The sequence below is a fragment of the Ruditapes philippinarum genome, unplaced genomic scaffold (genome assembly GCF_026571515.1).
Source record: "Ruditapes philippinarum isolate M1 unplaced genomic scaffold, ASM2657151v2 ctg690_1_1_1_1, whole genome shotgun sequence".
NCBI classification, from domain to species: domain Eukaryota; kingdom Metazoa; phylum Mollusca; class Bivalvia; order Venerida; family Veneridae; genus Ruditapes; species Ruditapes philippinarum.
The window spans coordinates 1-103,223 of NW_026864007.1; the positions used below are offsets into that span (position 1 = coordinate 1).

The window sequence follows — 103,223 nt, forward strand, 5'->3', positions numbered from 1 at the left end:
AACATATTTCCACTTATGGACCAATTCCCTTTAAAGGGATTTTCAGTATAGCTCTAACAATGCTTTAAATTATTCTCCTATAAAACATACATGTATATGACAGCCAATTCCCTTTAAAGGGATTTCAGTATAGCTTTAACAATGCTTCAAATTATTCTCCTATAAAACATACATGTATATGACAGCCAATTCCCTTTAAAGGGATTTCAGTATAGCTCTAACAATGCTTCAAATTATTCTCCTATAAAACATACATGTAAATATGCAATTCCCTTTAGAGGGATTTCAGTATAGCTCTAACAATGCTTCAAATTATTCTCCTATAAAACATACATGTATATGACAGCCAATTCCCTTTAAAGGGATTTCAGTATAGCTCTAACAATGCTTCAAATTATTCTCCTATAAAACATACATGTATATGACAGCCAATTCCCTTTAAAGGGATTTCAGTATAGCTCTAACAATGCTTCAAATTATTCTCCTATAAAACATACATGTATATGACAGCCAATTCCCTTTAAAGGGATTTCAGTATAGCTTTAACAATGCTTCAAATTATTCTCCTATAAAACATACATGTATATGACAGCCAATTCCCTTTAAAGGGATTTCAGTATAGCTCTAACAATGCTTCAAATTATTCTCCTATAAAACATACATGTATATGACAGTACAGTGTATTATTATACAAAATATGAAGGAATATTCTCATGTCATATGATGTCATATACGATGTTAATTAACCAAATGATCGATATAAGAAAAAATTCCAGTTTCCTTCTATGCACCATGCTACAATATAGGGAACAAACTAGTTAATCACCCCTCAATACAACATCTGAATTGGTTATCTTCATGTTTTTGCATCATAGTATTATAATGCACAATTTATGGTGTAAATGCATTTATTAAAGCCTTTGATATTATATTACTGTACATTTGAACTTTAATCATGCATTATTTATCTTTGAATTTTGAATTTTAGCAGCTCTTGTTTTAATAAATTAATGACAACAAAACATTGATATCAGATGAGATATTACCTGTTAGTTTTGTATAAGCATTAAAATGTTTTCTTTTGTTTTGTTTATAGAGCTCGTATCCTGATGTGAAATTACATGAGAAGAAATATCTTTGCTCAGGAGGTTTGTTCTTTATCTTATCATTTTTAATTCTTTTTAATTTATTTGATTTAATTTCTTTTCATTTTTAGCTCGACTTTTCTATGAAAAGGGGAGCTATCCTACTCGCCCCGGCGTCGGCGTCGGCGTTGGCGTCACACCTTGGTTAAGTTTTTCGTACCACCCCACTTTATTTCAGAAGTATTACAAGTATGGCTTTGAAACTTACCATACTTGTTCACCATCATAACCTCCATCTACAGACAAGAGTACATAACTCTGTCAAGGTTTTTGACAGAATTATGGCCCTTTTTTGACTTAGAAAGTGTATTGAGCTTGGTTAAGTTTTTTGTACCACCTCACTTTATTTCAAAACCATTGGAGGTATTGCTTTGAAACTGACCATAACTTGTTTACCATCACGACCTTCATCAACAGACAAGAGGACATAACTCTGTCAAGGTTTTTGACAGAATTATGCCCCTTTTTGACTTAGAAAATACATTGAATATGGGTAAAATCCACTTATTGCCTTAACCCTTTGAGATATTGCTTTGAAACTTTTAATGCTATTTCACATCATTACCCCATCTGTACGCAAGAGAAGGTAACTCTGTCAAGGATTTGTTTTAAAAATTAAGGCCTTTTATCGACTTAGAATCTTGGTTAAGTTTTTAGTACCAGTCCACTTTTTGACTGAACTGTTTGAGATATTAATTTGAAAGTTGGAATACTTGTTTACAATCATGATTCCCAAACATGTCCAGGAGAAGGTAATTCTGTCAAAGATTTTATTTGAATTATGGCCCTTAACTGTCAATGTTTTTGTATTATAGGCAAGCACTAAAAAAACTTAAAAAATCTAAAAAAATTCATTCCTATCCACTTGTTCACTTTACCATAAATTATGTCATATAAACATTGCTGTAATATTCAAGGGTATCAAACAACTAGTTAATTTTTCTCTTTTTGTACTTGAAATTAAAATCAGTAGTATATGCATATTTCACATTTTATCTTCCTTGGCATAGATTTCTTGAAAAATTATGTTATTATGTCATTTACCAAGGTGTTCTGAGTGACGTAAAAATACCTTATTCTCTCAAAGTGGGTTTAATACTATTAAATTTATTTAAGGCTCAACTCAGTTTTTTTTTCTTTCTTACCAGCCCTCTTTTGACTTAAACATTTCAAACTTTGCTGCAGTGTTCAAGGGTATCACACAATTCAGTAAAATAATTCTTCACTAAATATCTTAATGCTCATGGCCATTGTTCACTTTAAAAATACAGAGATTCTTGTATTGCCTTTTACTGCAAAAACTTTTTTTATTGGCAAGCAATAAAAAAGTCGAGCGCGCTGTCTTACGGACAGCTCTTGTTTATATAAATTTATGCACTCCTGACTATTGTGTTTATGTATAAATATAATTATAGTCTTTAGCATAATTAACAAATCAGGTAGGTAATACCATTTACAATATGCATGTAGGCTCACATAACATATCAATTTATTATGCTCCCCAAAGGGAGAGCATATAGTAGCCACCTTGTCCGTCTGTCCTTCTGTTTGTCCGTCCGTTCGTTGTCTTGTCTGGAGCATAACTTGAAAACCCTTGGAGATAATTTGTTTAAACTTCATACAGTGGTAGAGGGCATTGAAGTGGAGTGCAGCGTCAAAGAACCATAACTCTATTTTTTACCGGTTTTTGAATTATCTCCCCTTTTAGAAAAACATAACTCTAAAACTATAAGAGATATCAACATGAAACTTTGTAGGTAAATAGATCTCAACGGGAACATGTGAAGTGCACAAGAATCATAACTCTATTCTGTTCAGTTTTTGAATTATCTCCCCTTTTAGAAACATCTTGTCCGGGACATAACTCTAAAACTATAAGAGATATCAACATGAAACTTTGTAGGTAGATATATCTCAATGGGTAGATGTGCAGTGCAGAAGAATCATAACTCTGCCTTGCCTAATTTTGGAGTTATTGCTCTTTGTTTATTTTTACTTTTTGAACTTTGTCTGGGACATTACTCTAAAATTATAAGAGATATCAACATGAAACTTTGTTGGTAGATAGATCTCATTGAGTAAAAGTGCAGTACAAAAAAAAACAAGTCTGTTTTGCCTAATTTGTGAATTATCTCCCCTTTTAAAAAAATCTTGTCCGGGAAATAACTTTAAAACTACAAGAGATATCAACATGAAACTTTGTAGGTAGATAGATTTCAATTGGTAGATGTGCATTGCACAAGAACTTAAACTACGCCTTGCCAAATTTTGTAGTTATTGCCCTTTGTTTATATTTAGCTCGACTTTTGAAAAAAAAAAACGTAGAGGTATTGTTATAGTCCTGGCGCCGTTGCCGTTGCTGTTGCCATTATACCTGGATCACCCCTTTTTAGTTCTTGGTGTATAAATGTCTTCATACTTGGCCACAAGAACCCTTGAGACAAGACCGTTCAGTAGACCCCACTAACCTTGACCTTCATCCATGAATGACCTTGACCTTCAAGTTTAAAACTCCAAATTTTGCTTGTTCTTGCTATTATTGGCTGTAACTTTGTTGTTTTTGAATGGATTATCTTGAAACTTGAACATAATAATCTTCAAGGATAACCCTAAAAAATAACCAGACCGCCTTGACCTTCACTTATAAATGACCTTGAATTTGCACAGGCCCTCTGAGTGAACAAAGTTCTACTGTAGTTCAGTTATATACAGTTGACTCTCGGTAACTCGAAATCCAAGGGACTGGGCATTTTACTTCGAGAGAAACGGAATTCGAGTAACGTGGATCTGTCGCCATTACATTGACATTCTTACATGTATATACATGTGCCTGATTGAATGTGCAACGAAGTATGTTTGTTATTGTTGATAGCGACAATGCCGCAATATTTAACCGTTGAAATGACGGTACATCACTTACAATTACAAATTATAAATGAAAAAAATACATGTATATTATGCACAATAACACATTTATTTCAACAACAATTTATCTAATATTTGAAGTCTATTGATCATCGGACGAAAACGAAAGTAGCAACCGGAAATAAATATTAATGTATGCAATATGACGGAACATGAATTATACAAATGTGATTTACGTTGATAACACACATCAATACATAGGCTGTTATTGACTAACACCTGTCAGACTGGCACGAGTTCAACTTTCTTAAAAAAATGTATTTAAATCTTAATTTTTATATCTAACTGTTAAAACCAATTAAGTCCTGAAACCGATTAAAGCCACGTTTACGACGTGTTAATAATACATGATGACCGGCAATTAGAATTACTTTGAAACGTGTGAATCGCGAATGACAACATCTCACCTTGATGTAACCGACCTTTGATCAGTCGGCTGTTTTCACACTTCGACTAATTGAGATGAAAATATGTTGGACTTTAATTGACGGGACCAAATTTTCTTTTCGACTAAACAGGAGTCTCAGTAAGTCAAAATTTGACCTATTAGCGGAGTTAAAATACAAAGATAAAGAAGGAAATTTGACGGGACTTTAGAAATTCTTTGACTTACGCGGAATTTTGAGTAAAGCGATTTTGACTTATTGAGAGTCAACTGTATCTTAAATTATGTGCACATTGTTTACAGCATAAGTATAATAATAAAAATGTTTTTTTATTTCAGGATTTATTGGGTATGCTAAGGACGTGTATGAAATTATTTCCCACAATGCAGTAGCAGATAACGATGATGACCAGTTATATTACACTAAAATATTTCTAGACAAATCTCTCCAGGTATGATTCATATCTATGTACAAAACATTACCACTGTATAATAAATAACAGTAAAATCTATGTTTTGATTAAAACTTCCATTGTTTTGTAGATTCTGTAGGGTAGAGGTATTACATGAAAGTCAGGTGCCCATTCGTGCCTGAAATAATGCACGGAGGGGCGTCTGAGGTCTTCCTCCACCAGTAAAGCTGGAACGTCCCGATAGGACCTATACTTTGTCGATGTGACATAAAACCCAAAACAAAAAATACATGAAAGATAGTTTTTTTTGGTATCTTGTCATATATTGGTAACTGTAAGTCAGTTCTTTGCAAGTTACCTGTGTTTATCAACTCTATTGGAGAGAGTTTACAAATAAAAAGAATAGTGATATTCAGTGGAAAATAAACACCAATTATCTTCTTTGTGTTTGTGTGCATAGTGACAAAATAGTCCATGGCCAAGTTGTTAAGGTCGTTCACCTCTAAGAACTTGCATGTCACTGCTGTGATTTTGGATCACTCCGGGAATTTTTTATTTATCATTTGAGGAAGCTATCAGCTAGCTTACAGAACGTCAGTGGTTCTACTTAGGCTAGGTGCCAACTCTTGTCTGATATAATGCACAGAGGGGCAACTAATGTTTTCCTCCACCAGTAAAGATGGAAAATCAACATATGACGTATTATATGTATTGTTGCATTAAGTTTTCATTGTTGTCAGTACGTAGAAAATGTGCATTTGTCTAAATCAATGTATTTTTTTCTCTTCTACAAACATTGATTGGTATAAGAACTTAAAAAGGTACTTATTTATACATACAATTTCAGGAGAAGTGGAATATAAAATTGGATAAAAGATCAGAAATATTTATGAACCTACATGGAGCTCTTGGTAATATATACATGTATTATATTTGTAACACCTAGTCTTTAAAACTACATTTAATAAATTTCCGTGAAGCTAAAACGGTTAAAGTGTGTTTGCAAAAGAAAATATCTTAGTGTTTGAAATTATTTTTGTCCAATATAGATTGCAATTTTTCAAATAAATCGTAACACATTTACTTTGATAAATCCAGTCTAGAAAATCGACTGTTTATAAAAACAATTAAAAACACTAAGCAGGTTAAAATTATTTTAGTATGTATTTACAAAAATAAATTGGCCCGCGCGGCTGTGTCGTGCCTGACCAAATTATTTTTGTAAATACATACATATAAACTTTAACCTATACATAATTGCTGTGTTCTGGATAGCGACTATAAAACTGTGACATAGCGCATACACGATCTAAATAAAAGCCTTCATTTGCATGTTAAAATTTGTATACGGACTTTAGTGTTACCGTGGGGTTTTCTGTTTAAATTCCTAATTTATGAACAATATTTGATGAGATTTTCAACAATGCTGTTAAAAAGGTTAATGAAACTGTAGAATGCTTGGTTTTTAGGCCGACGGCAAAATATATTTACATATTTATTTAATGTAGCTTTAACTGAATTTTTTATAGAAAATTTTTCACTAGATGATTTACCTGTAACACATAAAATGTTACTGGCATTTTAACTTGCCTATGTCACAGTATAGAACCTGGTCATTATTTTATATTTCATGACTTTCGATTTAAAATTGTAAGTTAAAAACATGGATTTTTATTTGAAATTCAGTACAATTCATATACAAATAATATGTAATTTAAATTACATTACTGTGTATTGAAGTGCTATCCAGAACTCACAGTGCTGTGATGTACAGAGATATGCTGTACTGAGTTGTACTGCCCAATCCAATTACAGTATCTTGTTAGCAATGTAAACATTGTCATTATTGTTCAAAATTTTGCTATAAATTAATTTTTGATGTTATTTTTATAGATGATGTCATGTTAAAGTATAAAGGGCAGCACAGTTTTCTCTACAATGTTAAAACAGGCACAGTTCCCATTGTTATTCATGGAAATGGACCAATTAAGGTTTGTATTGATACTGACAAGTAAATTAGCAAATCATTACTGAGATTTGAAAGAATAATTAAATTACTGGCTCTCTATCTAGGCAGAAGTCTGTCGGGATATAGCCGGGAGATCAGAGACCTGATTGGTGAACTCTGTATGCTTTATAAATTGTAATGTTGGGAAGGTATTGGTATATTTGGAGTTTGGAATTAAAAGAGTATAAAAAATGGATAACTTGAAACTAAAGAATGTTTACATGCCAGTGAAGTTATTGACGTTTCTAGTTTAACTAATTGGAAAATGGAAGGGTTTTTCTTAACTCAGACTGAAGTACAAGTTACTCAAAGATTATGTATTAGGTTTTCTTCCATCAGTAAAGCTGGAAAGTTGCCATATGATTTTACAGTATTGGTGCGACATAAAACCCAACCCGATAAAAAAATAATGATAAGATGTTTCTTTAATCTTTACTGGGTAGGTCATTGACCCTATTAACTTGCTTTTTAAGCTTGACTATTTGCAGAAAAATTGAGCCAATGCTTTCCTATTTGTCGGCGTCGGCATCCCAGTGGTTAAGTTTTTACGTGTAAGATTCTATCTACATAACTACTGAATGAAATGGCTTGAAATTTCAAACACTTCTTCTTTGTGTTTATCTTTCATGATTGGCAAAAGTCCCATAACTCTGATTTGCTTTTTTGCATATTTATGCCTTCATTTTATCTAGAAATTCTTGTTTATGTTTTTGCGTGTAAGGTGGTATTTGCGTAACTAATGAAGGGTTTGTGCCTTTTTGTGACAATTTTATGCATTCTTAATAATCAAGCAGTGATTTACTTAATGAAACACTCTAATAACAACCCTTTGTATGCTTTTGGGATAATTTTATGTATTCATATAGGTAAACATTTTACTCAATGAAACACCCTTGTGATATTTCAAGCATTGCTGTCCACTGACAGCTCTTGTTATAAATGTATGACATAGTTGTACATCAAGATATCATCAACATTTTTAAGGTTTTATATTTTATGAGAATTTAGGTGGCAAACATTATTAATTCAATGTTTTTTTCTTCATATAGCCAGAGTTTAACAGACTTGCTAATTATTTAGCGGACAGTTGGACATCAAGTTCAGGATGTATTGCTTGTCAGGAAGATACCATTAATCTTGAGGGATTGCTGGTAAGTTTATAAGTTAACATACTATTATAATAGTAGGGGTGGCAGGATAGGTGTGATGTCAGAATTATAGTATTCCTTAACCAAGAGGTGACAAGATGATTTTTTAACTCCACATTTAGCTTCAGAAATGAAGAAATTCTTTCATTCTGTAGTGGTAATATATGTTGTATATAATGGTTATGTGAAATTATTTGTTGTATAGGTAGCAAAATGAATGTTAGCAGTGCCTGTATAATGAATAAATAATGACAGCTAATTATAATTACTTTTGCAAATTCAAAGTTCTGATTGCAAAAAAGTTATGCAGGGCTCTCTATAGGGTTAGTCCAACAAACTGTTGTACTGTAACTTTAACTAGAATGATAACAGAAAAATGGAATTAAAGTGATATATAGAAAATGTAACCAGAATGATCAAAAGAAGAATGTAATTAAAGTGATATACGGTATAGAAAAAATGTAACCAGAGTGATCAAAAGAAAAAATGTAATTAAAGTGATATATAGAAAAAATGCAAACCAGTGATAAAAAGAAAAATGTCATTAAAGTGATATATAGATAAAATGCAACCAGAGTGATCAATAGGGGAAAAAATGTTATTAGAGTGATATATACAAAAATGTAACTTATATGTAATTGATATATATATAAAATGTAACTTGTAAATATAATATTTTGTGACTATTTTTTTAAAGGAAGAGGATTATCCATCTATTGTACTGGGAATGTTTGTGGAGCATCCAACACCATTTCTTAGAGAAGCCTTACAGAAGATTGCAGCATTAGATTATCCTAAACAGAAAATTGATTTCTTTATTCATTCATCAGTGAGTGAACATCTCTTATACTAGATAAACTTGTATTTCTTATTAATTCTATTTTTAGCTCAACTTTTTTTTTCAAAGGAAAAAAAAATAGAGGTAATGTGCATGGCATTCTTGTCTGCAAACTTCAACATTGATCATTACGTTTTAAGTTATTTGTGCATTTACCATCTAATATAAAAAAGATTTTAAGTTGCTTTTTATATCTTTATATGGTAGCCCTGGTTTATTTGTATATATAATGTAAGCCTAATTAATTAAGCATGAACGTTTTGACTTATTTAGCTAACTTTTTTTCCTACTGCCAAACTGTTGAACAATGTGAAAAAGACATCCCGCAGTCAAAATATATGATGTCTCTTTTACAAGTCTAATTACACTGACTAATTTTATGTCAGTTAGTTAGTACATGTATATACGCTATAACAAGGTGTGTTATCTACAGGATATTGTTAATATATTGATTAACTTATTTTTAATTTATTTATCTACTGTATGAACTAGTTTCATTACTGTTTCTCGTTTTGTATTTTTATTTTCAGTTAAGAAATCACCAGAATGAGATAGATTTATTCTTGAACAAGGTTGGAATATTGTACAAGTCTGTCAATACTATAGGTTCATATGACAGTATTGGTGAAGCAGCAGCCAGGAACTGGGCCATGTAATACATATATATAATTATTATATACTTATAAATGAAATATTGAGAAATATCTCAAGGGTCAATGTGAATAAAAGTCCAACTGAATAAAATAAATAAAAGTTCTGTTACTTTAGGAAGCAATTATCAAGCATACTAATCAGTGAATAAAGTACCTGCTGGTGTTTGAGTTATTTAATGTTTTGAGTGAACACAAATGACTGTCCTTCCAATTGATAGCTGGAAAATTACCCGATGACCATTACAGGAAATCTTTGACTTGAAATACTACCAAATTAAATTCTCAGCATTAAAATGGGCAAAATGTCACTTCACTTGAAATAGTACCAAATTAAATTCTCAGCATTAAAATGGGCAAAATGTCACTTCACTTGCCATGGGTTTTATATTGATTTGTTTGTTTCTAGAGAAGAATGTATAAAGAAAGATTGTCAGTATTTCTTCAACGTGGATGGTGATGTTCATCTTGAAAATGATCAAACATTAAAACTATTGATACATCAGAACAGGTGAGACAAGTTTACATTTAGAAAATAGACGTCAAGTTTGAATGCATTGTTGAAGAGTAATGCATGGTTGGTGCTCAAATTAGCAATAAAACATCAATTACTATTTTTAGTAGATCAAGGTGATAAATGACTAAGCATGTGAAAGATGAACCATGTATTACTCTGCTACAACACAAGAAATATTCATATCTATTTCCAATTTAATATGCTAATAGAAAGAGAACTGATAAAAATATGTTGAATTTCATTGCACGAAGAACTTATTTTCAAAACATCATTTGGTTCATTGAAATAAAACTAACAATTTACAATAGTCACACATACATGTATATAAATGATAAAAATGCCTCATAGATATTGATATCAGACATAACAAAAATTGATGTTGAACAAAAGTCAGTGTCGAACAACAAAAAAAAAGGGATTTTGACAGTGTTATATATTTAATATATATTTCTGAAATATTGTATTAATTGGGGAATGTAGAAGTACTACTACATTTTGATCATTTCTTTACAGACAATTAATAGCCAGACATTATATATTTGTATATTTCAGATCAGTTTTAGCTCCACTTGTTACTAGACGTGGTAAGGCGTGGTCTAATTTCTGGGGAGCTCTCAGTGCCACAGGTTTCTACGCTCGCTCGGAAGACTACATGGATATTGTACATGGTGATAAAATGTAAGATATAAAAACTTGTTCATTTATTTCTTTAAACTCACAAATCTGAGTGAAGCTCACGACAAACATATGTCATCAGGTTAACTCATTACTTCATGAGCATAATTATTAGGGATGTCATTCGGAGTCCGGATATCCGAACGTTCGGATAACGATTCGGTGTCCGGAGCCGATTTTCTGATCCGGATGTTCGTATAAAATATTTTAAAATATTGAGAAAATGTGATAAATACATGCGTTGAGATAATCGTAGACAATGGTCTTGACACCATATTGTATATTGTACCTTAATTTGACAATACACATCATAATCTCTGCAGACCACAAAAAATCAATAATTACTATAATAATTACGAGTCAATTATGACGAATGTTGTTAATCAAATTTAAGTTTTGTAAGATTCAACATGGATATTCTAATTATAAGTCCCGTGCGACTGTCATCGGCAACGATGTTACATTTTTTATATTTAATTAGGTTATTATTTTTATATATATTTCGGCTTACCGACCCGTCGACTCCTTATTTTGAGACAATAAAAAATCTGCAGAAATAAAATAAGCAAATAAAGAAATGCACTTACGAATTATATGTTAATTATCACAGCTTTTATTAAAATTGATACGAAAATTATCCGACAAAATAACTTTCTCCTTTAGTATTAATCAACCATGTGCATTTTTTTTTAAACATTTTTTTTTTCACATTTCTTTTTTCACTGATGAACACTTAAAATGTGTGTAATTCATGTAAGTTTAGGCACTTTCTTTGAAGATTCGAATCAAACAGCCAGGGCTACATGATGGTAAACATCAAAGATTGGCAGATTCTTTTGAAAAGCCGGCTACACGTGTGTTAAAGGTCATCGTGTGTAAATTGTATGCGTGTTATTGAACAATGGAAACATTATATTTAATTTTTACGGGTATTATTTTGTTTTCACAAATGTGAGCGAATTTTATTGCGTATTATAGCGCTAATTGAGGAATTCAGACAATCGGCGGCGAATTTCGTTTTCATTTCATTTGAAATTGTAAGTACCACATGCACGAAATTTATTGATAACAACTAGTCGTATTCTATATAGAAGAAATAAAATCAATAACGGAAAATTTTTGATATGTATCATTCAATTAAAAAGGAAGAAAAACGAAATACTACACTTTGAAAAAGGTCGCGAAAAAATGGTTACGTCATATCAGACATCTAAGAATATAACAACGATCCGAACATCCGGATGTATCCGGATGTTTGATTCGGATATCCGGATGGCCGTTTCGGCTCCAGATGACATCCCTAATAATTATTGTGAAAAATGGCCGTTTTCACTGAAAAGCATCCTCTTACAAGTTCAAACTGCTATGAAACTATGAAAAATGCTTCAATACTGAAGAAACTTGGCACAAATGTTGACTTGACCATAGCCTCTGTAACAGCATGCTCAATCTTAAATTTCCTGTTACCATGGCAACGAGGGGACATCTCAAAATTGCCAAAAATCACTATTTTGCATTGTTTTTTTCCTTCTAAACTGATTTCAAAGTGCTGCAACTTCTCAGTGGATTGAGATAGAGTAAAAGCCTTTTCAGCGTTGGTTACACGTTACCTTACGATTGACCTGAAGCCATTTTTAGCCTGTCACATGTCAAAAATTTTCTTGGCAAACCCCCGAAACAGAAGGGGGCACATCCCCCATCTGGCAACCCCTTGATGAACCTTTTGAATAGGGGTGGCACCGAAAAAGTGATAACTTTTTTATCAACATTACTCAAACAAAAAACAGTGTTTGGGCCTAAATAGGACATTTTTTTTCACTGTTTTAGGCCTTAACAGGGGGGGGGGGTGTTTGGTTGAAAAGCTGTCAAAACACTTCTATATGAGGTTAAGGGTTAAACCAGACAGGGCTTTTTAACCTATAATAATAAATGCAGCATAACAATTTTAAGGTAAAATATTTGTTGCACATTATTTCAGTGAAAGATATGTGTTCTTTAAATTCTCATTGTTTAAGTTTTTCTTCTGTAATTTTAAGTCAGAAGTATTTATTTCATTAATAAGTATAAAATGAATGTAAAAACATAATATAAGGAATATAAAAAGCTGTTTTAAGTTTATTTTAATCTTAAACTTTTAACTGGTGCCTGTTTGTGCCTGTAATAAGGCACAGAGCCGCACCTGAGGTCAGTAAGCTGGAAAGTTGCAATATGACCTCTACTTTTTTGGTGCAACATAAAACCCTACATCAACAAAAGTGAACTTTAATGGAAATAATATAGATATTTGACATTAAAGATTGAAAAATTATAATTCATTTACATTCTTTATGTTGATTTTTCCCCTATCTTTTTTACAGTGGATTATGGAACGTTCCATATATGACAGGGGTGTATCTTGTGCAAGCACATGTTTTACCTGCATTGAGAAATGGGTATGACTCTGACAGTCTGGATGCTGATATGGCATTATGTAAAACTCTGAGAGAAAAGGTATACACACAGCTTAAACCTTAGCCTGCTTGGTAGTGATAATTATAAAACTTTCCCACCAGTTTGTAAACAGACCTGCTGGTACTGATAATTATAAAGCTTTCCCACCAGTTTGTAACCAGACCTGCTGGTACTGATAATTATAAAGCTTTCCCACCAGTTTGTAACCAGACCTGCTGGTACTGATAATTATAAAGCTTTCCCACCAGTTTGTAACCAGACCTGCTGGTACTGATAATTATAAAGCTTTCCCACCAGTTTGTAACCAGACCTGCTGGTACTGATAATTATAAAGCTTTCCCACCAGTTTGTAACCAGACCTGCTGGTACTGATAATTATAAAGCTTTCCCACCAGTTTGTAACCAGAACTGCTGGTACTGATAATTATTAAGGTTTCCCTCCAGTCTGGAATCAGAACTGCTGGTACTGATAATTATAAAACTTTCCCACCAGTTTGTAACCAGACCTGCTGGTACTGATAATTATTGAGCTTTCCCTCCAGTCTGGAATCAGAACTGCTGGTACTGATAATTATAAAGCTTTCCCTCCAGTCTGGAATCAGAACTGCTGGTACTGATAATTATAAAGCTTTCCCTCCAGTCTGGAATCAGAACTGCTGGTACTGATAATTATAAAGCTTTCCCTCCAGTCTGGAATCAGAACTGCTGGTACTGATAATTATTAAGGTTTCCCTCCAGTCTGGAATCAGAACTGCTGGTACTGATAATTATTATGGTTTCCCTCCAGTCTGGAATCAGAACTGCTGGTACTGATAATTATAAAGGTTTCCCTCCAGTCTGGAATCAGAACTGTTTATTTTGACATTTCAGGGTTATTTTATGTTTATTTTGACATTTCAGGGTTATTTTATGTTTATTTTGACATTTCAGGGTTATTTTATGTTTATTTTGACATTTCAGGGTTATTTTATGTTTATTTTGACATTTCAGGGTTATTTTATGTTTATTTTGACATTTCAGGGTTATTTTATGTTTATTTTGACATTTCAGGGTTATTTTATGTTTATTTTGACATTTCAGGGTTATTTTATGTTTGTTACAAACAGGAAAGAGTTTGGTTACCTGATCAACTCAGATGGAGCACAGACTGGTAGACTTCATATTGAATTATGGGAAATATTTAATAACCCGTACGATTGGGAGAAACGATACATACACCTAAATTATTCACACAGTTTAGCAGAAAATGCTGTCATAGAACAGGTAATGGCAATCATTAATCATTTTGAAATTTGAATTTGAATACATACCTTGTCCAGTAAGAACATATTTTACAATGGTAAGGTTTACAATAGTATGTCTACTTTTGTGTTCCTCTGTCATATAACTTACACGGAGAAGTTGGCAAGTAATTATAGAAAAAATAATTAACTTCTAGTATTAAGTCTATCTGCATTTTTCCAGGCCTTTTTGACCGTGGAGTTAAAGTAGTGGACTGTGTACAGACCTGGGGTAATCACTAATCGTAATCATCGATTTTTTAATTGATTACATGATTACACTGTAATCATCATGTAATTGATTACCTTGCTCCAAATTGATTACATTAATTGTAATTAATCAATTACAGCTTAAATTCAGTCTGTAATTATGATTACAATTTGATTGATATTGATTACTTTCAGATTTTACATGAAACTATTGAAATTCAAATGATTTATTTCACATGATATAGTTTAACTAAGGTAGTAAAATATCAAGTGAGACATTTTAAGACATCACTCACAATGAAGAAATAAGTTTTAATCCATACAGTTAACCAAATTCTAACTGAAAGATAGACATCATTGTTTGGCTGGTATTCTAACCAAAATGTCAAATCATTGGATTTATAATGTCTTTGAATTTCCTAAAGAAACATCTGGAAATGTGACAGCACAGTGCAAATTGTGCCCTAAGAAGATAAATGGAAACACTAAGTCACATTCAAATTTCATTACCCACATAAAGGTATGTTAAATTTTGTTTCACATATTTTGGTTAAACCATGTTTTAAAAAGTTTCAAACAATGTAGATAACTTCTTTACTTTGTATATTCTAGAGTTCATGTCAGATGCATATTACCATATTTTAATTATATGCAACAGTTATTTTGTAAGGTGATAGACAATGTGTCTATAGTATATTATAATGGATACTGTTGTACCATTGAAGTGTTTGTAAAAAAAACCTGATAATTTCTTTGTAAAGTCTTTTGTCTCTTTGAATTCCCATACAACAATTTATTGTTTTCACACCTGTATACAGTATACTGTACAATTGACACTTTTAAAAATTTCTGTTGCAGAGAGTTCATTATGAAACCTACACCAAGAAGACTGAGGACCATCCCTGCGTTATTGGCCCCTGTAGAGCGTTTGTTTAGTGTTGCGGGTAAATTTTTCGGTCCTGATAGATGCAGTCTGACTGACAGACGGTTTCATGAACTTATGATGCTAAAGTGCAATGCTAAAATATGATAAAGTGATGTGACAGGAACTAAAAGTGTGTTAAAATGATGACTGTTGATGAGCTGGAAATCCTTTGTGTATATAATGTATATAATGTATATATATATTAAATAGCATTAAGAAACTTTTGTTTATAGTTATACATGGAATGTAATCAATTATCAATCAATTACTTTCTCAAAGTAATTGTAATTTAATTGATTACAGAGGCAAGTCTGAGTAATCAATTGTAATCAATTACAATAGAATCTGAAAGTAATTGTAATTAATTCAATTACTGATCAATGTAATCATCCCCAGGTCTGACTGTGTACCACTTGCCCCTATGAACCACTTGCCCCTAGTGGTTTGAATCTTTCCAAGAACTTAAAGAGTTTTTTTTAAGTGAAGAAGTTGTAAAGAAGATTGTTTTACTCAGGTACCAGCATGTGCCTGAAGAAACATTTTGTTGTGTGAATATATGTCAATAAATAATAATGACTGGAATACTATTAACCCTTTCACTGCCATAGGGATGGCTTATGCCATCCATGTTATTTTTTGGCGTATTTGCCATATGGACGGCTTTTGCCGTTTCTATAATAATCATAATAATAATAATAAATTAATAAAAGTAATAAATATAATAATAAATATAAAGAAAATTATAACATCGACAATAATTATTATTATACTAGCATATTTTGAAACATATATAATTATTATAATACTAATATCATATAATAATAATAATTGTATTAATTAATAATATAGTAATTTCTTAGAAAACCCTCCAGTAATCATCAGGGTACGGTAGCACCGTTTCCGGCTAAATGTAAACAAAGCCGAGAGAAATAAAATTAGCCAAAATATCAATAAAAAGGCACGAACAAAAACAATAGACACTAAAACTATAACTGGCGGCAGGTACAACAACCACACAATACCATCCCACACCAACAACGACACCACTGCGTCCCACTGCGTCTCATACCACGTTAGAAGAAGGCTCCATAGTGACGGCCATCCCCCACCCACTACAACCCACTACAACCATCATCGTCGGGACATCACCTTCAACCTTTCCTCCACTAAATTATTACAAAATTATTTGAATGCTTTGTTTCCTTTAGGAATTGTTTATATATTTTATATTTTAAAACCATTTTATATCAAAGCATTCGGTCGTATTGGACCAATATAGTGTGTGTTTGGTTTGTTTACCTGTTTTGTGCATCAATCAATATATCTGTGTTATATATATACAACAATAGAAGAGCTGGTATCTCATACCATTTTTAATACAGAACCTTTAAAACATTAGTATATTTACTAGTTTTACATGAATTGGCGGCTGGTCCGCAGTATATAAATTTTAATTTAAATGAGGTACAGGGTGGCCCGACAGGGGCCATCCCGTCACCATAGGGACCTGTCGGGTGTCCTTGGCAATGCCTTGGACAAACGAGAGGGCCACTATATAAATAAGGCAGTAGCCAGGAACGTCGGGGTCCTGAAAGGGCTAAATGGAAGGATAACTAATTTAAAAATTAGGACCCTGTCAAGTGAAATACACCTGAAGGTAAAAAATGTGCTTAAGGCAACACCTCTCGCGTCGGGTAATATTTTTCTTGAGTTCGCGTCAATGGAAGCACTTAACAAGGCACTGTATCTCCCCAAGTTTAAGCTTGGAGGGATAGAGTGCATTATTAAAGGACTACCTCAGGAACGCCTCTATGAGGTAGTCATCCACGGCATTCCGCTGGAGGAAGATCTGGCAGAATTCCAACATAAGTTGGAATATGACAGATCTGATGGGGCTTCACTCGTGAGGGTCGACCGTCTCCAGAATAAGCATAGGCAAGATTCTGGGGCGGTTAAGTTGACCTTCGCGGGGGGGTGCCCCATCATTGTGAGCATCGCGGGCGAGGGCACGGAAATTGTATATAGGACGGAGACCTATGTACACCCTCCAAAACGCTGTTTTTTGTGTCAGGGATACGGGCATATTTCGAAATCTTGTAAACACAAAGTAGCTTGTGGCCGGTGCGCTGGAGGTCACAATACTAGGTCTTGTACCTCGGATAATATCAGATGCTCCAACTGTGGGGAAAAACACGTTGCAGCCTATACGGGCTGTAACGAATATGTCAAGGCCACCGCCATTATGGTCTTGGTCAGGACCAGGCGGGTGAACTGGGGAAAGGCCACTGCCCTGTTCTATAAAGAGCTTGAACAGCTAAAAGCAGAGGAGGATAGGGGCCTTCTCCCGGTCCGCCCCCTGGAAATGACTAACACCCAGCCCCCATTTTCTCCCCACAGGGGGGAGGGTGGGGAGAGCATGGGTGAATTGAGAGATGGAGTGGGGGTGGATAACTCCACTTCTATGCCATCTCCCCCCATTTCCCCAATATGGGGAAATGGGATAAATACACATACCCCGGGCTCCCCATGTGGGGAGCGGGGGGGACTGGGCGTTAATGTAAATATTTTGGGAGTGAGCGTGGAGGGGGAATCTCCCCCCTCTGGGCTCACTCCCCCCATTTCCCCATATGGGGGAAATGGGGTACCAAATAAGTCCCCAATTAAATCCTATGGGGATGTTGTTAAAACAAAGACTCCCCAAGGGTCTCTCCCCAAAATCTCCTTAGTTGGGGGGGTGGGGACTCCCTCCCCAACATACCACTGTAAGGGAGATCCAATTATGACCCCAAGCAGGGGTTCGAACCATAAGACCGATATCAAAACCCCCACAGTTGGAGGCAAATGTACATCTACCCCTAATAGTAGAGAGACTGTGGGGCCCTCTGCGGGGACAGAGAACACTTCATCTCTCATGGATGATCCAACCATGAGTGATAATGGAGTGTTCAATGTCACCGAGGAGGACTCCATAGTCTCAGTCCATACATCCTGTATGAACAGCTCATTGGGGGAAGTCACCCCAATGGGCTATAATAATTTAACTCTTTCGGGCCTCTGTGAAATAGAGGTCACACCCCTTAAGAGTCAGTTGCGGGTGCCGCCAAATGTCAATAAATCATGTCAAACGTCTTTAACCCCCCCACCCAAGGTTAAACAAGAAAAAATTCAGGTCAAATATGATGATAGGGTCAAAAATATAGATATTAACAGTTTGACCCTATTAATTAGGGACATTATAAATAATAAAAGTAAACCGGCCAAGAACAGGCTAGAAATCTTTATCAAAAATATTCTTCTAGTACAATTAGGCCTAAAACCTGATATAGACATGTGCGGCATCCCCAACTTAAAAAAGAAGGTACACAGAAAGCTGACCTCCAGTGGCGCCGCCATGATAGGTGGGGGCTATAGAAACCCCGGCACCCCACACAAACTGAAATCAAGCCGTAAATCCATCAACCAAATGTGTGTATCCCCTTTTGTTAGGAACAAATTAAATTTAGCAAAATCAAAACAGCTCAACCATGTCTAGACAATTCAATATCATATCATTTAACATCCAAGGATTTAGTAGTCATAAACATGTAGAAATCAAACATTTATTAGACAATAACCCCCAAATTGATATTCTGTGCTTACAAGAAACAAAATTTATAGAAAATTATGTTAGGACCATCCCTGGATTTAGGTCAGAATTTAAATTTTTTTCAGGTCCTAACACACCAAAAAATAATATAGCAGGGGGTTTAGCAATTTATATCAAAAACAGTATTAACTATGAGGTAATCACTGTAGATAATCCAACAAATGATCAAGGGGAAGTGATCTTTGAAGTACAAGCCATTAAGATACATACAAATGGCCCCCCTTTCACCCTGGTTAACCTGTACTCTAGGGGGGCAGACCAGTTATCACTGAGTAAAATTATTGCACCACTTACTCAAGATAACAATCTACAGGAATGTGTGATAACTGGGGACTTTAATGCTCATCACCAGCTCTGGGGGTCATCATATACTAATAAGAGGGGTAGGGATATTTGGAAATGGTTAGAAAATAATGGGCTAGTACTAATGAATGATGGCACCCCAACAAGGTTAGATAAATGGAGAGGAATATATAGCTGTATAGACCTCACATTGGCCACCCCTAAACTTTCGGCATCTTTGGCATGGGGTATTTTAGATGATAACATGGGTTCTGATCACTTCCCACAATTTATCACTATAAATTCAAAAATACCTGAAAAAGAAAGTTCAAATGAACAAATTAAATTTAATTATGAAAAGGCAGATTGGTCTACCTTTCATAACTTAACTAAACAAATTAAATATGAGGATGTCTACAGTGATAATATTGATTCTTTTTTAAATAAACTTAATAAAGAAATTCTAGACAGGGCTGAGCTGTCTATACAGGCTTCATCTTCCAGGCCAAGAAGGCACAAACTTGTCCCATGGTGGAATAATGAATGTAAGAAAGTGGTACAGGATAGAAAAATAGCTCTAAATAAATTAAAAAGAAACATAAGCCCTGAAAATATCAATAATCTTAAATTAACTGAACAAAAATGTAAAGAAACAATATTGGAACTAAAAAACAAAACTGGATAGAATTCTGTGAGACTGTTTCAGTAACAAAATGTAGTGCAAGAATATTTTGGCAAAAAATTAATAGAATTAAAGGGATAGCTTCCAATCCTGTACCACTATTAAAATTAAATAATGATATAGCAAAAACACCCCTTGAAAAGGCTCAATTCCTTGTTAAACACTACAAACAGGTCTCCAGTGACTCAAACATGTTACCGGAAACTCTTCAATATCAGGCAGAGTTTGAGTCACAAAACAAGGATTCGGTCTATGAGCCGGGGGAAGATAACTCGCCTCTTAATTTACAATTCAGCCTTTCGGAACTTAAATCTTGCTTAAATGCGAGGCGAGATTCTGCCGCGGGCAAGGATGTGCTTTCTTACCAGATGTTCAAGCACCTACCAGACAGTGTGCTTGAAATATGGTTAAGGCTATACAATAGGGTGTGGTCTGAGGGAATATACCCCAATGCTTGGAGGGAGGCCACTGTCATTCCTATATACAAAAATGGCAAAAATAAAAATGAACCAAAATCTTACAGACCAATAAGCCTTACATCTCACTCAGGGAAATTGCTTGAGGGAATGGTCAAGGCACGTTTAGAACATTTACTAGAATCAAAAAATATAATTAACCCCTTTCAATCTGGCTTCCGAAAGGGCAGGAGCACTTTGGATCAGCTGGCTCGACTGCAGCATGACGTGACCTATGCAAAAAACAGATCACGTCAGTGCTAGCAATTTTTCTGGATCTTACTGCAGCTTTTGACCTAACATGGCATTTCGGAGTATTATTTAAATTAAAAGAATATGGAGTGACAGGGTCTTGCTTCCAGTATATCAGGTCCTTCCTTGAGGGCAGAAAGATATCGGTCCGGGTAGAAGGGTTTATGTCTGACCTTGAGCCTGTGGAGCGGGGCACTCCGCAAGGCTCGATCCTCTCACCGTTGCTTTTTTCTATAATAATCAATGGTCTACCAGAGGCTCTCTCTGGCTCTGGTATGGTTATTAGCCAATTTGCTGATGATTCAAGCTGTTGGAAGACAGGGTCCAATTTGGTAAAACTAGCCCAATGTGCACAGGCTGGCATGGACTCTCTATGGGGATGGGCAAAAAAATGGGGATTTCAAATTTCTGAGACAAAAACAGTAGCAATTTTATTTGGAAATCAAAAAGAGCACACTTTGAACGTATCTTTAGGCAGTACACCAATTCAATTTGTTAAAGTTGCCCGATTTTTAGGCATACTTTTGGACAAAAAATTAACTTTCGGGCAACATATTCAAGATCTGGTCAACAGGTGTCAAAAGGATTTAAATGTCATGAGAATGTTAAAAGGCACAGATTTCGGCACTGATAAAAATAGCCTTTTACTACTATATAAATCCTTAATACGTTCAAAAATAGATTATGGAGCACAAATCTATTCTAGTGCATGCCCCAGCTTCCTTAATAAATTGGACCGTATCCAAAATGCTGCTCTCAGGTTGGCCCTGGGGGCCCTAGGATCACCCCAGCCCGAGACCTGGAACTTGAGGCCGGTATACCACCACTACATTTAAGAAGACAGGAACAAACCCTAAAATACTATGCACGGATTAAAAGTAATAAGACTAATAATCCCGTGCATGGTGTTTTAGGGGAAGGTTATTTTTGTAAATCCAAGTTTAAGGACCCTGCCCTTCCCTTTGGGGTCAGTACTGACCTTCTGGCGGAGGGGTGCGGCCTTAAAGGTATTGACATTGCTGAACGGCGGCCTGCTGCGGTTCCGCCATGGACCCTTTCGCCACCCATAGTTGATACACATCTAACATCTATAGTGAACAAAACTGATCTTCCGCACCTCGCAAGATCAGAAGTACAAATATACTATGAAAAATATTCAGGTCAAACACATATATACACAGATGGATCTAAAGACCCGGACTCTGGCAAAGTAGCTTCAGCCGTAGTAATCCCTTCCCAGCAATATGAAAAAATTGACAGGTTAACAAATAAAACATCCATCTATACGGCTGAGCTACTTGCAATTAGGAATGCTTTGTGCTGGATAAATGACAACAATCACAATAAAGTTGTCATTTTCTCTGATTCTCTATCATCATTGGTCTCACTGAAATCAAATAATAGTCAGTCAAGACCAGAACTTTTACAAGAAATCTATATATTATACAATAAATGCCTAAATGTAGGTAAAATGGTAACCATTGTTTGGTGTCCAGCACATATAGGTATCTATGGTAACGAACAGGCGGACATGGCGGCCAAAGCAGGCCTAAAATTCAGCAGTGTAACAGAACCTATACCACTCTCCCCCACTGAAATATATTCCATAATACGCCAACATATTTTATCTAAGTGGCAAAAAGAAATAAATGATAATCTTCCCAAAATTAAACATGTAAATACTACAGTCAGCCTTAAACGACCAATAAAATATTCAAACAATACCAAAATTGATAAAATCATTAGCCGGCTAAGACTGGGCTCAAGCCTATTACCTGGTAGTGTGGGTCAATACATTAAGAAAATTGACCCGACCTGCCCACAATGTGGAGTGAGATATGGTTCTGACCACCTACTGATCGAATGTCCCCAATTTGCAGCCCAGCGGCAAGAATTGGTGGGTCGCATTGGATCAGTGGGGCTTGGATTTACTGCAAAAAATATTTTAAATCCCCCAAAACAACATCATAATCATGTATATGGGGCTCTAGAGATATTTATCCTAGAGTGTAAATTAACAGATAAAATTTAATAAATCAACTTGAAATGTGCCCGTGTCCCCCTCAGGTAACACAATTATTCAATCAAAATATATATAACCATAATTAAATAACTTAGATATATTACCATATTATTTATAACCATAATTATATGGTAATATAACTTCACAATAACAGGTTAATAGGGACCCAGTTTGCATACTCTAGTCCCTTGACACCGGTTCAGTAACAAATTTAAATATACCCAAAATAAAATATGATAGAGTAGATAACTCATCCCAAATCATCTTTAATCATTAATAGATACATCCACATAACTAACAGAAAAATTCCCAAACAAATTGACTAATAAATGAAAATATAACAGCATTCTACCTGTAATAGGTTATTAGTACAAATTTAACACCACAGTACTAAAATAAAGAAAATTTTACATGAATCTTAACCTTCTATGATCTGAAATCTAAGTTATTAATCAAAACTAAACCATAGTATTTATTAAGAGACATATTTTATTGAATAAAATAAGAAAACCCCATAAGAATTTATTAAAAACTAAAAAAGATATAGTAATTTTCCTATGATGGGTAACTTTTCCAAAATCAAACCCAATTATTCCAAAATTTGATAATTTTACACAAATATAACTCCCCAAGAATTAAGAAATAGTAAGATAACTATCATAAACTCTATTTTTTAATTAAGAGATACATATAATGGACTAAAAGAAGAAAACCCCAACAAAATCCATTGAGAAATAAAATATTTATAGCCATTTTCCTATGATATATAATTCCATAATAATCTACAATAATTCCTATATATTGGCTAATAACAGTCCAAGGGAGAGAACTTTAATTGATTATTTGATACTATATTTTTTACTTTATTGACAGTTCAATAGACAAAATTAACCTAAACACGTTAAAATGTTCAAATTTTTATTAATATATTAACTTCTAAGGGTGTTTCGGAATAAAGTCATCAAAAAATTAGTTAATATACGCTGTTTAAATAAATCTTCAGCCAATTTTGTAAAAATTAACTAAATAACAGGAGTTATCTACTCTCCCCATGGTAATAAACAACAAACAGACTTTTAACCTTTACCTTATCCTGATTAATAATAGAAATGACTATTTATGGTAAGACAGGGGTTCAGAGACAGCCTATGCTGCCCTTCAGGCCCATTCCATCAGGGGGAGGATGGCAGAAGACTGTCTCGGGCACCCCGGCGGCGCCCTGTTACATCAGGGAGGGGGGATACTAGTGTCCTACGTTGCCGGGGAGGAGCTCTGGTTGACTCCAGGTTCCCCTGTCAACCAAATATTAAATATATCTATTTACTGAACAATAAGTCCCAACTCTTTTTAATAGGTTTTTGATAATTAACAGTTTTGTTGCGGGTTGACCTGAGCGTGTGGACTGGCCGTACCTCGGGAAAATACCCAATACAAGCTGTTTTCAAAGCAATGTCCAACAGAAATTAATTTTTTTTTATTTAAATCTAAATCATACACTTAAAATTCTCAACCCAAACCAAATCAAACAATATTATATACAAAATGACTTTAATTGTGTTACCAATATATCTATAAGGATAAGTGGCAATCATTTTTAATGTATTTTACTATTTATATCTTAAAAAATCAAATTTTAAATGTTAACAAAGTCAAAATGCTCTACTCAGAGTACAGCACAAATTGTAAACAATACTTTGTTTATGCCACATTCCTGAGGGGGTCATAGGTCAAAGTCTTGAGCTTGAAGTCAGAATCGGATAGTAAATGGACCAATGGCCGCATAGGAGACAAGTGCTCTCAACCAATGAGAGAGCACGTATCAAATCCCATGTTCGGCATGAAATAACGATAAAGTAGATTTTTGACTAAATGGTTAATATTTAATTTAAAAACTGACGTTATTTCAGTTTATAGTGATACAAGATCTATAACTATAGACTATTTTGCCTTTAAATGTATAATTTACTACATATACAGCATTTTGTATCACTTTTTCAAATTTAGATTTTCTATCTTTCCGACACCCAAAGAAGAAAATGACATATCAGATCTGATTGTATAGATCAGATATAATGTTTTGGAATATTTTATCATTTAATAAATATAACGTACATTGTAGAAAACAATTTTCAAGCTATTTCAATATCAGAATAAAAATTTATCGAATGTACAAATTGACGTATCCAATAGGTTAATTCACCTCATTTTCTATCCAACACGAAAAGAAGAAAATGGGGTATCAGATCTAATAATATGAATAAGATCTGACAAAACCAAACACTTTTTCGTTAAATAATAATGCTGGACATTGTAGAAAAATGGTTTCTTTAATAAATATGTCCCCATCAATAAAATTATGGGCTCATAAAATAAGGTATTCGCGAAGGAAATTTTTCATATTTTCTTCTATGGTATTTTCCAACAACCAATGAAATTGAAGTATTCTCAAATTAACAGAAATTAACAGAAATACAACAATATGATTGGTCACAACTATCGTGTACAGTAAAAGGTTTATTCTCTTCTATTTTCGTAAATTTAAAATACTTTTCGTCTCGTTTAACATCATTATATGTGGTGGTTGGTCCATCTATCCGATTCTGATAAAGGTTTGAGTGATTTATTAGTGCGTGGTCCGCGAGCTCACATTTTCTCCAGCAAAAAGATGAATGTATTAAGATATAATCAATGCCGTAAAATGAAACTTTACAAGATAAATACAAGGTAGTCTAACTAGACAAAACTTTTGATGTATTAGGTTAAGACGCGAACATATTAACATTACGCGAGAGGTAGTTGCCTAAGTTATATACTACAGTATAGGATACTGTATGTAAGTTTCGACCATATATTTTTACGTTTTAAATTTTTGAGTCAGTGCACAGCCATTGTATAAAGTGTACATAACCTATTTTAAGTGTTTATTTTTAAAAGTGGCCCTAATAAGTGGCCGTGAAACGGTGCTACTACGAAGTTTATTTATTTATTTATTTTGTAATTTTATTGCTATGTAATTTTAATTGAACAATTTCTTAAATAGGCTGTGCACTAGACTATTTTTACCATACAGTCTCATGGTTATTATCAAAATTGGGAGGTGTTGGCTACAGTTTACCCATAATGTCAAAAAAGACTCCATATTGTATATATCCCTTTGCCCCCCGCCCCGTGTTATTTATTATCTATCTTTTTTATTCCTGTATATATAAACTAGTATCCTTAATACTAGTAAACGTGAACCCGTGCCCCCATATGGAGCAATACGTTTATCACGGGTTCACTCAAGCATGAGATTTTCTTAAATATGTTACATAAAGACTATCTCATCACATTATGGGTAACCAAGTTATTATTATTAGCCATATTTGGGACTTAGATTTTTTCTTATTCTTCTATGAATTGTTTAAGTAATAGAAGATTAATTATTATGTGTGATATCTAGATGCATAATAATTTATAGACCATGAGACAGTGATAAATAGATAAGGCCGTTTCCACCACATTTTAACTATCATATTTGTTTTAATTTTGAAATAAAGTTGGTAAAAACACGTATACATTGGATGCAACGGGCACCTGCTAAATCTCTATCACGTTCGCGCGACAAACTTGTCGATATAGGTCAATCCGAAAATTAAGAAAATTTGCAAATTATCACAAAACCGGATTGACCTCCTTATTTTGTAAACAGAGAATTTTCGGCCAATGAGAACAAAGGAGGCAATCCTCTCTAAACCAATTAAAATTAACTTTATAAAGCGGGTGTTCGGTAGAACTTACAAAAATTACAAAATTTAAAACAAACTCTGCTAATTACAAACATGTAATTAATTATATGCATCCCAATGTATACGGTTTATAACATTTAAATAGAAACCAACAGTCAGCCCACAATGAATTGGTCAGAAAACGTTCCTGACATGCCTTCTTCGCAAGTCTGCGAACTCTACAATATAGGTAATATTTTAAAATTTTTTAGTTATACTAAATATTAGATAGACCTGCTATAAAAGACGGTAACTGCTATAAACGTCTTGGCCAATTTTAAAATAAGTGCTTTTTAATAAATTAAATTTTTAGAATTCTTAATCTTAGTATGGGATTGCCCCATCTTCCTCCCATGGCAGAGGTTGTACGTAGAGACTACCCTGTCATGGGGGATATGGTATGCACATAAACACATGTACGGATATAACAATAAGTAATTAAACATCAGCTCCCCCTTTTTAAAAGGTTATAAATGAAGTATATGCTCGCCCATATGGTCTCCGGAGGCGAGGGTAAACAAACCCAAACACACACACACACACACAAGAAAACCCTCTGGCAAATAGGTGATCAATAAAACAATAACCCTCTGGCAGCGAAAGGGTTAAACAAGTTTGGTACCAAACAAAATTAACTGTCCTTTTAACAAGTGTGAACATGAATATTGTTCATATATTTACAGCCATGTCCTGATGTGTTTTGGTTCCCGGTTATGACAGAAGTGTTTTGTGATGAGATAGTAGCAGAGTTAGAAAATGTCAACATTTGGTCGGGTGGCAAGAGCGAGGTATGTTTTGAGCCGCGTCACAACAAAACCAACATAATGGGTTTGCGACCAGCATGGATCCAGACCAGCCTGCACATCCGCGCAGTCTGATCAGGATCCATGCTGTTTGCTTACAGACCCTTTAACAAGTAGAGAAACTGATAGCGAATAGCATGGATCCTGATCAGATTGCGCATAAAACGCAGGCTGGTCTGGATCCATGCTGGTTGCAAACCCATTACGTTGGTTTTGTCGTGACACGGCTCATTTGTATTCAGTTTTATCTTTTATTTTAAAGATCATTAATTTCACCATTATTTATTTGCTATGGTAATCAGTAAAGGTGATCTCATAACTTATGAAAATATAAAACTGTTTAATAATAAACTGTAATACATGTAAAATAAATGACTGGATTTTGTTAATAGACATTTGATTAATGAGCTAGTGATTTTAAAACTTCAAATTTGGCTGTATGTTTTAATTGACATTTGTAATAAATAACAAACATTAAGTTAACTGATAGCTGTAAAAAGCTTGAGTTTATTTTTTGCTTTATCAAATTAAAGATTATCCTGCTGTAACCAAAATTGTTGAGACCAGGCTCTATACTGTTCATAGCTTAATTTTCATATTTTAATATTAAAATCCTTTAAATTTCATTGACTTTGAAACCTGGCAAAATCATTCCACAAGTTTGGCAGATTATTGATTGATTTCGTGATAATTGGTCAATAATTGGTTAAAAATTGGTTGATACATTTGTAATTGGTTAATAATTGGTTGTTAATTGGTTAATAATTGGTTAATAATTGGTTAATTGGTTAATAATTGGTTGATAATTGGTTAATAATTGGTTAATAATTGGTTGATAATTGGTTGATAATTGTTTTATTTGTAAAATAAAGTATTGATTAAGTAGAGTATTATTTTAGGACACTAGGTTAGCCGGTGGTTACGAGAATGTACCTACTGACGATGTTCATATGACACAGATTAACCTACAGAATCAATGGCTGGAATTCTTACGTGTTTATGTAGCTCCCCTAGCAACCAAAGTTTATCCTGGATACTATAGTAATGTAGGAATACTGAAAGTTGTTAATGCATGTTAGAATTGATGCTTGACTATGCTAGCTCTTGCATCCCCTCCCCATACTTACCCTCATTAACAAAACTATCTTCTTCGTCTCTAGGATGTATTCCAGCATGTCAGATTAGGAGCCTGAATTTCTACTTGCCTTTTTATTGCTGTCTTAAAAATGTCATAAATTGAGTTGCCAACTTGTAGAAACTTATATAAAACAAGTCTACCAAAAAGTTCATTTATTATCAGAATTTTATGACATGACATAAAAAAAAGGAAAAGGGGAAATCTTTTGAAAGCAGTGTAATTAAAATTGGAGAGGTAACTAGCACAAACTTTGTTTTTTTTTCTATATTTGAGGGATACTTAATCTCTCATGCTCTCCAGTGTGAGCTTATGTGGCATTAAATTGTACAATCTGATTTAAGTAATGGAACCAATGATCTTGACTGGAAAATGTGTCACAGCATCAGAAAGTTTTAAACACATGGCAAAATTGCCATTTGAATTACATGCTCTATTGAATACAAACTATGTCATGTGGTAAATATATTGTTTGTTTCAAAATGAATGAAAAGATTGTCATTTATTATGTAGGTTCACATGTATGATGACAATGTTTTCTCAACCTTCATGTATAATTGCATGATTCTACTATTTTTTCTGTAACTGTAACATATGTGGTGTTACAACCAGTCATTGTAACAGATGCAGTGTTACAGCCAGTAACTGTAACAGATGTGGTGTTACAGCAAGTAACTGTAACATATGTGGTGTAACAGTCAGTAAGTGTAACAGATGTGGTGTTACAGCAAGTAACTGTAACAGATGTGGTGTTACAGCAAGTAACTGAAACAGATGTGGTGTTACAGTCAGTAACTGTAACAGGTGAGGTGTTACAGCCAGTAACTGTAACAGTTGTGGTGTTACAGCCAGTTACTGTAACAGATTTGGTGTTACAGCCATTCACTGTGACAGATGTTGTGTTTCAGCCAGTCACTGTAACAGATGTGGTGTTACAGCCAGTTACAGTAACAGATGTGGTGTTACAGCCAGTCACTGTAACAGATGACATGGTGTTACAGCCAGTTACTGTAACAGATGTGGTGTTACAGCCAGTAACTGTAACAGATGTGGTGTTACAGCAAGTAACTGTAACAGATGTGGTGTTACAGTCAGTAACTGTAACAGATATGGTGTTACAGTCATTATCAGAATAACAAGACAAATAATTTATTGTGATGACCACCCTGAACCTTCAGCTACAATTTTCTTGCATGTTTTATGTCAATCATTCTGTCGCCTTATAGTTGTTATGTATGTCTGTTAACTTAAAACTCTTATTACTGACTGTACATTAATATGTGAATACTGAAACGAGCAATAATTGACCGGATTACAAGATTACCTTTAATGTTTAAGAGGTCAAAGATTATCACTGTTAACATATTGAAGTTCAAGGTTACATTATCTCACCTTGTGCATTTAAACTCGGGTTCTTGAGGTCACATTGATGTTATACCATTACATTGGCTATACACAAGGTGAATATTTCCTATATTTTTTAGCAAAAATTATGTCAATACACAAGTTTACAGCTGGTAAAGGTCAAGGTCATGTCCTATATAAACCTCTTGGTTTCTACATATTCTGCTGAAGTCAGATGGTTTTAGAGACTTTAAATCATTCAAAGATTCCTTTATAAAATCTACTGTAAACTTGTTTCAGTTTCACTCAATGAAATAACTTTTCAAGTGTCTTGTACTGTTTCAGTTGTATCGAAGACAAGGAACCTGAAAAGGCTTTTGGTTGGCTATTATATTAATATATATCAATGGCATATATTCTAGGATTATGATACAGATAGTAACAGCATGTACAAGCATGTTTGATTATTTCTAGGACGCAAGATTAAGCAGTGGGTACGAGAATGTTCCCACCGATGACATACATATGACACAGATTGATCTGCAAGATGATTGGCTTGAATTCTTGAGAAAATATGTATCTCCTCTACAGCTAAAAGTTTACCCAGGCTTTTATTCAGATGTGAGTGATCACGTCATGTGACATAGAGTTTATATTTTGTATATCTTTGACTGATAATGATGAGGGTCATTTTATAGGGTTAACGCACGTTTTTCCGTGTTATAACGTCTGCAGAGTCCCGAGGAACGGTTGGTTGCCCGAGCCTGGTAGGTCGAGGGCTCCAACAGTTCTGAGAGACTCTGCAGACTTTATAACACAAAATAAACATTCGTTGACGCTATTATAGCATAAAATTTTAAAACAAATTCGTGATGTATAGTTAATACAAAACACAATTACATTAATTTCTTGTGCTTGGACGGTATTTATCCAATTCTACATGTTTTATGTATGCGTTTTATTATTCCGGGGCCAACAACTTGGAAAATTCTCAGAACCGAACAAAATTTCGAATTTTAATTGATTTAACAAATTGATTTTTTTTTCAAAGCAAACAAGTTTATAAAAAAAAAATAGGCACTAAGCATTATTCTCTCAAAGAAATATAAAGAGCATTTATCAACATTAACATTAATAAAACAACATTTTCTCATATTCATTTTGTGTAATCTAGTTTTGTAAGTTAATCGGAGTGTTAAACTGAATGACAGGTACTGTATTTGTTTACATTGACAACTGTCCGTTTCTTAGAAAGGGCAACAACCAAGATTAGCAGCGATGTCTATATGCGGTATTTCTGGCATAGTTACTTGAATGCTGCACGTCGTTATGCGATTGGGGCCCTCGAATCAATAATTTCAATATAACAAGAGCGCATGACTCTTTGGCAAACAGGCCAAATCGTCAAATTTTTGTTTGTTTACTGGGCCCTGTATGTATTGCGCATAGGTGAAACTGGGCTATAACAAGAGCACGTGATTATGTTAACGCATGGTTTTGGTCCCGTTATAACATGGGCAAAATAGGGGAAAATAGCCGATTTTATGCTATAATAATGAATTTATCGCAAAATAACGAGAATACTGTTGCCATATCATCTGTACAAATGGCATTGGTATTTTTTTGTTAACATTCATGTTTAAATTATCATCTTTTACAAAACTATTTTGTTCAGAACTGTTCTCCATTTTTGATATTTACATGTTGCTCCCTTTTCTTAAAAAAAGAAATTTTTGATTTTTGCTAAGTGATTTTCTTTGTCCAAAATTATCAAGAAAAATTAATTAATTTTTTAAACCAAAAAGAGAAAAACAAATAAAATAAAAAAATATAAGTTAAACTCCAAACTGAATAAATGAAAATATTTTTAATTATAAAAATAAAGAAGATAATTGAAGATAAGGTTTTCTAATTCAGTGATACAAATTTGATATCCTGCCTTCTACACGAGCATGTAGTGAAGCTTTTGTTTGTTCTACTGAATGCTGGAATGCCTCTTCTATGACTAACAGTCTTTTGCTTTGATAATATTTTGTTTCTTTAACTAAAATAGAGTGTTTGAGCAAGTAAATATGAGACGCGCCATGACAAAACCAATGTAATGTGTTTGCGACAAGCATGCATCCAGACCAGCCTGCACATCCGTGCAGTCTGATCAGGATCCATGCTGTTCCCTTACTAAACCTATTACAAGTAGAGAAACTGATAGCGAACAGCATCAGACTTTGCGGATGCGCAGGCTGGTCTGGATCCTTGCTGGTCGCAAACGCACCATGTTGGTTTTGTCGTGACGCTTATCATATAAGTATAAAAATTTGATTATATAAATGTTTGTGTGATAAAGCAGATGAATTTGAATTCAATATTTGGATCGCAGTAAGTTGTTATAAATTTCTTACCTTAACAGAAAGCTTTATTCACATTCACTATTGCATATATAAGTTACAATTACTATCAGTTTCAAATTACATCTTAATGTAAGGAAATATGCTAAAGTACATGTAAGTATGTAAGTAACGTCTTTATTTAATGAGGCTTACACATTCAGTTTTCTGATCATTCATGTGGGCCTCAGTATAAACATGATGTATAATAATTATATATTATATACATAATTTTGTCAACATGATATTTGAAATAAATAAATAGAATTGTAAAGCTATTACAGTATATGTACATAAGAGTTTCTTATAAAATAGCTCTTACATGAAATTATATATATATATATCTCTTACTATACATGTATTATTTATCTTTTAACAGCCTCCTCGAGCTATATTAAACTTTGTAGTGAAGTATAACCCAGAGCGTCAGAAAGAGCTGCGGCCCCATCATGATTCATCTACGTTCACCATCAATATTGCCCTCAATACTCCAAAACTAGACTACGAGGTAATTATAGTATTCATCTACATTCACCATCAATATTGCCCTCAATACTTCAAAACTAGACTACGAGGTAATTATAGTATTCATCTACATTCAGCATCAATATTGCCCTCAATACTTCAAAACTAGACTACGAGGTATTTATTGTATTCATCTACATTCACCATCAATATTACCGTCAATACTTCAAAACTAGACTACGAGGTATTTATAGTATTCATCTACGTTCTCCATCAATATTGCCCTCAATACACCAAAACTAGACTACGAGGTAATTATAGTATTCATCTACATTCACCATCAATATTGCCCTCAATACTTCAAAACTAGACTACGAGGTAATTATAGTATTCATCTACATTCACCATCAATATTGCCCTCAATACTTCAAAACTAGACTACGAGGTATTTATAGTATTCATCTACATTCACCATCAATATTGCCGTCAATACTTTAAAACTAGACTACGAGGTAATTATAGTATTCATCTACGTTCTCCATCAATATTGCCCTCAATACTCCAAAACTAGACTACGATGTAATTATAGTATTCATCTACATTCACCATCAATATTGCCCTCAATACTCCAAAACTAGACTACGAGGTATTTATAGTGACTACGAGGTGATTATAGTATTCATCTACATTCACCATCAATATTGCCCTCAATACTCCAAAACTAGACTACAAGGTAATTATAGTATTCATCTACATTCACCATCAATATTGCCCTCAATACTTCAAAACTAGACTACGAGGTATTTATAGTATTCATCTACATTCACCATCAATATTGCCGTCAATACTTTAAAACTAGGACTACGAGGTAATTATAGTATTCATCTACGTTTCTCCATCAATATTGCCCTCAATACACCAAAACTAGACTACGAGGTAATTATAGTATTCATCTACATTCACCATCAATATTGCCCTCAATACTCCAAAACTAGACTACGAGGTAATTATAGTATTCATCTACATTCACCATCAATATTGCCCTCAATACTTCAAAACTAGACTACGAGGTATTTATAGTATTCATCTACATTCACCATCAATATTGCCGTCAATACTTTAAAACTAGACTACGAGGTAATTATAGTATTCATCTACGTTCTCCATCAATATTGCCCTCAATACTCCAAAACTAGACTACGAGGTAATTATAGTATTCATCTACATTCACCATCAATATTGCCCTCAATACTCCAAAACTAGACTACGAGGTAATTATAGTATTCATCTACATTCACCATCAATATTGCCGTCAATACTCCAAACTAAACTACGGGGTAATTATAGTATTCATCTACATTCACCATCAATATTGCCGTCAATACTTTAAAACTAGACTACGAGGTAATTATAGTATTCATCTACGTTCTCCATCAATATTGCCCTCAATACACCAAAACTAGACTACGAGGTAATTATAGTATTCATCTACATTCACAATCAATATTGCCCTCAATACTCCAAAACTAGACTACGATGTAATTATAGTATTCATCTACATTCACCATCAATATTGCCCTCAATACTCCAAAACTAGACTACGAGGTATTTATAGTGACTACGAGGTGATTATAGTATTCATCTACATTCACCATCAATATTGCCCTCAATACTCCAAAACTAGACTACGAGGTAATTATAGTATTCATCTACGTTCACAATCAATATTGCCCTCAATACTCCAAAACTAGACTACGAGGTAATTATAGTATTCATCTACATTCACCATCAATATTGCCCTCAATACTTCAAAACTAGACTACGATGAATTATAGTATTCATCTACATTCACCATCAATATTGCCCTCAATACTCCAAAACTAGACTACGAGGTAATTATAGTATTCATCTACATTCACCATCAATATTGCCGTCAATACTCCAAAACTTAACTACGGGGTAATTATAGTATTCATCTACCTTCACCATCAATATTGCCCTCAATACTCCAAAACTAGACTACGAGGTAATTATAGTATTCATCTACATTCACCATCAATATTGCTGTCAATACTTCAAAACTAGACTACCAGGTAATTATAGTATTCATCTACGTTCTCCATCAATATTGCCCTCAATACACCAAAACTAGACTACGAGGTAATTATAGTATTCATCTACATTCACCATCAATATTGCCCTCAATACTCCAAAACTAGACTACGATGTAATTATAGTATTCATCTACATTCACCATCAATATTGCCCTCAATACTCCAAAACTAGACTACGAGGTATTTATAGTGACTACGAGGTGATTATAGTATTCATCTACATTCACCATCAATATTGCCCTCAATACTCCAAAACTAGACTACGAGGTAATTATAGTATTCATCTACGTTCACAATCAATATTGCCCTCAATACTCCAAAACTAGACTACGAGGTAATTATAGTATTCATCTACATTCACCATCAATATTGCCCTCAATACTTCAAAACTAGACTACGATGTAATTATAGTATTCATCTACATTCACCATCAATATTGCCCTCAATACTCCAAAACTAGACTACGAGGTAATTATAGTATTCATCTACATTCACCATCAATATTGCTGTCAATACTCCAAAACTAGACTACCAGGTAATTATAGTATTCATCTACATTCACCATCAATATTGCCCTCAATACTCCAAAACTAGACTACGAGGTAATTATAGTATTCATCTACATTCACCATCAATATTGCCCTCAATACTCCAAAACTAGACTACGAGGTATTTATAGTGACTACGAGGTAATTATAGTATTCATCTACATTCACCATCAATATTGCCCTCAATACTCCAAAACTAGACTACGAGGTATTTATAGTGACTACGAGGTAATTATAGTATTCATCTACATTCACCATCAATATTGCCCTCAATACACCAAAACTAGACTACGAGGTAATAATAGTATTCATCTACATTCACCATCAATATTGCCCTCAATACTCCAAAACAAGACTACGAGGTAATTATAGTATTCATCTACATTCACCATCAATATTGCCCTCAATACTCCAAAACTAGACTACGAGGTATTTATAGTGACTATGAGGTAATTATAGTAGTCCTCTTACTAAGTCATTTGTTATTTTATATTCAATTGTTTTGTAACATTGAGTTACATTGTCTGTTTTAAAAAAAAGTCCAGCTATAATGGTCACTGCTGCATTAATGTTGTTATTGTTATTGTTGTTGTCATGCAAAAACTTGAATGTAGGGGGGTTTGAAGGGTGCGGAGTCCCCCTCATCGCCAAGAAAATTCAGGACTTGTGAGAGGCTATAAATGACCCCAGATTGATCATAAGGTAACGCGTAAGCAACGCTGAGAAGCATTTGACTCTTTCTCAATCCATTGAGAAGTTGCAGCACTTTGAAATCAATTTTGATGGAAAAAATCAACCCAAAATAGTGATATTTGGCAATTTTGAGATATCCCCTTGTTGCCATGGTAACAGAAAATTTAAGCCTGAGCATGTTGTTGCAAGGGCAATGGTCCAGTCAACATTTGTGCCAAGTTTGATTAGTGTTGAAGCAGTTTTTATAGTATTATAGCAATTTGAACTTGTAACTGGAAACTTTTCAATGAAAACAGCCATTTTTCACAAAATGCTCATGAAGTAATGGGTTAAGGTATTACCATCCTAATGCATTACCTCCGCTTTGTAGAGTATTCAAATAGGCTAGAATTACTGTTAACTTCATTGAAAATGAGGTCCGTGGGATCAATACCCAGAAGGGTCAACTTTTTTTTTTTCTTTTTTTCTTTTAACATTATTTATGTATCTCTCATATCCCATTTGGAAAGAAAAAAGTGTTTGATTTTGATTTTTAGTTTATATAGTTATTGGCTACATTATGCTAAATCTAGTAATAAATATGGTACCTGATATGTTCAAAGTGTAATAAAATCAAAACTAGACGATAAAAGTATTTCATATTTTACTAGATCAACCAATATACTTGTATATATAAAATTTAGGGAAACTTTGAAAACAGGCACTCATTTGGGTAAATTTTAAAGATTTTTTAAATTAGGCTCCCTAAGTAGGAAAATGGTCAGACACATGGTAAAATGGGTGGGTTAGGTTAACATTTTTATACAGATTTCATAAATTTTAAGAAGAAACCATAATTTTGCTTATGTGGATTGTTAGCTGAATTTGTTTCTTGCCAAAAATTAATGGGAAAACATTTTTCATTAGAATGTTATTGCAGATTATTTAAAGTTTCCTCATTTCTAAAAAAAGGGCCCGCATAACATCCTAGCTTGAGTTCAGAAAAGTGGCCATAACTTGATTTCCGTACGGTTAACTTTGTTTAAATTTTGCATACAGGTGTACTTTAAGGTATATATATGACCTATGATGTCAATTTTTTAGTTCCTTATAGTGCCCATTAGGGTCGTAATATCTTAAGATATAAATTGTTATCCAGCTGGCTTACAAAATGTCTGTGGTTCATCAAATTGATAACTGATTGTATATTTATTCTCCACTCTATTATTCTTAAGGTACTAAATTCTGGGAAAAAGTTATATTGCGCTTATATAGATTACTAACAATACTTTGATAAAATAGATATTTTTATATGAAAAACTTGTTGCTGCAAATCTCAGCTCTAAATTCCTTCGAGCTATCAGATCAATGTATATTATAGTAAAATCATGTGTATGGTTTAAAAATACATATTCTGATTTCGTCAATTGTGATATTGGTCTCAAGCAGGTTGACCCAAGCTCGCCTCTGCTGTTCATGCTCTTTGTTAGTGATATAATACAAAGCATAAACACTGACATACATGATATATTTTGTCTAAATGAACTAAAATTATTTCTCATTCTATATGCAGATGATCAGGTGTTGTTTGTAATGTCCCCTGAAAGTTTACAGTCTTTATTTATTGTTATACTTGGGGTTTGAAAGTAAAGACGTCAAAAACCAAGGTCATGATCTTTGAGAAGGGAAGGACCACTAATTTTTCTTTTTATATTAATGACACGCAACTTGAAATATTAGACTCTTTTTAGTACTTAGGAATGACCCTTTTCAAAAATGCTGATTGGTCAAGAACACAAAAAATATATTGCTCAGCACACATCTTTTGCATTACTTTATGTGTTCGGTTTGTTTAATAATGCAGAATTTACTTTCCCAAAGAAATTACTTATTTGATGCATTGGTTGGTTCAGTCCTGATCTTTGAATTTGAGGTTTGGGGACACCATAAGGCAAGGGATATGGAAGATGTACTCACAAAATTTTTACGATGAATACTATGCATTAAACGATTTTAAAACCAACATATCCGCACTACATGGTGAAACTGGGCATTTTCCCCTTGAAATTACGAAAGATCACTATGTTAAAATACTGAATGAAAGTATTATTGCAAAACTCTCTGATTTTACAGACATTTCTATTGCTTAAACACGACACTGATTTAAATAGACATTACGCACGAAATAACTGGGTGTTCCAAATCAAGACTATACTAGATAGCCATGGTTTTAGCTATATTTGGGACCACCAATTTGAAATCAACATTCCTTTTGATGAAATTAAGAAAAGAATTTATGATTCATACATGCAAACATGGCATGGGAAAATTAATAATTCAAATTGACTTCATTCGTACACAATATTTAAACATTAATTTAATCTTGAGAAATACTAATATTGTCTGTGAAAATAAATACCGATTACCAGAAAATATAACAATATTCAAAGAGAAGATAGATTGTGTAGGTTATATAATATGAATCAAATGAAATAGCATTTTCTTCCAGTTTGTCCTTTTTATCGTGATTTAACCCTTTCCCCCATGAGCATATTGTGAAAAATGGCCGTTTTCACTGAAAAGCCTCCTGTTACAAGTTCAAACTGCTATGGAACTATGAAAAATGCTTCAATACTAATCAAACTTGGCATAAATGTTAACTGGACCATTGCCTTTGTAAAGACATGCTCAGTCTTAAATTTCCTGTTACCATGGCAACGAGGGGACATCTCAAAATTGCCAAAAATCACTATTTTCCTCGATTTTTTCCATCAAAATTTATTTCAAAGTGCTGCAACGGCTCAAGGGATTGAGATAGAGTCAAAGGCTTTTCAGCGTTGGTTAAACGTTACATTATGATCGACCTGGGGTCATTTTTAGCCTCTCACAAGTCCAAAATATTCTTGGCGATGAGGGGGACTCCGCCCCCCTTCAAACCCCCCTAACCTTCTGGCAACCCCCTGATGTATCTTTTGGATGGGGGGCGGCGCCAAAAAAGTGTTCAATTTTTTTAGCAACATTTCTCAAACGAAAACTTATGTTTGGGGCCAAAATAGGACATTTTTTCACTATTTGAGGCCTAAAAAAAGGGGGGGGGGTCGAAAGTGCGTTGTTTCGCGTATGTGGTAAAGGGTTAAGGAAAAATTATTTTCAGCCTTACTTCTGTAACTGGCCATATATCAAGAAATTTAAGGTTGTATTTTGATCACTTTCGGATACAACTATTTATAATGTAGCTAAATTTATATACTCTGCGAGTTTAAGTCGCAACAAATAAACAGTTCATACAGAGTGTTCAATCTTTAATTAGCTTAACTCCCAATTATTTCTGTTTTTTGTTTTCTTTTATAAGTATTAATACTGTTAAGGGGGTGTCCGTGGCTGAGTGGTTAAGGTTGTTGACATCAAACCACTTGCCCCTCACTGCTGTGGGTTGGAATCCAGACAGGGACTTTGGATTCTTTCATGTGAGAAAGCTATCCAGCTAGCTCACGGAGCACCGGTTGTTCTACTCAGATGCCTATTTGTGCCTGAAATAATGCACAGATGGGCACCTGATGTGTTCCTCCACCAGTAAAGCTGGAACGACGCCAATTGACCTATACTGTGTTGGTGTGACGTAAAATCCAAACAAGCAAATTAATACTGTTTAACATACATGCACACGAGAATCACATTTTATGCACGGGAGGTATAAATAGAAACCTTGTGTATATTATTCAATTCATACTTAAATGATCAAACTTTCTTCTTGTATTAAAAGTTAATTATAACCAATTAAGTATTTATCATTATTGACAATCATGTACTCTTTTGTAAACTATGCAGGGATTTGTTTTGGCTTATTTTATAGCCGTTATAGGGTCATATTCCCAATTGAAAATAGTATATTATTTGGAAAAAATTCCCAATTGAAAGTTACAAAATAAAAATATTGAATTAAAAATTCTATAACCATTGTAAATTAGGGCGTCTTCACTGTGATAGTGCTTAATTGTTTGAAGTTAACATCAAAGACACTAATTGTTAGCATCCATTTAATCACTGTAAAATTTCAGTCATGCATTTTTTCCCCCAATTTTTAACAAAACACTGCTGAATTTCCCAATGCCATGGGTATGGGTCATGTTACCAAAATCCCTTTTGTGTTCTCTTTGTATATGTATACAATCATTGTAAATATAAACTACTTTTGTGTTGTATATCTCATTTGTGTAAACTTTATTATTTTTATATTATACAGGGTGGTGGCTGTAGATTTCTGCGGTATAACTGCAGCGTAACAGAGTCACGTAAAGGATGGATGATAATGCACCCTGGGAGACTGACTCACTATCATGAAGGACTGCCTACAACCAAAGGAACAAGATATATATTTGTGTCATTTGTTGACCCATAAGTGCTCACTGCTACTCGTTTTTCTCACAATTTTTTTTTTTTCAAATTTTGTGTATTTTTATATTGTGACATGTTAAACATGACATGAAAGTTTAAGGTATGAAACAGCTGATAAAGTTTATGTGATTCATTTTTTGTATATATTTTTTCTAAATCTGTACTTTTTTTGATAAAAGTTGATTTTACATTCAAGCCAATTTCAGTTGTATTTTTTTTTATTGATGAAGACATTGTAGTGTTCAAGGTACATTGTAATTTTTTTTTTTGGTATGTAATCATACAATAAATTTCTTCTTTTTCACAGACTCTGCAAGTGTTACCATTTTGAAGGAAAATTGTGTTGAATGAAACATTTTATATTTGTGCAGGACTGGGTTTGATATATTTGTGTTTTCTGTTTTCAAAATTGGTCAAGACAAAATCAAGCAGGTCTAGTTTTAGGATTTTGCTACTATTGGGTTGGGTTTCTTTGTACATGAATTGTATTAATTCACAAGATTAGTTAAACTTGTTCCTGTTTGTACTAACTATAACTGTTCCAGTTTTACCCATACCTTGGTGCCGGCAACTGATTTTACTCGTACCTTGGTGCCAGCACTTTTTACCCACACCTTAGTGCCGGTAAGCTTTACCCATACCTTAGTGCCGGCAAGTTTTACTCATACCTAGGTGCAGGCAAGTTTTACTCATACCTAGGTGCCAGAAAGTTTTACCCATACCTAGGTGCAGGCAAGTTTTACCCATACCTAGGTGCCAGAAAGTTTTACCCATACCTAGGTGCAGGCAAGTTTTACCCATACCTTGGTGCCGGCAAGTTTTACTCATACCAGGTGCAGGCAAGTTTTACCCATACCTAGGTGCAGGCAAGTTTTACCCATACCTTGGTGCTGGCAAGCTTTACCCATACCTTGGTGCCAGAAGCAGAGTGAAAAAAAAACGACAAGTGTATTTAACATTAGAATATAATATTAGGGTTAAATTTGTTTACAGTTAAACATTGTATCAAAGCCATTCCCTAGAGAGCTGCATAAATATAAGTCTTTGTTTATAGGTTTCAAAGGGCTTTGCAAGTTGTTTTTTTAATCAGAAATAAGTAATAAATCTTCATTGATAGTACTTATTGTTGTTAACTTTACTGTTGAGCCTGTATATACATGTACAGCTCCCTATCAACGTGATAGAGTCATAGTGTATATACAGCTCCCTATCAACCTGATAGAGTCATAGTGTATATACAGCTCCCTATCAACCTGATAGAGTCATAGTGTATATACAGCTCCCTATCAACCTGATAGAGTCATAGTGTATATACAGCTCCCTATCAACGTGATAGAGTCATAGTGTATATACAGCTCCCTATCAACGTGATATAGTCATAGTGTATATACAGCTCCCTATCAACCTGATAGAGTCATAGTGTATATACAGCTCCCTATCAACGTGATAGAGTCATAGTGTATATACAGCTCCCTATCAACCTGATAGAGTCATAGTGTATATACAGCTCCCTATCAACGTGATAGAGTCATAGTGTATATACAGCTCCCTATCAACGTGATAGAGTCATAGTGTATATACAGCTCCCTATCAACGTGATAGAGTCATAGTGTATATACAGCTCCCTATCAACCTGATAGAGTCATAGTGTATATACAGCTCCCTATCAACGTGATAGAGTCATAGTGTATATACAGCTCCCTATCAACGTGATAGAGTCATAGTGTATATACAGCTCCCTATCAACGTGATAGAGTCATAGTGTATATACAGCTCCCTATCAATGTGATAGAGTCATAGTGTATATACAGCTCCCTATCAACGTGATAGAGTCATAGTGTATATACAGCTCCCTATCAACGTGATAGAGTCATAGTGTATATACAGCTCCCTATCAACGTGATAGAGTCATAGTGTATATACAGCTCCCTATCAACCTGATAGAGTCATAGTGCCATTTTAACCCCATGTAACAATGGGTATGTATATTATGCTATATTTTCTAGTCAAGTTTTATATTTTACAATTTAAGCTTACAGTTTATCATCCGGTATTTGTGCTGCATCACGACAAAACCAAAGTAATGCGTTTGCGACCAGCATGTATCCAGACCACCTTGCTGTTCGCTTACAAACTCTATTACAAGTGGAGCAACTGACAGCGAGCAGCATGGATCCTGATCAGACTGCACAGATGTGCAGGCTGGTCTAGATCCATGCTGGTCGCAAACGCACTATGTTGGTTTTGTCGTGATGCAGCTCAAGTGATGTTTTATTATGAAGCTGGAATCTCTTATGTTTTTATATTTGAATGCAAGTTTCAAAGTTCCTGGAATGTTTAAAACAAACAACTTTCTAATTGAATAGACCAGAAACAATCTTATAAGTTCATCTGGGTAAGAGCCATAAAAAGAACTTGGCAAAAATGTAATTTTGTGCCACATATAGAAAAACTTTCCAAAGAAATATTTCATGTAGAAATATATGCCCACAGTATTAGTCTATGTATTTTCTTGTTAGGCTTTTTTTATCAGAACAATGACAAAGGTCTGTTTGAGTATTCAACATATTCTCGAACCAAAAGAAGTTTTAATTATATAATAGCTCCAAGATACACTGTTAGCAAGTGGCTGAGCACTAAGATGTAAAATATGCCAATGGCTGAGCTCTAAGTTTTAAAGTTAAACAAAGTTCTAAGATGTATAGTTAATGCTGGCAGAGCACTAAGAGTTAAAGTTAGCCAATGGCTGAACTCTAAAATGTACAGTTACCACTGGCTGAGCTCTAAGATTTAAAGTTAGCCAATGGCTGAGCTCTATTGTTATACTGATGTTCAATGCATTTAACATAAACTTTAACCATATCAGGAATATTGTCTATCAATTTCTTTGAATTTTTCTGATATAATATATATTTGTGTCATTTTTTATTTAATCAACATCAGCTTTGTTATTGCTTTTTTGTATTTTATTTTCTATATAGTATTCAATTTTAAATTTGTATGCCATGTCTTATTATGTTAATCAAATAAACTGGCTTTTTTATATAAAAATGTACTTGTAGTATGTTATGTTTAAGTGAAGCATGATTTTACCTTTTTTGTAACATTCTTGCAATAAACTAGCAGCGCATACATTCATGACTTTTATAGAGCTCTGTACTTTTATGATATAATTATTAATTTAGCTTACTGATATGTGAATGTTAGGGGGTCCATGGCCGAGCAGTTAAGGTTGAAGATATGTGAATGTTAGGGGGTCCATGGCCGAGCAGTTAAGGTTGTTGATATGTGAATGTTAGGGGATCAATGGCTGAGCAGTTAAGGTTGAAGATATGTGAATGTTAGGGGATCCATGGCTGAGCAGTTAAGGTTGAAGATATGTGAATGTTAGGGGGTCCATGGCGAGCAGTTAAGGTTGTTGATATGTGAATGTTAGGGGGTCATGGCGAGCAGTTAAGGTTGTAGATATGTGAATGTTAGGGGGTCCATGGCCGAGCAGTTAAGGTTGTTGATATGTGAATGTTAGGGGGTCCATGGCTTGAGCAGTTAAGGTTGTAGATATGTGAATGTTAGGGGGTCCATGGCGAGCAGTTAAGGTTGTTGATATGTGAATGTTAGGGGGTCCATGCCGAGCAGTTAAGGTTGTAGATATGTGAATGTTAGGGGGTCCATGGCCGAGCAGTTAAGGTTGTTGATATGTGCAATGTTAGGGGTCCATGGCCGAGCAGTTAAAGGTTGTAGATATGTGAATGTTAGGGGGTCCATGGCCGAGCAGTTAAGGTTGTTGATATGTGAATGTTAGGGGTCCATGGCCAAGCAGTTAAGGTTGTAGATATGTGAATGTTAGGGGGTCCATGGCCAAGCAGTTAAGGTTGTAGATATGTGAATGTTAGGGGGTCCATGGCCGAGCAGTTAAGGTTGTAGATATGTGAATGTTAGGGGGTCCATGGCTGAGCAGTTAAGGTTGTAGATATGTGAATGTTAGGGGGTCCATGGCCGAGCAGTTAAGGTTGTTGATATGTGAATGTTAGGGGGTCCATGGCCGAGCAGTTAAGGTTGTTGATATGTGAATGTTAGGGGGTCCATGGCAGAGCACTTAAAGTTGTTCAAACCACGTCCCCTTCACTGGTGTGGGTTCAATTCCTGAGAGGGACGTTGGATTCTTTCATGTATGGAAACTATCCAGCTAGCTTGTGGAACATTGATGGTTCTACCCAGGTGCCCATTCTTGCCTACGCTAATAAAGCTGGAAAGTCACCATATGACCTTTACTGTATTGGTGCAATGTAAAATCCAACAAACAAATAATGTAGATGTGACTGGCTGTTTTGTGATGGTAGATGTCATATATATTTTAATGTTCAGTTTAAATACTTACAGTTATAATAAATGGTGCTATTTTGTATGTTTTTATATTGTAAACATGTAGGATATTTTCATAAATTTTCATAATTATCAATTTTGACAACACAACATTATTTTTGTGCCAAATTAAATGACAACCCAAAGTTTTTGTAGATTAGAGGACAATAAGAGTTGTTTGTGACAAATATTGGACTATATATTGAATTAGGGGGCCTATTTTGCAAATACAGACTAAATGTTGAATTTTTCTGCCTATTTGGTAAATATAAGACTATATGTTGAATATTTGAGCCTACTTGGTAGATATAGACCATTGTATATAGCGGACTATATGTTGAATTTAATTGGCTTTAGTGGCAATTATAGGGGGGGGGGGTCATAATATGTTGTTTTTTGGGGATCTCCATGGCAGATATACAGGACCATTTGGGAAATCTTTCATTGCTTATTAGTTAAGCATCTCATTGAATTGCCAATAAAAATCCATGACTGACAACTTCAAAAGTAGGACAGACATAGATTTGTAAGGAAAACATAATATGTAAGCCATACATGTTAATATTGGTTAGTTTTTGGAATAGTATTATAGTGTTACACATTAGTTACCTATTACCCCAGTATTGGTTCAAATCCTGTCAGGGACTTTGGATTATTTTATGTGAGGAAACTATCCAGCTAGCTAACTGAATGTTGATGGTTCTACTTGTGCACTACTTTTCGATGGGGAAATGCACAGAGGCACATGTACCGATGCACTTCCTCTAACAGTAAAGATAGAACTTTATTTCATGCTTTCCAGTGTTTTATTGTAATATATCAGATGATTATATTCTGATAAACCACTAGTGAAATTTATAAAATAAAATTTTCACTGTAGCCGGACTATATCTTAATGTGGATGAAAAGAAAATCATAACTAAATGGAATAACAGGCAGAAATAAATGCCGTTATACGTAAATGTTGCTTCTTTAGGAAAAGAAAGTCGATGTCACCATATATCATGTTAAAAATGTAACAAAATAACAGAAATTTAACAGAACTATATTTCAAAATTGATGATGTGACGTCATGATGTGATGACGTCACAAAGGAGAATGCGCGACGTTACGCGGCAAAATCAGTAAAAAAATACTTAAAATCACTTAAAAAGCATGAAATAAAAAGAAAATTAATTTGTTTTACATATAAGATTGAAATATATTTCATTCGTGAACACCAGCTATTATATTTTCATTCGTGGCTACGCCACTCGTGAAAATATTGCATCTGGTGTTCACTCAGTGAAATTATATTTCAATCTTACATGCAAAACAAACAAATATCCTCTATGTCACAATTATTATGTTTATAAACTGCACCTACATGTAGTTTATCTCAAAGTATATACCGTTTTCATTGATGGATGTATATCTGATACTGAATAAACTAAAGCATGTTTTTTGTCAAGCAACTATTGTAACATATAAGAAAATATGTCCGTCCATTTTGTTGTTGTTGTATTTAATGTTTTGTTGAATCTCTGTCCATGTGTAGACAATGTATTTGGTTATATAATGTATAAAGTTTGCCAAACTGTGTAGATCTAGGAGATATTAGACATGTTAGTACAATATTTTATTTCATTTATAGTTATCAAATTTCATAAAATAGTTTAAAATAGAAACTATACAATCATATACAGTATTTCTTCAGCATATCAGATAGAAAGTGTGTAGAAAACATACCGTCTGTTTGTTATCTTGTCTACAGGTCACTGGCTTTGTCTCCTGGACTTCATTTTAACAACCTTCATCGATACTGAAGCTTAAATTACAAAATTGTACTGTAGCTTATTGAGCATATTATTTGTGTTATTCCATCCAGACATTAAGTTTTACACCTACAGCTTCTTTACTGTTTAGTTGAAGGTCTTTTTTTTTAAAGTGTATGTAATGTTTGAAACATGTTATGTTTTTAAGATAACTGTGTAATATTTTTAATAGTGTTTTGTTAGGTATGCTGGTGTGATGTTCTCTATCATTTTGTCAAATGTTTAAGTTATATAACTTTCTGAGTTTAAATATTTGTACATGCAATAGTAAGACTACACCAACATAATATGACTAACCTGTAACAGAGTGATGGCCTAGTGGTTAAGGTGTTTGCCTCGGTGTTTGTCTCTCAACCAATGGATCATGAGTGCGAACCTAATTGGGTTACAACCATGTTTCTTCATATGACACCAGTACTGCTTGGTTCAAGAAAGCAAACTCGAAAGTGATTTATATAAGTTGCAAGATTTTGTTTCTCAATAGAGCTTAAATAAATATGTTTCAACCTAAACTAACACTTACTATGTTTAAACCAAAAAATGCTCAGCCTTTACAGTATAGAGCTAGCCTAGTCTTTATTACGGATATAGAGCTAGCCTAGCCTTTACTACAAGTATAGAGCTAGCCTAGCCTTTACTACCAGTATAGAGCTAGTCTAGCCTTTATTACCAGTATAGAGCTAGCCTAGCCTTTACCACCAGTATAGAGCTAGCCTAGCCTTTACTACCAGTATAGAAGCTAGTCTAGCCTTTATTACCAGTATAGAGCTAAGCCTAGCCTTTACCATCAGTATAGAGCTAGCCTAGCCTTTACTACCAGTATAGAGCTAGCCTAGCCTTTACTACCAGTATAGAGCTAGCCTAGCCTTTACCATCAGTATAGAGCTAGCCTAGCCTTTATTACCAGTATAGAGCTAGCCAAGCCTTTACTACCTGTATAGAGCTAGCTTAGCCTTTACTACCAGTATAGAACTAGCCTAGCCTTTATTACCAGTATAGAACTAGCCTAGCCTTTATTACCAGTATAGAACTAGCCTAGCCTTTATTACCAGTATAGAACTAGCCTAGCCTTTATTACCAGTATAGAGCTAGCCTAGCCTTTACTACCAGTATAGAGCTAGCCTAGCCTTTACTACCAGTATAGAGCTAGCCTAGCCTTTTCTACCAGTATAGAGCTAGCCTAGCCTTTACTACCAGTATAGAGCTAGCCTAGCCTTTACTACCAGTATAGAATTAGCCTAGCCTTTACCACCAGTATAGAAGCTAGCCTAGCCTCTACTACCAGTATACAGCTAGCCTAGCCTTTATTACCAGTATACAGCTAGCCTAGCCTCTACTACCAGTATACAGCTAGCCTAGCCTTTATTACCAGTATACAGCTAGCCTAGCCTCTTCTACCAGTATACAGCTAGCCTAGCCTTTACTACCAGTATACAGCTAGCCTAGCCTTTATTACCAGTATACAGCTAGCCTAGCCTTTATTACCGGTATAGAGCTAGCTTAGCCTTCATATCTATGCAGTCTGCAGTTTGGTGATGTTTGCTATCCTTTATATACAGCTATCAATGATAAAAATCTAGCTTTAAATATATATTATTTTAAATTACACTATTTCTAAGTGGGAATTAAATGTGAAAAAAAGTAATAAATATATACATTTGTATATGTTATGTATTTGATTTTAGAAATATTGCAATCATATGATTACAGAATATTTAGAAATTAAGGTACATGTACTTAAAAGTATTAGAAATCCATTCAGCAAAGAAATCCATGTATAGTTTTATGTCATTTACAACAAAGACAATTAGATTTGAGCCGTGTCACGACAAAACCAACATAATGCGCAGTCTGATCAGGATCCATGCTGTTCACTTACCAACCCTATTACAAGTAGAGAAACTGATAGCAAACAGCATGGCTCCTGATCAGACTGCACGGATGTGCAGACTGGTCTGGATCCATGCTGGTCGCAAATGCACTATGTTGGTTTTGTCATGATGCGGCTCATTTGTCTTTTTATTCAGTTTATATCATTTTACAGCAGGTCATAATTATCTGGTGAATATTGTAAATAATTACCTGTAGTATAATTCAGCAGTATATGTTTGTTATGCATGCTTGTGTTGCCATCTTGGAATGATATAATTAGAATAAATAAAATCAATCATGTACTTGTTGTTACTATGTTCCTGTGTCAACAATGTTCCTGTGTCAACATTGTTCCTGTGTCAACAATGTTCTTGTATTCTAATGTGTCGTATAACGGAGAAAGAACTCACGGATGTTACATACTTTTAATATACAAATACAAATACACAAGTGTACGAGTGGAATACCAAAGCCGAACTCCTAACTGGACATTTGAGAATAGTATATATAATGACAATTTTGTCATAAGGACATTTTATAATGTATATAAATACACGCGTTTTAGAGTTACATATATTAATCATTTTGGCATAAGCTCAGTCCGCATGCATCCTGTACCATAATATTCATAAATCAAAGTCATGTTCCATAGTGCACATTATGAAATAAAAACCTTAATATATGTACATGTATATACATGTTGACTTGTCATTCTTTTTGAATATAGCATGTATGACTAATTAGCCTGTGCAACCAGCTATACGACAAATATCCTCCTTTTCTTACATAAAAAAATATTTAAAAAAAAGTATTAAACAAAGTATTAAATATCAAATATTTCAAACTATTTCTAACAAATTAAAAAACAATCTAAAATCAACTTGACATCTGTTTTACCCCTAAGGTAAGGATGTTATACATCAACCTTTTTACTTTATTTTAAAAGAAAAATTACCTAAGGTAATATCCGGTCAAAGATGTTATCTAATGACTTTTTGTTACTTTATTTTAAAAGAAAAACGCCTTAGGAAACAATATTCGGAAATATTCGCTCAATATATTTTCTTGTCACTTTTTAAAAAGTTTTCGGATACTGCAGTCGGGTAAGTTATAATTTACTTCAACAATTTTGTAATGTTTTTAATAAGTAAAAAAAATAATTATTGTTAAATGTAAAGATAATCTTTTCGAAATTTTTTTTATCAGTTAATATAACTGTTATTCTACAAATAATATTAAAGTAACATAAGGTAAATATTATAGCTTTATAAGTTTTTCAATAAATATTAAATTTCCTTTATTTCATCATAAAAAAAGAAAAAAAAAGTTAATTTTTAGAGATCAAGAAAACATAAAAAACAAACAAATAAGTGAATAATTTCAAAGAACAAATTATTTTAAGAATATTAATTAGAAAAACTTTAAGGTATAAAATTTAACAGAATTATATGTAGGTCTGGGAATGCTAAAAGTGGAATACGTGTTAACATTTTCTTTAATTGTTCAAAACTTTCTTGACATTCTTTTGTCCATTTAAACAAAACACGTTTTCTTGTAAGATTGATTAGAGGTTCAACAATTTTAGAATATTTAGGGCAAAATCTTCTATAAAAACCAGCAGCACCAAGTAAAGATCTGACATCTTTAACACATTTTGGTACCGGAAGTGACCTAATAGCTTTTACTTTTTCTGGGTCTTGTTTTATACCTTCATGATCAATTATAAAACCAAGGTACTTTGTTTGTTGCTGAATAAAACTGCACTTTTTCAGTTTAAGTTTTAATTTATGCTCTTTAAGCTTTGAAAATACTGTCTGTATATGTGATAAATGTTCATTTAATGACTTCGAAAATATTAGAATGTCGTCAAGATAACTGACAGCAAATGCCTCTAAACCTTGTAAGACATGTGACATGAGTTCTTGGAAAACTCCAGGGGCAGAAACTAGGCCAAAAGGGGTTCGGTTGAACTCGAACAAGCCTCGGAATGTCGTAAAAGCCGTTTTTTCCTTGTCTGATTCATGCACGGGTATCTGCCAAAACCCTGATCGCATGTCTAGTGTTGTAAAATATTTTGAAGACCCTAGTAGTGTTAAAATATCATCAATTAATGGGAGAGGATATGATGTTGGCTTTGTAATTTTATTCAATTGTCTAAAATCAACACAAAACCGTTTGGAACCGTCTCGTTTTCCGACCACAACAACAGGAAAAGAATAAGGGCTATGACTTCTTCTTATAATATTAGCATCTAACATCTCATCGATTGCGTCACTAACAAATTTTCTATTGTTTAAAGGTGTGCGATATGGGCGTAATTTGATTGGAGGATGATTACCTGTTGGTATTTTCATGGTTACAGTATCTGTTTGTGATAATTCAGAATCTTTATTGGCGAAAATATTTCTATTTTTCCTTAATAAATCTCTAACAATATTAAAATGCTCTGAAGGTGTATGAATATCACGTTCGAAATCGTTGTTAAGAGGGGAAGTTGTTTGAAGAGCCTCTGTGACCGAGTTAATGCTCTCAACTTCTGAAACTTTAGCAACTACTGAATCTCGTTTCAATCTTATAGTTTTATGTGTATTATTGACAATCATAATAGGAAATCTTCTATCAGCCGAAAGTTTCATAACAGAATTTGTTATCATAAGACCTGGTTCAGAAGCAATCATTCCAGTTTCTATACTTTTTAATTCATATAATTTATCATTTTCCAAGCCTGGATTTTGTTTTAACTTAGCAGTGCACACATTAACTGTTTGAGGTTTCAGAATAACATCCTGTTTTAATCTAACAATTGATGCAATATGAATATCTTCTTCGAGGGGTACATATGTATTATTAACTCTTAAGCAGCCTAAATCAAAATATAATCTAACGCCATTTTGTGTTAACCAATCACGGCCTAAAATAATATTTCTATTCATTTTAGAAACAACATAGAATTTTTGAGTTGTTTCTGTTTTCCCTATTTGAAAATTTAGATTTATATAACCATCTATATGTAAATAATTTCCGTCAACTGAACATAAATTTATTTTCTGTTTTATAAGTTGAGGGGGATTCTTCAATTCAGCACCTGAATCTACTAACGATCTGTATTTTTAGTTTTCTATTTTAATCAAACACGAATTAGGGCTTCCAGCTAATGCTATACTAAATTTTGGTATTTTATCGTTCCTGTCAATGACCCCTTTGTGACAGGAACTTGCTAGTTTTCCTGAAAATTTATTTTGTTTCTGTCGTAAAAATTTTGTTTACGACATTCACGCATAATATGACCAAAATTATTACATTTCCAGCACTTAATCTTTGATTTCAAACTATTATTGCTATTATTTTTCCTAAATCGTGAAAAATTTTGTCGGTGAAATACAGAATATATTTCATTTTTCCTAAATCTACAACTACGCACATGGTGACCTGGTCTCTTACAGTACACGCAAAAATTTCTTGTATAATAATGATTAAAATTATTTGCTTTGTAATTCATGTATTTTGCGTGATTTTGAGAATTAGAAAATTTTACTCTGGCAGAAAATCTAGCTCTGAAATTCTGTTCATTCATTGCGCAAGTAATTGCTTCTTGTAAAGTTTTTGGCTTTTCTCTCATAAGTTTAAGTTTTAAATAATTATGCGCTAAATTATCCGTAAACAATTCTACTAACTGAAGTTCAATTAAACTATTATCTCCTAGTTTATAATTTTCATAAGCGGTTTCAGCACAATTAATAAATTTTTCCCCAAAAATTTGAACACTTTCTCCCAAATCTTGTTTTAAATTTCTCAAAAGATAAAATTCATGATGTAAATCTTTAATTTCCCCAAATCTAGTACTTATTTCTTCTTTTAATTGTTCCCACGAATTACGATGATTATCACGCAAATATCTACATATAAAATCGCTTACAGTCCCTTTACTTGATTGAAATGCGACTAATTTTATTTTATTATCATCCAAACCTTTTAAAACAGCATATTTTTCTATAGATTTTATCCAGTCATTAAAATATTTAGAATTTCCATCAAAATTTTGTACTATTTCTGATAAACCCTGTGTACCTATGACAGTTGAAATATTGTCTAATTTATCCGACAAATTTTCAAAAATTGTAGCTATTTCTTGATCTGACATCTTCAAAATTAGCAAATTACAGGTATATAAACGATCACTCACCTTTAATTTTCTGTTTCAGGTACTTCGTTGTGTCCCGCTGTCCAAAATCGTCGCTTCGACATCGCTGGTCTTAGGCGCCAAATCAACCGTTGTCGTATAACGGAGAAAGAACTCACGGATGTTACATACTTTTAATATACAAATACAAACACACAAGTGTACGAGTGGAATACCAAAGCCGAACTCCTAACTGGACATTTGAGAATAGTATATATAATGACAACCTGTCATAAGGACATTTTATAATGTATATAAATACACGCGTTTTAGAGTTACATATATTAATCATTTTGACATAAGTTCAGTCCGCATGTATCCTGTACCATAATATTCATAAATCAAAGTCATGTTCCATAGTGCACATTATGAAATAAAAACCTTAATATATGTATATACATGTTGACTTGTTATTCTTTTTGAATATAGCATGTATGACTAATTAGCCTGTGCAACCAGCTATACGACAAATGCTCTAGTGTTCTGTTTCTTTATTATGCCCCACTTCAAAGAAGAGGGGGTAAATTGCTTTGCACTTGTCGGTCCGTTGGTCCGTCGGTCCGTAAACCAAATGGTTTCCGAGTGATAACTAAAGAACCCTTAGGCCTAGGAACTTCAAACTGGGTATGGTGATTGGTCATGACCAGCAAATGACCCCTATTGATTTTGGGGTCAAGGGGTCAAAGGTCAAGGTCACATTGACCTTGTAAGTAAAAACGGTTTCCAATCAATAACTAAAGAACACTTAGGCCTAGGAACTTCAAACTTGGTATGGTGATTGGTCATGACCAGCAGATGACCCCTATTGATTTTGGGGTCAAAGGTCAAGGTCACATTGACCTTGTAGGTAAAAACGGTTTCCGATCAATAACTAAAGAATGCTTAGGCCTAGGAACTTCAAACTTGGTATGGTGATTGGTCATGACCAGTAGATGACCCCTATTGATTTTGGAGTCAAGGGGTCAAAGGTCAAGGTCACATTGACCTTGTAAGTAAAAACGGTTTCCAATCAATAACTAAAGAACGCTTAGGCTTAGGAACTTCAAACTTGGTATGGTGATTGGTCATGACCAGCAGATGACCCCTATTGATTTTGGGGTCAAAGGTCAAGGTCACATTGACTTTGTAGGTAAAAACGGTTTCCGATCAATAACTAAAGAACGCTTAGGCCTAGGAACTTCAAACTTGGTATGGTGATTGGTCATGACCAGCAGATGACCCCTATTGATTTTAGGGTCAAGGGGTCAAAGGTCAACGTCACATTGACCTTGTAGGTAAAAATGGTTTCTGATCAATAACTAAACAACGCTTAGGCCTAGGAACTTCAAACTTGGTATGGTGATTGGTCATGACCAGCAGATGACCCCTTTTGACTTTAGGGTCAAGGGGTCAAAGGTCAACGTCACATTGACCTTGTAGGTAAAAATGGTTTCTGATCAATAACTAAACAACGCTTAGGCCTAGGAACTTCAAACTTGGTATGATGATTTGCCATGACCAGCAGATGACCCCTATTGATTTTGGGGTCAAGGGGTAAAAGGTCAAGGTCACATTAATCTTGTAGGTAAAAATGGTTTCTGATCAATAACTAAAGAACGCTTAAGCCTAGGAACTTCAAACATTATTTGTTTATTATATGATATTTATTATATTTATTTATGATATTATCCCTACTGGCACCTAGACCACACGTTAAATAACCACCATTAATGTTTACGTCAGCAAGCTGGTCCTGGGCAGAGTAACAGGTTGGTGTTGCAAAGCTTGACTCACATCTATCTGAATCCATTCTGTGCCGCTGACCTATCGGATGTATATACAATAGTAATGGATTTTAGGGGAAATTTCCCGTTCTCTCCCAAACGTTTTGTTCAGAGATGGAGATGTCCTTGGTATTGTTGTTATACTCTTCCAAAAAGTGCAAGATTGTGAAACTAGGACAGACTATGCATTCGCGTTTGTCTTTTAGAGTTACGTATCTATGTAATAGTTTATTAGTAAGGATGATTTAGTGTAGTATATATAAATGCTTACTTATGAACAATAACCAAGTTTGAAGTTATTTTTTATAAAACTGTAAATATGCTAGACTGATCAAATTTGGCCTATTTACGAATGTAAATGTTTTATTATTCATTTAAAATGCCGCAATTCTATTGGATAAAAATAATTTCAAATACTAATATCGTTAAATAAATCCAGATACAAAATATTTAACATATGATTATTCTATTATGATATGACATTGCTACAGTTTCTTATATCAGACACGTTCTTTCAATATTAAGACTTGATTGCCCTCACCACTGTGGGCCCGACAGGGACTTTGGAGCCTTTCTTGTGAGGAAGCTATCCAGCTAGCTTACGGAACGTCGGTGGTTCTACGCAGGTGCCCGTTCGTGCCTAAAACCCCTATCACACTAGGGCGGCGTTCTCACGGCGTTCAAAGAAAATTGAGAACGCCGAGGTGAGCGCAGTAAGATAGCAAACATCGCCACAGCATCATAGTGGCATCACATAGAACACCGACCGACGGTCATTCGGCGATCCTTCTGCGATTTCACGGCGCTGCTGTTCCGTTGTAGGAGATGCTACTGAGTTGCTACGGCATCCTTAATGCGATCCCACTGCTCTTATCAGAACGCCGAGTGACGGCGTTTGTTTTTAGCATGCTGAAAATGCACGCCGTCGGCCGGCGTTCTATGCAATGCCACTGCGATTCTACGGCGATGCTTGAGCGATGTTTGCGATCTTACTGCGCTCACCTCGGCTGTAGTGTTTGAATATGCACAGTGTAATACTAACTGTTTTAGTCTATTGAAGTATTATCAATATAGTAACAATTTTAGGCTAGTAAAGTCTGTTGAATACTCTCTTATTGTGAAGGTTTAGCGCCATATTAAATCAGTAAAAAGTAACAGCGACATTCTAGTTTTTCCTTAATAAAATATAAGAACCCAACACAACATCGGCGTTCTGAATTTTCTTTGGACGCCGTGTTAATGTTGCCGTAGTGTAACAGGGGTTTTAACCACGGCGCTTGTACGGAGATTGTGCGCGTCTCTACCGCGCTTATAATGCCTCTGCTTTTCACTTTCAGCGCAGTGTGAGTATCGTAAAAGCGCAGTGGAAGCGCCAAGAACACAGTAGAAGCGCATTTCGAACGCAAACAATCGCCAATTTAAACGCCGTGGAAGCTCTATAGCATCGCCATGATCGTTGGTAAGATGCCATCAAAAATATCACATTTTTTATTGCGATCTCGCGGCCCTATATATGCACGGAAGGACACCTGAAGTATTCTTCCACTAGACTGGTCCCCTGCGCACTTCTAAAAACTATGGGCATCCATCTTGGATGGGAACCATAATAGGAGAGGGAACCTGAGCTTGTCGTCACATGACCTATAATGTGTCGGTGTGGCGTAAAAACTAAGCAAACAAACAAAAGGCATGAATACAAATGTTTAGTTCAATCTAGCACTGGATTCAACAGTATTTCAGTGATCTACTTAACTGTCCCAAAGAAATCGTAAGTTAAAGTTAGTCTCTTTTTTCAAGACCAAATCTGCATCAGGCAACGTTACCCAATTAACTCTTTATTAACAGCAAAATGGGGCCAATGACATAAAACATTATTTGGAAGATAAAAAATTTCTCTAAGACTTATTGCCTTTACTTATCATTAAATATGTGGTCCGTAGTTCCCGGGGCTTTATCATAATTCATTAGAGATGTAGTCCGTAGATTTCGGGCTTTACCAACTCAATAAAACGCGCACTTCTGCGTTCCTAAGATACCAGACCTACTCCCGTACATCTCGGGTCTTAACTTCTCAAAAATTCGGCATAATTTGCCACTTCATTTGCATTTACTTGCTCATTGCAGCGCGTACTGGTCTGGTGACGCAATTTATTTTTAATTTATGTTAAGTGAGTGATAATATCGGATAAAAATATGTAAAAGCCTATGATATTTTATCATTGTTAGAAAAAGTAAAAGCTGGTATTTAAAATTTCATTCATAGTATCAGCTTTGAATTGACGATATCAATACCCTATATTTGTATGACTGAGAAAAATAAGATTCAACTTTTATTTGTTAAGTTGTTTTATTTTTCAACAAAAGAATATCATAATGTTAAAAAGAACAATTAGTCGGCGCTAGTCATAGATACACTTGAAGAAAGATCATAAACAAGACTGAGAATGAGATAATGTAAGGAAATGATACATTATATATATAAACGAACCACAATCTTACAAATATTAGAACTGAAAGACACTTTTAAAGAAACTTTATAAATACAAACATAGAATGATGTTAGACAAATATACATGTACAAATGTCTATTAAATTTCACAACAGCTACAACAACAACAACACATAGCAATATCATTTAAAGTCTACGTTACTATATTGTATTATTTTCCCATCCTCCCCCATCCCCATTTCCTGTCTGTAAGAATGATTGTTACATCTCTGTAAACGTAAAATAATCTGGATTTACATTTACTTCCGGGTTAATGGTGACATCCCTACTGCCACCTAGATCACACGTTAAATAACCACCATTAATGTTTACGTCAGCAAGCTGGTCCTGGGCAGAGTAACAGGTTGGTGTTGCAAAGCTTGACTCACATCTATCTGAATCCATTCTGTGCCGCTGACCTATCGGATGTATATACTCATTCACATAACGGCCACTTCTGTTGACCTTAAGTCTTGGGCCCCAATCTTTCTCCTCAAACGTTGCTTCTTTTATCTGGAAATAATCAATTTAAATGTAACATAGCAGAAATGTTCATCTATCAATAAGTTAGACAATACTAACATATGGACAAATAATCACGATATTCACCATTTTTTTTCATACGCGACATACATGTATAAGATACTGAAAATATCTCAGTAAATTTTATTATAACGACTTTCCTGGATTAAAAAATGTCATTTTAAACTTAAAGGGACTCCACAGTAGGTTTTTTTCCTGAAATGACGGGACTTGGAATACTTTTTTCGTGATCAATGTTCGCTCTGATTTAGGTCTAGACCAATCACTTCACTTCTAATCACTTCTAGACAATCGCGTTAATTGTGAAAAATGACCCAATATATGAAAAACAAAACAACCCTACTTACTCAAATCGGGCTAAGAACAGCATTACATACGTTTTAAAGTTAATTTCTGATTATATTTCTTAATTATCTTCTGATCTATGTAAAATATTCAAATTTTATGTTTTTAGCCTCTTGGGCCTCAGTGAAGTTCCTTTAATATGAAATAATACAAACCCCGCCATATTTCCGTATTTGGTATCCAGCGACGCCTAGCATAATCACTAAGGGCGTGAGTATCAATATCCATCCAAATGCCTCTCCCCCTGGCGTTGTTGTTATACCATTATAACTAACGGAAGTGTATCCTACCGCAGATGCGATAAAAATAAACTAAAAGAAGAAAGAATAAAAAGGTGAAATAGTCATATCTTTACATATATGATTTTAAATAAACAATCGTTTACTAAGTACAATTAATATTCAAAAAAAACGTTGTTTTATGTTGTTGTTGTTTTTTTTTCTTTCTCAATAGAACAAATGTTTAAAAAGGTATCAAATATATGTATCTGTGTACTGATTCAAATACACACATTGACAAGAAAGGAAAATAATAACTTAGTATTACCATGCCAAATGCAGGAGCAGTGACCCCCCAAGTTGCCATCCAGTACCATTTAAACAGCACCGACTTCCGGCCAATCATCATCTCAACGTCAGCGATAAAGCGTCGAAGTCCATAAACCCAACATACCGCTACACTTTCCATGATGAGAAACAGTGTTAAGGTAAAGTCTGCCGTATAACGATCCATAACAACTAATAAATGAATACCACCATCTGTAATGAGTGGAAGACCCAAAAGGTATGGTACCACACACATAGCAATTAAAATTATATTGCCCTTCTTCTTGAAAAGGTCTGGAAACACGTCTTCAATTGACACATAAACTGTCCAGACCATGATAAAAACCGAGTCAACACCCAGTGTTAACACCACCATGAAAAATAAGAACGCCCACATGGCAGATCCTGGTAGCTGTGAGATTCCTTGCAGGTAAGAGATAAATATTAGACCAGGCCCTTGATCAAAGATTGTATCTATTGGTCGGTTGAGCGTATACGACGCGTGGCCAAGGAATGCAAAAACGACAAAGCCACCGCATACACTGGTCAAAGTATTCACACACCCTGAAATGAATAAAACATCATTACTTTTATGTAATTAGTTCTATTTTACATAGAGGATATTTGGTTTGTTTGTGTGTAAGATGAAATTTTATTTCATCGAGTAGGCTTTAAAAACAGTATTCTCACTAGTGGCTACGCCACTCGTAAGAATACTGTTTTTAAAGTTCACGAGATGAAATAAAATTACATCTTACACAAAAAACAAACTTTCTTTTTATTTCATGCTTAAAAACAAGTTAAAACATTAACGTAAATATTAAAGTATGCTTTCCCCATTTAGAACCTCATTTAGTCGGAATTTCTCATTAAATACAAAAAGTCTTGGGCTGAAAATAAGTTCGATAATGCAACGTTAAATGACGGTGATATCATTAAAAAAAATAAGAATGTTCGCTTGTTCTAATAATAAAAACAAACCATTTTTGTAGGAGAAAAAGTCCAACCACCCATCCATATTTCTTTTACTTAATGCGAATTTATATTAGACCTGGCTTTGTAAAATGACAGCGGCTGCCATTTTTAAAAGTTGTGTATTTCACGGGAGAAAATAATTGTGTTTGATTCATAGGGACACCATTTAGATTTGTTAGTCATACACCTGTTTAAAAGAAAGAAAACTTATTTCAGTATTGTAACAGACAAAAATAAGTGTTGACAGATGTGAAAACATTCAAAAAGCGGCCAGGAAAATGGAAAACTTGGAATTGTTCAAAGGCTGCCTTACGAACGCTAGGTTGTTTACTTATTATTCGGGCTGGTGCCTGTCATTGCTTTTCAAGTTTTCATAAAGCATACGGCAGTTATTGCTCGTAGGATACTTAAATATGTGATATATATCAAGAGCAGTTTTGCATGTGGAAGGAAGGAATTTTTCAGACTGTAAAAATGAAACAAAAAATTTAGAGACGATATTTGGTAATTGGAATTTGAATGAATAGAAGTAATTTTTCTTCTTTTTATTCCTTTTGACATTTAAGTTATTTATCAATTTCAGCTTTGCTTTTCTTTAAATAACGTGACATTGTCAGAATTGTCGAAAAATTTAAAATGAGGTACCTAGGGGGAAAATTTTAAAAAGTGTTGCATTGAAAATTGTAAAAATTTATATTTTGATAATTTTCACTGTGAAATTATCAAATATAATTTTAACAGATACATCAGTAATCCACTGAAAAACAAAATAAATTGTCTTAATTTCACATTCTAGTAGATACCAGTATTACATTCACCCAATGCGTTAAATGTATGCATTACATCAGTTAGTATATGTCAGATTCTCGGACAAAGTGTCTAATTTAGCCATCAACTAACTCGCCTTATAGAACACAAATTTAATCATAGTAATACAGATATATTTAGGATCAACCGACAGTGCATTATTATACTATGATATCTATTTTCATCTTATCATGCTTATGATAAGAGAACTGATAAAAATATGTTGAACTAGATCTACATAAATAATATTGAGCGTAGAAGTAATTTTATGACGTGTAAGCAATATCCATTCCTTTTCATCCTTTGATAATGCACAGTTTGATAGGGGAATAGTGTGTAGCGTGTAAGAATACTATAAAAGGACAATACTAAATTGCCAGTTAACTCTTAACCTGCTGGAACTGCTGCAGTCTGACTAAGAACTTATACTGTCGGTAGCTTAGCCTTAGATACTCAAATCATTAACATTTTGAATGAACTGTTCAACAGCTTTGTTAATCCATAGCACATAATCAGAGTTAAAAGAAGAGACAAATGATGTATATACTAGTACCAAGAATGATACCATCCCGGAGAACGTTATTACTAAACCTATTGTGACTAGCAAGCGCAATGTGGGAGCCGAAAGCCACGCCAATGGAGTACATGGCCTGTGTTGCTGCGCTGGACCAGATAGCCATGTTGGACAACTTCCGGTAGTCTGGTTCCGTGTAATATTTTATGCCGATTTCATGACCTTCTAATGTCATACCTCGAACCAGTAAAATGAGCAATACCAAGAATGGGAACGAGGCTGTGAAATAGGCGACCTAAAACATAAGGAAAACATATTATGAGCAATAATTATACACCAATTATATAAGGACAATACCCCCCAAATACACCAACGACATGTATCCCAGACCCCTACATACACCAATGACTTGTATCCAAGACCCCAATATATACACCAGTGACTTGTATCCCAAACTCCCATAATCACAAGTGCATTGTTTCCCGACCCCCATATACACCAGTAACTTGTATCCCAGTCCCCACATATACCAGTGACTTGTATCTCATACCCCACATACACCTGTGACTTGTATCCCAGACCCCTGTATACACCAGTGACTTGTATCCCCGATCCACACTTACACCAGTGACTTGTATCCTATACCCCACATACACCAGTGACTTGTATCCCATACCCCACATACACCAGTGACTTGTATCCCAGACCCATGTATACACCAGTGACTTGTATCCCCGTCCCACTATAAACCAGTGATTTGTATCCCCGACCCCCATAAAACCCAGTGATCTGTATCCCAGACCCGCATATATACCAGTGACATGTATCCAAGACCCCCACATACACCAGTGACTCTTAACTCCGACCAATCATACACTAGTTATTTGTATACCAGACCCCCATTTACATCAGTGACTTGTATCCCAGACCCACATAAACACCGGTGATTAGTATCCCAGACCCCCATATATACCAGTGACTTGTATCCTAGACCCCACATACACCAGTGACCTGTATCCCAGACCGCAATATACACCAGTGACTTGTATACCAGACCCCCATATACACCAGTGATTTGTATCCCAGACCCCCACATAACACACTAGTGACTTGTATCCCCGATCCCCATATACACCATGAGTTGTATCCCCGACCCACACATACACCAGTGACTTGTATCCCAGACCCCAATATACACCAGTAAGTTGTTGTATCCCAGACCCCCCATAGTGCACCAGTACTTTGTATCCCAGACCCCACATACACCAGTGACTTGTATCCCAGACCCCACATACACCAGTGACTTTGTATCCCAGACCCCCACATACACCAGTAACTTGTATCCCAGACCCCACATACACCAGTGACTTGTATCCCAGACCCCATATACACCAGTGACTTGTATCCCAGACCCCATATACACCAGTAATTTGTATCCCCAACCCCCATAATACCCCACACATACACCAGTGACTTGTATCCCATTACCCCACATACACCAGTGACTTGTATCCCAGACCCATGTATACACCAGTGACTTGTATCCCCAACCCCAATACATACCAGTGACTTGTATCCCAGACCCCCATATACACCAGTGACTTGTATCCCCAACCCCCATATTCAGAGATGGAGATGTCCTTGGTATTGTTGTTATACTCTTCCAAAAAGTGCAAGATTGTGTAACTAGCACAGGCTATATGCATTCTTCCTTGTCTGTTAGAGTTACGTATCTATGTAATAGTTTATTAGTAAGGATGATTTAGTGTAGTAAAATGCTTACTTATGAACAATAACCAAGTTTGAAATTATTTTTTATAAAACTGTAAATATTACTAGACTGATAAAATTTGGCCTATTTACGAATGTAAATGTTTTATTATTCATTTGAAATGCCGCAATTCTATTGGATAAAAATAATTTCAAATACGAATATCGTTAAATAAATCCAGATACAAAATATTTAGCATATGGTTATTCTATTATGATATAACATTGCTACAGTTTCTTATAACAGACACGTTCTTTCAATATTTAGACTTGATTGCCCTCACCACTGTGGGCCCAACAGAGCCTTCCTTGTGAGGAAGCTATCCAGCTAGCTTACGGAACGTCAGTGTTTCTACGAAGGTGCCCGTTCGTGCCTAAAACCCCTTTCACACTAGGGCGGCGTTCTCACGGCCGAGGTGAGCGCAGTAAGATCGCAAACATCGCCACAGCATCATAGTGGCATCACATAGAACACCGACCGACGGTCATTCGGCGATCCTTCTGCGATTTCACGGCGCTGCTGTTCCGTTGTAGGAGATGCTACGGTATCCTTACTGCGATCCCACTGCGCTCTTATCAGAACGCCGAGTGACGGCGTTTGTTTTGAGCATGCTCAAAATGCACGCCGTCGGCCGGCGTTCTATGCACTGCCACTGCGATGCTTGAGCGATGTTTGCGATCTAACTGCGCTCACCTCGGCGTTCTGAATTTTCTTTGGACGCCGTGTCATGCCGCCCTAGTTTAACAGGGGATTTAACCACGGCGCTTGTACGGAGATTGTGCACGTCTCTACCGCGCTTATAATGCCTCTGCTTTTCAATTTTAGCGCAGTGTGAGCACCGTAAAAGCGCAGTGGAAGCGCCAAGAACACAGTAGAAGCGCATTTCGAACGAAAAAAAGCGCCAATTTAAACGCCGTGGAAGCTCTATAGCATCGCCATGATCGTTGGTAAGATGCCATCAAAAATATCACATTTTTTATTGCGATCTCGCGGCCCTATAAATGCACGGAAGGACACCCGAAGTATTCTTCCACTAGACTGGTCCCCTGCGCACTTCTAAAAAACTATGGGCATCCATCTTGGATGGGAACCATAATAGGAGAGGGAACCTGAGCTTGTCGTCACATGACCTATAATGTGTCGGTGTGGCGTAAAAACTAAGCAAACAAACAAAAGGCATGAATACAAATGTTTAGTTCAATCTAGCACTGGATTCAACAGTAATTCAGTGATATACTTAACTGTCCCTTAAAGTTAGTCTCTTTTTTCAAGACCAAATCTGCATCAGGCAACGTTACCCAATTAACTCTTTATTAACAGCAAAATGGGGCCAATGACATAGAACATTATTTGGAAGAAGAAAAACATTCTCTAAGACTTATTGCCTTGACTTATCATTAAATATGTGGTCCGCAGTTCCCGGGGCTTTTTCATAATTTAGATATGTCGTCCGTAGATTTCGGGCTTTACCAACTCAATAAAAAGCGCACTTCTGCGTTCATTAGATACCAGACTTACTCAATAAATCTGCAGCCCGTACATCTCGGGTCTTAACTTCTCAAATCTGCAGCCCGTACATCTCGGGTCTTAACTTCTCAAATCTGCAGCCTGTACATCTCGGGTCTTAACTTCTCAAATCTGCAGCCCGTACATCTCGGGTCTTAACTTCTCAAATCTGCAGCCCGTACATCTCGGGTCTTAACTTCTCAAATCTGCAGCCCGTACATCTCGGGACTTAACTTCTCAAATCTGCAGCCCGTACATCTCGGGTCTTAACTTCTCAAATCTGCAGCCCGTACATCTCGGGACTTAACTTCTCAAAAATTCGGCATAATTTGCCACTTCATTTGCATTTACTTGCTCATTGCAGCGCGTACTGGTGACGCAATTTATTTTTAATTTTATGTTAAGTGAGTGATAATATCGGATAAAAATATGTAAAAGCCTATGATATTTTATTATTGTTAGAAAAAGTAAAAGCTGGTATTTAAAATTTCATTTATAGTAACGGCTTTGAATTGACGATATCAATACCCTATATTTGTATGACAAGAAAAATAAGATTAAACTTTTATTTGTTAAGTTGTTTTATTTTTCAACAAAAGAATATTATAATGTAAAAAAGAACATTAGTCGGCGCTAGTCATGGATACACTTGAAGAGAGACCAGAAACACGATTGAGAATGAGATAATGCAATTAAGGAAATGATACACTTCTTTATTTATATCAAAACGAAACACAATCTTACAAATATTAGAACTGAAAGACACTTTTAAAGAAACTTTATAAATACAAACATAGAATGATGTTAGACAAATATACATGTACAAATGTCTATTAAATTTCACAACAGCTACAACAACAACAACACATAGCAATATCATTTAAAGTCTACGTTACTATATTGTATTATTTTCCCATCCTCCCCATCCCCATTTCCTGTCTGTAAGAATGATTGTTACATCTCTGTAAACGTAAAATAATCTGGATTTACATTTACTTCCGGGTTAATGGTGACATCCCTACTGCCACCTGGATCACACGTTAAATAACCACCATTAATGTTTACGTCAGCAAGCTGGTCCTGGCAGAGTAAACAGGTTGGTGGTGCAAAGCTTGACTCACATCTATCTGAATCCATTCTGTGCCGCTGACCTATCGGATGTATATACTTCATTCACATAACGGCCACTTCTGTTGACCTTTAAGTCTTGGGCCCCAATCTTTCTCCTCAAACGTTGCTTCTTTTATCTGGAAATAATCAATTTAAATGTAACATAGCAGAAATGTTCATCTATCAATAAGTTAGACAATACTAAACATATGGACAAATTATCAACGATATTCACCTTTTTTTCATACGCGACATACATGTATAAGATACTGAAAATATCTCAGTATATTTTATTATAACGACTTTCCTGGATTAAAAAATGTCATTTTAAACTTAAAGGGACTCCACAGTAGTTTTTTTTCCTGAAATGACGGGACTTGGAATATTTTTTTCGAGATCAATGTTCCCTCTGATTTAGGTCTAGACCAATCACTTGTGTGCTAAATTTGAGAACATCCACTTACTCCGTTTAACCAGAACAATCGCGTTAATTGTGAAAAATGACCCAATATATGAAAAACAAAACAACCCTACTTACTCAAATCGGGCTAACAACATCATAACATACGTTTTTAAGTTAATTTCTGATTATATTTCTTAATTATCTTCTGATCTATGTAAAAAATTCAAATTTTATGTTTTTTAGTCTTTTGCGCCTCAGTGAAGTTCTTTTTACATGAAATAATACAAACCCCGCCATATTTCCGTATTTGGTACCCAGCGACGCCTAGCATAATCACTAAGGGCGTGAGTATCAATATCCATCCAAATGCCTCTCCCCCTGGCGTTGTTGTTATACCATTATAACTAACGGAAGTGTATCCTACCGCAGATGCGATAAAAATAAACTAAAAGAAGAAAGAATAAAAATGTGAAATAGTCATATTTTTACATATATGATTTTTAATAAACAATCGTTTACTAAGTACAATTATTATTCAAAAAAACGTTGTTTTATGTTATTGTTGTTTTTATTTTTTTTTTCTTTCTCAATAGAACAAATGTTTAAAAAGGTATCACATTGACTTTGTAGGTAAAAATGGTTTCTGATCAATAACTAAACAACGCTTAGGCCTAGGAACTTCAAACTTGGTATGATGATTGGTCATGACCAGCAGATGACCCCTTTTGATTTTGGGGTCAAGGGGTCAAAGGTCAAGGTCACATTAACCTTGTAGGTAAAAATGGTTTCTGATCAATAACTAAAGAACGCTTAGGCCTAGGAACTTCAAACATGGTATGGTGATTGGTCATGACCAGCAGACAACCCCTATTGATTTTGGGGTCAAGGGGTCAAAGGTCAATGTCACATTGACCTTTTTATTAAAAATGGTTTCCGATCAATAACTAAAGAACGCTTAGGACTAGGAACTTCAAACTTGGTATGGTGATTGGTCATGACCAGCAGATGACCCCTATTGATTTTGGGGTCAAGGGGTCAAAGGTCAACGTCACATTGACCTTGTAGGTTAAAATGGTTTCTGATCAATAACTAAACAACGCTTAGGCCTAGGAACTTCAAACTTGGTATGATGATTGGTCATAACCAGCAGATGACCCCTATTGATTTAGGGGTCAAATGTCAGGGTCACATTGACTTTGTAGGTGAAAACAGTTTCTAATCAATAACTTAAGAACGCTTAGGCCTAGAAACTTCAAACTTGGTATGATGATTGGTCATGACCAGCAGATGACCCCTTTTGACTTTAGGGTCAAGGGGTCAAAGGTCAACGTCACATTGACCTTGTAGGTAAAAACAGTTTCTGATCAATAACTAAAGAATGTTTAGGCCTAGGAACTTCAAACTTGGTATGATGATTGGTCATGACCAGCAGATGACCCCTATTGATTTTGGGATCAAGGGTCAAAGGTCAAAGTCACGTTGACCTTGTAGGTAAAAACAGTTTCTGATCAATAACTAAAGAATGTTTAGGCCTAGGAACTTCAAACTTGGTATGATGATTGGTCATGACCAGTAGATGACCCCTATTGATTTTGGGGTTAAGGGGTCAATGTCATATTGACCTTGTACTTAATGATGGACTGTGACCAATAACTCAACAACTCAAGTTGCCTTGGTTGATATTTTTATATTAAACTAAAAATGCTTTTGGTAAACACATTTGTAGGTCTTATGTAATATAACAACTTGGCTGTCATTAATGAGGCCTACATGATTCATAAAATTTATGCATATATTATTTGTAAGATTTGTAATAACTTAAATTGCTGCACACAACCTATGGGGTCACAATAATTATTACCTTGTGACTAGTCATGACCTGTAGATACTAGATAACCCTTATTAATTGTTTGTTCACTGGGTCAGAAGTCATGCATAATAACCTGATCATAATTTATTATGACTAATTGGCTGTCGATAGGGGGCATACATGTTTTACAAACATATCTTGTTTATCCTGTTCTTGTGTTATCATGTTCTTGTGTTATCCTGTTTTTGTATTACCCTGTTCTTGTATTATCCTGTTCTTGTATTATCCTGTTCTTGTGTTATCATGTTCTTGTATTATCCTGTTCTTGTATAATCATGTTATCATATTAATAATAAAAATAGACACTACTTTAAAAGATTTTTTTTGCTAGTTTACCTGCCTGTTATATGGAAAACATCATGTTTGTTCTCTAAATTGGGAAAATTACTTGTTCAGTATTGGTTTTCCAGCAGTTAGAAGAAGAAACTGCATCACTTTCAAAATTGTGAAAGCTCGCTGATGACATTGGTGCCCCTCAGATTCTTACGCATGGCATAAATTAGGAGCTGATTTTAATCAGAATGGCTTTATTTTTGCTATAATTGGCCATTACTTTGTTTATTATGAAAGGATTCTTCGAATATAAGCACAATTACCTTAAGTACAATGTCTTAAAAAGTTCAAACTAAAGTTGACCTTGACTCACAAATGACCATGACCTTGAAGGTCAACCTATTGTAATGTTACAGATTTTTGCTATAACTGACTATTACTTAGATATTATTAAATGGATTGTCTTCATATTAGGGAACAATTATTCTTGGTATAAGAAATTTAAGAATTTTATGAAGCTTGACATAGACCTTATTTTGACCGTGACACTTAAGGTCACATCCGCTTAAGGTCAAATCGGTGAATTTTGCTACAGTTTGGCATATCTTTCTTTATAAACGGATATGATTTATGCTTGGATAAAAATAACTTATAACAAAACTGACATGTGAAGTAATTCAAATGACATTGACCTTAACTGTTCTGATATGACCTTGACCTTTCATTGACCTTTACCGTTAAGGTAACATTAATGAAATTTGCAGTGTCATAATTTTGTTATTTATTTTTGGATTTGATTAATTCACTATGGGATTAAAAATGTATCTTTCTGTCCCAGATTCACGTATGACAAAACTGTTATGATGATAAAATGAAATTTGACCATGACATTTAAGCGATATTGACCGCCAAGGTCAGATATTAAATTTGAATTAAAATTAAAATTGTGTTTTGTTTTCTACATTATCTTTCCTCCGATGTTTATTTTTACAAATAAAAAGTCGAGTGGCCCCCGCTAGGCTGTGGCTCTTGTTTAAAGCTCCTCCCATTCCGTTATATACATTGGTACAGTCCACAACCAAGTTTGATCAGATGCACTCAGACTTATGAAGCTAAAATAATATGTATTCCCGATTGTGATAGATATAACATGAAACACATTCCCATCTTATACTACCATCAACCGTTACAGTGAACAAAGTGGACCTTTTATCCACCCGCTATATTGTTATGGTTGCTATAATTCCTATAATTTCTATAATTTCTATCATCGCACAAAACAGCTTAACAGAAAATATTTATAAGAACAACAAGCATGGATTTTCTTTCTTTCGCCACTTTTTTTAAATCGGCACGATAGCAGTTTCACTTCCCATTTTGATTTTTAATTCATTTCGGTTGCACACAAATTTGATCTCTTGTGACCTAATCCCGTCACTGATTTATGTCCCCTTATAAGATTTTAATCATATTTATTGTACGCTTGTGGAACGTCGCTGGTTCTAGCACAGGAGTGGTCCTTAATGTCTTTCTACATAAGTAAAGCTTGAAAGGCGACATAATTATGACCTTTACTGTGTCGGTGCGATTAAAATAACCTTATAGTTGCTTTTTAGGATTTGTTTGCGTGTTTGAGTCCTGGAAATATTTAGCATGTTTTACTTAAGTAATGGTCATATTTCACTTAACCAGACTTGTACAACTGATCGACTACCAAATACCTAGACATTTTGTGTGTACATTTCGGTGTACAAAGTCACAGAGAATCAAACTATTTCACTGGTACCCTGTTTTTAATCCCCAAATGATCATCATACGTAAATCTTTACCCCTAGTGTACAAGTTTTCCGTGTTTCCCCCCGAGTAAATGCAAAACAGTTCAACTATGGTTAGCAACGACGTCAGACATTTTGCCTTTGTAGGTTTCTCGTATCGATATTTTCGGTTGGGTTGGGGGGAGAATTACTAATCTTGTTAAAATTAAAAAAAAACAAAAAACAAAAACAAAAAACAACAGCTCACGTGCTCTTAAATTAATTCAGCATTATTCATCAGTATTTTACATGATATATGTATGTAACAAAATACTAACATTGAAATGTTAAACGCTCTCTCTCTCTCTAGTAACACTGGTGCATATAATAAAGATATATGTGTGATTTATTGTAGTTTTCTTCAGCTGATCATATTACAATAGTAATGGATTTTAGGGGAAATTTCCCGTTCTCTCCCAAACGTTTTGTTCAGAGATGGAGATGTCCTTGGTATTGTTGTTATACTCTTCCAAAAAGTGCAAGATTGTGTAACTAGCACAGACTAAATGCATTCTTCCTTGTCTGTTAGAGTTACGTATCTATGTAATAGTTTATTAGTAAGGATGATTTAGTGTAGTAAATGCTTACTTATGAACAATAATCAAGTTTGAAATTATTTTTTATAAAACTGTAAATATACTAGACTGATCAAATTTGGCCTATTTACGAATGTAAATGTTTTATTATTCATTTGAAATGCCGCAATTCTATTGGATAAAAATAATTTCAAATACAAATATCGTTAAATAAATCCAGATACAAAATATTTAGCATATGGTTATTCTATTATGATATAACATTGCTACAGTTTCTTATAACAGACACGTTCTTTCAATATTTAGACTTGATTGCCCTCACTACTGTGGGCCTGACAGAGCCTTTCTTGTGAGGAAGCTATCCAGCTAGCTTACGGAACGTCAGTGTTTCTACGAAGGTGCCCGTTCGTGCCTAAAACCCCTTTCACACTAGGGCGGCGTTCTCACGGCCGAGGTGAGCGCAGTAAGATCGCAAACATCGCCACAGCATTCATAGTGGCATCACATAGAACACCGCCAGGGTCATTCGGCGATCCTTCTGCATTTCCGGGCCTGCTTTCCGGTGGGAAGGCTACTGATGCTAGTACCCTTACTGCACCCCACTGCCTCTTTCAAAACGCAGTAGGGCGTTTTTTACGCTCAAAATCACGCCGTCGGCCCGGGGTTTTATCACTGCACTGCATCTTGACAGTTTGAAAATCTAAGCGCCACCTCGGCGTTCTAATTTTTTTGGCCCGTGTCATCCGCCCTAGTTTAACAGGGATTTAACCAGGGCGCTTTTACGGGTTTTCACTCTCTACCCGCTTTAATCCCTCTGTTTTTCATTTTAGCGCATTTACCCCCGTAAAAGCGCGGGGGAAGCCAAAAACATAGAGCGCTTTCGAACGAAAAAAAGCCCCCAATTTAAACCCCGGGGGAAATTTTTAGCTCCCTTCTTTGGTAAGATCCATAAAAAAATATACATTTTTTATTGCGATCCCCGGGGCCCTAATAGGGACGGAAAACACCGAAGTTTTCTTCCACTAGATGGTCCCCTGCGCATTCTAAAAACTAGGGGCATCCATCTTGGATGGGAACCATAATAGGGAGAGGGAACCTGAGTTTGTCGTAAATGACCTATAATGTGTCGGTGTGGCTAAAAACTAAGCAAACAAAACAAAAAGGGTGATACAAAGTTTTGTTCAAACTAACACTGGGTTCAACAGTAATTTATTTATATAAATTAACTGTCCCTTAAATTAGTCTTTTTTTCAAAACCAAAACTGCATCAGGGAACTTTCCCAATTAACTTTTATTAACAGCAAAATGGGGGAATGAAAGAACTTATTTAAAAAAGAAAAAACATTTTCTAAGATTATTGCCTTGATTATATTAAATATGTGGTCCGCGTTCCCGGGCTTTTTTCATAATTAGATATGTCGGTCCGTAGATTTCGGCTTTACCAACTCAATAAAAAGCCACTTCGCGTTTTTTCCATTAGGGATTTACCAACTTACTCAATTTAAAAAAAAATCTGCATCCCTTACATTCGGGTCTTAACTTTGCAAATCTGCAGCCCTACATCTCGGGACTTAACTTCTCAAACGCAGCCTGTACATATCGGGTCTTAACTTCTCAAATCTGCAGCCCGTAATCTCGGGGACTTTTAACTTCTCAAATTTCTGCAGCCTGTACATCTCGGGGTCTTAACTTCTCAAACTGCAGCCCGTACATCTCGGTCTTAACTTCTCAAATCTGCACCCGTACATTTGGGGACTTAAACTTCTCAAATCTGCAGCCCGTACATCTCGGGAGCTTAACTTCTCAAATCTGCAGCCCTACATCTCGGGACTTTTAACTTTCTCAAATCTGCAGCCCTTACATTCTCGGACTTAACTTTCTCAAATCTGCAGCCCGTACATCTCGGGTCTTAACTTCTAAAATCTGCACCCGTACACCGGACTTAACTTCTCAAATCTTGCAGCCCGTACATTCTCGTGAGGACTTAACTTCTCAAATCTGCAGCCCGTACAATCTCGGGGACTTAACTTCTCAAATCTGCACCCCGTACATCTCGGGACTTAACTCTCAAAATCTGCAGCCCGTACATCTCGGCGACTTAACTTCTCAAATCTTACAGCCCGACATCTCGGTCTTAACTTCTTCCCAAATCTGCAGCCCGTACATCTCGGGTTCTTAACTTCTCAAATTCGCAGCCCGTACATCTCGGACTTAACTCTCAAAAATGCATGCAGCCCCGTACATATCGGGTCTTAACTTCTCAAATCTTGCAGCCCGTAAATCCTGCAAGCCCGTACATCTCGGGACTTAACTTCTCAAATCTGCACCCGTACAGATCGGGTCTTTAACTTCTCAAATCTGCAGCCCGTACATCTCGGGACTTAACTGTTCTCAAATCTGCAGCCCGTACATCTCGGGTCTTAACTTCTCAAATCTGCAGCCCGTACATCTCGGGACTTAACTTCTCAAAATTCGGCATAATTTTGCCACTTCATTTCATTTAGCTGCTCATTCACGCGTTACTCTGGTAGCAATTTATTTTTTAATTTATGTTAAGTGAGTATAATATCGGATACAAATATTAAAAACCTATATATTTTATCATTGTTTAGGAAAAGTTAAGCTAAATATTTAAAATTTCATTCATATTATCAGCTTTTTTAATTGACGATATCAAACCCTATATTTGTATGACAAGGGAAAAAAAAGATTCAACTTTATTTTTAAGTTGTTTTTTTTTCAACAAAAGAATACTTTAAGTAATAAAAACAAAAAGTGGGCCTAGTCATAGATACACTTGAAAAAGATCATAAAAAAAGACTGAGAATGAGAAAAATGAAAGGGAAAGGGAACCCTTTAAATTTTAATAAACGAACCAAAAATTTTTAAAAAATATTAGAACGGGAAAGAAAAATTTTTTAAAGAAATTTTAAAAATACAAACATGAATGTTTGATAGACAAATATACATGACAAATGTCAAATTAAATTTTTCCAAAAACACTACAACAACAAAAAACAAAAACCATACCCAATATCAATATTTAAAGTCAAACCTTTTACTATTTTTAATTGTATTTTTTTTTCCCTTTCCTCCCCTTTCCCCATTTCCTTTTCGTAAGAATAATTGTTACAATCTCTGTAAACTAAAATAATCGGGATTTAATTTATTTCCCGGGGTTTAATGGTGACATCCCTACTCCCACCAATAAACACGTTAAAAACCCCCCCTTTAAAATGTTTATTTCAGCAAGCTGGTCCTGGGCAAAAGAAAAGGGTTTTGGTTTTGCAAAGTTTTGACTCACACTATCGAATCCATTCTTTGGCGCTGCCCCTATCGGATGTATATATTCTTTCCCACAAACGGCCACTTCTGTTGACCTTAAGTTTTGGGCCCCCCCAAATCTTTCCCTCAAACTTTTGCTTCTTTTACGGGGAAATAATAAATTTTTAAAATGTAACATAGCAAAAAATGTTCATCAAATAAATTTAATTTTAAGGACAAAAACAAACATAGGGGACAATAATCACGATTTTTTAAAACCTTTTTTTTTTCATACCCCGACATAATGAAAAGAAAACTGAAAAATTTCTCAGAAAATTTTTTTTTTAAAACGACTTTTCCTGGTTTAAAAAAATGCTTTTAAAAAATTTAAAAAGGGACCCACAGTAGGTTTTTTTCCCTGAAATGACGGACTTGAATACTTTTGGGTGTCAATGTTCGTTTCTGTTTAAGGTTAGCCCAAACACTTCACTTCTAATCACTTCTAGACAATCGCGGGTTTAATTTTGAAAAAAAAGACCCCAAATTTTTATGAAAAAAAAAAAAACCCTACTTACCCAAATTTGGGGGTAAGAAAAAGCATTACATACGTTTTAAAGTTTTAAATTTTGATTATATTTCTTAAATTTTCTTTTGAAACTAAAGTAAAAAAATTCAAATTTATGTTTTTGCCCTTGGGCCTAAATGAAGTTTTCCCTTTTTAATTTAAAAAAATACAAAACCCCCCATATTTCCCCTATTGGTATCCAGCGACGCCTAGCATAATCATAAGGGGTGAGTATCAATATCCATCCAAAAAAGCCTCTCCCCCTGGCGTTGTTTTATACCATTATAACTAACGGAAGTGTATCCTACCGCAGATTGCTTATAAAAATAAACTAAAAGAAGGGAAAAGAATAAAAAGGGGTAAATAGTCATATCTTTACATATTGATTTTAAATAAACAAATCGTTTTACTAAGTACAATTTTAATATTTCAAAAAAAAACGTTGTTTTATGTTGTTGTTTGTTTTTTTTTCTTTCTCAATAAACAAATGTTTAAAAAGGTATCAAATTATTATGCTATCTGTGTACTGATTCAAAATACACACATTGGACAAGAAAGGAAAATAATAATTTAGTATTACCATGCCAAATGCAGGAGCAGTGACCCCCAAAGTTGCCATCCCAGTACCATTTAAACAGCACCCGGACTTTTCCCGGCCCAATCATCATCTCAACGTTCAAGCGATAAAGCCGTCGAATCCATAAAAACCCCAACACTACGCTACAAATTTCCCCTGATGAGAAACAAATTTTTAAGGGTTTAAAATCTTTCCGGGATAACGATCCATAACAAATTTAAAAAATGAAAAACCACCATCTGTAAAGAGTGGAAAACCCAAAAGGTATTACCACAAAACATAGCAATTAAAAATTATAAATTTCCCTTTTCTTTTGAAAAGGTCTGGAAACACGCTTCAATGACACAATTTTAAAGTCCAGGCCAAAATAAAAACCGAGTCAACACCCAGTGTTAACAAACCCCCAGAAAAAAAAGAACGCCCACATGGCAGAAACCTGGTAAACTGTGGGGATTTTCCCTTTCAGGTAAGAAGGGTTAAAAAAAAAATTTTTGGAAAAACCCGGCCTTGATTTAAAGATTTTATCTATTGGGGCGGTTGAGGGTATACGACGCGTGGCCAAGGAATCAAAAAAAGACAAAACCAAACCCCATACACTGGTCAAAGTAAATTCCACAACCCTGGAATGAATAAAAAAATCATTTTCTTTTATGTAATTTGTTTATTTTTTTTCATAGAGGATAAAAATTTTGGTTTTTTTTGTGTGTTTAAAATGGAAAAATTTTTTTTCATCGAGTTTGGCTTTTAAAAAAAGTATTCTCACTAAATGGGGTACGCCACTTTGTAAGGGGAATTTTTTGTTTTTTTAAAATTCACGAGATGAAAAAAAAATTTAAAATCTTAAAACCCAAAAAAAAAAATTTTTTTTTTTTTTCAAAGCTTAAAAAAAAATTAAAAATTAACTTTTAAAAATTAAAAATAGTTTCCCCATTTAGAACCTCATTTAGTCGGAATTTTTTTCTTAAATACCCAAAAAATCTTTGGGGTGAAAATAAGTTTTGATAATCAACGTTTTAAAAGACGGTGAATTTTCATTAAAAAAAAAAAGAATTTCCCCTTGTTCTAAAAAATAAAAACAAACTATTTTTTTAGGAGAAAAAAATCCAACCACCTACCATATTTCTTTTAAATTTTAAAGCGAATTTTTTATTAACCTGGCTTTGTTAAAAAGAAAAGGGCCCCTGCCCCTTTTTAAAAAATTTTGGGATTTCACGGGGAAAAAATTGTGTTTTTAAATTTATAGGGACAAAACCCTTTAGATTTTTTAGTCATACACCTGTTTAAAAAAAAAAAACTTAAATTTTAGATTGTAAAAAGGACAAAAAAAGTGTTGAAGAGTGAAAAATTAAAAAGCGGCCGGGAAAATGGAAACTTGGAATTTTTTCAAAGGGTGCCTTACGAACGCTAGGTTTTTTTACTTTTATTCGGGGTTTGGTGCCTTCATTGTTTTTAATTTTCATAAAAAAAATTCTCGGGAACTTAAAAATTGTATATTTTTATCAAGAGCAGTTTTGCATTGTGGAAGAGGAATTTTTTAGACGTAAAAATGAAAAAAAAAAATTTAGAGACGGGTTGGAATTGGAATTTTAAATTGAAAGAAGAATTTTTTTCTTTTTTATTCCTTTTGACATTTAATTATTTACAATTTCAGCTTTTCTTTCTTTTAAATAACGTGGGGAAATTTTCAATTTGTAGAAAAAAAATTAAAATTGAGGAAAACCACATGGGAAAAAAATTTTAAAAAGTAGCTTCGTCTTTTAAAAAAGGGGAAAAATTTTTATTTGATAGTTTTCCGTGAAATAACAAATATAATTTTTAACGGATACATCAGTAATCCACTGAAAAATATAAAATAAATTATCTTAATTTCACATTCTAGAAGATACAACTATTAAATTCACCCAATGACATTGACATCACATAGGCCTGACGTCATATGACGTGTAAGCATTCCTTTTCATCCTTTGATAATGCACAGTTTGATAGGGGAATAGTGTGTAGCGTGTAAGAATACTATAAAAGGACAATACTAAATTGCCATTAACTCTTTAAACTGCTGGAACGTGGTCTGCTAAGAACTTTACTGTCGTACTTTGCCTTTGATACTCAAAAACATTAACATTTGAATGAACTGTTCAAAAAGCTTTTTTTAATCCCTAGCACATAATCAGAGTTAAAAAAAAAGGGAAAATGATTTTAACTAGTACCAAGAAAGATACATCCCCGGGGAAAGTATTACTAAACCCTTTTTGACTACAACGCAAAAGGGGAGCCGAAAGCCACCCAATGAGTAAATGGCCTTTTGTTTCGCGCTGGACCCGATAGCCAGTTGGGAAAAATTTCCGGATCTGGTTTCCCTTTAAAATTTATTTTCCATTTTATGACCTTCTAATGTATACCTCGAACCAGTAAAATGAGCAAACAAGAATGGGAAAAGGCTGTGAAATAGGCGACCTAAAAAAAAAGGGAAAAATATTAGAGCAAAATTATAAACCCCAAATTTTAAAAGGAAATACCCCCCCAAAACACCAACGACATTTTCCCAGACCCACATACACCAATACTTTTATCCAAGACCCTATATACACCAGTTTATTTTTATCCCAAGCCTACAAATCATGACTTGATCCCAAAATCCCCTATACAAAAAGTGATTTGTTCCCGACCCCCATTACAAAAGTGCTTTTACCCAACCCCCCCACATAAAAAACCAAAAAAAAATTTTGTAATACCCGGGCCCCCCCTAACACCAGTGACTTGTATCCCAGACCCCACATACATCAGTGACTTAATTTCCAGACCCCCATATACACCAGTGACTTGTATCTCCGTCCCAACAGTAACCAGTGATTGTATCCCCGACCCCCATAAAACCCAGTGATTGTATCCCAGACCCTCAATAACCAGTGAAATGTATCCAGACCCCAAATACACCCGTGACTTTATCCCGACCCCCTCACACCAGTTATTGTATCCCCGACCCCCATTAACAGTGACTTGTATCCCCGACCCACATAAACAGGTTGATAGTATCCCCAGCCCCATATAAACCCGTATTTTTATCCAGACCCCACATCACCAGTGATTTTTATCCCGACCCAAATACACCAGTGACTTGTATCCAGACCACAATATACACGTTTACTTGTATACCAGACCTCATAACACCAGTGATTTGTATCCCCAGACCACCATACACCAGTGAATTTGTATCCCAGGGGCCCCCACCCCTAAACCCAGTGATTGTATCAGACCCTCATTTAATCCATTTGACTTGATACCAGACCCTCAATTACACCAGTATTTGTATCCCAGACCCCCATTATACAAACCCGTGATTTGTATCCAGACCCCATAACACCGGGGATTGTTTTCCCCGACCCCAAACCAGTGATTTGATCCAGACCCCCATAACACCAGTGATTGTATCCCAGACCCCAATATACACCCAGTGATTGGTTATCCCAGACCCCCATATACAGGAGTGATTTGTATCCCAGACCCCCACATATACCAGTGATTTGTATCCCAGACCCCCACATACACCAGTGACTTGTATCTTAGACCCTCATATATACCATTGACTTGTATACCAGACCCTCATATACACCAGTGATTTGTATCCCAGACCCCCATATACACCAGTGACTTGTATCCCAGACCCCCATATACACCAGTGAGTTGTATCCCAGACCACATACACCAGTGATTGTATCCAGACCCCATATACACAGTATTTGTATCCAGACCCCACTTACACCAGTGAGTTGTTTTCCCAGACCCCAATATAACCAGTGACTTTATCCTTTGACCCATAATAACCAGGGCGAACACAGACCCCATATACAAACCCTGATTTTTATCCCAGAACCCCAATACACAGTGATTTGTATCAAGACCCCCCTTAAACCCGGTTTGTATCCCCAACCCCCACAAACCAGTGATTTATCAAAACCCTTATAAACATGATTTTTTTAACAAGAACCCCCAAAACACCAGTAAAATTTATCCCACCCCCAAAATACACCCAGGACACCGCACCCCCCAATATAAAGGAATTGTATCCCAGACCCTCACAACATCAGAACTTTTATCCCAGACCCCACATACACCATGATTGATCCCAGACCCTACATACACAAAAACGACCCAGACCCCAATTTACAAAACCGTAAAAAGTATCCCAGACCCACATACACCAGTAATGTATCCCAAAACCCCCACAACACCAGTATTTTCCCGACCCCCCCATAAATTTTGTATCCCGACCCCCACATACACCAGTTATTTTTTTACCCCCCCCACTCACCAGAATTTATCCTAGACCCCTAATACACCCGGACTTGTATTCCGCGACCCCCCCAATTTTACAACAGTAATTTTACCGACCCACATACCCAGTAATTTTTTCCCGACCCACATACAACCAGTATTTGTATCCCAGACCCCCACATACACCCGGACTTTATCCGGGGCCCCCAATACACCATGAAATTTTTATCCCCGACCCCCACTAACACCAGTGACTTGTAATCCCAGACCCCAATATACATATACAACAGTGACTTGTATCTCCGTCCCCACAGTAAACCAGTGATTGTATCGCCCGACCCCCCATAAAACCCAGTGATCTGTATCCCAAGACTCTCATAATATACCAGTGACATGTATCCAGACCCCAACATACACCAGTGACTCTTTACCAAATCCGACCCCTAAACATACACCTAGTTATTTGTATAAAACCAGCAACCCCCCCCCCACTTTACATTTCCGCAGTGATTTTGTATCCGCGACCCCATAAACAACCGGTGATTAGTAAATCCCCAGACCCCCATATACACCAGTGGACCTTGTATCCTAGACCCCACATAACACCAGTGACTTGTATCCCAGAACCGAATATACACCATAATTGTATATCCAGAAACCCCATATACACGCAGTGATTTGTATCCCAGACCCCCACAATACACCAGTGATTTGTATTCCCAGACCCCACATTGTACACCAGTGACTTGTATCTTTAGACCCTCATAATATACCTATTGACCCTTTTAACCAGGACCCCCACTATACACCAGTGATTTTGTATTTCCCGACCCCCATATTTCAACACCAGTGAACTTGGTATCCCAAGACCCCCATATACACCAGTGACTTGTTATCCCGACCCCCAATATACCTAACCAGTAACTTGTATACCAGACCCTCACATACACCAGTGATTTTATCCCAGCCCCCCCCTCACATACCCAGTGATTTGTATCCCGACCCCCACATAGCCACCAGTGACTTGTATCTTAAACCCCCAATATACAAACAGTGATCTTGTATACCAGACCCCACATACACGCAGTGATTTGTATCCCAGACCCCCACTATAACACCAGTGACTGTTTGTATCCCAGACCCCATAATATACCAGTGACTTTCAAACCCCCGACCCCCAAAATATACCAGTGGAAATTTTTATCCCAGACCCCCCCAATACACCATGATTTGGGATCCCAGACCCCAATAAAACACCAAAATAATTGTACCCAGACCCAAAACACCGTAATTGTTTTCCCAGACCCCTATACACCCCGTAATTTTGTTAAACCCGACCCCCCCAAAATAAAACCAAGGGGACTTGTATCCCAACCCCTCAAAATAAAACCCAAATAATTGTATCCCCGACCCTCACATTTAAACCCTAACTTGTAAACCCAGACCCCAAAATACACCCAGTAACTTTTATCCCAGACCCTCACATACACCAGAAATTGTATCCCAGACCCTCAAAAGGGACCAGTACCTTTTTATCCCCGACCCTATATTTCACCCGGGAACTTGTACCCCCGGGCCCCCCATTACATCCAGTGATTTGTATCCCAGACCCCCAAATATAATACCAGTTTGAATTGTATCCTAAGAGCACATACATACACCAGAGGACGAACAGCAGACCCCAAATTTACAACAGTTCACTGTGTATCCCCAGACCCCACTTATACACCCAGTTGATTTTATCTTAGACCCCCATATACCCACCAGTGATTTGTATCCCAGACCCCATATACCCATACAGTTGACTTGTATCCCAGACCCCATATATACACCAAGTGACTTGTATCCCAGACCCCCATATACACCAGTGATTTTATCCCAGAACCCCATATACTACACCAGTGCTTTGTAATCCAGACCACCATATACACCAGTGATTTGTATCCCAAGACCCAAAACCCCCATACAACAGTGATTTGTAATACACAGACCCAAAATACAACCCCAGTCAACTTGTATCCCAGACACCTACATACACCAGAGACCGAACCCAGACCCCCACATACCAGCAGTGCATTTGTATCCCAGACCCCCACATATGATACCCGTGACTTGCATCCCCAGACTCCCACATATACAGTGACTTGTATTCCCAGACGCCCATATAACCCCCCCAAAAAAAAACATACACGTTCAGTGATTTGCTATCCCAGACCCCCAATATCTTACACCAGTGACTTGTATCCCAGACCCCAATATACACCAGTAACTTGTATCCCGACCCTCATATTACACCAGTAACTTTTGTATCCCAGACCCTTCACATACACCAGTGAACTTGTATCCCAGACCTTCACATACACCAGTTGACTTTATCCCAGACCCCCAATGACACAGTGACCTTGTATCCCAGACCCAAATAATGACACCAGTAACTTGTATCCCATACCCTCACTATACCCAGTAACTTGTATCCCAGACCCCACATGCACCAGTAACTTGTATCCCAGACCCTCTTACAAACATGACTTGTATCCCAGGACCCTCACATACATCCAGTAACTTGTATCCCAGACCCCAATATGACACCAGTAACTTGTTCCCAGACCCTAATACACCAGTAAATTTTTTACCAGACCCTCACATACACCAGTAATTTTTTCCCAGACCCTCACATACACCAGTAAAATTGTATCCCAGACCCCAATACACCAGTAAATTGTTCCCAGACCCTCACATTCCCCCTAATTGTTCCCAGACCCTCCCTAACACCAGAACTTGTACCCCGACCCTCAATACACCCGTAACTTGTATCCCAGACCCACATATAAACCCCGACCCTTACAAAACTTTTAAAAGTAGTATACAAGACCCCAAACCCCAGTAACCCTTTTTATCCCCGACCCTCACATACACCAAATTTTCCAAACTTTACTCACCCGTAACTTTTATCCCCCCCCTCAAAAACACCGTAAACCCAAAAAACCCAAAAATTACCCAAACCCCCCCAAAACCCAAATTTTCCCGTCCCAGACCCCCACATACACCAGTGACTTGTATCCCAGACCCCATATACCTAGTCACTTGTATTACAACAGTGACTTGTATACAAGACCCCCACCATGACTTGTATCTCGGTCCCCAGTATAACAGTGATTTGTTTATCCCAGACCCCCACAATACACCAGTGACTTGTATCCCACCAGACCCCCCACATACACCAGTGACTTGTATCCCAGACCCTCATATTTTTATACCATGTAACTTGTATCCCAGACCCTCATATACACCAGTAATTTGTATCCCAGACCCCCACATACACCAGTGACTTTGTATCCCAGACCCCACATACACCTACAGTGACTTGTATCCCAGACCCCCACCTATACACCAGTGACACTTGTTATCCCAGACCCTCACATACACCAGTCGGACTTGTATCCCAGACCCCCACATTACACCAGTAACTTTGTATCCCAGACCAGGACTCACATACACCAGTGATTTGTATCCCAGACCCCTACATACACCAGTGACTTGTATCCTAGACACCCACATACACCAGTGACTTGTATCCCAGACCCCAATATACACCAGTCATGTGTATCCCAGACGCCCACATACAGCAGTGATTTGTATCCCAGACCCCCACATACACCAGTGATTTGTATCCCAGACCCCCACATACACCAGTGACTTGTATCCAAGACCCCCACATACACCAGTGATTTGTATCCCAGACCCCAACATACACCAGTGATTTGTATCCCAGACCCCCACATACACCAGTGACTTGTATCCCAGACCCCAATATACACCAGTGACTTGTATCCCAGACCCCCACATACACCAGTGATTTGTATCTAAGACCCCCACATACACCAGTGATTTGTATCCCAGACCCCCACATACACCAGTAACTTGTAGATCCCAGTTCAGACCCTCACATACACCAGTGACTTGTATCCCAGACCCTCACATACACCAGTAACTTGTATCCCAGACCCTCACATACACCAGTAACTTGTATCCCAGACCCTCACATACACTCAGTAACTTGTATCCCAGACCCTCATATACACCAGTAACTTGTATCCCAGACCCTCACATACATCGGTAACTGTGTATCCCAGACCCTCATATACACCAGTAACTTGTATCCCAGACCCTCACATACATCGTAACTTGTATCCCAGACCCTCATATACACCAGTAACTTGTATCCCAGACCCTCACATACATCAGTAACTTGTATCCCAGACCCTCATATACACCAGTAACTTGTATCCCAGACCCTCACATACACCAGTAACTTGTATCCCAGACCCTCATATACACCAGTAACTTGTATCCCAGACCCTCACATACACCAGTAACTTGTATCCCAGACCCTCACATACACCAGTGACTTGTATCCCAGACCCCCACATACACCAGTGACTTGTATCCCAGACCCCCACATACACCAGTAACTTGTATCCCAGACCCTCACATACACCAGTGACTTGTATCCCAGACCCCAATATACACCAGTGACTTGTATCCTAGACACATACATACACCAGAGACGAACGCAGACCCCAATATACAACAGTCATGTGTATCCCAGACGCCCACATACAGCAGTGATTTGTATCTAAGACCCCCACATACACCAGTGATTTGTATCCCAGACCCCCACATACATCAGTAACTTGTATCCCAGACCCTCACATACACCAGTAACTTGTATCCCAGACCCTCACATACACCAGTAACTTGTATCCCAGACCCTCATATACACCAGTAACTTGTATCCCAGACCCTCACATACACCAGTAACTTGTATCCCAGACCCTCACATACACCAGTAACTTGTATCCCAGACCCTCACATACACCAGTAACTTGTATCCCAGACCCTCACATACACCAGTAACTTGTATCCCAGACCCTCACCTATACACCAGTAACTTGTATCCCAGACCCTCACATACACCAGTAACTTGTATCCCAGACCCTCACATACATCAGTAACTTGTATCCAAGACTCCCACATACACCAGTAACTTGTATCGAAGACTCCCACATACAACAATGATTTGTACACAAGACCCCTAAATACACCATTGACTTGTATTCCAGACCTTGTGTGTCCCAGACTCCCCACATACAACAGTGATGTGTATCCCAGACCCCCACATAAAACAGTGACTTGTATCCGAGACACCTTCATACACCAGTGATTTGTTTCGCACCCCCACATACACCAGTGCCTTGTAGCCCAGACCCCCCACATTCATAGGAAAGCTATGACTTGGACTTGAAATTTTTCAGGAGAATCCTTGTTAAAACATTCTCTGTGAAGATAATCAAATAACAATTATAATCCTCGCAGTCTCCTACGTTGCGAGTTAGACTACAGGATTTGATATTTCTTTCAAGTTCTTACACAATCAGGGCTTTTTTGTAACATATCACAAGGTTTAAGTGGGATAAACAAGTAAACATGGTATTATACGATCATAAGCTTGTGTTCTGAAACTGTTCCTGGTAAATTCAGATTTGTGTTACTATGTTACACCGTTTACCATAATAATACTATATACGGATATCTTCCCAAACCACAAGACGTTATAATGATTTTGTTGTTGTCTATGCCGTAACGATACACTAAATGGAGGTATATTTTGCAACTTTACCATAAATGGAGATCTATGCTGTAACTATACCCTAAATGTAGGTCTATATAGTGGATGGAGCTCTATATTGTTTACAAAGAAGTAGTAATGTAAGAAAATATATTGACTTTGTAAACAAGATCACTGCAGCGTAAAATAAGTTTAATATGAAACCTCCCGTAAGAATAACATTGACCTCGAACTGTGAAAACGAATTACTTCCTTTTAAACAATATTTAAAGCAACCTGCCTGCAGGTTCATGCTAAAATATGATAAACAAGATCAACAAGGAAAGGCGGCGTTCAATGAACGCGACCCCCATATGACCCAGCAACAAGAACCAGTGGCAAGGAGCCCAAACAAAAACAGGACAGGGCACAAGACAGAGCACGGACAGGTTAATCACTAAATGATAAATAATTTGTAACTGATTAGGAATTCAAAGAAAAAAATGATTGAATAATAGGCCCACAAAGTCAAAGGGCACAGGGGAAGAGGACAGGAGACCGGGGGAAGGGGGGGGGGGTAATCAAGGAAAAATCCATTTTTTTTTAAATTGTACTTAAAAGTAAAACATTGCGAAGTGAACAGCGAAAATGATTTAGATATTGCAATTCAAGTGTAATACCAAAAAATGCCTTTACCGCTTTAGTAACTAGAAGAAATATGATGATGAATATTGCAAAATCATTACTTGAATCCTTAATTATCAGTTTACTTTTCTTGTGTATATTTTTCCTGATTGGATAACTGTTGTAAGATTTAAAAGACAAATGGAGGATAATTAAATTTTTTTGTCTATAAATACAGGATTTATTTTCATCGAGTGGTGTGAACTAAATATTCCATGAGTGGTGGTAGCCACGAGCGAATATGACAATTTCCATATCACAAGATGAAAATAAATCCTGTATTTATAGAAAAAATATAGAAAATGTTTCTCAATATTTCATTAATTTTATATAAGTATATAATACATTGATATATATTAACTGTTAATATTTATCGTTTATTTTGATCTTTTTAGCTAGAGAAACGTGCACATTATAAACAAAGAACTGCATAGTCTTTTTATAACATAAAAGTAAATTGCATTTTTTAGTCTAAGTTTCATGCTTACGCACGTTCACCGACTTTACAGCTATTACCCCTGGTCATTGGGCTACTGGTATCTATCTATCAATCTCCCTGGGGAGTCTTTTAACTCCGCTTAGTGCAGCCGACACTTTGGCGCAACGGATTTATACCACCCTCGCAGGTACCCATTTACACCTGGGTGAAGTGAAGCAATCGCAGGTAAATTTCTTGCTCAAGGAAATTAGCAGTGCCCCTAGTGGGGTTCGAACCCGGGACCTCTCGATCCCTAAGCGCGCGTCCTACCACTGGACTATTGCTCCTGTAACATACACTATTTTATTCATCAAAATTTTGGCAAGTATATTTATCTTAACAATATCATTATAAGCGGACAATTAATCTGCCCTCATAATGTTAGAAATACCTTTGCTAGTGATCGTATGCCTTTAACGCAGCAATAGAATACCATTAACCAAACAAGAAGTAGTATTATAGCGTTCCGTCCAACCACTGGTCCGAGGTCATCTAACCCGTCAGACTTGTGAACGCCGAGCACAAACCTTGAAAAAAAAAAACATGGATTGAACTAAATAATGATTGCAATATTTATACCGTTACAGTAGGTGGCAATACTTATTTTACAACATTTTTCAGCAACACTAATTTTACAATAGTTGTCAGCAATACTTATACATGTAAATCGTAACAGTTGTCAGCAATACTTATTTTACAACAGTAGTTGCAATACTTATTTTACACCAGTAGTTAACAATACATTGTACTTATTTTACAACAGTAGTCGGCAATACTTATTTTACACCAGTAGTCGACAATACTTATTTTACACCAGTAGTCGGCCATTTATTTTACACTAGTTGTCGGCAATACATGTATTTATTTTACACCAGTAGTCGGCAATACCTATTTTACAACAGTAGTCGACAATACTTATTTTACACCAATTGTCGGCAATATCTATTTTACAACAGTAGTCGGCAATACTTATTTTACACTAGTTGTCGGCAATACATGTATTTATTTTACACCAGTAGTCGGCAATACCTATTTTACAACAGTAGTAGGCAAAACGTATTTTACACCAGTAGTCGGCAATACTTATTTTACACCAGTAGTCGACAATACTTATTTTACACCAATTGTCGACAATACTTATTTTACAACAGTAGTCGGCAATACTTATTTTACACTAGTTGTCGGCAATACATGTATTTATTTTACACCAGAAGTCGGCAATACCTATTTTACAACAGTAGTCGACATTACTTATTTTACACCAATTGTCGGCAATACTTATTTTACAACAGTAGTCGGCGATACTTTTTTTACACCAGTAGTCGACAATACTTATTTTACACCAGTAGTCGGCAATACTTATTTTACACCAGTAGTCGACAATACTTATTTTACACCAGTAGTCGACAATACTCATATTACAACAGTAGTCGGCAATATTTATTTTACACCAGTAGTCGGCAATACTTATTTTACACCAGTAGTCGACAATACTTATTTTACACTAGTTGTCGGCAATACATGTATTTATTTTACAACAGTAGCCGGCGATACTTATTTTACACCAATTGTCGGAAATACTTATTTTACACCAGTAGTCGACAATACTTATTTTACACTAGTTGTCGGCAATACATGTATCTATTTTACAACAGTAGTCGACAATACTTATTTTACAACAGAAGTCGGCGATACTTATTTTTCACCAGTATATATCTATGTCAGGTAGAATATAATGTCCAAGCAACCGTATGTGCTAATTTATTTCTTTTAATTTGATGAACATGTACTTCATAAATATATATCGGTCCTATTCGAAGTGGTCACCCCCCTCCCCGCCATAGATTTGCACAATTCACGTATTTTTTTTTAACAATTCCTAAATTATTTCAACAATCCTGCGTTACGGAATATACGTATACGGCGCTAAATCTTAAATGCACGCGTTTCTCGATTTCACATTTTTTCTTCAAAGGGGTCCCCCACACTTGAGTGTGTTCATACATAGTGTAATCATACATAGTGCAATTAACTTACACAAGCAATTTGAGCAAAATTATTAGGGCAAATATTTTATATAGAGTCCAAATTGCTTGTGTAAGTTAATTACACTAGCAATGAACACATCCAAGTGTGTCGGAACCCTTTGATTTTCTTATGAATACATAACAATAAAAGAAAAACAGGTCGGTGTCTATTTTCAGACCTGTTAAAGCGATCGTAAGTGATTTACTACAAGAGTTTTTAAGCTTTTAACAAAATAGCCAGTAAGTTTTAGTAATCTTTAAGATAACATGCTGTGAAACATTTCTGGATTTTTTTATTTGAATTATCAAAGTTTAAAGAAGTGAAACAGAGATTTTGTCTTCTTTAATGTATACTCGAACTAAAAATAAATGAAATAGCAACACAATTTATATTATTAAGATAAAAGTAATTCTCTATAAACAATGAAGCAACACTCCTTAATTCGTACCTGTTCCAGTATTCTTCTTCTGGTGATTTATACATTTTTTCACACGACTTATACAGTGCCCTGAAGTCACCAAACAAAACTGGATCGACAGTAATATTTTGCATGTTTTTTATTTTCTGCATGCAAGAAACATCCAGGTAATTTTGTAGTATTCCTATTTTCTTACTGTCATAACTTATTTCGTCATAATTTGGAAAAGGCTCGTTCCTACAGTTTTGAGTTGCCCAAGGCTTTTGGCATTGTTGCCATGGTAACGTACCGCCAATGTTCACAAGAGACACCAGCATGTAGTAAAATGAATACATAACGATGACGATATAGTTTATATTCGTCATGAAAATATTGAAAATAATTGCCCATCCAACACCCTTGAAAATTGGACAAAATTTCCACACAGTAATCGGTCCTTCAGATGAAAACTGACCCATGAACATTTCGAGAAACAAAATTGGGAACGAGCACAACACAACTGTCAAAACATATGGAATGAAAAATGCCCCACCGCCGTGGATGTAACATTTGTAGGGGAACCGCCAAATATTTCCCAACCCAACAGTGTATCCAAACGACGTGAACAAATACTCGAGTTTTCCTCCCCATTGCATACGTTCTCTATCCATTCTGTAAACGCATGTGCTTTAAATGTACATAAAATAACAATGTATGTCTTGAAAGCTTAGCCAAAAAAACTACACTGAAGTCACGTTAAAAATATTTAAATGGAAATAGTGTACATTCAAACAATTATTCCTGTATATGTGATGTAAATATAACTCCACTCAGTCAACACTTTCTTCATAATAATGGTAAATTAAATAGTAGAATAACGCTCGACTTTTATATACCCGACAATAGCTAAGTTTTAAGTGTTAACAGTTACGCTTCGTTTAATGAATTTTACCATTGATCACGTCTAAAATGTAACGTTTAAACAAGTGAATAGTTAACTAAGATAATAATAAAATAATAATAAAATGATAATAAAATTAAAATAAAAACAAAAGTCTGATCAAATCTGAAGACATTTACATGTACACAACTATGTATACATGAAACTATAAACTGGGTAAAATGTAATTGTAAAAAAAAAATCAAATGATTATCGATCAGTGAAGCTTGAAGCGTCAAATACGAGGCCAGTCTGTGTATCATGAATTACTATGAAATAAAGATTAATGAATTTAGAAATGTAATTGGGTTTGTTATTAGATTTTACAATACATATTTCCTGAAGCATCCGAGTATCAGGCTTCAATTATAACACATAAATCAGGTTAAACTAGGGGACATTTGTTGGTTACCGACAGCAAAATCTATCAATTCTGTTAGTATTAATAGGTAGCTTTTACGCATAAAGAAAATAGGATTTAGAGATGTTAAAGGCGTCAACAGACGGTAGGATTTTGCAGTAAAGCCCCAATTAAAACAAAGATATACAAGCAATAAACTGTGTAAAGGTTACTATTTCTTGAATTCATACAACACAATACTAGATTTACAGGATAGGACATGTTCTGTCTCTTAATTATAAGTATTTAATACTTGTTGTAAAGACCTCCCACGATGACAGATAATTTCCCAATTATCCTGTAATAATGAAAGTCCAGAACAATTTGGGCTAAAATGTAAACATAGTATTAAGATACACAAGTGTACGGCACATTTATATTTTATATAGTAAACGGGTGCTGAATAGTAATTTTGTTCTTGATGATCAAGGGGTGATTATTTTATGGTAATTTGACCATTATTGGCATGGCAAATGTGCCGTACGCCTGTGGTAAGATGGGGTTGAAAAACTCTTCAGGAAACCCAAAGTTGTGGTATGTTCGAATCCCAAATTATTCAGAAAAGGATTATGTCACGGTATTGACTTGTTCACTAATGAGGGGAGATAGTTTGTAAGCTACCGGATAGCTCAGTCAGTACAGCTGCTGTACGGTATTTTGAGGTTCGAGTCTCATTCATGCTTCACATTAATCTCGCCCTGTGGAAGTTAGAGACATTTTTTTTAATTGACGTGTTTCAGTCATTACTCATGGAGAAAAATATCTTTTTTAGTAAAATATGTAAGGGATCGATTGGGGGACTTTTTTATGGAAAACCTGATTATTCCTTCAATGCACAATTATGCACAATTACGATCTAAATGCAAGTGTTGCAGGCATATATATTGCTTTGAAAAATGTACATGTCTCCAATTAGTGTTGTACAACTAACTTGGCTGCTGCTCATGGACATCGGAAACTCTGAAATGATTTGAATTTATTTTAGATTAATATCATGGCTATGTTTAGTGAGGTATTGAGTGTTATAATACCGAGGTCAGAAATAGCACCAAAGAGTGTAAGTCTCCGATAATCATAGAAGGGACAATAAAATAAAACGTATTTGATTACAACTCGCCAGGAGGCCACAATAACAACTTCGTGAAAGGACATTGTTTTTTTTAAGAAACCTACATTCTGTTTTGAGCCGTAAGTGAATGTCTTGCCATTTTCTTTCACCTAAAAATAAAATTTGGGGACTTTTTTGTTACCTTTAAGTTGCGTTTTAAAATAAGACAACTATTTTGAGTTTTGAACTTTCCTCGAGTTTGAGTTCCATCTTTCAAAGTAGATGGCAAAAATTCATCATGGTAAAGAGAAGTTCTTGTGCGTATTGTTTGCATATTTCGTAAACAGTACCTGGACGTTACTCCAATTGAACTGATGGTGGGACTTACACGGTCTCGGGAACGTGGCCGCAGTTTGTGGTTTATGTTTCCTGTTACTGCATATTAAACTGTTTCTCCTATATATATAAATATCGTTTCGTGCTACTTAAAAAATGGCCAAATCTGACGGTATAATAATTTCTCATTTTGTATAACAAAATACCTTTGTGTTTGAGAGATAAAAGTTTAGTTGCACCTAAAACTATTCGAGTTAATTAACGGTTGCCTGATCTTCTGTTCTTGTTATACAGTTTACTGTAACTATGTTATTTGGCTTATGTCGGTTATAAAGCTATTTTTGTGCGGTTACTAGTATACAGCAAATTTAGATTTTCAAAGTCAGTAATTTTGTCTTTTGAAGGTTACATTGATTAAGTGTCGATCAACCGATTTCGCTACAACTGCTGAGAAAGAAGCTTTAAATATTTGTGGCTAAAATATCATTACATATGTATACGCTACATACTGTATAACAGGAAGCTTTTTAACGATTGGTTTATATTTTGGTAATCTAATCAACCATGTAGTCGAGTTTTAAGGCCACAGTTTAATAAATCATTTGCATTTACAGGGACGTGTCTAGACTCATTTTGGGGGTGCGCACAATAGATATAGAGATCAGGGGCATGCTTACCTGGAAATATTACACTTCGAATGCCGCAGATGAATTGGGAGGGTATCTATCATATAAAGTCAATTGAAAAAATCGTTAAAATACGAATAGATCACGCACTTTTCCTTGTATTGTAATGCGCTTTTCGATAATTATGGGTAATGAAAGACTACCATCAATCATTTTTAACGTTAAAAAGTGACCCTGATAATTTTCCTATATTAAGATTTAAATTTTAAATATTCGACTTCAACAAGAGGTTAAAATATTGATTAAATCAGCTTTCACGCTGAATGCTTAAACTTAATTATGTTATACATGTTTAAAGTAAAACTTGACAGGGAGAAATTCAATATAAAATTAGGAAGTAGATATCAATTCTGAGTGCATTGTTGTAGAGTAATGCACGGTTTGAGTTCAAATGCGTAGTAATATAATCACGAAGGCCGATAGGCCTGAGTGAATAATTACAAAGCATTTGAACGAAAAACGTGCATTATTATACAATAATGCACGAAGAATTAATATCTATTTCCATTCTAACACGTCGAGAAAAAATATAATTATAATTTTAAAGTTGGAGTTTTGGTGGTAAACTTTGTTTTCGCCTCAGAGTTCCCAATAGAAACGTTCTTTAAAGGCTGTTCCAGTGGGTTGAAAAAAACTGCCGTTAAATCTACCGTGTGTAGTAACATTTTGAGAATAACGAATATTTGAAAACGTTGATACAATTTTGTTTGTTAATTTTATTCGACTCTATATTTTTTCAAGCGAAATATAAATTATAAAAGTGAAATAAATGTTAAACTTAAGTCGTTTGCGACATTAAAATAGCGTAGATTTGATTGCTATGCACGTGCTATTGGGGGCTACATTGTGACGTCACGTAAGTTTACAACACTTTAAACGTCTGTACAGCGTTAACGACTGAATTAAAGATATTGGTGTTCGGATTCATTTTCTTAGTTAGATCATTTCCTCTCATTCTAGATAGTTTTCACATCAAAATTCGGGAAAAAAATGTTTTTATTTATAAGATTTTTCAAACAAAATGGCGCCCTCAATGTGAAGATACACAGTGAGATAATAAGAACGGCGAGTGCATTGTTGTAGAATAATGCACGCTTGGGACCTTCTTTGTTTATATAGAAACATTTCCGATAGTGTTAGAAAGTAGAATTACGTCAATGTACTAAGTAAAATTATATAGACATACAAATATATATGTTGCACTTTTATGCCCCCCTTCGAAGAAGAGGGGTATATTGTTTTGCAAAATGTCGGTTTGTCGGTCTGTTTGTCAGTCGTCTGTCCATCGGTAGACCACATGGTTTCCGCTGATTATCTTTAACTATTTATCACAAAGTCTTTTTATTTCACATACAGATTGATTGGTCATAACTAGTACATGACCCCTATTGCTTTTGAGGTCACGAGCTCAAAGGTAAAGTTCACAGGGGCCTTAAATGTCAGAATTGTTTCCGCTTATTTTCTTGATTTCTATTTATCACAAAGTCTTCATATTTCACATATCGATTGGTCATAACAAGTACATGAACCCTATTGATTTTGTGGTCACTAGATCAAAGGTCACAGGGCCTAGAATGGTAGTATGATTTCTGCTGATTATCTTGGTTACTATTTACTAAAAAGTCTTCATATTTCACATATTGAGTGGTTATAATAAGTAGATGACTCCTATTGATTTTTGGTCACTAGTTCAAAGCTCAAGGTCACAGGGGCCTTAAATGTCAGAATGGTTTCCGCTCATTATCTTGAAAACTATCACAAAGTCTTCGTTATTTTTATTTTTTCCATAACTGAATACTTCCATGTACCTATTTATGGCAAGTTTTTTATAACAAAATAACCAATAATGTGAGGCATGGGCTAAAAAGGGGAGCATATGTGTCGTTCGACATTTCTTGTTTATTTATAAATATTGAAGAGATCAAAAATTGAAATAGTGCTTAAAGTTCTCAAAACACATAGGAGCTTAGAATGGTCTATCCCTTCCATACGAGCCCCGACATCCAACAGGGGGAAAAACCCTCCATATGAGCCCTGGCATTCTACAGGGGAAAAACTTCCATTTGAGCCAAGGCATCCTACAGGGAAAAAACTTCCATTTGAGCTCAGGTATCCTACAGGGACAAAAATTCCATTTGAGCTCAGGCATCCTACAGGGGAAAAACTTCCATAATTATGAGCCTACGCATCCTACAGGAGAAAAACTTCCATATGAGCCTAGGCATCCTTCAGGGGGAGCAACTATCATAAGATCCCTGGCATTCTACAGGAGAAAAACTTCTATATGAGCCTAGGCATCCTACAGGGACAAAACTTCCATATGAGCCTAGGCATCCTACAGGGACAAAACTTCCATAAGAGCCTAGGCATCCTACAGGGACAAAACGTCCATATGAGCATAGGCATCCTACAGGGACAAAACTTCCATATGAGCATAGGCATGCTACAGGGACAAAACTTCCATATGAGCCTAGGCCTCCTACAGGGGAAAAACTTCCATTTGAGCTCAGGCATTCTACAGGGACAAAACTTCCATTTGAGCTCAGGCATCCTACATTGACAAAACTTCCATTTGAGCTTAAGCATCCTACAGGGACAAAACTTCCATATGAGCCTAGGCATCCTAAAGGGGTAAGAACTTCAAACAGAGCCCAGGTATTCTATAGGGGAAACACTTTCATTTGATCCCAGGCAACCTACAGGGAAAAAACTTCCATAAGAGCCTAAGCATCCTAAAGGGGAAAGAACTTCAATCAGGGCCCAGGGGAAAAATAGGGGAAAAACTTTAGTAAGAGCCAAGGCATCCAACAGGGGTAAAAACTTCCATATGAGCCCAGGTATCCTACAGGGGGAGCAACTATCATAAGATCCCTGGCATTCTACATGGGAAAAACTTCTATATGAGCCCAGGTATCCTACAGGGGGAGCAACTATCATAAGATCCCTTGCATTCTACAGGGGAAAAACTTCCATATGAGCCTAGGCATCCTTAAGGGGAAAGAACTTCAATCAGGGCCCAGGTAATCTATAGGGGAAAAACATTAGTAAAAGCCCAGGTATCCTACATGGGAAAATTTCCATAAGAGCTCAGGCACCCTCAAGGGGGAAAACTTCCCTTAGAGCCCAGGCATAATACAGGGGAAACACGTCTATAAGAGCCAAGGCATCAAACAGGGGTAAAAACTTCCATATGAACCTAGGTATCCTACAGGGGGAGCAACTATCATAAGATCCCTGGCATTCTACAGGGGTAAAACTTCTATATGAGCCCAGGTATCCTACAGGGGGAGCAACAAGCATAAGATCCCTGGCATTCTACAGGGGAAAAACTTCTATATGACCCCAGGTATCCTACAGGGGGAGCAACTATCATAAGATCCCTGGCATTCTACAGGGGAAAAACTTCTATATGAGCCCAGGTATCCTACAGGGGGAGCAACTATCATAAGATCCCTGACATTCTACAGGGGAAAAACTTCTATATGAGCCCAGGTATCCTACAGGGGGAGCAACTTTCATAAGATCCCTGGCATTCTACAGGGGAAAAACTTTTATATGACCCCAGGTATCCTACAGGGGGAGCAACTATCATAAGATCCCTGGCATTTTACAGGGGAAAAACTTCTATATGACCCCAGGTATCCTACAGGGGGAGCAACTATCATAAGATCCCTGGCATTCTACAGGGGGAAAACTTCTATAAGAGCCCAGGCATCCTACAGGGGGAAAACTTCTATATGAGCCCTGGTATCCTACAGGGGGAGCAACTATCATAAGATCCCTGGCATTTTACAGGGCAAAAAAATTCCATAAGAGCCCATGTATCTTACAAGGGAAAACTTCTATATGAGCCCAGGTATCCTACAGGGGGAGCAAATATCATAAGATCCCTGGCATTCTACAGGGGAAAAACTTCCATAAGAGCGACGGCATCTTACAGGGGAAAAACTTCTATATGAGCCAAGGCATCCTACAGGGGAAAAACTTCCTTATGAGCCTAGGCATCCTACAGGGGAAAAACCTCTATATGAGCCTAGGCCTCCTACAGGGGAAAAGCTTTCATATTAGCCTAGGCATCCTACAGGGGAAAAACTTCCATATGAGCCAAAGCATCCTACAGGGTAAAAATTTCCATATGAGCCTAGGCATCCTACAGGAGATAAACTGCCATATGAGCCTAGGCATGCTACAGGGGAAAACTTCTATATGAGCCTAGGCATCCTACAGGAGAAAAACTTCTATAAGAGCCCAGGCATCCTACAGGGGAAAAACTTCTATATAAGCCTAGGCATCCTACAGGGGAAAAACATCCATATGAGCCTAGGCATCCTACAGGGGAAAAACTTCCATATGAGCCAAGGCATCCTAAAGGGGAAAAACTTCCATATGAGCCTTGGCATCCTACAGGAGAAAAACTTCCATATGAGACCAGGCATCCTACAGGGGAAAAATGTTTATAACAGCCCAGGCATCCTACATGGGAAAACATTCATATGAGCCTAGGCATCCTACAGGAGAAAAACTTCCATATGAGCCTAGGCATCCTACAGGGGAAAAACTCCAATATGAGCCTAGGCATCATACAGGAGAAAAACTTTCATATGAGCCTTGAGCCTAGGCATCATACAGGGGAAAAACTTCTATATGAGCCTAGGCATCCTACAAGTGAAAAACTTCTATATGAGCCCAGGCATCCTACAGGGGAAAAACTTCTATAAGAGCCCAGGCATCCTACAGAAGAAAACTTCTATAGGAGCCTAGGCATCCTAGAGGAGAAAACCTTCTATATGAGTCTAAGCATCCTACAAGAGAAAAACTTCTATATGAGCCCAGATATCCTACAAGGGAAAAACTTCTGTATGAGCCCAGGCATTCTGCAGGGGAAAACTTCTATATGAGCCTAGGCATCCTACAGGAGAAAAACTTCCATATGAGCCTAGGAATCCTACAGGGGAAAAACTTCCATATGAGGCTAGGCATCCTACAGGGGAAAAACTTCCATATGAGCCTAGGCATCCTACAGGGGAAAAACTTCCATATGAGCCAAGGCATCCTACAGGGGAAAAACTTCCATATGAGCCTAGGTATCCTACAGGAGAATAACTTCCATATGAGCCTAGGCATCCTACAGGGGTAAAACTTCTATATGAGCCTAGGCATCCTACAGGAGAAAAAATTCTATATAAGCCCAGGCATCCTATTGGGGAAAAACTTCTATAAGAGCCCAGGCATCCTACAGGAGCAACTATCATAAGATCCCTGGCATTCTACAGGAGAAAAACTTCCATAAGAGCCAAGGCATCCTACAGGAGAAAAACTTCCATATGAGTCCAGGCATCCTATAGGAGTAAAACTTCCATATGAGCCTAGGCATCCTTCAGGGGGAACATATATCATAAGATCCCTGGCATTCTACAGGAGAAAAACTTCCATAAGAGCCAAGGCATCATACAAGGGAAAAACTTCTATATGAGCCTAGGCATCCTACAGGAGAAATACTTCCATATGAGCCTAGGCATCTTTCAGGTCGAGCAACTATCATAAGATCCCTTGCATTCTACAGGGGAAAAACTCCATAAGAGCCAAGGCATCCTACAGGGGAAAAACTTACATAAGAACCTAGGCATCCTACAGGAGAAAAACTTCTATATGAGCCTTGGCATCCTACAGGGGAAAAACTTCCATATGAGCCTAGGCATCCTTAAGGAGAAAAACTTCCATATGAGCCTACGCATCCTTCAGGGGGAGCAACTATCATAAGATCCCTGGCATTCTACAGGAGAAAAACTTCCATTAGAGCCAAGGCATCCTGCCGGTCGAAACTTTCCATAAGAGCCAAGGCATCCTACAGGTAGAACAGGCATCCTACAGGGGAAAAAGTTCATCGACACCAGATCAGTCGTTAAGATTTGGTAAATTTTCAGTAAAAAATCTTAACATTTAAAATAAGTAATACGTCAAGTAATTCAATAAGCGTAAAACTGGTACCAGAAACAATTCGTCCAGATAACAGACGTTTAGGCTCGGTTTTATCGAGTCTTGTTTGAAAATATTTTTTTATATTCAATTTAACGTTCTATATCTTAGCAACAGGACATTTAATGTCTTATAATATTTTGTTAAGTGTGCTCATCAAATTCTTAGTATTTCTGTATACTATCCAATTTCACTTACAAGTGATCAGATTATTTGTGATAAATTACCAGATCAGCACTTTTACTTGAACCAACGGTCCTAAATATGGCAAGATTAAATATAATTTGATTGTTGTTTGATAAGTTACATTAAAAAAGAGGGCATACTGGTTTTTCATATTCTAAAAGATTGTGTATCGTGTTCCGTTAAGGCCAATGCGTTTTCTCTGAGAACGGAAAGCGCAAAACACGACAATATGATGCTGACAATACGACAGAACGATGGTGGCAAATTGACAGTACGACCTGTCGTGCTTCGCCATCGTACTATCGTATTGTCACCGTCGTACTGTCGCATTGTCATCATCGTACTGCCATGTTTCGCGTTTTTCGTTCTCAGAGAAAACGCGCTGGCCCTAACGGAACACCGTAATTGTGTCATTGTCGACGTACGACGATTAGGAAGTTAGTCAGAATAAAAATGATATTAGTTCACGTGCTGTTAAATGTATTACCGGCAGATCTGAAAAAGATACAAAAATACTATAAAAATGTCTTTTTGTATGTCAGCTAGCGTGTTTCTTAAATTTGTATGTGCGATGGGGTTGGTGTGGGAGGGTTGTGAGAAATTTTGAAGGTTTAAAATGGTGTAATAGTGCCGGTTAATATTAAAGTGTGGATAAAATTTAATCGAGCCCAACACTCAGTTGTGCTCTGGCTGGATAGTTACTGAGTATACAGAAATGGCCAAATTATAGACATACAGCACGGGAGCATATAGATAACTTTATACGGCACTATATACAAAATTCCGGAAATATAGTGATCCCTCGGAAGGTTAGATCCCTACCAAAAAAGGCTCTAAGTATATGTTAGTGTTCATCGGAGCTGTTCTAGAAACTTCGACGGGAGCGATAGCGTCAGGAGAATGTTTCTAATTTCTGTAGAACAGCTAAGGATAAATTTGACCTGTCGGCCAGTTCCCAAGACAACAAATACAGATATTCACGCAGTATATACACTTATTTGGTCGTCATGGCAATGATAACTGTACTAATTGATTGGAACAAAATAGTGAAAAACAAGTTCTGAACTAACTGAATTATATTAATCAAGTCGACCAATGAAAATGTAAATCGAATTCAAAAGAGCCAATCAACAGATTAGCGTTAAGAATAGAAGCCAAAATGGATGAATAAATTATTATGGAAGCTAACCATTATTTAAAGCAGCATGCCTCGAGATGAGCAAAAATATTTCAATAAATCAAATTTGTGAAAAATGTACTTACATTTTAGGAAAAGTAGAAAGATTCAAGATTCAAGTAATAATTACATGTTTTGAGCGATTAATGGTGATTTTTACTATATTTCTACTGCGTTACTAACGCAGTAAAAGTAATTTTTTCATATTTTTGGCCACTTCTTATAATTAACGTGGGTTGCAAGTGCCAATGATAACGTGTGAATTGCTTCATTTTGGTTGCTATACAATATTATACATTTAATTTCATTTTCAAAATTTTCATGAAAATAATCATAAATCTGGAGGCGTGCTGCTTTAAGAAGGCTACATTACTAAATAAGTACCAGTAATGTTAACATAAAATCAAGATAACAACATGTACTTGCGGTATGAGCTAAACAACAAAAATCTAAACAAAATTATCTAAGTTCTACTAATCTATAAATGTATGATTATCAAATAAATCTATTTTATTAAACAAAATGACATCAAGGATTATACATCAAGTCCTTACATTAACAAATAATAACAAATGTAAAATAAAACAATATCATATAAATGTATAATGTATGACTGAGGTCAAAACCTGAAGAATAATAATGTCAATCATCAAAGTAATCCAGCTCAATGTTCCTGTCATACCAGTTGTCCAAGGTGTCATTTTGCACATTTTCCTATCTCTCTCACCTGTCTCTTTCCTTTCTCGCCTCCCTATCACTAACACGTCCCCTTTCCCCTCCTTTCCCCCTCTGTTCTCCTCTGTTTTTCATCTGTTCTCCTCTGATGCTCTTGTAGGTCACGCTGCCTGGGTCCTGAACAGTTGGGTTGACCGCCCTCTCCTCCAGGCAGACATGATATCTTCCAGCTGAGGAGTTATGCCTCTTTGCATCATACCATACTTTCTTAGAGTCACGTTCCTACTGGACATGCAAACACAGAAACAGTCATCATATAAGTGTGGCTGATGACCCAGTGTTTTGCGAAGTCATTATACTTTGTGAAGTAGGAAGCAGTCCTGTAACCTGGCACTGGACAACATGCACCTTGGTGCGTTCATACTGGTCTACTATTAGCCATAGAGGATCAGTGATAATAATGAACTATAGATATTTGTTACAAATTGAAAAAGACCGCCTCCGTGGTCGATGGGTTAGAGTCGATGACTTCTAATCTAGTAACCTCCCTGGGGTTGGTTCGATCCCTGGGAGATGCTTTGGTAGTTTTGCGCAGAGGAAGGTAGTCTTGTACTGTTGTAACTCTTGAGTAACGATGGTTAGGAAACTACCCGCCTACATGACTGAAATACTGATGGGAAAAGACGTAAAATGAAACAAACAAACAAACAAATACAAATTGAAATATTGAAAAAACAAAATATATGATCATTATATAGTACAAAGATAATAATTACCAATCCATACTTCATAAAATTATTCATAGTGTTTTTTTCACATTTGAATTAATATTAAGAATTGAACCCTTAAATTAACATTCACTAACATTAACATTTATCAATGAAACAGTTCTTTAAGAACAATTCTTAAAATTACTGTTAAAGTTCACAAATAACAATCAATCACATATACATATTTCTTTCAATTTTGATTATCATTTTTAAAACAAACCATGTACACACATGTCACATTATATATTTAAACTACTGTCATTGACAACATCATTTAATTTGCTTATAGCAATTTTTAATTGCTAACATGAGAGAAATGAAGAATCTCTAAAGAACGCACACAATGACAAAATTAGAAATGTTGCAGGTTCGGTTTGATTGAGTCTGTTCAGACCTCTGAATATGTAATTTTACTCAAAACGAAATATGGCCCTTTGCAACCTTGTTTCATTTTTTTATTTACAGAGGGTGGATACTATCCAATTATGATAAACAAGATCGACAAGGAAAGGCGGCGTTCAATGAACGCAGCCAAACCCAGTCTCCATTTGAAAATTCCCTAAGTTTTAAATCTCTATCATAGTATTTCGTCTGCCTACTGGCAGCAATATTCAATTGGTCAAAAGCAAATCCAAAGAAGTTCTCACCCATTAAACTTATTCAATTGGACATTCTACTTCTGTAGTTTAAAGTGGAAGTCCTACCATTAAGTCAATAGGACAGTCTAACTCTCTTCCCATCATAAGTAAATTTGTGGTACAACCTGTACTTCTATGTTGTGAAGCACGATAGGATGCAAAGACATAACATAGATGGTCATCCCAGTCTGTTAGATTTTCTTTAAGGGAAACAAAATGAGATAACATCTGCACAATATCTCACTAGCGCGTTCAATTATTCCGTCCGATTACGGGTTCTAAGAACAAGTCCTAGTCTTATCAATATCTAATAAGGAACACAAACTTGGAAATAATTAAGACTCGAATTCTTCCCTGATCTGTATGTATTCGAGCAGGAAATTCATATTTTAAAAGCACCTGAGTAATAAGGGTATCTGCTACAATATAAGCTGTATGGTTTGAAGCAGCAAAAATATGATAAACAAGATCAAGTCATTGTTCCTTTAGTAAAGTAAGACCCACGGACTATAATATACTCATTTTTCTGATTTGTTAAAATGAGAGGACCCTCTTTTTCTACAGCTAAAATTTCCAAAGGTCGTTGAGGCTTAATTTGTTTCAAATAAGATTTCCCTTTTCCTGGTCCAGGTTTACTTCTCGCACAACTTTCACACTGGCGAACCCAAAGTTTTATATCATTAGCCATACCAAGCAATCACGACAAAAATGGCCAGAATATCTCTGTTCGTGAACTTTCTTAAAATATAACTCTTTTTCCGGGGCTACTAATTGATGTACACACGCGTGATCATTTAAGTTCTTGCAAAATAACAAGCCATTATGAACTATACGAGTCATAATTTAATAACAACTGCGTGCAGATTTGAAAGCTCTGACTTTTTATTTAGGTTGACAGCAAAGGGGAACTATACGATTCTATGACATCTTGTTCTAGCATTCAGTCAATCTCAGTAGATAAATAGGCTTTCTCCTAGCCTTACATTGTACATGTTTGAATCCGAAATATCAATAGAATGCTCAGCAATATTTGTTTGGCCTAACTTGCCATCTGGACCCACAAATATGCCCTCAAAAAATAAAAATTATATTATTTTTGTGTTTGTGGTATTTTAGTTCTTTTATTTTGGCTTTTTCTACTTGGAAGGTTCCAGTATTCTTTACTTTCATAGTGTATAATCACTCTTAAAAAATGTGGCCTGCTTTTTAAATTGGTCTTTTGTGTGATATTCAGGCCTCATAACCTCTGATCCCCTTTCAGAATTCCATTGTGTTTAGTTCTGTCCATTGTTTTCTCGTTTAGGGCACAAGCATCTTTTTACTTTGGGACCATACGCGGCTTTTCTAGGAATGGCACTTACATGTAACATTGAAGGTTCCATGTTCACCGCCGCATGAACACATCTGTTGATGTTTCGAAATTCAAAATCTTTACCATTACATGTTTAAATGTTGAATACTGCTTAAGCCGGTGCTAGGGGGCGTGGACGGTAACTTGCACTTTCCAGTACCGTCCATGAACCGGCTCAATCAAACCGAGCCTGCAACATTTTCAATTTTGCCGTGTTGGGCTTTCTTGAGGGATTCTGTATTTCTCTATTTGATGATACAATTTTCAAACAGAAAATAGACATTCCAATGGTGCTAGAGGGTGTGGAAGTAGCATGCAGTTTCCAGTACTGACCAAAAACAGGCTCAATCAGATCGAGCCTGCAACATTTTCAATTTTGCCGTTTTGGACTTTATTCTATTTCTCTCTATTTGAGCTTTAATTTCTGATCCTTATCTAAGTTATTTCCCACAGACTGAAAACAGACTCTAAATTTTAAGGTAGCACACAGTCGTAAATGCTATCTTAGTGATTGAAAGATTTTTTTACAATCCAAATTTCAAAAGGTTCAGTCAGTGAGCCTAAAAAACGTTTAGGTCCCATTTCACAGACTGGTTGTTTATATTCATAACTGATATAATTGTCTTATTTTCTTCAGTATCAATCAAAGATAGAGCCCTAAAGTACCCTAATATGTACCCTAATATATGAATTTGTGAGTAGGATCGTTCATGCAATTACCATTTAGGGTTTCATTAATAGTCATGTCTACTATTGCAGGTCTCTGAAACTTGTAATCTGGCATATTGTGTGATAACAATGTATTCTTACTTTGCCTAGCTTAGATTTCAAAATGCGTTTGGCAATTTTCAAAGAAACACCAAAACTACTAAAAACTCCATACCCAAAATACCAATTTTCTCTTCTATGTCAGCGACAATAAATTCAAAAGAAATATGCTCTATTTCAAAGCTCTAGAGGCATTTTCCAGCTATCTGTAATTTCGATCCATTAGCAGTTGATAATGGTACATTTGTAAAGTCGAAATTTTGTGAACATTTTTAAGTTCTGACATTAATTCACTTTTCCAAGAGTTATGCTTGTTTATGTCTTACTCAGTAGAGACAGATTTTCGACAACATTCAGTCTTGATAGATAAA

At 35.7% G+C, this 103,223-nt stretch overlaps 2 protein-coding genes and 1 long non-coding RNA gene across 12 annotated transcripts; 2 read left to right on the forward strand and 1 right to left on the reverse strand.

Moving 5' to 3' along the window:
• Positions 1 to 1,096: 1,096 nt before the first annotated feature.
• On the forward strand, positions 1,097 to 40,833 carry LOC132724076 (procollagen-lysine,2-oxoglutarate 5-dioxygenase 2-like; the record flags this gene model as incomplete). Its single annotated transcript, XM_060708890.1, is given in 15 exon segments — positions 1,097 to 1,148; positions 4,795 to 4,907; positions 5,716 to 5,779; positions 6,762 to 6,859; positions 7,926 to 8,027; positions 8,722 to 8,853; positions 9,393 to 9,514; positions 9,922 to 10,023; positions 10,582 to 10,707; positions 13,062 to 13,194; positions 14,236 to 14,418; positions 27,361 to 27,465; positions 30,434 to 30,580; positions 32,723 to 32,851; positions 40,386 to 40,833. Coding segments are annotated over 15 exon segments (1,764 nt in total), but the record flags the coding sequence as incomplete, so codon positions are not given.
• Positions 40,834 to 40,840: 7 nt separating this feature from the next.
• On the forward strand, positions 40,841 to 48,883 carry LOC132724077 (uncharacterized). 10 transcript variants are annotated; one of them, XR_009624854.1, is made up of 5 exons: positions 40,841 to 41,696; positions 42,045 to 43,906; positions 43,996 to 44,224; positions 44,272 to 44,317; positions 44,363 to 48,883. It is a non-coding gene; the product is annotated as an uncharacterized LOC132724077 (long non-coding RNA). The 10 variants fall into 10 exon arrangements; XR_009624855.1 differs by having other exon boundaries at positions 42,045 to 43,860; positions 43,996 to 44,041; positions 44,179 to 44,224; positions 44,272 to 48,883; XR_009624856.1 differs by having other exon boundaries at positions 42,045 to 43,814; positions 43,996 to 44,041; positions 44,179 to 44,224; positions 44,272 to 48,883.
• Positions 48,884 to 56,856: 7,973 nt separating this feature from the next.
• On the reverse strand, positions 56,857 to 88,881 carry LOC132724079 (sodium-dependent proline transporter-like). The gene is made up of 6 exons (XM_060708891.1): positions 87,953 to 88,881; positions 85,868 to 86,003; positions 60,785 to 61,040; positions 58,451 to 59,013; positions 58,060 to 58,215; positions 56,857 to 57,529 (listed from the first exon to the last, which is right to left on the reverse strand). Exons 1-6 carry the CDS (start codon positions 88,570 to 88,572, stop codon positions 57,239 to 57,241), a joined length of 2,022 nt encoding a protein of 673 aa, XP_060564874.1. The 5' UTR covers positions 88,573 to 88,881; the 3' UTR covers positions 56,857 to 57,238.
• Between the last annotated feature and the right edge of the window lie 14,342 nt (positions 88,882 to 103,223).

Excerpts from the sequence above, each read along its gene's own strand:
- LOC132724079 (XM_060708891.1), bottom strand. The coding sequence starts at position 88,572 with ATGGATAGAGAACGTATGCAATGGGGAGGAAAACTCGAGTATTTGTTC. Across the intron at positions 61,041-85,867 it reads GCATACGATCACTAGCAAAG|GTCGCCTATTTCACAGCCTC; the intron begins GTATTTCTAACA and ends CTTATGTTTTAG. Across the intron at positions 57,530-58,059 it reads AAATACGGAAATATGGCGGG|ATAAAAGAAGCAACGTTTGA; the intron begins GTTTGTATTATT and ends GATTATTTCCAG.